The sequence below is a fragment of the Rana temporaria genome, chromosome 6 (assembly GCF_905171775.1).
Source record: "Rana temporaria chromosome 6, aRanTem1.1, whole genome shotgun sequence".
In the NCBI taxonomy this organism is placed as follows: Eukaryota; Metazoa; Chordata; class Amphibia; order Anura; family Ranidae; genus Rana; species Rana temporaria.
Window position 1 is genome coordinate 173,469,026 of NC_053494.1, and position 121,896 is coordinate 173,590,921.

The following is a 121,896-nucleotide window of genomic DNA, read 5'->3' on the forward strand; positions in this document are numbered from 1 at the left end:
TTTCTTTTTTTTTTTTTTAATTGTATGTTAAAACAGTACAGTCGGATTGCAAAGATGTATGGAGCATCCTATCACTGTCCCCCAAATTTTTTTTTATTACTTTATCACTTTTTTTTTGTAGCTTGTCATTTTACTTTTTTTATTTTTGTATAATTTTCTTATTTTTAATATTATTTTTCTTATTCTTTACTTTTTAATTACTAATTTTATTAATTTAATTATTATTTCTTATTTTTTTTTACACTTAACTTTATTGCTATCACACAGGAGAAAATAATTCCCTGTGTGATAGCAATTGGAGGTGACAGGTTCTCTTTATTAACCCTGTCACCTCCAAAAACAGGAGTGCGTTGGCGGCAGGGACAGGAGCCAGACTAGGCAGCCAGGGGGAGGAGGGGGGGGGGACAGAGTGCCGAAGATAGAGCCAGCCGAGGGAGGTATGGGGGGGAAGGACGGATGGCTGCACAGTGCAGAGCAACTCACCGCCCGTATGCTGAAACTGTCGCCACGCTGCTCGCACACAGCCCCGCCTCCTCCTAACCCCACGCTGTGATCGACAGAACACATCTCAGCATTAGACCCGCATTCTGTCTATCACAGTGTGGTTAGGAGCAGGCGGGGCTGTGTGCGAGCAGAGCAGAGACAATTTCAATGTGTGTTTTACCGCTCTGCAATCCCGCGTTGTACCACTAGTCATTATCGGCAATTTTTAAGTTGTTTCGGCATTTCTCCAAAACAGCTATTTTCGGCCGATATATCGGTGCATCCCTATTTATTATTATTATTATTAGTGGTGGTAGTAGTAAAAATAAAAATATATACCGTATTTATCGCGGTATAACGCGCTCCCGTGTATACCGCGCACCCCTAAAGTGGTCCCCAATCCTGTGGAAAAAAAGTTTTTTTGTACTTACAGTTTTGGTGTCTTGCGCGGCGGCCTCGTCGGGTCCGGCGTCCGTCTGCGGCTTCAGGTGTCCTCTTCGTCGGGTCCGGCGTCCTTCTGCGGCTTCGGTGTCCTCTTCGTCGGGTTCGGCGTCCTTCTGCGGCTTCGGGGTGTCCTCTTCGTCGGTTCCGGGGTCCGTCTGCGGGCTTCGGGTGTCCTCTTCGTCGGGTCCGGGGTCCGTCTGCGGGCTTCGGGTGTCCTCTTCGTCGGGTCTGGCGTCCTTCTGCGGCATCCTCGCGTCCTCCCCGCTCGTTTCCCGCGCCGAGTTTGAATACTGCGCCGACATATACAGAGTGCAGTACACTCGTGTATTGTCGGGCAGGCTCGGCAACACTCGCGCTCACTTCCTGTACGTCCAAGACGTGAGCGCGGAAGGAGCCGAGACTGGCCGACTATACCCGAATGTACTGCGCTCGGTATATGTCGGCGCAGTATTAAAAACTCGGGTATCGGCGTATAAGCGTAAAAGCGGGTATCGGCGTATACGATCAGGGCGATTTTGCCCTGATTTTCAGGGCAAAAAAGTGCGCGATATACGCCGATAAATACGGTAATAAATAACCATAACCCTGATGAAAAAGCTAAAAAAAAAGCTAAAATACCTAGCAACAAATGATGCAACAGATGGTTGTTTTCTCTATTGGCTAATAAAATAAATTGCCAAAGCTGTAATGCTGTACAACAATGCGCAATTTGCACACAAAAATTTGCACAAAAGCCAGAAAAACACCCAAAGGTGCTACGAACTCCGGAGCTGGAACTGCAAGTCTCAGCACCAGAAGTTTGCCATTTACTGTAATGTTGGCACTGAATAAATTGAATGGTTTTAAATAACGCGGCACATTGTAGGACACTGAATACCCCCCTTAGAGGGGATTTATTAGTATATGGCAAATGTGTAAAAAAAAAAAAATTCTTGGAGCTCAGCTTTAACTTTTCGGTGACATCCCTTCATTATTTCATGTATTTTGTCCCATCTAAACTGATAAATGTCTTCACAGAGCCAAAACAGCGAGTTCATTGTTATCGGTAAAAGCACATTCACTTGGGATTTTCTTCTCCGGGGGTTCCTGTGATAATAAATTCCCCCATTCATTGTGAATGCCTCTCCGCCGCTTGCTAACAATACTTCCTGAGCCTCTTCTTTCAGCCGCAGAGCAGCAGTACAGAAGTCATTTGTTGCTGTGTGTTAGTCTGCGATTCCCTGCGGAGATCCTGAATATCATCGGGAAGTCTAGCGGGTCATTCTTTCCGTTTAATAAGAGCACAACTTAATTCAAGCGCGCTGTCAGAGCTTCCTCTTTTTTTTTTTTCTAGCTCTCACACCCTGTTGTCAAACACTCTGCCACCCTAAAAGTAATCATTATCAGAGCGCTGTAGTGTAATCTGCAATGGAGACATATGGGTAGATTCAGTAAGATCGCCGTTACTTTGCGGCGGCGTAGCTTAAGGAATTTAAGCTACGCCGCCGTAAGTTAGCGAGGCAAGTACATGATTCACAATGTACTTGCCTGCTAAGTTACGTCGGCGTAGCCTGAATCGGCGGGCGTAAGGGCGCCTAATTCAAATGTGTTGGGGGGGGGGGGGGGGCGTGTTTAATGTTAATGAGGCTTGACCTCACGTTTTTTACGTTTTTTTTTAAAGTGCGCATGCGCCCGGCGCCTACATTTCCCAGTGCGCATTGCGGCTAAGTACGCCGTACGGGCCTATTGATTTCGACGTGGACGTAAACGACGTAACTCCCGATTCGCGGACAACTTACGCAAACAACGTAAAAAATTCGAACCTCGCGACGGGAACGGCGGCCATACTTTAACATTGTTATTCCACCTCATAGGTGGAATAACTTTAGGCCGCCTAAGGCCTTGCGGAAACGACGTAATTCGACTGCAGCGGGCTGGCGTATGTTCGGGAATCGGCGTACAAGCTCATTTACATAATCTACGCCGGCCGCAATGGAAGCGCCACCTAGCGGCCATCCGAAAAATTGCAAGCTAAGATAGAGCGGCGCAAGCCGTCCTATCTTAGCTTTGTTTAAGCGTATCTCTGTTTGAGCATACGCTTAAACATACGGCGGCGTAGATTCGGAGTTAGGTCGGCTTATCTACTGATAAGCCGGCCTAACTCTTTCTGAATCTACCTAATAGGGCGTTACGAAAGGCAGATCCACTTTGCACTTGAAATTGCACTGAAAGTGCACTTGGAAGTGCAGTCGCTGTAAATCCGAGGGGTAGATCTGAAATGAGGGGAAGCTCTGCTGATTTTATTATCCAATCATGTGCAAGCTAAATGCTGTTTTTTATTTCCCTTGCATGTCCCCCTCGGATCTACAGCGACTGCACTTCCAAGTGTACTTTCAGTGCAATTTCAAGGGCACTTTGTACTTGTAGTGCAAAGTGGATTTGCCTTTCGTAAATAACCCCCAATATTATTTTACTTTTTTCTCTAATAAATATCCCAATTTCTTTTTCAAAGTGTAGGCTGAAAAAAAAATTGCAATAAGCGTATATTGATTGGTTTGCGCAAAAGTTATAGCGTCTACAAAGTAGGGGATAGAATTATGCCATTTTTATTATTATTTTTTATTAGTAATGGCGGCGATCTGCAATTTTTATCGGGACTGCGACATCGCGGCAGTCGGGCACTCGCATTGGCTCCGGGGGCAAGCAGCAGGCGCGTGCCTCCGCCAGCTCGCCCGCGCCCCCGGCAGCATGCCCACGCTCCTAGTGGCCACAGGGCTAAGCAACGTAGCATAACGTAGTTTCGCCCAGCCGAGCCAAGCTGCCGCAATTTTAAAACTGCGGCGGCTGAATCCGCGGACCCGATCGCCGCCAGTGTCCCGCGATCGGTCACCGGAGCTGAAGAACGAGCATTCGTCAAATTGTTTCCGAGCATAAGTGTTTTTTTCTCCGACGGAATTCCATACAGACGAAAGGAACATGTTCTCTTTCTAAGTCCCTCGTAATTTCTGATGGGGCATACACACGGTCGGAATATCCGATGAAAAAATTCTGTCAGACTTTTTTCATCGGAATTTCCGACCATATGTATGCAGCATTACATCAGAGCCTCTATCAGAGTCCCTTCTTACATCAGAGTCTCTATCAGAGTCCCTTCTTACATCAGAGTCTCTATCAGAGTCCCTTCTTACATCAGAGTCTCTATCAGAGTCCCTTCTTACATCAGAGTCTCTATCAGAGGCCCTTCTTACATCAGAGTCTCTATCAGAGTCCCTTCTTACATCAGAGCCTCTATCAGAGTCCCTTCTTACATCAGAGTCTCTATCAGAGTCCCTTCTTACATCAGAGTCTCTATCAGAGTCCCTTCTTACATCAGAGTCTCTATCAGAGTCCCTTCTTACATCAGAGTCTCTATCAGAGTCCCTTCTTACATCAGAGTCTCTATCAGAGTCCCTTCTTACATCAGAGTCTCTATCAGAGTCCCTTCTTACATCAGAGTCTCTATCAGAGGCCCTTCTTACATCAGAGTCTCTATCAGAGTCCCTTCTTACATCAGAGCCTCTATCAGAGTCCCTTCTTACATCAGAGCCTCTATCAGAGTCCCTTCTTACATCAGAGTCTCTATCAGAGGCCCTTCTTACATCAGAGTCTCTATCAGAGTCCCTTCTTACATCAGAGCCTCTATCAGAGTCCCTTCTTACATCAGAGCCTCTATCAGAGTCCCTTCTTACATCAGGGTCTCTATCAGAGTCCCTTCTTACATCAGAGTCTCTATCAGAGTCCCTTCTTACATCAGAGTCTCTATCAGAGTCCCTTCTTACATCAGAGTCTCTATCAGAGTCCCTTCTTACATCAGGGTCTCTATCAGAGTCCCTTCTTACATCAGAGTCTCTATCAGAGTCCCTTCTTACATCAGAGTCTCTATCAGAGTCCCTTCTTACATCAGAGTCTCTATCAGAGTCCCTTCTTACATCAGAGTCTCTATCAGAGTCCCTTCTTACATCAGAGTCTCTATCAGAGTCCCTTCTTACATCAGAGTCTCTATCAGAGTCCCTTCTTACATCAGAGTCTCTATCAGAGTCCCTTCTTACATCAGAGTCTCTATCAGAGTCCCTTCTTACATCAGATAGAGATATCAGAGTCCCTTCTCTTTATTAGTATTCATCAAGTAGCAACCAACTGATCTGAATCCTTAGGCCCCGTACACACGGTCGGACAAAACCGATGAGAATGGACCAAGGTTCAGTTTCATCGGACCAAACCGACCGTGTGTATAGGCTATCGGTCTGTTGTCCTTCGGTCCAAAATTTTAAAACATGCTTCAAAACCGAACCGATGGCCCGCTGCCCGATCGGTCCAAACCGATGGTTAGTACAGAAAAGCATAGGTTCAAAACCCGCGCATGCTCAGAATCAAGTCGGCGCATGCTTGGAAGCATTGAACTTCGTTTTTTTCAGCACGTCGTGTGTTTTACGTCACCGCGTTCTGACCCGATTGGATTTTGAACTGATGGTGTGTACACATATCAGACCATCAGGCCACTTCAGCAGTGATCCGATGAAAACGGTCCGTCGGACCATTCTCATCGGTTTTTGTCCGACCGTGTGTACGCGGCCTTAGACTGCCCACTGAGGTCTGGCAATACAGCTCTGGCCCTAGCTGTGGGCCAAATAAAATCTAATAGCGGGTCGGGTGTGGCCGCTGGCCAGAATCTGGAGATCTTTGCATTAGTGTAAAGTTTAAAAAAATTGCAGTTCATTTGGTGGACAAACAAATGTTACACTTCCAGTTGGGAAAAATGATCCTGTGTGAGGACACAAATGGTTAATGTGTCATGATGACAGATACAATGTACTAATCTCTAGGGAGAATTAATGTGTAACCATGGCATGAGACTAGGAAAACACATTGTTTACCAAAGGGATTTGATGAACATTGAAGAAGATATTAAACTGCCCTTTCTGGCACTGGATTGAGCACCTGAAGTAACTTGGAAAGAACATCCTGCCTTTAGCTATTAAACCCAAAACCAAAAATATGTAATACAGTACAGGGAAAAAGTATGTGACCCCCTGCTGATTTTGTACGTTTGCCCACTGACAAAGAAATGATTAGTCTATCATTTTAGGGTTTATTTTAACAGCGAGTGACAGAATAAAAAAAAAAAAAAAATAATCCAGAAAACCGCATTTAAAAAAAGTTATAGATTGATTTGCATTTTGATGAGTGAAATAAATATTTGATCCCCTATCAATCGGCAAGATTTCTGGCTCCCAGGTGTCTTCTATACAGGTAACAAGCTGAGATTAGGAGCACTCCCCTAAGCAGGGCTGGACTGGGACAGAAATTTGGCCCTGGACTTCATCCAGACTGGCCCACTTTGACAGGTCTCTCCCATGGCGGCCGGACAACTCCCGCACCCCCCCCCCCCCCGGCCACCCAAGCCCCCTCTCCCCCTTCACTAGCCACTAGCCGTTCTACTTTATTAGAGTAGAACGGCTGGTACTCATACTCTTATAGGCAGTACCAGTGGGGAAGCTAGACATTATTTCACCCATGGCAAAGAATCAGTTCAGTGCCCCCCTTATGGGTCAAGATTAGGCAGAAGTGAGAAACTCCCAGGCCATAGCTGTTGAGTCAGCTGTCTGTCCCCTCCCCCCATGCTCCTCTGTCGTCCCCCCTGCTCCTCTGGTCCTCCCCCTGCTTCTTTGTTCCCCCCAGGTGAGCGCTGCAGGGAGGGAGAGACAGAGGAGCGGAGGGGGGCAGCAGTCCACTGTCACTGAAGCCGGCCCACTGAGCCATCGGCCCACCGGGAAACTCCCTGTGGTCCCAATGGCCAGTCCATCCCTGCCCTTAAGAGCCCTATCACACCAAGCTCCCCCGAGCGTCGGCGGTAAAACGCTGCTATTTTTGGCGGCGCTTTACCGTCGGATTTGCAGAGCTTTTCAGCCGATAACGGGGCGGTTTCACCCCCCACTAGTGGCCGAAAAAGGGTTAACGCTACAGCTGCGTTTTGTCAGTGGCACTGCAGCACTGCCCATTAATTTCAATAGGCAGGAGTGCATTAGGAGCGAGGAGCTAGTAATGCACTTCAAAGAAGCTGCTGGCTGGTACTTTTTCTTACGCCCTGCCAGCGCCCTTCGGGCTTTCACACTGGAGTGAATGGAGCAGCGTTTTTGTTACGCTATAGCGCCTGCAAAACGCCCTCAGTGTGAAAGGGGTCTTAAGCCGGTTCCCGCTGGTGCGATGTGATTCGCACTGCATTGCATTGTAAATCACATGCAATCTCTGTGCATTGCGATTGCAGCTATACAGATAGTATGGCTAAATTTGCATCGCATTTGGACCAAACTTGCACAGGGCCCTTTTTTTGGTCAGCAGCAGAATCGTATCGCATGGATGTTCCCATCGGATCGCATGGAATGTGCAAATACAATGTCGCATTAAAAATGCCTTCCATTTTATTCTCTAGGGTCTCTAATAAAAAATAGAGCTAGATTCACGTAGCTCGGCATAGAGTTTGGCCGGCGTAGCGCATCTCATATGCGCTACGCCAACGTAAAATAGGGCGCTCAGACCATTATTCACAAAGATCTGGCGCCATACGTTGCGCCGGCGTAGGGTAAATAGGCAGGCGTAAGCCCGCCTAATTCAAATGTGGAAGGTAGTGGGCGTGTTGTATTCAAAGTAGCCGTGACCCCATGTACATTTTTTCACTAACGATCCGCACATGCTCAGAGTCACGTCGCATATTCTCACTAAGATACGTCGGCTCAATGCTTTTGACGTGAACGTAACCTACGCACACCCCCATTACGTACCACTTACGTAAACTACGTAAAATTCGACGGCTGTTCCAACGTCCATACATTGGCTGCACCTCATATAGCAGGGGTAACGTTACGCCGGACGTAAGCTTTATGTAAATGGCGTAGCGGGCGCAAGTACGTTTGTGATCGGCGTATCTAGGTCATTAACATATTCTACGCGTAAATCTACGGAAGCGCCCCTAGCGGCCAGCGTAAATATGCACCCTAAATACGACGGCGTACTAACACTTACGTCGGTCGGAGGAAGCTAGAATTCAGGCGTATCTAGCTACCAGAATGGGACGCATAGATACGATGGCGCATCTTTCTACTTACGCGGCGTATCTATAGATACGCCGACGTAAAAGAATGCTGAATCTAGCTCTATATGTATAATGTTTGGGGGTTCGGATAAACTTTCTAGCAAAAACATAAATTATGATTTTTACATGTAGAAGAGGAATGCCAGGAATTGGCCTGGTATGGAAGCGGTTGAGGCTTCGTTCACACCTAGATGATTTAAATCGCAGGCGTAATCGCAGCGATTCTGCCTACGATTTCAGCATCATGGCAAAATGTGGGACGCGCTTGCAATGCTGTTATTTCTTAACGACCCCCCAGACGCAATGCGATATTGCCGTGATTGTCGAGCAACAAAATGCGCTACAGTTGCGGCAAAAATCGCAATGTCAAACGTTCCTGGCTCTGTGCCATAATTTGGTACATGAGCTTCTTTGGAGGGAGGCCCATTCAAATGAATGATGCCACTCCAAAAATGCTTCACAAAAAAAAACACAAAGCTAAAAAAAATAAAAATAAGTTGCAGCAGCTGTCGCTACGCTCAGGTGCAGTGTTGCCAACTGTCCGTATTGTTACGGTCAGTTCGTAAAAACTGGCACTTTTTTCCCCTGTTTGTAAATGTCCGTGGTTGCGGAAATGTGCCAGTAAAAATAGCCGAGATCGATTCGGCTTGGAACTGCGCATGGAGATTGGAGGCAGGGGGTGATGGTGGCTGTGGTGGCACCGCAGAGGGGGATGGAGGCAGGGGGCAATTGGAGGCAGGGGGAGATTGGAGGCAGGGGGTGTTAGTGGCAGGGGGTGATTGGAGGCAGGGGGTGATTGGAGGCACCGCAGAGGGGGATGGTGGCACCGCAGAGGGTGGGGGGTGGAGACAGAGGTTGTTGGTGGCACCGCAGAGGGGGATGGAGGCAGGGGGCCTGGGGGAGATTGAAGGCAGGGGGTGTTAGTGGCAGGGGGTGATTGGAGGCAGGGGGTGTTGGTGGCACTGCAGAGGGGGATGGTGGCATCGCAGAGGGTGGGAATGGAGACAGGGGTTGTTGGTGGCATCGCAGGTGACGATGGAGGCAGGGTGTGATTGGAGGCAGGGGGCCTTGGGGAGATTGGAGGCAGGGGGAATTGTGGCACCGCAGAGGAGGGTGAAGGCAGGGGGTGATGTGACTAAATAATTTTCCCTTATTATATCTAAAATAACAAAAATATTTTTTCTTACCTTAACCACTTAAGACCCGGACCTTTAGGCAGGTAAAGGACCTGGCCAGTTTTTGCGATTCGGCACTGCATCACTTAACTGACAATTGCGCGGTCGTGCGAAGTGGCTCCCAAACAAAATTGGCGTCCTTTTTTCCCCACAAATAGAGCTTTCTTTTGGTGGTATTTGATCACCTCTGCGGTTTTTATTTTTTGCACTATAAACAAAAATAGAGCAACAGTTTTGAAAAAAATGCAATATTTTTTACTTTTTGCTATAATAAATATCCCCCAAAAATATATAAAAAACATTTTTTTTCCCTCAGATTAGGCCGATACGTATTCTTCTACCTATTTTTTGTAAAAAAAATCGCAATAAGCGTTTATCGGTTGATTTGCGCAAAATTTATAGTGTTTACAAAATAGGGAATAGTTTTATTGCATTTTTATTATTTATTTATTTTACTACTAATGGCAGTGATCAGCGATTTTTTTCGTGACTGCGACATTATGGCGGACACTTCGGACAATTTTGACACATTTTTGGGACCATTGTCATTTTCACAGTAAAAAATGCATTTAAAATGCATTGTTTTACTGTGAAAATGACAATTGCAATTTGGGAGTTAACCACAGGGGGGCGCTGAAGGGGTTATGTTTCACCTAATGTGTGTTTACAACTGTAGGGGGAGTGTGGCTGTAGGTCTGACGTCATCGATTCTGCGCCCCTATATTAGGCAACACACAATCGATGACGGCGCCACAGTGAAGAAGGGGAAAGCCGTGTTTACACACGGCTATCCTCGTTCTTCAGCTCCGGGGACCGATCGCGGGACTCCAGCGGCGATCGGGTCCACGAGTCCCGCGGTGCCGGTCACGGGGCTTCGGACCGGGTCGCGAGCCCGCGACCCACCGCTGGGCTTTATACAATCACGTACAGGTACGTGACTGTGCCCAGCGGTGCCATTCTGCCGATGTAAATGTGCAGGAGGCGGTCCTTAAGTGGTTAATATCTATCTTAAATCACATTGCTATTTGCCTAGAGAACTTGTTTGTAGCCCAAATACTGAAATTTGCACCTAAAAATGTAATTTAGTAACTTTTGTGAAATGCCAGTAAAAACGCGCCAGTTAATTTCGGGTATCGTGCCAGTAAATTTCAATCTGGTAGGTTGGCAACATTGCTCAGGTGTGACTAGAGTGTGGAGGACTATACACATTCCAGTAGTAGGATCCATGTCATTGCGATAGAGAAGAGAGAGCAGGCAGCGTCTAGGACTCAGCTGAGATGGGAGGAAGGAGGAGGGTGACTAGACTTTCTGGCTGGCAGCTCTGTGTTGGCAGCAATGGAATTGAATAGCTGACAGTAGATTTGCTGGGAGAGAGGAGCACAGCTCGGCCTGCCTCTGATGCATTGTGCGTCTCCATGGCAGACATACAGGGGAAGGAAATATGTGTGTTCCTGTCACTGCAATTTTTCTTCAGCTTTTCATTCTTTCCCATCATTCTTGCTTGATGATGTGGCTGTGCCTTTGGAAGTGGCACTCAACAGGTTTCAGCCCTGCCCATGTATTAAGCATGGCATGATGCTAAAGCCATAAACTAAAGAACGTTGGACACATTCACAACTCTCCGGGTCCTTTCCAATTGCAAAAAGTACCCCCTTGCTTTCTGCAAAAGGTATTTATTTACTTACTTTTTCAGAAAGTGCTATAGAAGTTTCTTGGAAAGAAAATCATAATATAGTAAAGATACCAGCAGAATACGATACATATATTTTATTGTATTTTTATCCATCTATGTATTTGTAACAATTGTGCACAAAAATAACTGGATTCTAATGTGCTGTGTGTGAATAAACCAAGGTTCTGACTTACTGAGCTACTTCGCTTTTTTCTGGGGTAAGATGAAGATTACCATTCTTTTCTTATGTAACAATCAGGTTAAAACATTGTCGTGCTGGGGTGTCTTCCCACCCCGGTGCGGTAGGTGGCAGAAGTGGAGTTGAGGTTTTGGTGTTCTCTCCCAGCGGCCAATCAGAAGGATTTGGGCCTCGCTGGGCATGCTGGGAGAGGGTACTTATGAGACAGACGCCATTTTGTGTTGTTGGTTTTCCGGTGTGGCACCCACCTTTAGGGTGGCCACATCACGGCGCTCCGGCGTTATGGCCTACCTGGCTGGAGTGTGCGAGCTATGCGGTGTTCCTGGTTTCGGGCCTAAGTTGGTCCGGAGCATTTGAGCAGGACGGGGACCTAGTGGTTGACTGGGTTCCCACTTTGAAGATCCCAAGCGAGTTTAGCTGTTCGTGGAGAGTCCATCTGAGGAGCGCCAATGAGAGGCTGGCGGTCCAATAGGATTCTGACGAACCACCGGGGATTGAGGTGACCGGACACTGAAGGATTAACTCCCCTTTAGGCTGGGTTCACACTACTACACTACTTTGATCCTACTTTGCTCTGTGTTCAATGTTTCCCTATGAGAGCGTCTTGTAGCGTCCTACACAAGTCGGTCCGACTTTGAAAATGCTCCCTGTACTACTTTTGGTCCTACATTGATCCTACTTCAGGCCCATTGAATATCATTGAAGTCGGACCAAAGTAGTATCCTGTTCATGAAAGTATGATGGATGTAGGACCAATGTAGGATAAATGTAGGACCAATGTAGCAGAGCAAAGTAGGATGAAAGTAGTGTAGTAGTGTGAACCCAGCCTTAGCCGGTACCTGGGTGACGTTAAAGAAAGAGCATCCAGGTGTAACTTTACCCAGGAGGGTTGTCTCCGTATCTACAATCAGAGAGGGCCTGTGGCCAGTGCCGGCCCAAGACATTGTGCTGCCTGGGACCAAGAATGAAATGCTGCCCCCCCCCCAGAAAAAAAATCACGCCAACCAAAAGGCTCCCACATTCTTTATTTTATATCATGATAACTAAAGGGGACCTGTCATGGCTCTATACATAGAGGACCTGTCGAGACTCTTTACATGTAAAGGAATATAAAGAGGACCTGCCATGGCTCTATAAATGTATATACGAGTATAAAAAGGACTTGTCATAGCTCTATACATGTATAAAGGAGTATAACGAGGGCCTGTCATGGCTCTATAGATGTATAAAGAGGGCCTGTCATGGCTCTATACATGCATATAGGCGTATAAAAGGACCTGCCATGGCTCTATACATGTATCCAGGAGTATAAAGGGACCTGTGAATTGCCAGCGGCCACAATGTCTTTTGCGCAAACTAATCAATGTACGCTAATTGTGGTTTTTTTTTGGTACCAAAAATATGTAGAAGAATACATATTGGCCTAAACTGAAGAAAATAGTTTATTTTTCAAAATTTTGGGGATATTTATTATAGCAACAAGTTAAACAATATATATATTTATAGCACAACAAATAAAAACCGCAGAGGTGATCAAATATCACCAAAAGAAAGCTCTATTTGTGGGAAAAAAAGGACATTTTATTTGGGTGGCGGAACGGGCTGGCGGGCATCAGCATGCTGCCCCCCTAAAAGTGCTGCCTGGTACCCATGGTACCACCCGGTCCCATCATAGGGCCGGCCCTGCTTGTGGCAGAGGTTCCTCTCTGAAAATTAATTCAAGAGGGTCTGTGGCAGAGACTTTGTTCTAAAGAGATTCGAGCGGTGTTCCGGCTGCTAGGTCAGTGAGAGAGGCCTATACGGGCACGCTAGGCCCACTCAGGCAGGAGTGGTGTAAGAGTGTTACGCATGGGAACAGGACTGTTCCAGATACTACGCCTGAATCTGCTGTTCTCCTTTCCATCTCTATCCTTTTCATCACCTGCTCACTGTTTTTGCCCGGCTGGGTAATAAAGAGCACATAAAAGACATTCCTTCGTGGACATTCCTTTGCTACTGCTGTATGCACCATTCATGCTGTATGCACCATTCATCCCTAAACATTTAGAGAGAGCCATGAGGTAAATCTGCCATCCCAGTCATTATCAGCGGCTCCTTCGGGGGTGAGCCCTACAGTTATATTCCTGGCATGCTGTGAATGCTAGCTGTTACATTTGCACGCGCTCTCAACCAAACTGTCAAACCATTAAATGGCTGGTGTCATAACTGATCACATGTGCAGCACCATGGCAGTTGCAAATCATACAGATAGGAGATTCCTTGGCTGAAAAAGATAGGAGGGTTTAATATGGATTTAATAAAAATATTTTAAAAATCCAGGACTTCTCCAGAGCCTCTCCCGTCCTCTGGAACTCCCTACTCCAATCTTTTTAGTTATCTCCTACTAAGATGATCCCTGAAAAAGCATCTCTTGCTGTAATTTGACATTCTCCATCAGCTAATCCCTACAGCTATTACTTTAAAGCGGAGGTCCGGTTAGAAAAAAATAAAATAAAGTCAGCAGCTACTAACACTGTAGCTGCTGACTTTTAATAAGGAGACTTACCTGTCCAGGGTTCCCTCGATGATGGCAGCCAAAGCTGAGCAATCGCTTGGGTCTCAGCTCCTTGTTGAGGGAATCAGGAAGTGAAGCCTTGCGGCTTCACCGCCCGATTCCCTACTGCGCATGCGCGAGCCGCGTAGCACGACGTGAATGGATGATGTATCCTGGGACACAGTGGTTGACTGGGTTCCCACTTTGAAGATCCCAAGCGAGTTTAGCTGTTCGGTGAAGAGTCCATCTGAGGAGCGCCAATGAGAGGCTGGTTGTGTTAGTAAAAGACGATTCACACTTTTCTGTCTGTTACAGCGTGATGAATGTGCTTACTCCATTATGAATGGTAGTTTTACCTGAACGAGCGCTTCCGTCTCATAACTTGCTTCTGAGCATGCGCGGGTTTTTTACGTTGTTTTAGCCCACACACGATCATTTTTTACAACTCGAAAAACGACATAGTTTAAAACTACGTTAAAAAATGCAGCATGTTGGAATTTTTTTCTTGTCGTTTTTCAGAACCTGAAAAATGATGTGTAGCCCACACACGATCATTTTAAATGACGTTTTTGAAAAACAACGTTTTTTTCATGATTGTGTGTACACGGCATACGTGCCCATACTGCACTACAAGGTCTCATTAATTATGGTACATTTGTTAAAAAAACAAAAAATAAACATAACATAAAAATTCATTTTTTTTTCATAGAAATAAGCGGTTATGAATAATGGGCCAGATTCACAGAAGAGATACGACGGCGTATCTCTGATACGCCGTCGTATCTCTCAGAGTATCTATGCGACTGATTCATAGAATCAGTTACGCATAGATAGCCCTAAGATCCGACAGGTGTAATTGACTGTAACGGCTACCCACTGGTGTGAGGGGTATCGGCCGTTGGAGACGTCCTTTTCCCTGGCAAGCTGCGATATGCAGGTACCGCCGGTATATCCCATCGAACGCCCTTCCAAGAAACGAGACGTGCTACGTTTGGAGGGTCAAGCAGACTGACTTTATTTGGCATATTTCACCTGCTTATATCTGGTTACAACTGTTACAAGAACAATGACAGTTTCCGCCCTCCCCTTTTCCCAGTAGGGGGCTTCAACACAGACCCCCTGAAACAATGACATCTCCTTGAATTAATCACTTGGCCAGTTTCTAGACGCTTCGGCACCTCACCCCACTTAACATTTCCTGGCCAGGCACATAGAATTCAATTAACCTTTAAAACAATTATCACTCACACATAATCCCCATCAGCATACACCTCACAGGGGGGCTGTTTACCTGCACACAAAAGAAGAGTTCATTATCTATGCGAAGGGAACATTAGCATTCAACAATGAAAAGAAACTTGTCCAATTAACCCTTTGAGCTCAGAATACAATGCGGTACATCCACTTGTGACAAGCCATGCAGTTCCTTGTAGTCCCCCTGCACGAAGATCATAACTGTCCCGGCAGCATGCATGTGTCCGTTACATTGACTTACACCGTCGGATCTTAGGATGCAGTACCTCGGCCGCCGCTGGGTGGACTTCGCGTCGTTTTCCTGCGTCGGGTATGCTAATGAGCATTTACGGCGATCCACGACGGTTTTCGCGTTCGTTACGTCGTCGCTAGTAATTTTTTCCCGTCGCAAATTTACACCTGCTTTAACATGGCTTAACTTTAGTCGAGCCATGTTAAAGTATGGCCGTCGTTCCCGGGTCGAATTTCAAGTTTTTTTTTGTTTTGGCGTAAGACGTCCGGGAATACGAATGGACGCTACGCACGTCGTCGCTCTAAAAAATGACGTCACATCGCGCAAAGCACAGCGGGAATTTCCAAACTGAGCATGCGCAGTACGTCCGGCGCGGGAGCGCGCTTAATTTAAATGGTACACGCCCCATTTGAATTGGGCGGGCTTGCGCCGGACGTGTTTACGATACACCGCCGCAAGTTTTACAGGTAAGTGCTTTGTGGATCAGGCACTTACACTGAAAACTTGCGGCGGTGTAACGTAAACGGGTTACATTGCGCCACCGCACGAGAATGTGGCCCAATAGGAATATCAGAAAAAAGAAAATGCCACACTGTTTTTCCCCCAGCAATTCTTCCCTCGCTTATACCATGCACAATAGAAGATGTTTGTATTCCCATTCCCACCACAAGCTATATTAGAAATAAAAATGCATTAGGATTTTGTTTTCCCTTGAACGTCTGAACTTTTTCTGCTCTTCACACTTGACTCTTAGAAAACTGATTTATATGCAGCCAGGAAGCATAGATACATGCAAAGATGCACAAACCAATTAAGTCTCAAAGGTTCTTACAGAAAAGTAAAATTATGGACTGCATGCTAATTAGATGAATACTAAAGCTGCTCCGGGAGGCTGGAATGAGGAATTGAGGGGGACTGGTGATATCCGACTCATATTTCCTTGTAATTCACTGTAAAAAATAAAACTATTTTTGTGACCAGTATTGCTCTAAGGGAAACTACGGTGTCGTTTCTGTAGGAAAACACATAATGAATTATTGTACCATTTACTCGAAATCAATTGTTTTCATTTTTACTTGCTAATTGTTATGTATGTTAAATATTGTATCTCTCGTGCAGATTTGGGATTGCATCCTCTAAAGCAGCCCATAGATTATGCAAATTTATTTTCTTCCACTACAGATGAAAGGAAAGAAAATCTCTTGATTTTCCCGTCAACATATTCAATGTTGACAGGACAGCCATCACATGTTTTGGGGCCCCTTACACAGCTTTAGGCAGGGCCCCCCTGGAGCAGAGAACCGGGGGGGGGGGGGGCTGACGCAGGATAATAAGTGAGGGGGGGGGGGGGCCTGGGGACCAGCAGGCCTCTTACAGGTGTAATGCAAAAAAACGTGAGGGGGGACAGCCGGTAATTGGGCCTCTTACAGGTGTAATGAGAAAAAAAAACGTGAGGGGGGATGGCCGGTAATTGGGCCTCTTACAGGTGTAATGAAAAAAAAAAACGTGAGGGGGGATGGCCGGTAATTGGGCCCCTTACAGGTGTAATGCAAAAAAAAAAAAAAAAGAAAGTATTTATTTTTTTCATTACACCTGTAAGGGGCCCAATTACCGGCCATCCCCCCTCACGTTTTTTTTTTCATTACACCTGTAAGGGGCCCAATTACAGGCCCAGCCGGCCCCCCTCAGGATTTTTTCTGCATTACACCTGTAAGGGGCCCGATGGTCCCCAGGGCCCCTTACAGGCCCGGTTGCCCCCCTCCCGTTTAAAAAAAAAAAAAAGAAAGTATTTAACGGGAGGGGGGCAACCGGGCCTGTAAGGGGCCCTGGGGACCATCGGGCCCCTTACAGGTGTAATGCAGAAAAAATCCTGAGGGGGGCCGGCTGGGCCTGTAATTGGGCCCCTTACAGGTGTAATGCAAAAAATAAATACTTTCTTTTTTTTGTAATGCAGAAAAAAAACGGGAGGGGGCCGGTCGGGCCCCTTACAGGCATAATGCCTGTACCCCCTGATGGTGGCCCTGAGTGTTGATGGGGTAATGCCTCCCGCAGCGCTATTGTGTTCTGCCCACGCACGAGTGGACATAGTCAGCCTCCCGGCTGGCAGAACATGATGATTACTGTTGGCGGCGATTGCCACAGACAGCAATTGAATGTAAAAAAATGTATACATGGATCAAATCTCGGCCAGTCCCTGCTGAACCTGCCAAATGTTTTCCATGTATGCCCAGGTTTATGGTAATCTGTATTTCAGAGATTGCCACTACCGTGTGACCAGGAAGACTACCCTTTAGTAGAGCGATCTGAAAGTGAGGCTTGAAGCGCTCATGGAGCGCGGCGTGGAAGGAATGATATCAATGGCGGTGAGGAGGACGGTCTATGTGGACAGCTTTATCCCGGATGCCTGCATACTTAGATGTGCCTGTTTTAATCATCAACCATGCGAGTTGCTAAATGTTGTACCTTCATTAAATGTAACCATATTGCTACATTTAGAGGCACCTCTCTTCTCTTTTATACTCAGTTGTGACATGACGCTACTCTTATATCAAGACATCGCTTGTATATCATGTCAAAATGTATTTAAAATTGTCTTGCAAAACGCTCTTAAACCAAATTACTCTCAAACCAAGGTTTTACTGTACATATATTAAAAATAAACTTTAGGAGATACCATCCCAAAAGTCAAAAGAGCAATATCAATAATAGCTTACCCCACATGGGGAGGAATTATAATGTGGGGCTTTAAATGTACCTCCAAAGGACAAATATCACATACATTTTATGCTAATAATATTATATAATGTATCATTTATTTGATACTACATAAATAACACTATATAGCACATCAGTTAAAAGAATGTTTTACAAAAAAACATTGCCATATATATATACAAAAACGTACAATCAACCTAAAGTGTCACAATCTTGCTAACAGCACTCAGCATTGATGCATTTCGCGGCTCCATGCCCGCCTCTTCAGGATAAGTGCTGGAGTATGAACTTATGAAAATATTTCAGTCTGCAATGGATTCTCAGCTGTAAAACATGGATGTGCTATGATTAACCCCTTAAAACATGTCGCAGCATGGAACGGCGTCCACCATCAAGGTAGGTCAGTAAAGGTATTCCATACCATTTCATCTAAATCTGCCAGTGCATCCAACTCCCCCTTCTCCCCATTAACCTTCTGTATTGTACAATAAACATATAAAGGGAGAACTCAGCACCTGCACCACATTGTATTGCAACTTTGATGCAGTGATCTGTCTTCTTGATTCTCCACAAATTGTAACCTCTGATACAATGTATCCGGGAAGTATTCACAGTGCTTCACACTTTCCACATTTTGTTATATTACAGTTTTATTCCAAAATGGATTCAATTCATTATTTTCCTCAAAATTCTACAAACAATACCCCATAATGACAACGTCAAAGAAGTTTGTTTGAAATCTTTGAAAATGTATTAAAAAGAAAAAAAATCACATGTACATAAGTATTCACAGTCTTTGCTCAATACTTTTTTGAAGCACCTTTGGCACAAATTACAGCCTCAAGTCTTTTTTATTATTATTATTATTATTATTACTATTATTATTATACAGTTTTTATATAGCACCAACAGTTCGGGCAGCACTTTACAACATGTGGGCAGATAGTACAGTTACAATACAATTCAGTGGTGACTGGTGCTCCAAATTTTTTTGGGGGGCGCAAACGAAAAAAACAAACATCAATTGCAGCCTCACTGTGCCCATCAATTTCCGCCACTGTGCCCATCAATTGCCGCCACTGTGCCCATCAAACGCAGCTACTGTGCCATAAAATTGTCGCCACTGTGCCATGCCATTAAACGCAGCCACTGTGCCATGCCATCAATTTTTGCCACTGTGCCCATTAATTTTTGCCACTGTGCCATGCCATCAATTTTTGCCACTGTGCCATGCCATTGTCGCCACTGTGCCCATCAATTGTCGCCACTGTGCCATGCCAAATGCAGCCACTGTGCCATGCCATTGTCGCCACTGTGCCCATCAATTGTCGCCACTGTGCCATGTCAAACGCAGCCACTGTGCTATGCCATTGTCGCCACTGTGCCCATCAATTGTCGTCACTGTGCCCATCAATCACTGTGCCCATCAATTGTCGCCACTGTGCCATGCCATTGTCGCCACTGTTCACATTAATTGATGCCAGTTTGCCCCTAAAATGCCACCAGATTCCCCCCCCCCCCCCCCCCCGGCACTTACCTTTCTCGGTCAGCCATCCTCGGATCCTCCCTAACGATCCCTCGAAGTAGTCCCGCCCTCGATGTCGCTTCAGCCAATCAGGTTACCAGTAACCAGAACCGGTAAACCTGGTTGGCTGAGACTCCTGTCAGTGTTAACCAGGGAACGCACACCCCGTGCGTCCCCTGGTTAACTATTTAGAAGCCGATTACAGCCCTCAGGCTGGTACTGATAGACACTTCCAAAGCCAACCAGCTGCTGTTATTCAGATGGCTAGCGCTCACCAGGGGGCCGGCCATCTGAATAGTGGCCAGCGGCAACAATACATAGATTCATGCAATGTATGAATCTGTGTATTGTTTTTCAATGGCGGTGCAGGAGCGAGAGGGGGGCGGCGCTCCTGCGGCCCCTATGGACGCACCGCCACTGGTACAATTCAATACAGGAGGGATTGGAGGGCCTTGCTCGTTAGAGCTTCTAATCTAAAATGAAGGGTCAAATGGAACAAAAGGTAATAACCGTGGAAGATGAGCTGATGGAGAAAATGGCCTTCCATTTACAGATGATGGAGGCCACTGTGCTGATTGGGAGCTTCAATGCTCATCTTGCGAGACAACACTCGCAAACAGAGTCAGGATTTTAAAAAATACAGTGCGCATATTGCGAAACGCTCGTTAACCATGTTACTCGCAATCCGAGGTTCCACTGTACTCATTATCACATTGTACGTAGCAGCCCAGTAATCACGACATCTCCCATAATTAGAAGCCCGTTTATATCCGCCTATCGGCTCACCAGGCTATCCTTGACATAGTTGTCAAATAGCCTTCAGAAAGGCTTCACATGGCAAACATTAACTATTGATTCGGATTTTCTATATTTACCTTCAAATATATATATATTTTTTGTTCTAAACATAGTAAATAAGTAAAATATATACAAAAACTCTTAGGCCCCGCACACACGAGGGGATCTCCGCTGGAAACGGTCCGCCGGACCGTTTCCAGCGGAGATTCCTCCTCCGGATTTGGATCCGATGGCTTGTACACACCATCGGATCAAAATCCGCGTGGAATTCATCCATGGTGATGTGTCGCGCCGTCGCCCGCGACGATGACGCGGCGACGTGCGCGACGCTGGAAGGTAAGTACTTCCACGCATCCGTCGAATCATTACGACGCATGCGAGGGAGGGGAGCGGACGGATTGATCCGGTGAGTCTGTACAGACCACCGGATCAATCCGCTGGACTGGATTCCAGCGGATAGATTTTGTAGCATGCTACAAAATTTTTATCCGCGGATAATCCGTCGGCTGAATTTTTATCCTCCGAGATTTGTCCGCTGGGCCGTACACACGACCGGACCTATCTGCTGGAACTGATCAGCGGATCAATCCCAGCGGATAGATCCGGTCGTGTGTACGGCCCATCTGCTGGAACTGATCAGCGGATCAATCCCAGCGGATAGATCCGGTCGTGTGTACGGGGCCTTACATTAACGGCTCATTTAGATGAAAGCAATGAGCTAGATTCAGGTACAGTTACGACGGGCGTATCAGTAGATACGCCGTCGTAACTCCGAATCCGCGCTGTCGTATATTTAAGCGTATGCTCAAACTGAGATACGCTTAAATGTTGCTAAGATACGAGCGGCGTAAGTCTCCTATGCCGTCGTATCTTAGCTGTCTATTTACGCTAGCCGCTAGGGGCGTGTGCGCTGATTTACGCCTAGAATATGTAAATCAGCAAGATACGCCTATTCACGAACGTACTTGCGCCCGCTACACTGTTTACGTAAGGCTTACGTCCGGCGTTACATTACCCCTGCTATATGAGGCGCAGCCAATGTTAAAGTATGGACGTCGGAACAGCTGTCAAATTTTACGTCGTTTACGTAGGTGGTACGTGAATGGGGCTGTGCATAGGTTACGTTCACGTCGAAAGCATTGAGCCAACGTATCTTAGGGAGTATATACAACGTGACTCTGAGCATGTGCACGCATGCGCAAATCGTTAGTGAAAAAATGTACATGGAGTCACGGCTACTTTGAATACAACGCGCCCACTACCTTCCACATTTGAATTAGGCAGGCTTAAGCCTGCCTAGTTACACTACGCCGGCGCAATGTACGGCGCCAGATCTTTGTGAATAAAGGTCTGGGCGCCCTATTTTACATCGGCAGAACTATACGCTGAGCCACGTGAATCTAGCTCATAATTTACTTTCTGCTATAGAATGTATACAATAAAAAAAAAATATATATCAAATTTGTTCATACATTTTGGCCAATATGGATTCTGTCAAATATTTTTGGTAAATAAAAATCCCAAAAAGCATATAAAGAATTGTTTGTGCAAAAGTTAAAGGGCCAGATTCTCAAAGGCGTTACGACGGCGCAACACCATTAGCGCCGTCGTAACACCTCATCTGGCCCCGGGTATCTATGCGACTGATTCTCAGAATCAGTTGCGCATAGGTACCCATTAGATCTGACATGCGTAAGGCTGTTACGCTGTCAGATCTTAAAAGTAATTTTTTTTCCCGCCGCTAGGTGTCGCATCGTCGCTTTTCCCCGTCGTCTATGCAAATGAGGTAAGTACGGCGATTCCCGAACATACGCGAGGTCGACGCAGCGAATTAACGTCGTTTGCGTAGCGTACCCGACGCGTAAGGTTGCCCCTGCTAATTAGCAGGCGCAACCAATGTTAACTATGGCCGTCGTTCCCGCGTCGAATTCAATAAAAATTACGTCGTTTGCGTAAGACGTCCGTGAATGGCGCTGGACGCCATTTACGTATACATCTAGGCAAATGACGTCGGGGCGACGTCAGTTAGCGCAATGCACGTCGGGTAATTTACCCGACGGAGCATGCGCAGTACGCTCGGCGCGGGAGCGCGCCTAATTTAAATGGTGCCCGCCCCATTTGAATTGGGCGGGCTTGCGCCGAGCAATCTAACGCTACACCGCCGCAAGTTTACAGGTAAGTGTTCTGAGAATCAGGATTTAAACCTGTAGACCTGCGGCGGTGTAACGTATAGCTCATATATTACGCTGCCCAGGAGCAGCGCGAATGTATGAGAATCTGGGCCATAGTGTTTACAAACTATGGCATATATACTGGAATTTTTATTTATTTTTTACTAGTAACGGTGGCTTTTTTTCAAACGGAATTTTGGCTCAAACTTGTGTTGTATACACACGATCACACAAAATTCCGACCGCCAAGAACGCGGTGACGTACAACACTACAACGAGCCGAGAAAAATTAAGTTCAATGATTCTGAGAATGCGTCAAATTGATTCCGAGCATGCCTGTTTTTTTTGCGTGTCGGAAATGCATAAAGACGATCCGAATTTCCGACAAGAACTTTTCCCATCGGAAAATTTGAGGACCAGCTGTCAAATTTTTGCTGTCGGACATTCCGACAGAAAAAGTCAGATGGAGCATACACACGGTCGGAATTTCCGACCAAAAACTCACATCAAAGTTTTCTTGTCAGAAATTCCGATCGCGTGTACACGGCATTATGCTCTAAAGCAGGGATGTCAAACTGCCCTTCGGCTGTTGTGGAACAGTCTTATCATGCCTCTGCCTGTGGGAGTCATGTTAGTAACTGTCAGCCTTGCAATGCCTTATGGGACTTGTAGTTCCGCAACAGCTATAGGACCGCCAGTTTGACACCTAAAAGCAACAGACTTCCAACGCAAGAATGTACGGTGATCAACTCATAAGCGTGCGCAGGGGGTGTGCTAGACAGGACCATCTTAATGCAAGGGCACATCTGGGCACTGCCCAGGGGCCCCAGGTAAATGGGAGCCCCACAATAATCTTGCATTACATCATATTTGCTAACTGTCCCGGATTTGCTGGGACAGTCATGCTTTTTACTAAACTGTCCCGATATGGTTGTGTCCCGGGAAGCGCCCCAGAACCTATACTGTGCTCTCCTGCTCCCATTGTTGTGCCCTCCTGACCCCCCCTGTACTGTGCCCTTCTGCATTCCCCCCTGTACTGTGCCCTTTGTGTTGACTAGTCTTTGATTTATGGAATGTTTTTTTCCTTTTGTAAAATTGATTTTATTGAAAGTACTAATGAATATAGGTTTAATTCTATCAACTATTTATACTTTATTTCTTGAAAGTAGGTGTGTAGATTGGGGAAAGCTGATGGGGCCCCAGTGCATTACTTTTCTCAGGGGCCCATGATGCTATTAAGATGGCCCTGGTGCCAGTTGTGCCTCGGCACACCCTAATAACTATGTGGTGCCGATTCCCACTCCTGGCCAGGCTTCTCTGCCGTGCTGCACCTGTTGTTTCAGAATGAAGAGAGGGGGAAGGGGCTAGTAAATACTGTATGTAATTTACCAGCCCCTTCCTTTTTTAAATAAACACAGTAAACACACTCATTCACTGTGTTAATTCATAACTGAAGCATAGTAAACTGCGTTTACTAAGCTTCGGTTTGTGAATGAACAGGAAGCTGCTCAGCACAGAGCACTTCCCATTCATTTACTGAGCTTTAGGGTGCACACACCCAGAGCTTTTTTTTTAAGAAAATAGGTGCAGGAACTCAACCACGACCCCGTTCAGATTTAAAAAATGGTAGAAGGGTCTTAAAGGGGCATTAAATACCAGAATTGCATTACATACAGAGTGTAGAGTTCAGGGGGTTACACACAGAGTGTAGAGCTGTCACTTGTAAACACAGAAACCAGACTTCTGTGTTTACAAGTGATTGTGGTGAGCAGGCACCAAAGGGTCTGAGCCAGAGGTGGTGGAACTGAGTTCCCCCAAGTTCCCCCTGAAAAAAAGCCCTGCACTATGGATGAACTACAGTTTGCACCACATCGGAAAGAGCAGGGTATGCTCTTAGGTCAGTATGGGTGCTTTGGCAGCCCATGTAAATGGCTGACCACAATGAACTGTATAGATCTAAACAGTGGCGACTGGTGGCACTGACAGCACCCCAACCCCCCCTCCCACGGGTGGTCTGGCACTTACCCTCTCATGTGGCGGGGCTGTGGGGTCCTCTCCTGGAGTGCAGGCAGCGGCGTGTGTCTCCTCTTCCGCCAAAGCGCTTGGCATCCAATAGGATCTCCCGATGCTTTGGCCAATCGGGAAACAGGTTTCACGACCTGCCTCCTGAATTTTTGGAGAGGAACTGTAGAGTGAAAATAGCGAAAATCCATCCTGTATCGTCACACAACTGGGTGGGCTCAAAGCGCAATGCTCTATGCTCTGAGGCCACCCTTTTTTAAAGCCTATTAGAGCCTCTGGCCCTCCGCATTGGAATCCATAGTCTGGTGCCCTGATATGTAGATCAGGGGTCGGATGCATGGATAGGGGAGGCGGTGCCCCTGTGCCATCAATGGACGGGCCACCACTGGATTTAAATGAGAGTATCCACACTTGAGGAAATACTATTTGATGGCTTCTTCTGGAAATGCTCGTTTCCTGGCTGCTTTTATGCCGCGTACAGACGGTCATTTTTTGTGATGAAAAAAACGACGTTTTAAATCATGAAATAAAACGACGTTTTTGAAACTTCATTTTCTAAAACGACGTTGCCTACACACCATCGTTTTTCAAAATGCTCTAGCAAAGCGTGGTTACGTTCAGCACGTACGACGGCACTCTGTTCCATTGAAGCTCGCTTCATAACTTGCTTCTGAGCATGCGCGGGTTTAAAAACGTTGTTTTCAACGTCGTTTTGCCCACACACTATCATTTTAATTGACACAAAAAACAACGTTTTGAAAAACGACACATAAAAATTCGAGCATGTTCGAATTTTTTTTTTTGTCGTTTTTCAGAAGACAACAACGTTTTCCCCACACACATTTTAAATGACGTTTTCAAAAACGTCGTTTTCTTTTCATCACAAAAAACGACCGTCTGTACGCGGCATTAGACTTTATACTTTCTGAGCTACTGAACCAAAACCAAGTCAGCTGGAGCAGTCAAAGGAAAGTCAGAACCCCTGATCTGCACGCTTATTCTGTGTTTGGATTAACGTAACGGCTAGTAAAGTAAAAATCAATAAAAAAAGCTCAGGAGAGGCAGCCTAGTACACAGGACAGTCACCGGCACACAGGAACTCGAAAAGCATCAGCAGACACTCCAGACGGTGGGGGGGTGGATGGGGGTGATGATGTCACTCATCCTCTGAGCTCGCCGGTGCGATGTGTTTGAGGTTTTCTGCTGTTTAATTTAGGGCTCAGCTCAGACTGCTCACAGATGACTCATGATTGGACGTTGTGTCATACCCATCCTCTGATTGGTTCCTCTAATGAGCTCCTTGGTCATATGCCTAAGTGAGCCCACTATGTCTGTAATTACAGAGGAGCAATGCTGGAGATTTAATGAGAGATGTAGGCAAGAGGGCATGGCTGATTTTCCAGCATTGCAAACACTGTAGTCAGATACATCATCATTGTATGTGTAATCAGTCATACATGTCAAAGGTTAGAGAGACAAGAAAAAAGAAGAAGGTTTTCAAAGGAAGGGTATTCTATAGCAGTAATAAACCCAAAAGCAAATATTAATTATATTACAGCTTACCAATTATCAGCTGTGGTGTGTTTTCTTTTTTTAGGCATTTTTTTCGTTGTTTTTTGAAAGAACAAGCCCTCCTGCAGAAGTATCAGTCACAGGGTTGAGACAGACCATTTATCACTGACAGGGGGGGGGCTTACAAGAAGTAGCTTTTATTTATGTAAATGCTTTATCCCAAAAGGAAAAAAAAAAAACATGCTGTAACTGCTTATAAAGCTTGAGCTGGAGTTTGGCTTCAATTTGTTATGCGGCGCACACGCGATCATCCGTCTGATTTTTTTCCCGACAGATGTTGGCTCAGGCCTCGTACACACGACGGGACATGTCCGATGGCGGATTTTGGTCTGATGGCTGTACACACCATCAGACCAAATTTCCCGCAGACAGCAAACGCGGTGACGTGGCCGCGCCGACGTGCGCGACCCTGGAAGGTCAATGCTTCCACGCATGCGTCAAATCACTTTGACGCATGCGAGGGCTTTCGGCCGAGCGGACATGTCCGGTGAGTCGTACAGACGACCGAACATGTCCGACGGACAGGCTTCCAGCGGACATGTTTCTTTGCATGCTAAGAAACATTTGTCCGCTGGAAACCTGTCTGATCAGCCGGAAAATTGTCCGGTCGGACGTACAGACGACCGAACATGTCCGCGGAAACTGGTCCGCCGGACCAGTTTCGGTTTCATCGGACATGTTCGGTCGTGTGTACGAGGCCTCAAACTTGTGTTGCATACCCACGGTCACACAAATGTTTTCGGAAATTCCGACGGTCAAGAATGCAGTGACGTACGACGCTAAGTCGAGCTGCGAAAAATGAAGTTCAATGATTCTGAGCATTTGTCAAAATTGATTCCGAGCATGTGTAGGACTTTTGTGCGTTGAATTGTGTACACACGGTCGGAATTTCCGCAAAATGCACCTGTCAAAATCATGCGAAGCTCGTCGCACATAAAGTTGCAGGAGCTTTATTTGGGCAACAAATGTGCAGAGGGCAGCTGATTGAAGTGTAATGCCGCGTACACACGATCATTTTTCGGCATGAAAAAAACATTGTTTTTCAAAAACGTCATTTAAAATGATCGTGTGTGGGCTTCACGTCATTTTTCAGGTTCTGAAAAACGACAAAAAAAAAAAAATTCGAACATACTGCATTTTTTAACGTTGTTTTAACCCCTTAACGCCCGCCGCACGACTATTTACGTCCGCACAATGGCACGGACAGGCAGAAGGACGTATATATACGTCCTTGCCTTCTAGCGGGTGGGGGGGTCCGATCGTGACCCCCCCCCGCTGTGTGCAGCGGGCGGATTCCCTCGGGGAGCGATCCGGGACGACGGCGCGGCTATTCGTTTATAGCCGCTCCGTCGCGATTGCTCCCCGGAGCTGAAGAACGAGGAGAGCCGTGTGTAAACACGGCTTCCCCGTGCATCACTGTGGCGGCGCATCGATCGTGTCATCCCCTTTATAGGGGAGACACAATCGATTACGTCAGACCTACAGCCACACCCCCCTACTGTTGTAAACACACACTAGGTGAAGCCTAACACGTTCAGCGCCCCCTGTGGTTAACTCCCAAACTGCAACTGTCATTTTCACAATAAAGAATGCAATTTAAAGTGGAGTTCCACCCATAAATATAACATTACATCAGTAGTTTTAAAAAAATGTCATTAGTCCTTTAAGATTTTTTTTTTTTTTTTTAGATGCCTTCAAAGTGTTGTTGCTAGGCAGAATAGTTAATCTTCCCTCTTCCTGTACCTAGGTGCTTAAGCTTCCTAACCTACAACGCACAGACTCCTGGGAATGTAGTGGGTGTAACTTTCCAGGAGTCTGTGCACTCCCCAGTCTCGAAGAATCATGTGACTTGGACAGTACAGGTGCTGAAACCTGATCTGAAACCTAATACACTGCTTGTGCAGCAGTGAGCATGTGCGAGATCTGCAAGGCTGAAATCCAGGAAGTCATACAGTCTGGCCTCATGATGCCCACACTTAAGATGGCCCCAGTCAATTTCTATTTTATAAAGTGTCTAAATGCTGTAACAACCTAACAAAACGGACCTTAGTTTACAGAATAACTTTACTAGAATACATTAAGCTTGTGTATTACAGGGGTATTTATATTTAAAAAGTGAAATTGTGGCCGGAACTCCGCTTTAAATGCATTTTTTGCTGTGAAAATGACAATGGTCCCAAAAATGTGTCAAAATTGTCCGAAGTGTCCGCCATAATGTCGCAGTCACGAAAAAAATCGCTGATCGCCGCCATTAGTAGTAAAAAAAAAATAATAAAAATGCAATAAAAATATCCCCTATTTTGTAAACGCTATAAATTTTGCGCAAACCAACCGATAAGCGCTTATTGCGAATTTTTTTTACCAAAAATAGGTAGAAGAATACGTATCGGCCTAAACTAAGGAAAAAAATCATTTTTATATATGTTTTTGGGGGATATTTATTACAGCAAAAAGTAAAAAATATTGCATTTTTTTCAAAATTGTCGCTCTATTTTTGTTTATAGCGCAAAAGATAAAAACCGCAGAGGTGATCAAATACCACCAAAAGAAAGCTCTATTTGTAGGGAAAAAAGGACGTCAATTTTGTTTGGGAGCCACGTCGCACGAGCGTGCAATTGTTTTAAAGCAACGCAGTGCCGAATTGTAAAAACGCCTTTGGGCATTTAGCAGCATATTGGTCCGGGGCTTAAGTGGTTAAACTATGTCGTTTTTTGGGTTGCAAAAAATGATCGTGTTTGGGCTAAAACGACGTAAAAAAACCTGCACATGCTCAGAAGCAAGTTATGAGACGGGAGCGCTTGTTCTGGTAAAATTACCGTTCATAATGGAGTAAGCACATTCATTACGCTGTAACAGACAGAAAAACGCGAATCGTCTTAGGCCGGGTACACACGGACAAACATGTATGGTGAAAGCGGTCCGTCGGACCGTTTCCACCATACATGTCTGCCAGAGGGCTTCTGTACGATGGTTGTACACACCATCGTACAGAAGTCCGCGCGTAAACAATACGCGGGGCGTGTCCGCGGTGTCGCCGCGTCGATGACGCGGTGTCGCCGCGACAATGACGCGGCGACGTGGGCGGCCCGCCTTTAAAATGCTTCCACGCATGCGTCGAAGTCATTCGACGCATGCGAGGGACGGCGGGCGCCTGGACATGTACGGTAGGTCTGTACTGACGACCGTACATGTCCGAGCGGGCTGAATTCCAGCGGGCTGTTTTAAAACAAGTCCAGGAATATTTGCCCGCTGGGAAAAGGCCCGGCGGGCAAATGTTTGCTGGAATTCAGCCCGCTCGCGCCCACACACGAGCAAACATGTCTGCTGAAACTGGCCTGCGGGCCAGTTTCAGCAGACATGTTTGCTCGTGAGTATGGGGCCTTATACTAACACAAAATCAGCTAAAGCAGCCCACAGGCGAATAGAACTTCCCCTTTATAGTGCCGTCGTACGTGTTGTACATCACCGCGCTTTGCTAGAGCATTTTTTTAAGCAACATTAATGATGTTTTAATGATGACGTTGGGAAAACTTATTTTTTTTGACATTCTGAAAAACAACGTTTTTTTTTCATGCTGTAAAATGATTGTGTGTACGCGGCATAAGGGCTGCCCTATGAACGAAACAAGGAAACGTGATCTGAACAGACAGAGCCTTATGAATAAAAGATACTATTGTAGCTTTCACTCATGAATTACTGTTATGAGTATACACACAATGTTTTTTTTAAATAAACAACATGATGCAGGAGATAAAAATTTAATTGGGGTAGGCTTGACATTTTTCAGGTTATAATGTCCAGGTTATTATAGGATACGATAAGCTATATCGAAAGTAAAAAATGTAGGCTGCCATTGCTTACCTCATTCTGAACATGCTAGTTGACTGGCTGTCAGGCTGACACACTGGCCTCAGAACAAACATGTATGCAGATAAAGAATCTTGGTATAAAGTCAAAGCTCCTTGTTTTGAATCTGTGGCTCATTCACACTTGCGCATTGTGGCGATGCGGTCTAAACCCCATGCGGTAATGCCTATTACCAAAATGCATGACATGCTCTGGTTGAGGTACCATTCATTGTGAATGACACCTCAATGCATTGTACAGCAGGGCCCAAGCTATGGGGCACCATGGCACATGGGGGGCGGCAGGAAACAAACTCGGCCCCCTCACTCACCCCCCCCCCCCCATCACTTGATCGATCGCCCGCCTACCAGCCCCACACTTACCCATCCAGGTTACACCCTCCCCCTGCATCTCCTTCCGAGTCCCAGCGGTCACTTCTTCTCTCGGTCAATTGGGTGTTAGGACTCCCGGCCAATCGGGTCTTAGGACTCCCAGCCAATAGGGTCCTAGGACTCACGGCCAATCGGGTCTCAGGACACGCTTCCTGATTGGCCGGGAGGAGAAGCAGGAAGACATTAGCAAATATTAATTTGCTAATGTCACACAAGTGGGCGGGTTTGGGGGCACCATTTTTAAGCAAATTAGAGCTTCAAAGGAAAAGCCCTTTGAGCCCTTAAAGAAGCTGATAAGGTGAAACATGTCAGGATTGTGATTATCCTCCCAATGTGATATTGATATTTTTCATGTTTGATTTCTGTTTTTTTGGATTCACCAAGCAGATATAATAACACTATTCACACATAGTGGGAGAAATCACGACTCTCAGGGGTGTTGGGTTTTGGAACGAGAGGGTCTAGGTTTTTTTAGATATTTCTTCATTGGTTTAAGGGATAGATAGCCCTAATACAATTTTAATGATTTTTGTTTTAATAAAAATTAGGGATGTCCCGATACCGATACTAGTATTGGTATCGATACCGATACCGAGCATTTCCCCCCCGAGTACTTGTACTCGGGGGAAATGCTCTGATGCCTCATCCGATACCTGGGCAGGCAGGGGAGTTGCAAGTCTTCTCCTCCCCGTGCTGTCTTTCCCCGTGCTCCGTACTGTCTTTTCCCCCGGCTGTCTTTTCCCCCGTGTTGTCTTTTACCCTACTGTCTTTTCGTCCGTGCAGTCTTCTCCCCCCGTCTGTCCCGTCTTCTCCCCCCGTCCGTCCCGTCTTCTCCCCCCGTCCGTCCCGTCTTCTCCCCCCGTCCGTCCCGTCTTCTCCCCCCGTCCGTCCCGTCTTCTCCCCCCGTCCGTCCCGTCTTCTCCCCCCGTCCGTCCCGTCGTCTCCCCCCGTCCGTCCCGTCTTCTCCCCCCGTCCGTCCCGTCTTCTCCCCCCGTCCGTCCCGTCTTCTCCCCCCGTCCGTCCCGTCTTCTTCCCCCGTCTGTGCCGCTCTCCCCCCTCAATTTGTCAGGATGGAGAGCGGAGGTAGGAGCCAATAAACCCAGCTCCTACCTTTTCCGAATGAACACTGACTCTGTCCATTCATATAACTGAGCATCGTAACCTGTGTTTACGATGCTTCAGTTTATGAATGGAGAGGAGCTTCTCTCCATTCTTAGCTGAGGCTGCTGAGAAAGGGACTGGGAAATCTGTGTCCTTAGTCCCTTTCTCTGTCTTAAAGGGGAGATGTCAGAGGTCTGTTAAGACCCCTGATATCTCTCCAAAGACCCTCAACAGGGCTGATTAAAAAAATAAAATAAAATTGCAATACATTTTTTTTAAAAATTAAATAAAAATACTGCCACTGTCACATGACATTAAAAAAAGTATCGGTAATCAGTATTGGCGAGTACTTGAAAAAAAGTATCGGTACTCGGTCTCAAAAAAGTGGTATCGGGACAAAAAATACTTTTTTAATCTATGTTTGTGTCGGAATTATAATTCTGAGAGGAGGCTTCTACACCTTTAAAGTCCCAACCCTTTTTTCTTCTACTATTTCCATTCATACTGGGATGTGGTGTTGAGTGTTCAACTGAGCTCATGTTTATATATTCTGCAATAATAAGAAAGAACATTAACAAATGTGATTCACACACCCAAAAAAAGTAATGAATAGTGAGAGAAGGAATAGTGAGAGGGCCTCTGGCTGATGATAGTGAAAGGTACAGTCAGTGTATACTTTCAGCACGGATGATGATAATGATCAGATTTCTCCCATACTAATGCAGAGGCTGCCAGAACACACAGAGCACAGTCCTGGCACACGGATACAGAAAACAGTCTAGGGGATGTCTTTTTGTGGTTTTATTGCTGAATAACTTGGATGGGGTGTAGGGTAGTAAGGGATACTCCAGAACCGCTAATGGAAACAGGAGGACACTCTTCTCTATGTTGCAAACTATAAGAACAGTTCTTCTGCTCAGCCTTGAACACAGTCTTCCCATGAGAGACTAGTAGATGCCAGAGGTGTGTACTCCTGAATAGGCGAACTACTGGACCCAGCTTTCAAGGACAGCCCTCCCATGAGAAACTAGAGGATACTCATGTATCTCTCAGGAGAGGAACTGCGAGGCCCAGCAATACCAATAGAGATGGGCCGAACACCCCCCAAACTCCATTGAAGTCTATGAAGTTCCCATTTTGAAGGCTTATATGCAAATAATTGGCCATAAAAGGGGTATGGGGGACAAATGTTTTTAGAGGAGCAGTGATTCTAATGATACCTAAAAAGAAACAAAAAATATATGAAAAATTGCTTTAAATTTAGTGCCTGGGGTCCCTTTAGTCTGTCTGTAAAGTGGCACATCTGTAGCATGTATAGAACATGCTGCAGCAAAAATTATATAAAATAACGAGTCGAATCACATTTAAATTGATTCACAGTTGCAATTGCCAGCACCCAGCTATTTAAAAAAATAAAGATAACAACGGTGCCCCCCCCCCCCCCCCCAGTCCATACCAGGTCCTTGTCCTTGGGTCTGGTATGGATTTTAAGTAGAACCCCACACCAAAATTAAAGAAAAAACCTGTGTGGGGGTCCCCCCAAAAATCCATACCAGACCCAGGAAAGGGGGGCAGCAAGCACCCCTCCCCCCTCCTGAACCATACCTGACCATGTGCCCTCAACATTGTGGGCACCTTGTCCCCATGTTGATGGGATCAAGGGCCTCTTCCCCACAACCCTGGGCTGTGTTTTTTTTGGGGTCTGCGAGTGGGGAGTGTATCGGGAATCTGGAAGCCCCTTATAACAAGGGGTCCCCCAGATTCCAGCCCTCCCTTATGTGAATGAGTATGGGGTACATTGTACCCCTACCCATTCACCAAAAAAGTGTCAAAAAGTCATAAAAACAGAAGACAGGTTTTTGACAATTCCTTTTTTTTTTTAAATCAATGTCCCCGGATGTAGATCCGACACCCGGCACCACCCCCGGACCCGGAAAAAGAAAGAAGAAATGCTCCGCTGTCAGTGAAGGCTAACCGCATACTGCTGGCTCTGCCGTTTGATAGTTCTTATACAGGTAAGGGGCGGAGCCACCTGGTGACATCACCTGGCGGTCCTGCGCCCTTGCGACATCACCATACGGTGCATGCTGGGTGAACATCCCACAAGAGCTGCAGTTTTAGAGATGCTCTTACCCAGTCGTCACAATGTAGCCCTTATCAAAGTTTCTCAAATTCTTATACTTGTCCATTTTTTCTGCTTTTGACACATCAACTTTACTTGCTGTCTAATATTTCCCTCCCACTTTCAGGTGCCATTGTCACAACAGATAATCAATCTTATTCACTTTACCCATCAGAGGTCATAATGTTGTGGCTGGTGGGTGTACATCTACATACAGTACATGAATATAATCAGATCAGTGCACCAAAACATGCCACTGTGTAATGGAATGACCGGGTTACGTGATCACGCGCTCGCTGCTGTTTGCATATAGCCGCAGACGTAGCGGGTAACCGAGGTTTGGGAAAGATGTCCGAGCCTAGATGCAGCTAACTGCCGATGATCACATGACCAGGTCCATTCCACCAGCAGGAATGTCCAGATTCTTGTCACAGGAATCCGGCAGCGGCACCAATCTGGCTGTGTGAAAGGGGCCTAATAGTCCTTCAAACTGTCTTGTGTAAAATCTTGGACCACACCACCATCACCACCATATCGTTTTCAGCAAATTGAAATCTTCCACCATCAACACCTTATTGGGAGTGCGCTGACCTTTATTGATGGACCCATTTCAGGTGGTCAAACCAGAATCCTTCCAAGGGATATTTATTTTTGCTGCGACTTAAAGCGGAGTTCCGCCCCAAAAAATAAAAACATTAAAAGTCAGCAGCTACAAATACTGCAGCTGCTGACTTTTAATATTTGGACACTTAGGCCCAGATTCTCAAAGACTTACGACGGTGTATCTCCATATACGGCGTCGTAAGTTCGAATGGCTGCCGTCGTATCTATGCGCCTGATTCATAGAATCAGTTACGCATAGATTTGGCCAAGATACGAGCGGCGTAAGTCTCCTACACCGTCGTATCTTGGGGTGCATATTTACGCTGGCCGCTAGGTGGCGCTTCCGTTGATTTCCGCGTCGAATATGTAAATGAGCAAGATACGCCGATTCACGAACGTACGTACGCCCGTCGCAAATAGTTATGCCGTTTACGCAAGACATACACCGGCATAAAGATAAAGCAGGTCTCTAGGTGGCGCAGCCCATGCAAGGTATGGACGTCGGAACAAGCGTATCTTTTTACGTTGTTTACGTAAGTCGTACGTGAATGGGGCTGTGCGTAGGTTATGTTCACGTCACAGGCATTGAGCCGGCGTATCTTTGGGCGTAAATACGGCGTGATACTGAGCATGCGCGCGCATGCGCCGTTCGTTCGGCCATGCATCTACATGGGGTCACTCTTAATTTAAATACAACACGCCCACGACCTGCCTACTTTGAATTACACATGCTTACGCCGGCCGATTTACGCTACGCCGCCGTAACTTAGGACGCAAGTGCTTTGTGAATACAGCACTTGCCTCTCTAAGTAGCGGCGGCGTAGCATAAATAAGATACGCTACGCCCGCACAACGTAAAGCCGCCCTACGTGAATCTAGGCCTTAGACCCCTTTCACACTGAGAGCGTATTGCAGGCGCTGTAGCGTTAAAATTGGCGCCTGCAATCCGCCCACAAAACAGCTGCTCCATTGTCTCCAGTGTGAAAGCCTGAGGGCTTTCACACTGGAGCGTTGCGCTAGCAAGAGGGTAAAAAAAAGTCCTGCTAGCCGCATCTTTGAAGCGGTGAAGAAGCTGTGTGTTTACCGCTCCTCCACCGCTGCTGCGCATTACGTGGAGTTTTAACCCTTTCTCGGCCGCTAGCGGGGGTTAAAAGCGCCCCGAATCCGCCCATAGCATCGGCGGTAAAAATAGCAGAGTTTTACCGCAGACGCTCAGTGTGAAAGGGGTCTTACCTGTCCTGGGCGCCCGCGATGTCGGCACCCAAAGCCAATCTATCCCTCGGCTCTCGGGTGGAGGCGACGCCATCTTCGGTAAGGGAATCAGCAAGTGAGACTTTGCGGTTCCCTACTGCACATGCGCGATGTCGCGCTGCACAATCTCACTGGTCCCTGCTGTCTTCTGGGACATGTGTGTCTCCCAGAAGACAGCAGGGGGAGGAGCCGGACATGGCGTAGGTTGCCGCAGATACTGTGGCGATCTATGCCCAGAAGTGGGAGCAAATACCTGGATTACATAGATGTCTGCTTCCCCCATCCCCCTGCCAAATGTGACACCAGAGGGGAGGAGGAATCCGAAAAGCGGAAGTTTACATCTTTGCATGTCAAGAACGCACGTAAACTTGCACGCTTTCCCCATACGGCATAGACACATTGCCATTTAGTAAACGTGTGGCAGTGCCAATACTTGTTAAAGGCACCCCCCATGGATCTGAAAACACGCACATTCCCATGAGTGCCAAACTGCATGGTGCCGCAGCATTATGTGGTTCAGTATTGCGTGTTTTTGGAAAAGAGTCAAACTTCTTTTGCACGTTTTTTGTGCTTAGAATATTATTCTTTACACTGGAAAACATGTGAACACACCGAAAATACATGTAAATACAATTCTGTAAGAAAAGCAAATACAAAATTATAAAGAAATAATAATACTGATAAAATAAAAAAATATAATTATTAATAATAATTTAAATAATCTAAAAAGTGCTGCAAACGCACCCCAAATGCATTACTACTACAAGTAAAGTTGCATGTGTAACCGTGCATTGAGTCATGTGACAGTTGTATATGGATTAGGGTAAGCCCCCATTCACACCGCTGCGGCTTTGAAATTGCGCTACTGCAATACGGTTTCAAAGCCGCACATCAGTGCGATTTGAACTGCTGATTTCATTGCGGCTTGCAAATGAATTTAACCGCTTGCCGACCAGCTGCAGCAGTTATACTGAGGCAGGTTGGCTCGGCTGTGCAAATCACCATACTGGTATGGCAATCCCTTTAATGGCTATAGCAGGCGTGCGCCCGCAGCGCATCGCCGGCACCGATGTGCGCGGCCAGCAACCGTGATGTCTGCCGGCCACCTGCGATCGCTCCACAGAGAGCCAGAACAGGGATCTGTTAATGTAAACCAACAGATCCCTGTTCTGTCAGGGGAGTAGAGAGAGATCGTCTGTCCCTAGTGATCAGGAACAGCAATCTCTCTCTACTCCCAGTTAGTACACTCCCCTCACAGTTAGAAACACCTCCCAGGGAAAACGTAACCCCTTGATCGTCCCCTAATGTTAACCCCTTCCCTGCCTGTGTCATTTATATTTAGCAATGTAGAAATGTGAATGGTCCCAAAAAAGCATCAAAAGTGTCCGATCTGTCCGCCGCAATGCTGCTTAAAATCGCTGATCACTGCCATTACTAGTAAAAAAAAAAAACAAGGAAAAATGCCATAAATATATCCCCTATTCTGTAGACACTATAACTTTTGCGCAAACCAATTGATATACGCTTATTGCGTTTTTTTGTACTGAAAATATGTAGAAGAATTTATAGTGGCATAAACTGATGAAGAAATTCGTTTTTTTTTATTTATTTTTTGGATATTTTTTTATAGCAAAAAGTAAAAAATATATTTATTTATTTTCAAAATTGTCTTTTTTGTTTATAGTGAAAAAAAAAAAAAACCCCGCAGAGGTGATCAAATACTACCAAAAGAAAGCTTTATTTGTGAGAAAAAATACCTCAATTATGTTTGGGTACAACATCGGACGACCGTGCAATTGTCAGTTAAAGCGATGCAGTGCAGGATCATAAAAAATGGCCCGGTCATTAAGGGGGTAAATCCTTCCCGGGCTGAAGGGGGTAACAGAGGTCTGTGCAAGTTGCAATGAAATTGGCAAAAAATGCTGAGTTGAGTTGACATGAGTTGTGGCGATATAAACGGTTCCACTGCCAGCAATAGGGTCCGACTTGTCATGTGACTTGGAACTGTCAAATCACATGACAAGTTGCATTAGTGTGGGCGGGGGCTAAGTCGTCGTTCCCATTGGAGCAACTTGTCAGGTGATTTAACAGGTCAAACTGCATGATAAGTCGCATCCTATTGCCGGCCATCACACAGTTCGAATCGGGGCGATGACAACTTTTCAGTGCCGTGTCGATTTGTAAAAGTAGTTCCTGCGCTACTTTTAGCGATTTCAGGTGCGACTTGAATAGACATCTATGCATGAAGCTGCTCACATGTCTTCTAAGTTGCGCCTGAAGTCGCACTGACATGCGGCTTTGAAGTCATGTGATTTCAGATGAAGTTGCACAATTTCAAAGCCACAGTCAGTGTGAACGATGGCTAAAGGTACTTAGATGTTTTTATTTTTTATTTTATTAAAATAATTACAGTGCCATCATCCGTATACAGAAATAGAGGAGACAATGTAAATGACACAGTGTGTGTTTAGTATCACTTAAATATGGAGATTGTGGTGTGAACGTGTCCTTGGGACTTATTCACACATGCACCGGTGTGGGGGGGGGGGGGGTAAAAATAGGTGGCTGAGCTGCAAAAATGGGCCAAATCACCAGATGAAAGTAAAGAAAGAAAGCCTAAAATAGAAAACTAATGCAGTCATCACATTACCTGCAACCTAAGAAATGTTTCCTCTCTGGGTTTATTACCACATTGGGAGCAGAAGTCACCATGACAGGCAACCAGCATTCCCAGAGTAGATTTCCTCCAGGACCCCCCATATCTCCCCAATACCTCCCCCATATCTCCCCAATACCTCCCCCCATATCTCCTACATATCTCCCCAATACCTCCTCCATACCTCCCCCATACTTTCCCAATACATCCTCCCATATCTCCCCAATACCTCCTCCATATCTCCCCAATACCTCCTCCATATCTCCCCAATACCTCCCCCATACTTCCCCAATACCTCCTCCCATATCTCCCCAATACCTCCTCCATATCTCCCCTATACTTCCCCAATACATCCTCCCATATCTCCCCAATACCTCCTCCATATCTCCCCAAAACCTCCCCCATATCTCCCCAATACCTCCTCCATACCTCCCCCATACTTTTCCCTATACATCCTCCCATATCTCCCTAATACCCCCCCCCCCATATCTCCCCAATACCTCCCCCATATCTCCCCAATACCTCCCCCATATCTCCCCAATACCTCCCCCATATCTCCCCAATACCTCCCCCATATCTCCCCAATACCTCCCCCATATCTCCTACATATCTCCCCAATACCACCCCCATATCTCCTCCATATCTCCCCCATATCTCCCCAATACCTCCCCTATATCTCCTACATATCTCCCCAATACCTCCTCCATACCTCCCCCATACTTTCCCAATACATCCTCCCATATCTCCCCAATACCTCCTCCATACCTCCCCCATACTTTCCCAATACATCCTCCCATATCTCCCCAATACCTCCTTCATATTTTCCCAATACCTCCTCCATATCTCCCCAATACCTCATCCACACCTTCCCAATACCTCCCCAATACCTCCTCCATACCTTCCCAATACCTCCCCCATATTTTCCCAATACCTCCTCCATATCTCCCCCATATTTTCCCAATACCTCCTCCATGTCTCCCCAATACCTCCCCCATATCTCCTCCATATCTCCCAAATACCACCTCCATATCTCCGCCATATATACTCCATTTTTCTCCCCAATACCTCCCCAGTATCTCCCCCATATCTCCTCAATATCTCATCCATATCTCCCCAATACCTTCCCCATATCTCCCCAATACCTCATCCATACCTCCCCAATATCTCCTCCATATCTCCCCCATATTTTCCCAATACCTCCCCCATATCTCTCCAATACCTCCCCCATACCTCCTCCACATCTCCCCAATATCTCCTCCATATCTCCCCAATATCTTCTCCATATCTCCTCCATATCTCCTCCATATCTCCTTCATATCTCCTCCATATCTCTCCAATATCTCCTCCATACCTCCTCCACATCTCCCCAATATCTCCTCCATATCTCCCCAATATCTCCTCCATACCTCCTCCACATCTCCCCAATATCTCCTCCATATCTCCCCAATATCTTCTTCATATCTCCTCCATATCGCCTCCATATCTTCTCCATATCGCCTCCATATCTCCCCAATACCTCCTCCACATCTCCCCAATATCTCCTCCATATCTCCTCCATATCTCCCCAATATCTCCCCCATATCTCCTCCATATCGCCTCCATATCTCCTTCATATCGCCTCCATATCTCCTTCATATCTCCCCAATACCTCCTCCACATCTCCTCCATATCTCCCCAATACCTCCTCCACATCTCCCCAATATCTCCTCCACATCTCCCCAATACCTCCTCCACATCTCCCCAATATCTCCTCCATATCTCCCCAATATCTCCTCCATATCGCCTTCATATCGCCTCCATATCTCCTTCATATCTCCCCAATATCTCCCCCATATCTCCCTAATACCTGCTCCATGTCTCCACCTCGCACACTGATCTACCATCCTGGACCGTAGTAGCAGTGAAGAGTGACGTCAGACACACCCCCTCCTGGCCCCACCCCTCCTCTCTGCCCACCTGGATGACAGGTAAAGGGCGTTGTGCAGGTGAGTCCCCGCTGCGCATGTGCAGCCCTCCGCTCGCCTTGACTACGTTGCAGCCTCATCTCACCTGGGTCCAGCAAAGCGGAAGTGTCACCCGGCAGCCCTTGTCTCCTGAGCTGTCATCCTCGGTGACATCCTCCGACCCGGATCCTCCTCCGTCACCTACCTCCCTGATCGGGGTCCCAGAGCTGAGCATCGCTCCTCCCGTCCGGCGGCTCCATCACTGTCTGTGAGTACAAAACTTCCCCGAACTTTTCCTGCTCTGTCCGGGGAGGGAGAGCGAGGGAGAGCGGGGAGGAGGGGAGGGATGGAGGGATGGAGGTCTCCGGAGATCGGATACATTACTATTACATGTCACCTCCGATCCCACCGGGTCGGTTCTGTGTACATAACCCCCCCCCCCCCATTGTTCCTGAGCACTGAGAGGAGGAAATATTACACTTCCCTGGGCACCACCTACCGTCCCTACTTTCTCTGGGCACCACCTACCGTCCCTACTTTCTCTGGGCACCACCTACCGTCCCTACTTTCTCTGGGCACCACCTACCGTCCCTACTTTCTCTGGGCACCACCTACCGTCCCTACTTTCTCTGGGCACCACCTACCGTCCCTACTTTCTCTGGGCACCACCTACCGTCCCTACTTTCTCTGGGCACCACCTACCGTCCCTACTTTCCCTGGGCACCTACCGTTCCTACTTTCCCTGGGCACCTACCGTTCCTACTTTCCCTGGGCACCTAGCGTCCCTACTTTCCCTGGGCACCTACCGTCCCTACTTTCTCTGGGCACCACCTACCATCTCTGGGCACTACCTACCGTCCCTACTTTCTCTGGGCACCTACCGTCCCTACTTTCCCTGGGCACCGACCGTCCCTACTTTCTCTGGGCACCTAGCGTCCCTACTTTCTCTGGGCACCTAGCGTCCCTACTTTCCCTGGGCACCTAGCGTCCCTACTTTCCCTGGGCACCTAGCGTCCCTACTTTCCCTGGGCACCTAGCGTCCCTACTTTCCCTGGGCACCTAGCGTCCCTACTTTCCCTGGGCACCTAGCGTCCCTACTTTCCCTGGGCACCTAGCGTCCCTACTTTCCCTGGGCACCAACCGTCCCTACTTTCCCTGGGCACCTACCGCCCCTACTTTCTCTGGGCACCACCTACCATCTCTGGGCACTACCTACCGTCCCTACTTTCTCTGGGCACCTAGCGTCCCTACTTTCTCTGGGCACCTAGCGTCCCTACTTTCTCTGGGCACCTAGCGTCCCTACTTTCCCTGGGCACCTAGCGTCCCTACTTTCCCTGGGCACCTACCGCCCCTACTTTCTCTGGGCACCACCTACCATCTCTGGGCACTACCTACCGTCCCTACTTTCTCTGGGCACCTACCGTCCCTACTTTCCCTGGGCACCGACCGTCCCTACTTTCCCTGGGCACCTACCGTCCCTACTTTCCCTGGGCACCTACCGTCCCTACTTTCCCTTGGCACCTACCGTCCCTTCTTTCCCTTGGCACCTACCGTCCCTTCTTTCCCTGGGCACCTACCGTCCCTTCTTTCCCTGGGCACCTACCGTCCCTTCTTTCCCTGGGCACCTACCGTCCCTTCTTTCCCTGGGCACCTACCGTCCCTACTTTCCCTGGGCACCTACCGTCCCTACTTTCCCTGGGCACCTACCGTCCCTACTTTCCCTGGGCACCGACGGTCCCTACTTTCCCTGGGCACCGACGGTCCCTACTTTCCCTGGGCACCGACGGTCCCTACTTTCTCTGGGCACCGACGGTCCCTACTTTCTCTGGGCACCTACCGTCCCTACTTTCTCTGGGGCACCTACCGTCTAGGGTGACCACATTTCCAAACTGCCATTCAGGGACACACCCCCTCTCTCACTGTCCCCAAAAAAAGATGAGGGGGTGGGGCGGGGGAAATGTAGTCTCGGGGTTCATGGGGAATTTGGCGGTGGGTTATTTGTCAGGTGAATGTGCCACTTGCCACCAGATGCAGTGCCTCTTGCCCCCCCCCCCCCCATAGCCTGCCACCAGATGCAGTGCCGCTTGCCCCCCCATAGCCTGCCACCAGATGCAGTGCCTCTGTCACTCCCTCTGCATGAGCCACGTGCGTAGAAGGAAAGGAGTGGCATCACTATCTGGAGCGTGAAGATCACACCAGTCCCTGCTGCTTGCCGCTGAGTGCCGGAGGAGGTGCCGAGGTGGGTGGGGACAGCAGTGCTGCACTAGGCGCAGGCCTGGGCACCCACCGCCCCAACTCCCCCCCCCCCCTGGGCACCTACCTAGCGCCCCTACTTCCCTCTGGGCACCTACCGTTCCTGCTCAGCACAGGAAATCATGGGAAATAATATAATCAAAGAGTATAGGTCAATAATAATAATTACATTACATTATATAATGGTCTAATGAAATATAATAATAGACTATACAGTGATATCATAACCTAATGAGGTATATTATAATGATATATGTCTAGAACAGTTAAATTATATATAATAATATAATGATATCATACATAATGAGATGTATGTATATGTCTGTATTGTGTGTCCGGAAAAATTGATCGTCTTTCAAAATGCTTAAATATCGCGTTACTCGTAAATCAAGGTATTACTGTACAGGGTTTACCTGCGTATAGCCATTCATTGTGTCAGCTGGGTCTCTCCGGTGTGGAAATATACCTGTAGTTTCCAATGTACATCTGTAGGGGAAAACAAATGCAGCCTCCACACCTGACGGGTAAGATGCAATCTATTACCAGAGCCGGTGCTACCACTAGGCAACTGCCTAGGGCACACTGCTACCTAGGGGCATGTGTTCTGGTGTGTTTTTAAGAGTTTTTTTTTATGTTCCTTTGTTCTTTATTCCAATTGTGCATTTTTGATGGCTTTTGCCAGAATAAAAATTTACTAAACTGCATCCGGTGTGACCCATTAAAGACCCATTCACAACAGAACACGGCGTGGGAAACCCACATTCTGTGTGTGTTTCCTGCACTGCGATCAAAATGCACAGCAGTTGCGATCCGCAGAGTGTAAATTTTAAACTGGTTGACATTAAATATGAACAAAGCCTATCCCTCTATAGTGGGTACTTGTCTCAATCCAGAGCACTAAGGTTGCATTCACACTTCAGCTTTTTGAATCACGGGCAGATTTGGAGCGAATCTGCCCTCTATTTGAATGCGCTGATGTGTGAATGACAAATCGCGGGACTCGCATTTGAGATGCCATTGATTCGAATGATGCCTCAAATCGCAGTGTAGGTCTGCCGCGATTGTCGCGCTGCAATCACGGCAACACGTATTGCGGGAAGCATGTCACCCAAAAGTAGCTCTTGACCTTTTTTTGGGCGAGGTGCTTCCTCCTGCGATGCGTGTTTCTGTGATTGCCGCGCGATTTATCGCGTGACCATTGTGGCAGACCTGCGCCCCTTTTTGAGGTGGCATCCAAGTCAATGACATCTCAAATGCGATTCCCGTGATTTGCCATTCACACATCAGCGCTTTCAAATTGTGAGCAGATTTGCGACAAATCTGCCCGCGATTCAAAACGCTGAAGTGTGAATGCAGCCTACTGCCTTGTACACACGTTCAGGAATTTCCGTCTGGATTAACTCAGACGGATTTTTCAGACGGAACTCCGTTCACGCTGTCTTGCATACACACTGTTACACCAAATTCCAACCGTGCCAAAACGCGGTGACGTACAACACTACGACGAGCCGAGAAAAATAAAGTTCAATGCTTCCGAGCATGCATCGACTTGATTCTGAGCATGCATGTTTTTGTTTTTTTCTCTGTCAGAGTTCCATACAGACCATCGGGGAAAAAAGAGAACATGTTCTCTTTCTAAGTCCGTCGGAATTTCCGAAGGAAAAACTCAGATCGGGCGCACACACGGTCGGGATATCCGATAAAAAAAATTTCAACGGAAGTGTCATTTCTGGCTGCTGCTTCTTTCCTCTGCTATCAGCAGGAATCACTTCTGACAAGTTTTCCTGACACCAAGAGAAAAATGGTGACAGGGGAGGACCTCCAGTTGATTGACAGCCTCAGCTCTGTTCCTGTGTGGAGGAGGGGGGGGGGGGGTGTCCCTTCCCTCCAATCAGCGGTCAGAGCTCTCCTCACTGATCTTTCTCTTTTTAGAGAGAAAAAACTTTAAAGTGGTAGTAAACTCTGTACTACCACTTTCACTTGCAGGTAAGCCTATAATAAGGCTTACCTGTAGGTATAAAGAACATCTCCAAAACCTGTACGGTTTAGGAGATATTCCCCTTGCAGTGTGCCGCTGGGATCTTCGGCTAAAGACCCGGCAGCCGCCGGACCTTGCCGGACAGAAGTCTCCCGCCCGCATGCGCGGGAGTGACGTCATCGCCGCTCCAGCCAATCGCAGCGCTGGAGCGGCGATATCCGGAAGTCACACCGAGGCAAAATGACATCTCCCTCGGCGTGGACCAGGTAAGTTCCCCTAACCTTGTTTCAAGGTAAGTATTTCATAATAAGCTAGTATGCGGTGCATACTAGCTCATTATGGCTTTTGCTTTTCAGGTATGAAAAAAAAAAAACCAGCAGCAACTTTAGTACCGCTTTAAGGCAAACTTTATAATTCAGCACTTTGAACGGCTATAAAGAAGAGAGGGCTGCCTATAGTCAGGTATAACTTATGTTGGAGGATTTGTTTCATTTCTGTATCACCCGAGGATAGTCTCTTCCCTGGGTATATGGAAGGGTCCTAAAGCAGGTTGCTAACGCGGTTCGTTGCATGGTACAGAAGTACTATCTGATCCGGCTGCAGTAAGTTTTCAAGCAGAGCATGTGCACTGTTTTTGATGATTGTATGATCAGTATGTAGTGTGTATGGTGCCTGGAATTAATAGAACGCACTGGTATGGGTTTACCTCATTGCTGAGTACAGAGTGGAGTTCTTGTGTTACTGATGAAAGCTTCCATTGTCATCTGTCGGCTGCAGTGTACTCCGGGGATGTCTTCAGTGTCACAACACTCCACATTGTACAGTTATTGTTCTGCACTCCTCTGATTGGTTACAGGTTTGCCTCCATTTTCTTTTTTTGCTCTATAAATTGACAACTGAAAATTCTGTGTTTTTTTTTTTTTTTTTGCTGGGGGGGGGATGGCATAATTTCTCTGATCACCATCAATTGCTGGTTTAGATTTGGGTTTTGCACGTTACCTCTAAGTTCGTTGTCAAGGAAAGAAAGTCTTTAGAAATGGCAATGTCCACACAAGATGTAAAACATTCAACTGGTTTTATTTTTGCTGCATAAACTTGTGGAGAGTATAGAGAGAAGGGGAAGGTTCAGGTACGCGGTACAGAATGCACAAAAATACCTAAAAGTTCCAATCAGTCAGTCACCACTCCCTCTTGAGTGGGTATTGCGCATCTGGATAGACCCCTCTCACATGGCCTAGCAGCCGGAATGATTAATGAATCAATATGAGAACAGTCTCTGCCATAGACCGTCTGAGAATGATCATGGATAGCCAGGAATCCTCTGCCACAGGATGGAAGTCCCGAACTTCCAGCCTTAGGGCCCTTTCACACGGAGCGGATCCGTATTGATCCGCTCCGTGTGTGTCCGTCGGCTCAGAGGTGGATCCTCCGTAAATCCCCGCTGAGCTGTCGGCGGACAGGGCGTTCCCCGCACACTGTGAAGGGACCGCCCTGTCTTTCCTCCGCTCTCCCCTATGGGGAATCGGATGAATAAGGACCGTGTGTCCATATTCATCCATTCCGCCAGACGGAAGAAAAATAGGGTTTTCTTCCGTCTGGGAAAGCGGATCTTTGCGGACGCGGATCGTTACGTCTGCAATCCCATAGGGATACATTACAAGTCCGTAAACGGACTTGTAATGAACGGTCCGTTTGTCCCCCCGTGTGAAGGGGCCCTTACAGTAAAGAGTAGACATGTGCACTGCCAAAAAAATCGGTTTTTTTTTCGTTTGTTATTTTCGTTTTTTGTTTTTTTTCGTAAATTCATGAAATTTGAAAAATTCGTTTTTTGTTTCATTTGTTTTTTTTTATTCGGAAATTCTGAAATTTTTTAAAAAAATATTTGATTTTGCTTTTTTTGTAAAATAAGGAACATTTTCGAAAAAGCAAAAAACGAATTTTCCGAAATTTTGTACATTTCGATATTTTTTTTTAATTTTTCGAAATTTCGATTTTTTTTTTTTTTTTTTTTTTTTTTGACATTTCGAATTTTTCAATTTTTCAATTTTTTTTCGAAATTTCAAAATACGAAAATACGAAATTTCAAAAATTGAAAAATTCGAATTTTCGGAAATACGAAAATTCGTAATTAAAAATGTTTGTAAATACGAAAATTCGTACAAAGTATTGACTCAGGGGGGCGCTATACAAATGCACGCCACACTTCAACTATTTATTTGTGTAAAATGTTGACAACCATTTATCATTTTCCTTCCACTTCACTTTGTGTTGGTCTATCACATACAATCCCAATAAAAAATACATTTTATGTTTTTGGTTGTAACATGACAAAATGTGGAAAATTTCAAGGGGTATGAATACTTTTTCAAGTGTGTGTGTGTGTGTATTTTTATTTTTTTTTACCATAGATAACATGCGCTGAAGTCCATGGCGCTGTGAATTCCAACTATTGATGGCCCCACCTGCAGTGGGTTTACAAATGAAAGTGTCAGGACATTTACATCATTGGCTGTAACTGCTGGAAGTTTAGTACCGGTACAAAGTGGTGCAGGGTTGGTATTGGCAAATAAAATTATCACAGACTGCGATAAAAAAAAAAGACCGGTTTTAACCCTGAACTATCCAAATATGTGAGAATAGGTGTTAGAAGAATAGTTTGAGGCATGGATACCTACTCTGTACTTCACATTCTTGGCACAGAAAAACCTGTACCCCAAAGTACCACAGCAGGGTTTAAATGCCAAGATCATTTTTACAGGTTCAGGGGCACAGAAAAGACGAGGATGCCTGGCCTATAGGGATTTACATAACAGCATAGATAGTCAGGTGCAGGAAATGCAAACCAAGATGAAAACTAGAGCCAGCCAGTTCTCACCATATTCAGTTTAAATGCAAATAGGTAGATTCACATACATTGCTGCAACTTTGCGGCGGCGTAGCTTAAGGCATTTAAGCTACGCCGCCGTAAGTTAGCGAGGCAAGTACATGATTCACAATGTACTTGCCTGCTAAGTTACGGCGGGGTAGCCTTAAGCGGGCGGGCGTTAGGGCGCATAATTTAAATGTATGTAAGGGGGCGTGTTTTAGGTTAATATGCTTTGACCTTACGGTTTTTACGTATTTTCTTAACTGCGCATGCGCCGGGCGCCTACATTTCCCAGTGTGCATTGCGGCGAAGTACGCCGCACGGGCCTATTGATTTCGACGTGGACGTAAACGACGTAAATCCCTATTCACGGACGACTTGCGCAAACGACGTAAAAATTTCGAATACTTGAACATTGGCAACGCCACCTAGGGCCCAGCTCTAACTTTAGGCGGCCTATCTCTTACGTAAACGGCGTAAATGTACTGCGTCGGCCGGGCGTACGTTCGTGAATCGGCGTATCTACTAATTTACATATTTTACGCCGACCGCAATGGAAGCGCCACCTAGCGGCCAGCCTCAATATTGCAACCTAAGATAGGACGGCGCAAGCCGTCGTATCTTAGATATGTTTAAGAGTATCTCTGTTTGAGAATACACTTAAACATAAGTCGGCGTAGATTCTGAGTTGGGTCGGCTTAACTACTGATAAGCCGGCCTAACTCTTTTTGAATCTACCTAAAAATTCTCATATTTTCCTTTTTGAGAACTTTGCTCTAACCTCATCACTTCATCTTCCTTTTGCAGCTTTATCTTGTCCTACAAATGCAGATCTCGTAATAAGAGTTGGATATCTGCATAACCAACCAAGGCCATGGCACAGCATGGCAGGACTGCCTGGGGCGGTATAGCCACCAACACATCAAGTTTAACAGTCCATAACACATTCCATGTATAATGAAAGGTTCCTGATTAACACCTTGCTTGCCGAAACAAGCAAGATGGTCCCTATTGATAGTGTCCTTGGACAATTTGTGATTATTTTGTTGGAGGATTAGTACTGTCTCCATACTTCTACTACTCAACTGCTAACAACGATAATCGTATTTTTCTTGTCTGCTGTAAGGTGTCTTGATGTCTCTCCACCCGCAGCCTAGGTGTGTCTTTGTTCCAGGCCCGAACTGGCCATAGGGCATACTGCGCATATGCCCAGTGGGCCGCAGCGGCCTGCGACGGCCGCATGTCACGCCTCCAGTGCACTCTCAGCTGCGAGTCGGAGCTGCACTCGAGTGACAGTGACACCCGTCGGCACATCAGGGGGCCAGAATCTGCAACGATCCCCTTCTCTCTGGCACAGTCGCCACAGCTCTGATGATCTGTTCAGTCTTGGCTGTCTCACACAGCCGAGCAGAGTGAAGCCGCCTCCCCCTCCTCCTTTATGTCTACACGGGGGGGGGGGGGGACCAGACATGCAGTCCCGCGCTGATCTGAGGTACATTATGTGTCTGAAGGGGGGGGGGGGGTCTGTATTGTAGGGGGGTCTGAAATGTAGGGGGGATTCTGTATTGTGAGGGGGGGGGGGGGTTTCTGTAATGTAGGCAGGGGGTCTGTGTAACATGCCGGGGGTCCAGAACTGTTAGGGGGGTGTCTGTTTAACAAACTGTAGGGGGCTGTGTAATGTAAAGGGGTCCAGAGGTACAAGGTGCTGGAACCCCACATCCCATCATTAACCCCCGCTCGCCCCCGCCTATTTTTATTTATCCTTGTCCGGGCCTGCTTTGTTCACTTTTAGTGTTCTACAATGGCTAGTCCATCAACTGTGGAAGGAGAGGGGACCACACAATACTTGGCTTGAAGATGTATTAGTCTGGTCCTGCTCATGGTCCTACTACTCTTCCCTTCCCTGCTATGTGCCTCTGAGCCTGTATGGGTTTCAATAGCAACCTCTGCACTTTGGCCACACAACGCCATCAACAGCAGTTTGGCTATCAGACGCACTATCTGGATTACAGGGGTTTTGTGTCCCGTATGGGCGTTACTGGTGGCAGTGTACATAGAAAGCTACAATGACTTCCTATAGACATACTCCCCAGAGGTAGATTATGGCAACTGGATAAATACAGGGAATGAGGCTTTAACCTGAAAACAGAACTTCAACTTAAACTTCCAAAAAAAATTGCACATCCTTGCCAAAGCCATTTTTGAATATTTTGCACACATGCTTAAATCCTTTTAGGACTGAAGATTACATAAACCTCCACAAAACCTTTATATATTTTCTGGAAGCAGGCACAGCACCCTAGTAAATACAATAGTGGCCGTTCCATTTTTTATGTTGCACAATATTGGCACAAAGGTTTAAGAAATGCCAAATTTCAGTTAAAAATACACTAAAGTTAATTTTGGTGCACGCAAGCGCAATAAATTGCCCAATTTGTTGGTAAAAATCTAAAAGATTACATTTTTGTGTGCGCCCATGAATGCGTTAAAAGCCACCTATATCAGTTTAGTGTTATGAAGGAGGTCTGGTGCTAGAAATATTGCGGTCTCTTCTGCGTGCACAGTGATATGGAACATGTTTATTGCAATCTAAGTTTTCATACGTAGGCGTGCATTTATGTTCGTACATGCGTTTGTGGGGGTAGGGGGGATTGTATGTGCTTGGGTGCAGTATTAATTTTTTACTATTTTAAAAAGTCTTCCTTCTTTTTTTTTTTTTTTTTTCCATCACGTAGGAAACTGAAAGTCCCCTCCGTGATGATTTTTTGGTGACAGATTCTCTTTAACCGATTGGCGACCGCCCACCGCAGTTTTATGGCAGCAGGACGGCTCGGCTGTGCAAAATCACGTAATATAACGTGATTTTGCTTTGCGACCACTAGGGGCTCGCCCCTGGTGCGGGCACGATCACCGCTAGGGCACCCGTGATCGCTCGTGACAGAGCAAGAACCGGGAGCTGTGTGTGTATGAACAGCGATCTGTCATTTCCCCTAGGCCAGGGATATGCAATTAGCGGACCTCCATCTCATCATGCCTCTGGGTGTCAGGCTTGTGGCTGTCAGAGTCTTGCTATGCCTCATGGGACTTGTAGTTCTGCAACAGCTGGAGGTCCGCTAATTGCATATTCTTGCCCTAGTCAGTCCCACCCCCCCCCCTTCAGTTAGAAAACACTATAGGGAACATAATTCACCCCTTCTTCGTCCCCTAGTGTTAACCCCATTCCCTGCCAGTGATATTTTTACAGTAATCAATGCATTTTTATAGCACCGAATGCTATAAAAATGCCAATGGTCCCAAAAATGTGTCAAAAGTGTCCAATGTGTCTGCCATACGGTCGCAGTACCAATAAAAATCGCAGATTGCCGCTATTACTAGTAAAAATAAATAAATAAAAAAAATATTAATAAAAAAATGCCATAAAATTATCCCCTGTTTTGTAGATGCTATAACTTTTGCGCGAACCAATCAAACGCTTATTGCAATATTATTATTAATATTTATTATTCTTATTTTTTTTAAAATATGTAGAAGAATACGTATCGGCCTAAACTGAGGAATTTATATATTTTTATATATATATATATATATATATATATATATATATATATATATATATATATATATATATATATATATATATATATATATATATATATATATATATATATATATATATATATCGTATTTATCGGCGTATAACACACACCCTAACTTTAAGAGGCAAGTTTCAGGAAAAAAACTTTCCACAGCCCCTCGCGTATAACACGCAGGCACAGTTTACCCACTATTTTACGGGTAAAAAAGTGAGTGTTATACACCAATAAATACAGTATATATGTGTGTGTGTGTGTGTAATATATATATAAATATAAATATATATATATATATATATATATATATATATAATATATATATATATATATAAAAAACATTTGGAGGATATTTATTATAGTAAAAAGTATTTTTTTTTTTTTTTTTTTCAAAATTGTCACTCTATTTTTGTTTATAATGCAAAAAAATAAAAACCGCAGAGGTGATCAAATGCCACCTAAAGAAATCTCTATTTGTGGGGGAAAAAAAGGACGTCAATTTTTGTTTGGGAGTCACGTCGCACGACCGCGCAATTGTCAGTTAAAGTGACGCAGTGTCGAATCGCAAAAAAGTTGCCTGGTCATTTAGCAACAAAATGGTCTGGGGCTGAAGTGGTTAATGTAAACACATGAACTGATTGCCTTTTTGTACTGCTTCTGCTCCGGCACCGCTGTACAGGGACTACAAGAGGTCAATACCCAGTCAAATTCACACTGCTTGCCAAGGCCGATCCTAGGGTCACAGGCGCCTGGGTGCAGAAATATTTCTGGTGCCCCCCACATGGGCGTCGTCATTTTACTAACTGCTCCCCTTTACAAATGTTCTATGGCAATGACTCTACCATAGAGATTCTCCCCCACAAAGTCTTCATTACCCTGGGATCCTCCCATGATCTCATAACAATAAACAAAATACAGGAAGAGAAGCAGTACCCTTTATTGGGACCTGGAGGGGGGCCTCTGTGATGGACACAGAGAGGGCTTCTGTTAGATGTTCGGCGCCCCCACCTCTGCAGGCGCCTGGGTGCAATGCACCCTGCCTAGGATCGGCCCTGCTTCTTGCCTTTACAAAATGAAGAATGAGCAAAAATATAATTTCCTAGATGTGCAAAGTATTGACTCAGGGGGGCTGAATACAAACGTATGCCACACTTTTCACACTTTTTTCTGTATGATTCCCAATGATTCTGTAATCATTGGAGTTCATTCATATGGACACAGATGTATGTTTTGCCTATATTGCACAATCGCTAAGTTTCGTTCTTATAATATTTGCTGTGAACAGAGTGCAGTCATTGCATTATTTCCTTTTTAAACAGAACAGGATGTGTTTAGTAACTTCTCATAACGGACTTTCTTTTTGTCCACGTACCGCTCATATTCGGAGCTGCACTCGCATGGGCCCAGCCTGCATAAGTGATCAAAACTCGCTTTTATTTTAAAGGTGAGGACTGAAAAGATTGTAAAATTCCAAATGTGTCTTTGAATGTTTTCCTGACCTGGGGCATAATATAAAGTTAGTGAAGGAATGTTGAAGTTTTGTGATCGGCACAGCAGCCAGAAAACTTTTTTGTGTTCAGAAGATGCCAACTTGTTTTTTTTCTAGCTCAGTTTTTCTTTAACCACTTAAGCCCCATTTTGCAGCTAAATGCCCAAGCCAGGTTTAGCGATTCGGCACTGCGTCGCTTTAACAGACAATTGGGCGGTCGTGCGACGTGGCTCCCAAACAAAATTGGCGTCCTTTTTTCCCCACAAATAGAGCTTTCTTTTGGTGGTATTTGATGACCTCTGCGGTTTTTATTTTTTGCGCTATAAACAAAAATAGAGCGACAATTTTGAAAAAAATGCAATATTTTTTACATTTTGCCATAATAAATATCCCCAAAAAATCTATAAAAAATTTATTTTTTTCCTCAGCTTAGGCCGATACGTATTCTACCTATTTTTGGTAAATAAAAATCGCAATAAGTGTATATTGATTGATTTGCGCAAAAGTTATAGCATCTACAAAATAGGGGGTAGATTTATTGCATTTTTTATTAATTTTTTTTTTTTTACTACTATTGGCGGCGATCAGCGATTTTCGTGACTGCGACATTATGGCGGACACTTCGGACAATTTTGACACATATTTGGGACCATTGTAATTTTCACAGCAAAAAATGCATTTAAATTGCATTGTTTATTGTGAAAATGACAGTTGCAGTTTGGGAGTTAACCACCGGGGGCGCTGTAGGAGTTAGGGTTCACCTAGTGTGTGTTTACAACTGTAGGGGGGTGTGGCTGTAGGACTGATGTCATCGATCGAGTCTCCCTTATAAAAAGGATCACTCGATCGATACGCCGCCACAGTGAAGCATGGGGAAGCCGTGTTTACATACGGCTCTCCCCATTCTTCAGCTCCGGGAAGCGATCGCGACGGAGCGGCTATAAACGAATAGCCGCGGCGTCGTCCCCGATCGCTCCCCGAGGGAATCCCGGGGGGGGGTCCCGATCGGACCCCCCCACCCGCTAGAAGGCAAGGACGTGTATATATACACCCTTCTGCCTGTCCGTGCCATTTTGCGGACGTATATAGTCGTGTGGCGGGCGTTAAGGGGTTAAATGTGGTTTTAAAACAAAAAAAGTCTTGTCTGGTTAAAACTTAAGCCCAGTACACACGATCGGTTTGTTTGATGAAAACAGACCGATGGACCGTTTTTCATCAGACAAATCGATCGCGTGTGGGCCCCATCAGTTTGTTTTCCATCGGTGAAAAAAAATAGAACATGTTTTAAATTTTTCCTATGGATAAAAAACCTATAGAAAAAAAACGATTGTCTGTGTGGAAGTCCATCGGTCAAAAATCCACGCGTGCTCAGAATCAAGTCGACGCATGCTCGGAAGCATTGAACTTAATTTTTCTCAGTACGTCATAGTGTTTTGCGTCGATTGGATTTTTGACTGATGGTGTGTAGGCAAGACTGATGAAAGTCAGCTTCATCGGATATCCGATGAAAAAATTCATCGGATTAGATTCCATCAGATATCCGATCGTGTGTATAGGGCTTTAAAGTGTTATTACACCCGTAAAAGAAAAATCAGTCTTTATATACAGTAAAGCATGCTTGTTATACTCACTATGTAACCTAAGGGGTTAATCATCTGCACTGTGTAAAAAGGCTGTTTGATCCTGTCTTCTCTGATCCTTCCACTGACTCCAGACCTTTTCCTAATAAAACAGAACATTAGGGGACAGGCTGCACATGCTCAGTTTGGTGTGTATTGCTAGAGAGGCTTGGGTTTTTTTTTTTTTTGGGAGGGTGCATCTGATCAGCACAGGACCAATCGGCACTATCCAGACAGAGGATCAGGGGAAAGTGAAAACTTCTCCTACAAGCTTGAGGCAGACACTAATACAAGTTAAAAGACTGCTATATACTGCTGAAGGAAAAAAAGGTATTTAGCAGTTTATATTTACTAAAAAAAAAAAAAACATTTCCATGTACTGTGGGAGACCAGATATAGTGAATACAGGCTCCTGGGTTTAGTAACACTTTAAATGATTTTAAAGCTTTAATTTGATGATTATTATTATTATTATTATTTTTTTTAATATAAAATTACAAACAAGTTATGCCGCGTACACACCATCACTTTATGTGATGAAAAAAAATGACATTTTTAAAAACGTCACTTTAAATGACCGTGTGTGGGGGAAAACGTCGTTTTAATGTCTTGTGAAAAACGACAAAAAAAAAATTGAAGCATGCTTACATTTTTTGTGTCGTTTTTCAAAACGTCGTTTTTTGTTTCACAAAAATTGACCGTGTGTAGCAAAAAACGACGTTTAAAACTACGTTTTTACACCCACGCATGCCCAGAAGCTAGTTATGAAGCGAGATTCAATGGAAAAAAGTGGTGAACGTAACCTCGCTTTGCTAGAGCATTGTGAAAAAATTATGGTGTGTAGGCAACGTCGTTTTTGAAAATTGAAGTTTCAAAAACGTCGTTTTTTACTTCACAGAAAATGATTTTTTTTTTCATCACATAAAGTGATGGTGTGTATGCGGCATCATACTTGCCTGCTCTGTGCAATTGCATTGCACCGAGTGGCCAGAACCACCACTTCTTGGGTCCCCTGCCGCCACAGATGGCTGCTCCTCTTCTTGGTGCACCCCCAATAGTAGGCTGCTTCCTATAGGGGCTCATCTGTGGGCTCGCTCCTGAGCCCGTCTCTGTGTGTCCATTGACACACAAAGTGCTGTTCAGCCCCGCCCCCTCCCCACTGGCTGTTATTGACAGCAGCAGGTGCCAACGGCTCCCACTGCTTTTGTGCACATCGCTGCACATCTATAGTCGCACACAGTACAACTCAGCTCTGCCCCCTTTTTTCCACCAAACAGAATTTGGTTGACAGCAGCAGGAGATAATGGCTCCCGCGGCTACCTCTGTGCCATGTGTGCACAAACAGTTAGGAGAGGATCACTGCAGACAGGCACATTGCTGGATCAAAATAGGAAGGGGGCGATGGGTAAGTATAAAGGGGGGCGATACAAATGCAGGGACACTTTTTAACCTAATCCAGGGAATGCATTAAGGTAAAAAAATAAATCCTGGCTACTATCGATGTACTGTCCCGGATCTGCCTGTTCCTGGTCCTAAATAAAATATTTGGGGGGGGAAAAAAAATCCCGCCTTTTAGAAGCACATTAATCCTATGGCATTATACAGATTGGTTACAACCTTTGGTAAACATTGCTTTCTTCAATGGGCTGACCTGTGCTTGGCACAGAGATAATCTAAATTTCTGTACACGAAACAATGGGATAACATTATTTGCTTTATTTCAAAATCCTGATGGGCTTTTGGCTGAAGCTTGTTTTTTATAGTTGGTTGAGTCTTTCTTCGCCCTTTTTGCTCTCACTATGAAAATTTATGAGTGGTTTTATATCTGATGTATTAAAGTGGAGTTCCACCCATTTTTTTATGTTTGTCTGTGCTGCATGCCCTAATCTCATAGTTTTCAGAATGGACAATTTTTATTTATTTTGTTGCTTGTAAATACCTTTATTTTGTAGTCCTTCATTGCTTCCTCGTCCTTATTAGCCTAGGCTATTAAGTCACAAGGCAATTCGCAAGGGTTTCTGGGATAGGCATCATGTATCCCAATAGTCCTTGCAAATAGCCTATTTGCATAGAGAAGGGGCGGCAACTTCCTCTGACACTCCCGTTGCTATGGAAACCTGACTGAAACCTATTACATCGCTTGTGCAGCACTGAGCATGTGTGAGATCTGCAAGGCTGAAATCCAGGAAGTCATACAGTCTGACTTCATGATGCCCACACTTAAGATGGCCACGGTCTATTTCTAGATTATAAACTAACTAAATGCTCTAACAACCTAACAAAACGGACCTTAGTTTACAGACTAACTTTACTAGACTACATTAAGCTTGTGTATTACAGGGGTATTTATATTTAAAAAGAGGAATTGTGGGTGGAACTCCCCTTTAAATAAAACTCAGCCCGAGTCTTTTTTTTATACTTTAAAAATCAAATTGTTGTAGAATATTTTGAGATGAATAGAATGAAGGTTTTTGATCTGCCCAGGACCTGACCACATTTCTGGTCACGTATTTTTGTTTGTAGATATAGATACGTTTATGACCCCCATTGATGATGTATCAATTGTCAATTAAGCCAATCAGTTTTACACATCTGTCACTAAAACCTCCATTCTGTAAGGGTAGGTTCTCAACCGTCTCCTCCACTCTGGTTCACGACACGGATCTGCGATATTATGCATTGTGTTAAGGTGATCCATTCATTTGCAAGGGCTGCCGAACACCGAAATTGACAAAAAATATTGCATGCAGCATTTTCTGCAGCACAGTGCATGCTAGAGCATTTCTGAAGGTGTGTTGGGGGGTCTTTCAGAATCATTGACATCCCACCAGCATGCATGTTACTGCACTTCAGTGGTGTGAACGGGCCCTAACTATATTTATCTGACTACCTGGAAATTTGGTGAAGCGATTCAAACTTTTATACCAGGGTTCTTTAAATTTTGTAACAAAAGGCCAGTTTACTGTCCTTCAGGCTTTAGAGGGCCCAGACTATAGTCCAGGGGTGTCAAACTCAATTTCATCGTGGGCCGCATCAGCATTATGATTGCCCTCAAAAGGGTCGGTTGTATCTGTAAGATTAGATGTCCAGTGCATCTCCTCCCCTTTACATCTTAGATGTCAAGAGCGACCCCACCATCAGAAGTTAAGTCCCCCCACTCTCCCTTGCATCACAGTTCACCCCCCTTTCCTTATGCTGCTGCTGGGAATAAGCTGGATGCATTGCTTGAAAGCAGAAAGTAAGGGTCTGGAGAAGGACCAGAGGAGGGCTGGAGCTCTCCTGCAACTGCATGAGAGGTGCGAGGGCCACATGAAATTGCCTGGAGGGCCGTATTCGGCCCACGGGCCTTGTGTTTGACACCTGTGCTCTAGTCAGTGGGAGTAGAAAAAATGTGCTAGCTTTGGTGGCAGTGAACAGTGCCCCGTCGTTGGTGTCAATGGAAGGACTGGAGCCCCGTCGTTGGTGTCAATGGAAGGACTGGAGCCCCGTCGTTGGTGTCAATGGAAGGACTGGAGCCCCGTCGTTGGTGTCAATGGAAGGACTGGAGCCCCGTCGTTGGTGTCAATGGAAGGACTGGAGCCCCGTCGTAGGTGTCAATGGAAGGACTGGAGCCCCGTTTGTTGGTGTCAATGGAAGGACTAGTGCTCCAAGGGCCAGATAAAGGCAAGCAAGGCAGTTTGGAGACCACTGTTCTGTACCTTTTTTTTTTTTTTTAATCTGTAAAGCAATGGAAGGTATAAAATGGTGGTTTCAAGATGAGATCACAATTTTCCCAGTTGCTTTTCGAAGAGATTGCTGTAGCTTCTTTCTATTTTCAATTCAACAAACTTTATTGACGCTGTCTATTTATGGCCCTTCACAGTTGAATGATTTCTGGAGGTCGATCGAACTTGTGAGTGGTAGATTGCTTTGTTTCTGGTGATAACTTCTCATATTTTGCAATTCCCAGTTGAAAAGTGTTCTGCATTAACTTCAAATTGCCATGAATATTGCCAGCTTTCTAGTAGGTATTGAAAATGATGATATTCAGGTGTACATATAGATGTTTCTGTGGAAATGTTATACACATAAATATATGAAATATTTGAAAAAAATGATAAAAAATTAGACCGCTGCATGTAAATTTGGAATAAATGGCTTTATAATTGTAAGCTAGTATGCAGTACACTTGTGTATAGTCGGGCAGGCTCGACTACTCTCGTGCTCACGTCCTGTACGTCCAGGCCGTGAGCGCAAGAGGAGTCGAGCCTGCCGACTATACACGAGTGTACTGCGCTTGGTATATGCCGGCGCAGTGTTCAAACTCGGCGCGGGAAATCGGGTATCGGTGTATATCGCGCACCCACGATTTTACCCTGATTTTCAGGGCAAAAAAGTGTGCGGTATACGCCGATAAATACGGTACATTAGTGCTGTATTTATCCTGTTTTCCCCCAAGCTCCAGCCCATAGAAGCCAGTATAGTGGTGAATTAAACACCAAGGTATTCTTGTGTATTCGATGGTATAGCAACCCCAACCTTTAGGGACAGTGTGTGTGTGTGTGTGTGTGTGTGTGTGGTGGGAGGGGGGGGGGTTAATTCCAAAAAAAATGTTTGGCTTGAGACGCACTATACCCACAGCATACAAAACTACTGAATGAGTGAGTTTTTAAATAGCTGGTGTAAAAATGATATATGAATCAATGGCACAGATCGTAGATGGATACATAAAATAAGGAGCGCAATTGTTTTTTTTGCGTAGATAAAAGATCACGATTCATGGCGTAACATCATCATTTTCACATTATACAAAAAATGAGGCTAACTTTTATTTTATTTATTGAAGTGTATTTTTTCCCCAAAAAGTTGTGTTTTAAAAGACTACTGCACAAATACAGTGTGACATAAAATATTGCAACGACCGCCGTTTTTATTCTCTAGCGTCACTGCTATTTTTATATATATATACATACATACATACATACATACATACATACATACATACATACATAAATTTTAGGGCTGTTACTGATTACAATTTTCGTGTTCGATTATTCATTTCTTTTTTTTCTACTAATTTCGATTAATTATAACGCACATACATTTTTCAGATCACCCCCATATATAGTGCCCACTGTAATATCAACAGACATCTCCCCACTGTAATATGGTCCACATCTCCCCCACTGTATAGGAAGATTAGTGCTTGCTTAGTCTTACCAGAGAAGCCGGCCGAACATGAACAGTTGAGGCCGGGTGATGACGTCAGCGTGCCTCTCTAGGCTCACCTAGGCCGCTGACGGGTGGACCAAGATGGCCACCGCTCCGGGAGCTAGGCGGAAGCCACGGCCTTTCCTATGGCAGAGGCAGCAGCGGATCACGTGGTGTACCGATCCGTATATGGTGGCCCGTTCGGATCATTTACGATCCGTTGCACCACTAGTCCCAATCAAAATTATTATTTTGATTGATCAAAAATTTTTACGATTAATCAAGTAATTAATCTTTAATTTCCTCAGATAGAGATTATATATATATATATATATATATATATATATATATATATATATATATATATATATATATATATATATATATATATATATATATATATATATATATATATATACACACACATCCCAATGTATGATTTTTTTTTAACTATTTATTTGTATGACACAGCTGCAAATAAGTATTTGAACACCTGAGAAAATCAATGTTAATATTTGGTACAGTAGCCTTTGTTTGCAATTACAGAGGTCAAACGTTTCTTGTAGTTTTTCACCAGGTTTGCACACACTGGAGGAGGGTTTTTGGCCCACTCCTCCACACAGATCTTCTCTAGATCAGTCAGGTTTCTGGGCTGTCGCTGAGAAACACGGAGTTTGAGCTCCCTCCAAAGATTCTCTATTGGGTTTAGGTCTGGAGACTGGCTAGGCCACGCCAGAACCTTGATATGCTTCTTACAGAGCCACTCCTTGGTTATCCTGGCTGTGTGCTTCGGGTCATTGTCATGTTGGAAGACCCAGCCTCGACCCATCTTCAAAGCTCTAACTGAGGGAAGGAGGTTGTTGCCCAAAATCTCGCAATACATGGCCCCGGTCATCCTCTCCTTAATACAGTGCAGTCGCCCTGTCCCATGTGCAGAAAAACACCCCCAAAGCATGATGCTACCACCCCATGCTTCACAGTAGGGATGGTGTTCTTGGGATGCTACTCATCATTCTTCTTCCATCAAACACGGTTAGTGGAATTATGACCAAAAAGTTCTATTTTGGTCTCATCTGACCACATGACTTTCTCCCATGACTCCTCTGGATCATCCAAATGGTCATTGGCAAACTTAAGACGGGCCTTGACATGTGCTGGTTTAAGCAGGGGAACCTTCCGTTCCATGCATGATTTCAAACCATGACGTCTTAGTGTATTACCAACAGTAACCTTGGAAACGGTGGTCCCAGCTCTTTTCAGGTCATTGACCAGCTCCTCCCGTGTAGTCCTGGGCTGATTTCTCACCTTTCTTAGGATCATTGAGACCCCACGAGGTGAGATTTTGCATGGAGCCCCAGTCCGAGGGAGATTGACAGTCATGTTTAGCTTCTTCCATTTTCTAATGATTGCTCCAACAGTGGACCTTTTTTCACCAAGCTGCTTGGCAATTTCCCCGTAGCCCTTTCCAGCCTTGTGGAGGTGTACAATTTTGTCTCTAGTGTCTTTGGACAGCTCTTTGGTCTTGGCCATGTTAGTAGTTGGATTCTTACTGATTGTATGGGGTATGGGGTGTATTTATGCAGCTAATGAACTCAAACAGGTGCATCTAATTTAGGATAATAAATGGACTGGAGGTGGACATTTTAAAGGCAGACTAACAGGTCTTTGAGGGTCAGAATTCTAGCTGATAGACAGGTGTTCAAATACTTATTTTCAGCTGTATCATACAAATAAATAGTTAAAAAATCATAAATTGTGATTTCTGGAATTTTTTTTGTGAGAGCACCGAAAGCTGAAAATTGGTCTGGTTATTAAGGGGGTTTACGTGCCCAGTGATCAAGTGGTTAATAACTGACAGTTATTTGGCAACATAATTAGCAGAGAGTTAAGGAGTTGACATATTTCAGTAAGTAGGGCTGATTGTCAACATATACGATGGGTGGGGGATACGAGTAATAATTTGGACAGTCACCTTTTAATAACTTTTAAACTTGGCAACTCCACCCAAATCTGATCCTTCGATTTTGTCATATTTAATATCTGTTCAGACTTGCTCTTCTTTTTTTTTTTTTTTTTTTAGTCGGGTATTCCTGTGGAGAGAAATCCCCACCAGAATTTCCAGTTCTGTGCATCTGTCTCAATTGTGACAAGTCCAGGTGATGGTGTTTTAATTCCCTGATGAATGTTTCATGATGCACAGTAAATAGGTCACGGATCGTTCCAGCTGTATGAGAGTGACATCCTCATTCTGTCCTTGCACAGGAGCAGAGACACTATTTACTGCAGGGAAATGTTATCACTGCAGCGTATATGACTATAGGGCATGCTGGGCAATATGCCTCATTGGTGCCCACCCCAAACTGACTGGGTAGTAGGGTGGGGGGTTTGCCATTGCTGATCCCATTTTTAGAATCATTAGACCCTTTCACACTGGGGCGTTTTTCAGGCATTTGGCGTAAAAAAAAAAAAAAGTGCATGTAAAGCGCCTGAAAGAAGCCTCATCTGCAATCTCTTAGGCTCCATTCACACCTGAACGCGGCGTATTGTTCCGCGATTTGCCGCGACAAAACGCAGTGTTTTTTACAGCGGTTTTCACTGGAGGGGTGATTTACACATTGTCGGCTATGGCCGAACGCCGAAGCCGCCTGAAAAAAAGGGTCGGACTTGTATTGAACTTCAGGCGTACAGCGTTCGGCGTGGAGATGTGAACCATCTTCATAGCCAACAATGTTAAATCACCCCTCCAGCATATTTTAGGCTGCAATAGCGTTGGGCGTAAAAACGCCCTAGGTGTGAATGGAGCCTTAGTGCTCTTTCACACGGAGCGGATCCATATTGATCCGCCCCGTGTGTGTCCGTCTGCTCAGCGGGGATCATCCGTAAATCCCCGCTGAGCTGTCGGCGGACATGGCGGTCCCCGCACACTGTGCAGAGACCACCCTGTCTTTCCTCCGCTCTCCCCTATGGGGAATCGGATGAATACGGACCGTATGTCCGTATTCATCCAATCCGTTCCGCCAGACGGAAGAAAAATAGGGTTTTTCTCCGTCTGAAAAAGCGGATCTTTGCGGAGGCGGATCTTTACGGATGTTAGCGGATGCTCATTCGCTAACGTCCACAATCCCATAGGGATGCATTGTGAGTCCGTAAACGGACTTGTAAAAAACGGACCATTCGTCCGCCCGTGTGAAAGGGCCCTTAATGTGAAAGACAGAGTGCTTTCAGAGCCCTTTCACACTGCCAGCACCCAAAAACGCTGGTAAAGCTCCGCTAAAACCCCTTTCACACTGGGGTGTTTTTCAGACGCTTTGGCGTTTAAAAAAGCGACTCAATGGGAAGGAGCACTGTAGGAGCGGTGTATTCACTGCTCTTAAAGCGCTGCAAAGGACTCTTTTTGACGTCCTGCCAGCGCAGCATCTCTGTGTGAAAGCACTCGGGCTTTCACATTGGTATTGCAGATGAGGCTTATTTCAGGCGCTTTACAGGTGCTTTTTTTTACGCTAAAGTGCCTGAAAACATGCCCAGTGTGAAAGGGGTCTTATTGAGTTGCTGACCTGGAATGCCATGCAAGTTAGAGTGAAGTCTGAACTCATAATATTAAAATATTGCTGAGGGGCCTCATAATTTGTAGTTGCGCCCCTGGTATCCACTGTGGGATTATGGAAATGTTGTAATTTTGTCTGTAACAAAGTCAGTCTACAGCAACCTTTCTCAACCGAGGTTCTGTGCAACCCTAGGGTTCCTCTAGATTTCTAGGGGTTCCTTGAGAAATTGGCAAATTTCAGCCTCTCAGAATAATAACCACTGACACCAATGATCCTTTTTTGCCATCTGTAGGGAGGTCGTCTTCTTCCCAATGATACAAATTGTAATAGTAATTATTAGCAGTCTGGCCTACACTAGTAGTTTCATTTGAAAATGTTCACTTTTTAAACAATCCATTTGATTATCTCAAGCAGTGGTCTCAAAATACTGTGGTCCAGGGGTCAGATGCGGCCCTTTTACTTGCTTTTATCTGGCCCTTGAGGCACTGTTCCTCCCACTGACACCCACATGAGGCACTGTTCCTCCCACTGACGCCCACATGAGGCACTGTTCCTCCCACTGACGCCCACATGAGGCACTGTTCCTCCCACTGACGCCCACATGAGGCACTGTTCCTCCCACTGACGCCCACATGAGGCACTGTTCCTCCCACTGACGCCCACATGAGGCACTGTTCCTCCCACTGACGCCCACATGAGGCACTGTTCCTCCCACTGACGCCCACATGAGGCACTGTTCCTCCCACTGACGCCCACATGAGGCACTGTTCCTCCCACTGACGCCCACAGTGGAGCACTGTTCCTCCCACTGACGCCCACAGTGGAGCACTGTTCCTCCCACTGACGCCCACAGTGGAGCACTGTTCCTCCCACTGACGCCCACAGTGGAGCACTGTGCCTCCCACTGACGCCCACAGTGGAGCACTGTGCCTCCCACTGACGCCCACAGTGGAGCACTGTGCCTCCCACTGACGCCCACAGTGGAGCACTGTGCCTCCCACTGACGCCCACAGTGGAGCACTGTGCCTCCCACTGACGCCCACAGTGGAGCACTGTGCCTCCCACTGACGCCCACAGTGGAGCACTGTGCCTCCCACTGACGCCCACAGTGGAGCACTGTGCCTCCCACTGACGCCCACAGTGGAGCACTGTGCCTCCCACTGACCCCAACGATGGGGCGCTATTCCTCCCACTGATACACTGGCCACAGTCTGGCCCCCTCAAAGTGTGCAGGACAGTAAACTGACCCTTTTTGTTTGGAAACTTTGGAGACCCCCTGATCTAAAGGGTCGTTGGGTCAAACTAAATTTGTTTTCCGATAGTAGTGACCAGAACATTCGAAGGAGCAGGATGGAATCTTTTCACAAACAAAATAATTGAATGTATTTGGGCAAATTCGTAACGAAACAGGTTTTATACACCTGCGATTCCATTGAAATAACAGATCTGGAAGAAATATAAAGGGCTTTTAATAGTTGACCTAATTATTGTCTAAAATAATTTTAGCTGTGTTTGGCTAACTTGAGACTGGAACATTTCAAGGGTTCCTCGTGAGAAAGGCTTGTTTACACAATTTGTACAGTTTTACATGGCAACGATTGAACGTTCTCCGTTGGATTGACCTTGTGTCTTAACATCCCCCCCCCGTCAAAGTTGGTAATACACCATGGGCCAGATTCACGGTCAGCGGAGTATGTTTGAGCGGGCCTAGCGCATCTCATATGCGCTACGCCAACGTAACATAGAGAGGCAAGAGCAGTATTCACAAAGCACTTGCTCCCTAAGTTACGGAGGCGTAGCGTAAATGGGTCGGCGTAAGCCCGCCTAATTCAAATTTGGAAGGTAGTGGGCGTGTTGTATTATAATTAACCATGCCCCTGTGTAAATTTATGGCCGAACGAACGGCGCATGCTCAGAATCACATCGCATATACTCCCTAAGAAACAACGGGTCAATGCGTACGACGTGAACGTAACCTACGCCCAGCCCCATTCATGTATGACTTGCGTAAACGACGTAAAATACGACGCTGTTCCTGCGCCCATACCTTAACCACTTAAGGACCGGACCAATATGCTGCTAAATGACCCAAGGGGTTTTTACAATTCGGCACTGCACCGCTTTAACAGACAATTGCGCGGTCGTGCGATGTGGCTCCCAAACAAAATTTGCGTCCTTTTCTTCCCACAAATAGAGCTTTCTTTTGGTGGTATTTGATCGCCTCTGCGATTTTTATTTTTTGCGCTATATACAAAAATAGAGCGACATGTTTGAAAAAAAAACAATATTTTTTACTTTTTGTTATAAGAAAAATCAAATAAACTAAATTTTAGTCAAACATTTAGGCCAAAATGTATTCAGCCACATGTCTTTAGTAAAAAAATTTTAGCTACCTAGCGGCAACAGTGACACTAATACAGCGATCAGAAAAATGATCGTTTAGTGACACTGGCAATAGGGAGTGAAAGGGTTAACTAGGGCGGTGATCAAGGGGTTAAAACTTTATTAAGGGGGGGGGGGGTACGGGGGCTACCCTGAACCTAACACTAACTGCCTGTCACACTGACACTAAATGCAGTGATCAGTACATGTATGATCACTGCATTCAGTGACACTGTGACAGGGGGGTGGGGTGGGTGGGGTGATCGGGGGGGGGGGTTAATGTGCCTATGTGTAGTGTGTGTCAGTGTAGTGTTGTGCAGACTTACTGTGTGATGTATTCTGTCCTCAGCGGCGGTTGAAAATACCGCCGAGAGGAGAGAATACATCACTTCCCCCTTCCTGTGTTTACACAGGAGGAGGAAGTGACACACGGGGGAGCGCTCGCATTGGCTGTGAGCGATCTGGAGGGGGCGGACAAAAACGAACAGCCGCCCCCTCGTCCCGGATCGCTCCTGAAGCCATGGGAACTGCCGCATGTACCGGGGGGGTCCCGATCGGACCCCCGACCTACGTCTAGGCAGGGACGTACAGGTACGCCAATGTGCCTGTACGTGCCATTCTGCCGATGTAAATGTACATGCGGCGGTCCGCAAGTGGTTAACATGACTTACCCCTGTTTTAGGTGGGATAACTTTACAACGGACGTACGCCTTACGTAAACGGCGTAGCTTACTGCGACAGGCGCAAGTACGTTCGTGAATCGGCGTATCTAGCTCATTTACATATTCGACGCGTAAATCAACGGAAGCGCCCCTTGCGGCCAGCGTAAATATGCACCCAAGATACGACGGCGTAAGGAGACTTACGTCGGTCGGAACAAGCAGAAATTCAGGCGTATCTGGTTTCCTGAATACAGCGCATAGATACGCCGCGTAAGTTGTAGAATGCGCCGACGTATCAACAGATACGTCGGTGTAAGTTGTCTGTGAAACTGGCCCCATGTCTTTGCAGAGCAGTATGTTATGGTTTATGCAGGGGTGTTGTTTTTTTTTTTTATATATTTTTTTTTTTAATTGTGATCGTATCAGTGACATTTTGATCTGGATTTCTCCAGGTTCTCTAGTACACACGGCACCCTTTTCCAGCTAAACTGGCTCTTCCAGTGTTCCTGTCACGGTGATTACTGGCAGCTCCTCCAGGATGCAGAAGTCTGTCCCACTGAATGGCCAAATTTACATGAACTGCTAACAAATGACAGACACCTGAGCCCAATAATGCAGGGACAACATCTGTACAGACCTGAGCAAGTTACAGGCACAATGCCTGAGGGCAGATTCCAATTCTATTTTTTCAGCTAATCTTGCAAAGTCTCCAGAGACTTCTCGGTGGGAACTTCTGTTTCTATAGCTCTAGACAAAACTCAAAGTGACAGATGATGTATGAGTGTCCCGCTTCTTCCGCTCCACATAGTCACCATACTGACCTCCTTTCTGATAGGCAGGCATGTATGAGTGGTCATTGGACATTTTGGGCTAGATTCAGGTAGGGGCGCGCATACTTACGGCGGCGCAGCGTATCGTATTTACGCTACGCCGCCGTAAGTTAGAGAGGCAAGTGCTGTATTCACAAAGCACTTGCCTTCTAAGGTACGGCGGCGTAGCGTAAATGGGGCCGGCGTAAGTGCGTGTAATTCAATGTGGATGAGGGGGCGTGTTTTATGTTAATGTATGATGCCCTGACGTGATTGACGTTTTTTACGAACGGCGCATGCGCCGTCCGTGTACATATCACAGTGTGCATTGCTCCCAAGTACGCTGCAACGACGTATTCGTTTCGACGTGAACGTAAATTACGTCCAGCCCTATTCACAAACGACTTGCGCAAGCGACGTAAAAAATTCGAAGCGGGAACGACGTCCATACTTAACATTGGCTGCGCCTCCTAATAGCAGGAGTAACCTTACGCCGAAAAAGCCTAGCGTAAACGACGTAACTAAGTTGCGCCGGGCGTACGTACGTTTGTGAATCGGCGTATCTAGGTCATTTGCATATTCTACGCCGAAAACAACGGAAGCGCCCCTAGCGGCCAGCGTAAAATTGCACACAATTATACGCCGCCGTATTCAAGTTACGTCGGCAGGGGAAGCCTATTTTTTGAACGTATCTGCCTTTGCGAATCGGCGTAAAGATACGACACATTACACATGGTATAAACAAGACCAAGAAAGAACCAAGCTTTGCTCACCGGCCAGCCCGCTGCGGCGTTTTTGTACCGCGATTTGCCGCCACAAATTGCGGTGTTTTTACCGGGATTTGCCGCGACAAAACGCGGCGTTTTTTACCGCGGCTTTGGCTGGAGGGGTGATTTACACATTTTCGGCTATGCCGAACGCCGAAGCCGCCTGAAAAAAAAAAGGGTCAGGGACTTGTTTTGAGCTTCAGGCGTACGGCGTTTCGGCGTTCGGCGTGGAGATGTGAACCATCTCCATAGAGAACAATGTTAAATCACCCCTCCAGCGTATTTCAGGCTGCAATAGCGTCGGGCTTCAGGCATTAAAACGCCTAGGTGTGAATGGAGCCTAACGGTATGCGTTAAAACATGAATGTGCTGTCGTGCCTGTGCAAACGCGGCCCACAGAAACGCATAGATGTGAATCTAGGGTAAAATCGAGTTCAGTTTGGCAGTTGACTAAAGTTAATTCTCTAACTGTCTATAGGAGCAAAAAGTAACTAAAAGACATAAGATAAAGGCATGAAAATCAAACTGGCTGAAACTAAAGACCCGTACACACGATCGGATAATCCGACGGGAATTGTGTGATGACGGGCTGTTGTCGGATAATCTGACCGTTTGTATGCTCCACCGGACAATTGTTGCCGGGCTTTCTGCCAACAAATGTGGGATAGTATGCTTTTAAAATTGTCCGCCAACAAATGTGTGTTGTCGGATTATTTGATCGTGTGTGTGTACACAAGTCCGCCGCACAAAAATCCAAAGTACAAACACGGGATGCTCAGAAGCAATGCTAACCATAACACAACATTAGCAGAAGTTGCCCAAAGGGTGGCGCAAAAGAGCTGAAAAAACACGTCGGTTTGTGTTTGGCCAACAATTCTTTGCCGTTTGTATGCAATACGACAAAAATCCAAGGCTTTGTCTGCGAAAGTCCGATGGTGTGTACGAGGCTTTAAGCTACTCGTGATTCCATAATCAGGGACCTTGTATAATGATATTGACTATAGCTGTCAGGTCTGTAAGAGTCAATCTGCAGGGTTTGGAAACCATTCCTCATTGCTATTGTTGCCCCCTGAGGTAAGTGGTGCTGGCAGCATTTGTTTATGTCTCTAGTCTATTACCCCTTCTCTTCTTCACTATAATGCTGTAACCCACCAGTGGTCTGGAGTGCTTGAGTGGGTCAAGTCACCCTACGGTTTCTTCTTTAAAGCTAAGCCACTATCTTGTCTAGTGTTGGCAAAAGAATAGGCTCACATTTAAAGTGGAGTTCCACCCATTTTTTTGTTTGTCTGTGCTGCATTCCCTAATCTCATAGTGTTCAGAATGGACAATTTTTATTTATTTTGTTGCTTGTAAATACCTTTTATTTTGTAGTCCTTCATTACTTCCTCCTTATTAGCCTAGGCTATTAAGTCACAAGGCTATTTGCAAGGGTTTCTGGGATAGGCATCATGTATCCCAGTAGTCCTTGCAAATAGCCTATTTGCATAGAGAAGGGGCGGCAACTTCCTCTGACACTCCCGTTGCTATGGAAACCTGACTGAAACCTATTACATCGCTTGTGCAGCACTGAGCATGTGTGAGATCTGCAAGGCTGAAATCCAGGAAGTCATACAGTCTGGCTTCATGATGCCCACACTTAAGATGGCCACTGTCTATTTCTAGATTATAAACTAACTAAATGCTGTAACAACCTAACAAAACGGACCTTAGTTTACAGACTAACTTTACTAGACTACATTAAGCTTGTGTATTACAGGGGTATTTATATTTAAAAAGTGAAATTGTGGGTGGAACTCCCCTATTAAGAGGATTTTTATTTCAGCTTCTTATCACTTGCATGTGTTAGGGTTTGGCAAAAATAAATATAGATTTAATGTAACCGGTTCCTTTTTCAGGTAGTAAATCATTAATGGCTTTAAGCTGGCTAAAGTTTCTTTGTAGAGCGTTGCATTTACATAAAGGCGGCTTTATTGCTGTAATTGTTAAACTATAAATGGATGATTGGAGATGGTTCTGATTATCTGCAGTGTGTTTTTAGCATTGCACACCTAATTATTGGATTGTACAAACAAGTTTCGAAGGATGAAACCAAACTGTAGAACATTTGTAAAACTAGCAAAACTTTTTTCAAAGTGCACCTATTATGTGATACTGAAATAAAAAATGTGTTACTAGTAAGTGTAGCGGATGGTTGCTACTAGTTAGAGCTGGGTGATTTTTGGCCTCCCAAAAAAATCTGCGCTTTCTTCTATTTTTGTACACAGCGCCGGTCCTAAGGAACTGTGGGCAGGAGTTTTTAGGCGAGGCCACAGCTTCGGACTAGTCCGCCGCAATCCTGGAAAAAAGGCCGCGGACTAGGCCGAAGCCGTGGCCTCACCTAAAAAATACTGCTCTCTGCGATCCTGGGAAAAGGCCGTGGCTTCGGCCTAGTCCGTGGCGTCCAGCCTCGCATTCTTTTCCCAGGATCGCGGCAAGCTGCAGGCAGGATTTTTTTTTAGGCGAGGCTGCGGCTTCGGCCTAGTCTAAAGGAGCGCCGGTCCTATGGAAGAAGAAAATTGAATTGATTTGATTTGACCTCCCAACCGAATTCAGGATTGAAATCGATTTTTTTTTCCCCCAGCCCTACTACTAGTTGCTAACATCCACCATATCACCCTTCTGCCAGACCTCCATATATCACTCTCGGAGACCATGAACAGTCATTTTGCTTTGTTTTTGTTTGGGGGATATAATTTGGTTGGGGAAAGGGGATATGGGATGCCCATAGAACAGATCACTTTGCCATCATAATTAAGAATCGTTGAATGGATTGAGCCTTGAAGAACTGATGGACTTTAACATTCAGTCACTTCCTTGCATCAACTTCTGCAGGCCGTTACTCCTCCTGCAGACTTTTACTTCCAGGGCTCTTCTCCTCCTGCACAAAACTTTACTGTGAAATATTAGTCTTTCTGCCCCATCATCTTCACTTTACCCCAGGGATCACTCTGAATGATCCCAGGTGCTTGCTGACTTGCTGAACTGTTAATAGGCCAGGGGACCTGCAGTACCCCCTTCGTGCAGCCTAATTGTTTAGCAGCTTGATTTGGTTGGTGGACTACTAAATCCCAGCTAGCCCTTGTAAATCCTGTGCCCATAGGCCACATTGATTTGACACAAAACCCCACAGTCTCTCCTCTGGCCTTGCACCCAGCTCCCCTGGCATGCCTCTTCCAGATATCCACTGTGCCTCACTCGCCGATCTCTTCTTACCCTGAATCCATGGTGAAGAACTTAACCGGACATGTGTACCGATCACTTCTCCAGCCCCTCTCTCTGTTCCAGGACCCCTCTTCCATGACCATGTAAGGAGGAAGCTCCCTCCCAGCTTCTGGACTCCTCCGCTGAGGCGCGTGCACCCCCCCCCACAGATGGGAATGGGCCTCCTGCTGCGATCTAACACCCCATTCTTCACTTCTTCCAGCTGACAACCAGTGGGCTGGACCTGAGCTTATGAAGGAGACCTGCCAATTCCAGTTGGGGTTTGGTCAGGGCTCCAAACATGAGCTCCCTGTCACTCCAACTCCCAGCCCTGCCCCACTTCCAGAAAATTCTCCCTGGAAGCAGGGGACGCGCCCAAGAACTGAAGCACAGGTGGTCACACCCATTGCTACGCTAACCACTCCCTGCCCCCAGATCAAAACAAGCTGGCCTAGCCCGAAGCTTAGGCCTGCCTAAATTAACCTGCCTGGCAGCTACCACACAAAATCCTCATCTCCCTAGCAAATAGAGCTTTCTTTTGTATTTGATCACCTCTGCGATTTTTTTTTTTTTTTTTTTTTGCACAACAACTAAAAAAAGAACGAAATTTTTTAAAAAAAAGTTTTTTTTTTTGTTTTTTCTGTTTCAAATTTTTCTTGTAAATAAGTAAATTTTCTTCTTCAATTGTGGGCATTGATGGGCACTGATAAGGTGGCCCCAATAGGGTGGCACTGATAGGCAGCGCTGGTATGCTGCACTGATAGGTACTTATGGGTGGCACTGATGGGTACTTATGGGCGGCGCTGGTATGCGGCACTGATGGGCACTCCTAGGCGGCACTGATGGGCACTCCTAGGCGGCACTGATGGGCACTCCTAGGCGGCACTGATGGGCACTCCTAGGCGGCACTGATGGGCACTTATGGGTGGTACTGATAGGTGGGCACTGATGGGTGACACTGATGGTGGCGTTGCTGGGCATCACTTTTTTAAATGTTTCCTATGGTGTGCCCATGTTGCTAGTCAGTGCCCATGTGTGGGCACTAGCATCTATTGAAAATATTTTAACATGTGGATGGCCATGTGGTACATACCTGGCCATCCACATTGCCCCCTTCCCTGGTGGTTCTGGTGGTCCAGTGTGGGCATCCGCGGGGGGGCTACGCTGATAAACAATCAGCGTATGGGGTACCCCCCCTGTCAGGAGAGCCGCCGATCGGCTCTCCTCGCGTCTGTCAGACGCGAGTGAGGAAGAGCCGATCAACGGCTCTTCCTGTTTACATCGTGATCAGCCGTGATTGGAGATGCAGGGTGTCAGACTGACACCCCGCACCACTGATTGCCGCACTGCGCGCCCAGGCATGTTATCCTGCTGGACATCAATAGACGTCCAATCAGGATTACAGAACCACTTCCCGGACGTCAATTAAGTGAAGGAGAATTTTTGGCCTAAACCCCCATTCACATTTTGTGTATTTCGGGTGCTAGGAAAAAAGTGTCCGTCTCCTATTGGTTTTTGATATACCGTATTTATCGCGGTATAACGCGCTCCCGCGTATACCGCGCACCCCTAAAGTTGCCCCCGAAATTCCTGTAAAAAAAAAAGTTATATGATTTTATTACTTACAGTTTTGGTGTCTTCGCAGCGTCCATCGTCCGGTCCGTCTCCGGCCTCGATGGTGTCCTCCCGGCTTCTCCAGCGCGCACCTCAAGTCGAGTCCCCGCTTCCCACGCTCAGTTCGAACGCCTCCGCCGACATATACCGAGTGCAGTACACTCGGGTACATTCGGCAAGGCTCGGCGTCGCTCACGCTCTGTGACGTTTATGCGTGAGCACGAGCGAAGCCGAGACTAGCCGAATGTACCCGAGTGTACTGCACTCGGTATATGTCGGCGCAGGATTTCAAACTGAGCGCGGGAAGCGGCTATCGGCGTATATCGCGCACCCATGATTTTCCCCTTATTTTAAGGGGAAAATAGTGCGCGATATACGCCCATAAATACGGTACTTCACAATTTAGTTTGAAGAAGACAGATACATGGTGAATGCATGTTTTAGGGTTTATGTAAAATGTCTGTCATTTTTCATACAATGCCCTGATGCACAGGGCATTTCATGTATGATTTGTACATTTTATATACAAACAAAATAAAACCGTGTGTATATAAAAAGCCCTGCTTGCTCTATCTTTGATGCAGTTTTCGTCTAAATGTGTTACATAAGGTTCCAGGGTAAAAGCACCAAATTAAAATTTGAATTGGGACAAACATTGGTTCTATTAATGTCCCCATTATCTGTTTTGATCTCAGTTAAAGCGGAACTAAACCCATTAATTTTGCGGATTAAAAAAAAAAAAAAAACTTTATAATTTCTGGCATGCCGGGAACTTTCACATTTGCTTGTGCTCTCAACCAAACTGTCAAACCATCAACTGGCGGTGTCATAACTGATCACATGTGCAGCGCTATGGCAGTTGCAGATCAAACAGAAGCTAAGAGTCAAATTTCTTGGCTAAAACGCATAGGTGAGTCTAGTTTTGTTAAAGAGCATTTTACAATTCTTCTCCAGTGTAATAGATTTATATGTTACAGGCACTTTTATAGCGCCTTCAATTTACACAGCGCTAATCCACATTTCTGATTTTAGCTCACCTTGCTGTATTCTTTTTTGTACAAAGCACCGACAATATACTTTGCCAAAAATCTTGTCTTGTATGTGCTGGAGGCCATTTACTGTTTGCTGAGCAACCTGACACCCTGAAGGTGAAATTCTGATTGAATTTTTAATGAGCGTTGCGCTGATGGAAGAATACATTTACAGTGCCTTAAAGTATTCATACCCCTTGAAATATTCCACATTGTGTATTCTATTCATGTTGCAACTGAAAACGTTAATGTGTTTTTATTGGGATTTTATGTGATAGCTCAACACAAAGTGGAAGGAAAATGATAAATGTGTTTTTTTTTTTTGTACAAATAAACATCTGGAAAGTGTGGCCTGCATTTTGTATTCAGCCCACTGTACTATACCCCTAACTAAAATCTAGTGAAAACAATTGCCTTCAGAAGTCACCTAATTGGTAAATAGAGTTCACCTGTGTGTAATTTAATCCCAGCATAAATACAGCTGTTCTGTAAAGCCCTCGGAGGTTTGTTAGAGATCCTTGGTGAACAAACTTCATCATGAAGGCCAGGGAACACACCAGACTGGTCAGGGATAAAGTTATGGAGAAATTTAAAGCAGGGATAGGTTATATATATAAAAAAAAAAAACTATCCCAAGCTTTGAACATCTCACGGAGCTCTGTTCAATTCATCATCTGAAAATGGAAAAGAGTATGGCACAAATGAAAACCTACCAGGACATGGCCATCCAACTAAACGGACAGGCTGGACAAGAAGAGCATTAATCAGAGAAACAGCCAAGAGGCCCATGGTAACTCTGGAGGAGCTGCAGAGATCCACAGCTCAGGTGAGAGAATCTGTCCACACAACAACTATTAGTCGTGCACTCCACAAATCTGGCCTTTATAGAAGAGTGGCAAGAAAGTAATTGTTGAAAGAAAACCGTAAGAAGTCCCATTTGCAATTTTGCGAGAAGCCATTTGGGGGACACGGCAAACATAGAAGATGGTGCTCTGGTCAGATGAGGGCAAAATTCAACTTTTTGGCCTAAAAGCAAAATACTATGTGTGGCGAACAACTAACAATGCACACCATCCCCACCGTGAAACATGGTGGTGGCAGCATCATGTTATGGGGATGCTTTTCTTCAGCAGTGACTGGGAAGATGGATGGAGCGAAATACAGGGCAATCTTAGAAGAAAACTGCAAAAGACTTGAGACTGGGGTGGAGGTTCTCCTTCCAGCAGGACAACGATCCTAAACATACAGCCAGAGATACAATGAACTGGTACAGATAAAAGCATATTCATGTGTTAGAATGGCCCAGTCAAAGGCCAGACCTAAATCCAATTGAGACTCTGTGGCAAGACTTAAAAATTGCAGTTCACAGATGCTCTCCATCCAATCTGACAGAGCTTGAGATATTTTGCAAAGTATGGGTAAAAATGTCACTCTCTAGATGTGCAAAATACTGGCAGCTGTAATTTGCAGCGAAAGGTGGTTCTACAAAGCATTGACACGGGGGGGCGCTGGTGGATTGAATACAAATTCACGCCACACTTTTTCACATATTTATTGGTAAAAAAAATGTCTAACCATTTTATTATTTCCCTTCCTCTTCACAAATATGTGCCAATTTGTTTTGGTCTATCACATAAAATCCCCAATAAAATACATTATAATTTTTGGTTGTAACATGACAATGTGGAACATTTCCTGGGTTATGAATACTTCAAGGCACTGTACAAGGTTTAATATCTTTCTTGCGCATATGTAAAGGCAAAACTTTTTGTTTTGGATGAAATGTTACGGGATTAGAACTTCTGTCGTGTTTTAATTGTGGCCTGTGTATCGTCTAGGGACAGGGCTGGGACAAGGGGTGGGCAAGAGGGACGGGGCACTGTGAGTTTGGGGGCACCAGAAGGAGGTTGAGGGGAGGGGTATTTGTTTTGAGAGGGGGACAGCTGGGGTGGCAGGGGATAAGAATTGTTCTAGGAGGGGAAATTTAGGGAGGTGTGTAAGGCCCCTTTCACATTGAGGAGTTTTTCAGGCGGTACAGCGCTAAAAATAGCGCTGCTTTCCCGCCTGAAAAACTCCTTCACTGCAGACTCAATGTGAAAGCCCGAGGGCTTTCACACTGAGGCGATGCGCTGGCGGGAGACAAAAAAATCTCCTGTAAGCATCATCTTTGGAGCGGTGAGAGGAGCGGCATGTACACCGCTTCTTCCCATTGCGGGCGGTATTAACCCTTTATCGGCCGCTAGCGGGGGTTAATACCGCACCGCTAGCGGCTGATTCCCGCGGCAATGCCGGCGGTATAGCGCCGCTATTTTTAGCGGCGTTATACCGCCACCATGGCTCCCGCCCCAGTCTGAAAGGGGCCTTAGGAGTAGTGAATTGAGGGGATATGTGTTGGGATGGGGAAAGAAGATTTGTGCTAGGAGAGGGAATTTGCTAGAAAGTGTAATATGGGAGGGGATCTGTACTTCTTTTTTTTTTTTTTTTTTTTTTTTTTGGAGGGGGAGGTGGTGTATGGGGGATTTGTACTAGCAGGGATGATTGGGGGGGATTTGTGATAGGGGGGATTTGGGGGGTGGGGGGGGATTTGGCTTGGTCAACGTCATCCCTAAGGCCCCATACACACGACCGAGTTTCTCGGCAGAATTCAGCCAGAAACTCGGTCGGAGCTGGATTCTGCCGAGAAACCCGGTCGTGTGTACACTTTTCAGCGAGGAAGCCGACGAGATCCTGTCGGGCCGAAAAGAGAACATGTTCTCTATTTCCTCGTTGTTTAATGAGGAAAGTCGGCCCGCCGAGATCTCGGCGGCTTCCACACTGAACTCGACGTGTTTGGCACATCGAGTTCCTCGGACGTGTGTATGGGGCCTGAAACAGAAAGTAAGGGGAGTGCCTACATCATTTTTTTTTTTTTTTTTCCACGAGGCTGAATTGAAGAAAAATCTTGCAGTAGGGACAAATGTTCTGATGACTTAAAAACATGGAGGGTTGGGACTTTAAATGAGATGCGATTCATAGCAATATGCGATTTAAGTATATATATGGAAAATATAAAAAATTGTTTCCATAATGACCAGGCTCAAAAATTATGGAAACAATTTTTTATATTTTCCATATATATATATTTAATCGCATATTGCTATAATCGCATCTCATTTAAAGTCCCAACCCTCCATTTTTTTAAACCCTTACAGGGATGGAGGCCTGTGGTGGTGCATACCACATGCCTCATACAAAGTCCCAACCCCACTTTTTTCTTTTAATGTTCTGATGACAACCGTCTAAGATGGATTTCTTCTCAGTTTGTTGATTTCCCTGGCATAATCTTACATTTTTAGGAAGGGGAGTGAAGGGAAATCTCCTCAGCATGGACATTAACGAGTAACCTGATGTGGGTTTTAATTCTTCGCTATCCAAAAAGAAATGTTGGCTATACCTACGTTTTAATGCCCAATCAACAGAGACATTGTTTAAAGTGGTACTAAAGCTTTTTGGTTAAATACTGAACATGTCATCCTTACCTGCCCTGTGTAGTGGTTTTGCACAGAGCAACCCAGATCCTCCTCTTCTCTGGTCTTTCGTCTGAGCTTCTGGCCCTTCCCTCCTGCCAAGTTCCCCAACAACCAGCAGCTTGCTAGGGGGGGGGGGGAATCTGAGCTGAGCCACAGCTCTGTGTGTCCATTCAAACACAGAGCCGAGGCTTGAACCCCACCCCCCTATCTCCTCATTGACTTTGGAGCCAATAGCACCTGCTGCTGTCGTAGCCAATGAGGAGGTATACTTAAAGAGAGAAAAGAAAAAATTTGGACAGCCGCGCTTCCACAAAATCCTTAAAAAGGTGGCCTTTAATAATAAAAGAAAATGGAGCACTACAAAACACAGCAGGCAGTAGGGTGTATAGCTGACGCGTTTCGCACTGTAATGTCAGTGCTTGGTCAAAGCTATGAATGTAAAAGGAAGGAACAAGTGGTTCAAATGGTAATAACTGTGAAGGATGAGGTGAAGGTGGGATAGTCTTCTCTGAAGAGATGAAATTTCAGGGATCGCCTAAACTAAAGGAGGATGTGATAGGAGGACAGATTAGGGTAGCGAGTTTCGGAGGAGGAAATTCTCTTGGAGGTGGGCATGGGAGAAGGTAACGAGGGCGCTAGAGAGTAGGTGGTCTTGGGAAGAGCGAAGTGGACGGTTTGGGTGATATTTTGAGATGAGGTTGGTAATGTCATTTAATATTTTGAATTTTACATGTTGGGCCAACCTTATTGTTTCTTGTAAATTTTCTTCTCTGGTGGTTCCACACAGCTGAATTCTTGTTCCAGATTGCAGCAGTTTTTTTTTGCTGTGTCTAAAAGCCAAAAATATACAGAACTGCATTTTTTTTTTCACGCTAATCATATATTAGGGAGGCTTGTGTTCTTTAATTACTGCAAATTCAGTCATTATAAAGGTCATACCAGTCTACACTCGGCGTAGCATTTTGTAGAGCAGATGTGGAGCGGCGCTAAATGGCCACACCTGTTTATTCAGTGTATTCCTTCTGTATATAATGGGTTGTCACGGTCATGCAACTATCTTATTCTGGGAATTAATACGCTTCATGACTTTCACATGAATCACTGAAAACTTTATTTTAATAAATGTTAAAGGGTGGCTTATGGGGAAATGCTGATCTAGAAGGTTTAACTTGCTTTAGCTTCCTAATAACTTGAGGTATAACTTACGGTATTTACTTATTCACTTCATTAATGTCTACCTATATACACTTTCCATGAAATAAATATGTAGGCTGCCATTGCTGAACTCTGGAAATACTATTTGCTTGGCTGTCTTTTGGCTTCAGTACTTTCAGTCACAGAAGTATGAAGTCAGTGATGTCTGAGTGAAGCTAAACTACCTAATCAAAAGGAGAATGTAATGTATTTGGGCGTTAAATGGTCTCCTCCAGACAAATAACAATACTTTTTAATATTTAATAATTTATTAGCAAAGTGAAAAATCACATATAGACATAGGCCAGTAGGAGAATAACATACACACCCCTACATATAAAATCATAGGGCCAGATTCAGGTAGAATCGCCTATCTTTAGGCGGGCGTAGCATATCTCAGATGCACTACGCCGCCGTAAGTTTGAGCAGCAAGTTGTGTATTCACATAGAACTTGCGCTTAAACTTACGGCGGCGCAGTGTAACTGGGCCGGCGTAAGCCCGCCTAATTAAAAATAGGCTGGTTGGGGGGGTGTACTATGTAAAATAGTAGTGACCCCACGTTTTTGACGTTTTTAACGAACGGCGCATGCGCCGTCCGTGGACATATCCCAGTGCGCATGCTCCAAATGATGTCGGCAAATCGTCATGCTTTCGAAGTGAACGTAAATTACGTCCAGCCCTATTCGCGAACGACTTACGCAAACAACGTAAAAAAAATTAAATTTTGACGCGGGAACGACGGCCATACTTAACATTGGCTGCGCCTGACCCAGGGGTAACTTTACGCCGGAAAAAAGCCTAACGTAAACAAATGCGCCGGGCGGACGTACGTTTGTGAATCGGCGTATCTACCTAATTTGCATATTCCTTGCTGAAATCGACGGAAGCGCCACCTAGCGGCCAGCGTAAATATGCAGCCTAAGATACGACGGTGTAAGAGACTTACGCCGGTCGGATCTTATGGAAATCTATGCGTAACTGATTCTAAGAAGCAGGCACATAGATACGACGGCGCCCAATCAGACTTACGACGGCGTATCTGGAAATACGCCGTCGTAAGTCTCTGTGAATCTGGCCCATAGTGTATATGTATGTATGTATATACACAGCATAACAAATGGAGATCTTGCATTGAAGTAGCCAACATGTTTTGAGGTATGTGTATCCGCTTCTTCAGGGCTTGCTTGGCTCGTAACTAAATCCTAATCTATATTTGAACAGAACATAAACACACATAGAAATGTCTTTTCCTTTTTTTCCTTTCCCTCCTTTTTTTTTTTTTTTTTTTTTATCTATTCTCAAGGCATATGGAGCTATATATGTACAAAGACATTTTATATGTGTATTTATGTTCTGTTCAAATATAGATTATGATTTAGTTACCAAGCAAGCCCTGAAGAAGCGGATACACAGACCGCAAAACATGTTGGCTACTTCAATGTAACATCTCTATTTGTTATGCTGTGTGTGTGTGTGTGTGTGTGTGTGTGTGTGTATGTATATATGTATGTATGTATGTATGTGTGTATATAATATATAAACTATACTATACTATGGTTTTATATGTAGGGGTGTGTATGTTATTCCCCTACTGTCCTATGTCTAAATGTGATTTTTCACTTTTCTATTAATAAATCTTTAAATACATATACGTATTGTCATTTGTTTGGAGAAGACCATTTATCGCCAAATCCATTACATACTCCTTTTCTTTACTTTACATTGAGGGTTGGCGCTCCATGACAAATATATTTGAACTTTAGTCCAAGGGCCTGAACCATACTACTGTACTTCATTATACGAAGTTGCTAAACTACCTAATCTGTATAAATGTTCCAGGACTAAGAGTCAACAGATTGAAGACTTCATCATGACAGCCAGGCAACTGCCTTTTTTTAGAAGAAGTCATTAATGGCAGTTTACACTCCCTTACCTTATTCCTTGTTAAAGCGGCACTCCCTTTTCTCTCTGGCTTCATGTAAAATGCAAGACTATTGGTCCTGCATTGTATTTGATGACATCAGCGTGTGACCGCCGGCCAAACCGCCTTGAGCAAGAGGCCCATGCTCCTAGTTTTCACCATCATGTTACCTTCCACTGCATTTTTTACTGACAAAACATGAAACATTTACCGACAGCACATTTTTTTACAGACCACCAAAAAAATTACAGGGCTTGAGATTGAAAAGCGTATAAATGGACTGTAGGATCTTTGGCCCTCGTTCACACTATGGGCGGGTTTGAAATTCCAATAAAGTTGAAGTTCCAATTTGGCATGTCAAATCGCGTGCCAAACGTTCCCAATGTGAATGTAGGCTTAATGGTATTTTTTTCCCGTGTCATTACAAGTACAGGTCTTGTCAGCAGCTGGTTTGGCAGATGCTGACACGATCTGTGCTTGTGAAGGTCCTCTAGTTCACTTCTAGTCCATTTTATGATTTCCCTATCAAACCCTGATGGCGGGGAAGGAGCGGGGGTTTGGACCCTTGAAATGAGCAAGTCCTGACTCTTTCCTACTCTGTAGAAAATGGCTGAAAATTGTCTTTACAGTTTAGTTACATGTGAAAGTATAACGAAAGTCAAAACGTATTTATTTTTTTAGTTTTGGATAGAGTGGAGGTGGATTAGAACCCCCATCAGTTTGTATTGCTGTCTTTGCCCCCATTAGGGGGATTTACCCTCTCTTAGGGCCAGATCCACAACCAGCGGGCGCAACTTAAATGTTCCGATTTAAGTTACACCGCCGCAAAATTTCTACCTAAGTGCCCGATCCACAAAGCACTTACCTAGAAATTTGCAGCGGTGTAACTTAAATCTGTCCGGCGCAAGGCGTGCCCAATCTAATGGGGCGAGTCCCATTTAAATTAGGCGCGCTCCCGCGCCGGACGTACTACACATGCTCCCGACGCTATTTTCCTGACGTGCTTTGCTTTACGTTGCGCCGAGTTTTGTGAATCGCGACGGGTAAAAAAGAGATGCGGCGGGGAAAAAAAAATTTGACAGCGACTCGGGAAAGAAGGGTATACTTTCACATGGTGTACCAAGTTTACACTTTGTAAAAGCAGCCCTAATTTTGCGACGGCAAACTAACACTTACGGAGAAATAACGAAGGGAAAAAGCTTCGTGGATCTCCGTAAGTGCTAATTTTCATACCCGACGCTGGATTTCGACGAGAAATGCCCCCAGCGGCGGCCGCGGTACTGCATCCCAAGATCCGACAGTGTAATTCCATTACACATGTCGGATCTTAGGGATATCTATGCGTAACTGATTCTATGAATCGGCCGCATAGATAGAAACAGGGATACGACGGCGTATCAGCAGATACGCCTGCGTATCCCTTTTGTAGATCTGGCCCTTAGTCCTGTTTTTATCATCATTAAAAGTGAACGTAAAAGAAAATCCCAAATTTTGGGTTGTCCTCAGAAAAGTAATAGATGAGAAATCGTCCAACGGGGGCACCATTTCTGGTGACCTGGGGGTCATCAAGAGAATGCTTTAATTTGCAGGGACTTCCTCTAACTTGCTGTTTGGCTATGGGACAGGGAGCGAAGGTAAATCTCCCCAATGGGACAAAGATGGCAAAAAAATACTGTAGACCATACACGGGTTATAACCCTCTCTTGCTCTATCCAAAATAAAAGTTTTGCCTAGAGTTTTACTTGAAGTTCTGCATTCACTGGCAGCAGACTATTATGATGTGGGCCTTGGCCTGAGTGTTGGATTTCACAATTTCTTTTTGTTTTGATACTTTGTATATTTTAAGTCCTTTTTAAAATCTTTGTTTTATAGATCTTGGAAGATGACGTTACCCTGAACATAATGGCTACTCTGTAGATTACATTTTCTCCTCGTTGTTTGACGAGCACAAAAATAAACATGTCAAACTTTAAAAGGCTGGTTCTAGGCCAGCGATTCATGCACTGGAAGCTCGGTGCCATCACCCTCATTTTTATGGCTTTTGTGTTCTTAATACAAAGAGAAGTAGTTGATCGAGAAATGGACGAACTTGCAGCACGTGATGGCTCCCCTGTGAGGAAAAAAAAGATGTTGGACATGGTAATGGATGCTGTAAATAACATTAAAGACTCAATGCCAAAAATGCAGATCAAGGCGCCTGAAAAGCAGCTTAAAGACGGAAAAAGGCGGTGTTTACCTGGATATTACACAGCAGCAGAACTTAAGCCTTTACTTGAGCGTCCATCTCAGGATCCGAATGCACCAGGAGATGCTGGAAAGCCATTTAAAATGGACAAACTTACCCCTAAGGAGGAGGAAGAGAGGGAACAAGGAGAAAAGAAACATTGTTTCAATGCCTTTGCTAGTGACAGAATTTCATTACATCGGGACCTGGGACCAGACACAAGGCCTCCTGAGTATGCTTGGCATCTAAGTATTGTCGTGTTACATGTCATGTATTGTATTTTATTTAGTTTTTTTAACCACTTAAAGCGGAGGTTCACCCATAGAGAACACATTTTCCCCTTGGCTCCCCTTAGCTTAAAATATGATCCGTACTTACCGTTTACGAGATGCATCTTCTCCGCCGCTTCCGGGTATGGGCTGCGGGACTGGGCGTTCCTTCTTGATTGACAGTCTTCCGAGAGGCTTCCGACGGTCGCATCCATCGCGTCACGATTTTCCGAAAGAAGCCGAACGTCGGTGCGCAGGCGCAGTATAGAGCCACACCGACGTTCGGCTTCTTTCGGCTACAGGTGACGCGATGGATGCGACCGTCGGAAGCCTCTCGGAAGACTGTCAATCAAGAAGGAACGCCCGCTCCTGAAGACCCATACCCGGAAGCAACGGAGAAGATGCATCTCGAAAACGGTAAGTACGGCTCATATTTTAAAACAAATAGCCGATTCCCCTAGACAAAATGAGCATGAAGCTAAGGGGAAAAGAGAAAAAAATAACAAATTGGGTGAACTCCCGCTTTAAGGACAGAAGGTGTTTTTCAGATTCGGCGTTTACAAGACTAAAACAGTTTTTTTTGCTAGAAAATTACTTAACCCCCAAACATTATATATATATTTTTTTCTAACACCCTAGAGAATAAAATGACTGTCATCGCAATACTTGTCACACCGTATTTGCGCAGCGGTCTTACAAGCGCACTTTTTTTGGAAAAAATTCACTTTTTTGAATTGAAAAATAAGACAACAATAAATTTGGCCCAATTTTTTTTATATATTGTGAAAGATAATGTTACGTCGAGTAAAATGATACCCAACATGTCGCGCTTAAAAATTGCGCCCGCTCGTGGCATGGCGTCAAACTTTTACCCATAAAAATCTTGATAGGCGACGTTTAAAAAATTCTATAGGTTGCATTTTTTGAGCTACAGAGTAGGTCTAGGGCTAGAATTATTGCTCTCGCTCTAACGATCGCGGCGATACCTCACTTGTGTGGTTTGAACACCGTTTTCATATGCGGGCGCTACTCGCGTATGTGTTCGCTTCTGCGCGCGAGCTCGTCGGGATGGGGCGCTTTAAAAAAAATTTTTGTTTTCTTATTTAATATTGATTTTATAATTTTTTACACTGAAATAATAAAAAAAAATGTATCACTTTTATTCCTATTACAAGGAATGTAAACATCCCTTGTAATAGAAAAAAGCATGACAGGTCCTCTTAAATATGAGATCTGGGGTCAAAAAGACCTCAGATCTCATATTTAGACTTAAATGCAAGAAAAAAAAAAGGAAAATTTGTCATTTAAAAAAATGACAACAAAAAAATTGTCTCTTTAAGACGCTGGGCGGGACTGACGTTTTGACGTCACTTCCGCCCAGCAAAGCTATGAGGATGGGTGGGGGCCATCTTGCCCTCACTCGAGTACTCACACACTAGGCAGCAGCACCCGATCTCCTCCGCCGCTACCGACGGAGGCGGAGGGCGCGGGAGAGCGGCGATAGGGGGGGGGACCTCTCCCGCCACCGATAACGGCGATCTCGCTGCGAATCCGCCGCGGAGACCGCCGTTATCGTTTACCGGACCGTCCACTGAAAAGATGGATACCTCGGTTGTGGCAGCAGCTGCTGCCGTTACCGAGATATCCATCTTTAAAAACAGGACGTATATATACAGTGGGCGGGGCGGTAAGTGGTTAAGGCAACACAATAGATGGACTATCTAAAGCCAAAACGTATTTTATTAGCGTCTCATTACGGCGGCGTAATGTATGTCCTTTACGTTACTCCGCCGCAAGTTTTCAGCGTAAGTGCTTGATTCACAAAGCACTTGCCTGTAAACTTGCGGAGGCGTAGCGTAAAGCCGTCCGGCGCAAGCCCGCCTAATTCAATTGGGGCGTGTACCATTTAAATTAGGCGCGCTCCCGCGCCGAACGTTCTGCGCATGCTCCGTTTGGAAATTTCCCGCCGTGCTTTGCGCGAAATTACGGCGCCCGACGTGTTTTTTGAACGGCGACGTGCATAACGTATTGTCGGACGTCATATGCAAAAAAAATAAAAAATTAAATTCGACGTGGGAACGACGGCCATACTTTAACATGGATGGTGTAATTTTACACCATCTAAATAGCACACTTAACTTTACGACGGGAAAAACCGACGTAAGAGAATGCGACGAACGCGCGTACCTTCGTGGATCGCCGTAATCGGCTAATTTGCATACCCAACGCGGAAAATGGCGCGATCTCCACCCAGCGGCGGCCGAAGTATTGCATCCTAAGATCCGAAGGCGTACGAAGCCGTACGCCTGTCGGATCTTAGCCAAATGCCGTTGTATCTTGTTTGTGAATTACAAGTTAAGATACGACGTGGCAAATTTGAAAGTACGCCAGCAGATACTCCGGCGTACTTATTCTGTGAATCTGGCCCATTTAGCTTTAGAGACACTTCAAGGGAATTTAGTAGGCTGCCTTTTAAAAATCCAAAGTGTACAAGGACACTAGGACAAGTGCACTTGGTCTATTGGAACTTTCATCTGTATCTTTAGACAGGGCTTTTTTTCAGGGGGAACTTGGGGGAACTCAGTTCCACCACCTCTGGCTCAGACCCTTTGGTGCCTGCTCACTACAATCACTTGTAAACACAGAAGTCTGGTTTCTGTGTTTTTATAAGTGACAGCTCTGCACTCTGTGTGTAACCCCCCTGAACTCTACACTCTGTATGTAATGCAATTCTGGTATTTAATGCCCCTTTAAGACCCTTCTACTGTTTGTGAAATCTGAACAGGGTCGTGGTTGAGTTCCTGCACCTATTTTCTGAGAAAAAAAGCTCTGTCTTTAGACCATCTACAGGTTAGAGGAAGGAATGAGGTAAGTGGATGAATGAATAGATGGCTGAGCAGGAGAAGGGCCCCCTCTGGAACCTCTACAGCTCCTTGCAGAAGATCTGGTTAGGATCACCTCAATGTAAAAGAAAATGAACAGCAGGGCATTGAGGTCACTTTATTAAAATAAGCAGCACCCTTTAATTGAAGTTAGCATGAAACAGCATGTGTAGGGAACACCTGAGACCAAGCAGCTGTGATCAGTGTGAGTCTATAGGCATTACTGAGCAAACAGAGAGCCAGCCAGCTCAGTGTATGGATATTTGTGGCGGCTTTCACAGTTGCATGCGAGGATGACCGCTGTCAATTTCCGGGGACTTTGCCCTCTTTTTCAAATGCTTGGTCTCCGGTATTCCTTATCCATTCTGTTTCATGCTAATTTCAATGTAAGCGTGCTGCCTATTTTAATAAAGTGATTTTTATTTGATACTGACCTCATCGTCCTGTTTGTTTTCTTCTGTAAAAATGCTAGTTATCTGGCTGTCCTTCAACCCTCCAACAATACCTTGCAGACAAATCGGGCAGGGCTGCCACAGTGCCTCTTGCTAAGATTGGGAACCCTTGCCAATAAATTGTAGTATGCAGTGTATCCGCTTTCTCTATGCAATACCTACTGCTGATTGCAAAGCATAACTAATAAACTGAACAAGAGTAGGAATAACCAGAGAAACTGGTTGGGAATCCTGGAGAATTCAGGATTAGATATTCAAAGCCTTTGGTAATAAACCAAGCCTGAAAAAGGAAAGCGTTTTTGAAAGTGCCCATCAGAGCCAGCGGCTGATAGGCTTTCCCAGTACAGCCCTTCAGCTCCCGGATGTCTTATCCTCGGAACGAAGTGGGCTACGTCCCTTGGATAAGACTGACGGCCGTCTCAGCCAATCAGGTTCACTGATTCTGGTTATCAGTAACCTGATTGGCTGAAGCGTCATCGAGGGCGGCAGAAGACATCAAGGGACCGTGGAAGGAGGATGGCGAACCCCAGAAAGGTAAGTGCCGGGCGGGGGCAATCTCACTGGCAGCATTTTACAGGGCACAGTGGGGACAATTGATGTGGGCACAGTGGGGACAATTGATGTGGGCACAGTGGTAACAATTCATGGCATGGCACAGTGGCTGCGTTTGGCATGGCACAGTGGTGACAATTGATGGCACAGTGGCTTCCTTTGCTGGGCACAGTGGCTTCCTTTGCTGGGCACAGTGGCTTCCTTTGATGGGCACAGTGGCTGCCTTTGATGGGCACAGTGGCTGCCTTTGATGGGCACAGTGGCTGCCTTTGATGGGCACAGTGAGGCTGCAATTGTCGTGTTTTTTTTTTTTTTTTTTTTTTCATTTGTTTGCGCCCCCCTAAAAATGTTGAGCACCAGCTGCCACTGCTGGCAGCTAAAAGATTTAAAGATGGGTGGTTTGCATTGCAAGGATGGGAAGCCGAGGCACCGGACAAGTAGGCTTTTTTAAACTCTTAATATGGATGCTTGTAATATAGCTTCACTTTTTACAAAGGTTTTTGTTGAGATTGGTTAAAGACACGTCTGAAATCATTTTGCTACAATTTGCAAGAGATCCCTAGAGGGCTACAAGAGAATTTTATAAAAGCCACCCTTGGATTTTACTACCACCTGGCAACTTTTGGTTTCTTGGTGAGATATCTGTATTCATGTGATGGCACTTTTATATAAGGTCCATTAAACCAAGTTGTGTTTGCTTGCCTTGAGATGGCACAAGGCTCAAGCAGTATTACAAAAGATGATGTATATTATCCTTTACTATGAATACAGAATCCTACAGTATATAGCACGGTGGGTAAATTCATTCTCTGAGGAGTGGACTGGATTATACTGTTTTATCATCTTTTTTAAAAAGATAATTCCACCTAATCCAGAACAAGTCAGTAATGGATGAAATCTGCTGTACAGGGAGTGCAGAATTATTAGGCAAGTTGTATTTTTGAGGATTAATTTTATTATTGAACAACAGCCATGTTCTCAATGAACCCAAAAAACTCATTAATATCAAAGCTGAATATTTTTGGAAGTAGTTTTTAGTTTGTTTTTAGTTTTAGCTATTTTAGGGGGATATCTGTGTGTGCAGGTGACTATTACTGTGCATAATTATTAGGCAACTTAACAAAAAAAAAAAATATACCCATTTCAATTATTTATTTTTACCAGTGAAACCAATATAACATCTCAACATTCACAAATATACATTTCTGACATTCAAAAACAAAACAAAAACAAATCGGTGACCAATATAGCCACCTTTCTTTGCAAGGACACTCAAAAGCCTGCCATCCATGGATTCTGTCAGTGTTTTGATCTGTTCACCATCAACATTGCGTGCAGCAGCAACCACAGCCTCCCAGACACTGTTCAGAGAGGTGTACTGTTTTCCCTCCTTGTAAATCTCACATTTGATGATGGACCACAGGTTCTCAATGGGGTTCAGATCAGGTGAACAAGGAGGCCATGTCATTAGTTTTTCTTCTTTTATACCCTTTCTTGCCAGCCACGCTGTGGAGTACTTGGACGCGTGTGATGGAGCATTGTCCTGCATGAAAATCATGTTTTTCTTGAAGGATGCAGACTTCTTCCTGTACCACTGCTTGAAGAAGGTGTCTTCCAGAAACTGGCAGTAGGACTGGGAGTTGAGCTTGACTCCATCCTCATCCCGAAAAGGCCCCACAAGCTCATCTTTGATGATACCAGCCCAAACCAGTACTCCACCTCCACCTTGCTGGCGTCTGAGTCGGACTGGAGCTCTCTGCCCTTTACCAATCCAGCCACGGGCCCATCCATCTGGCCCATCAAGACTCACTCTCATTTCATCAGTCCATAAAACCTTAGAAAAATCAGTCTTGAGATATTTCTTGGCCCAGTCTTGACGTTTCAGCTTGTGTGTCTTGTTCAGTGGTGGTCGTCTTTCAGCCTTTCTTACCTTGGCCATGTCTCTGAGTATTGCACACCTTGTGCTTTTGGGCACTCCAGTGATGTTGCAGCTCTGAAATATGGCCAAACTGGTGGCAAGTGGCATCTTGACAGCTGCACGCTTGACTTTTCTCAGTTCATGGGCAGTTATTTTGCTCCTTTTCCACACGCTTCTTGCGACCCTGTTGACTATTTTGAATGAAACGCTTGATTGTTCGATGATCACGCTTCAGAAGCTTTGCAATTTTAAGAGCGCTGCACCCCTCTGCAAGATATCTCACTATTTTTGACTTTTCTGAGCCTGTCAAGTCCTTCTTTTGACCCATTTTGCCAAAGGAAAGGAAGTTGACTAATAATTATGCACACCTGATATAGGGTGTTGATGTCATTAGACCACACCCCTTCTCATTACAGAGATGCACATCACCTCATATGCTTAATTGGTAGTAGGCTTTCGAGCTTATACAGCTTGGAGTAAGACAACATGCATAAAGAGGACGATGTGGTGAAAATAGTCATTTGCCTAATAATTCTGCACTCCCTGTATTTATGAAGACATGAAGGTCTTGTATATTTCTTTTATTTGATTTCTGAAAAAAACTATGCTTGAATAACATTATGGTTTGATTTTTTATTTATTTTTTGACTTCTGTATACAGAAACCATAATACAATTTCCTATTTCTGTTCTATTCCATTTAGGTGTATTGAACAGAAGTTTAAGCGATGTCCTCCTATGCCGACGACTAGCATCATAATTGTGTTCCACAATGAGGCCTGGTCTACGCTTCTTCGCACTGTATACAGTGTTATATACACGTCACCAGCCATTCTTCTCAAAGAAATTATTATGGTTGATGATGCCAGCACAGATGGTAAGTTGATTGGGCCTTAAAAAACAAATTTGGTTATGCATCATTGTAACATATTGTATTTTAAATTATTTACATTAAATAACTCTGAAGAAGAGGGGTTTAGTCTGCTATGGTATTTTTGATGAATGGAGTATAGCTTTACTTAGGGGATCCACAATGCCAGGTTTAAATTTAACACAATATTTGATAGCTATACTCTGTATTGGGGGAAAAAAGACACAACTCGCACAAGTGAAGAAATAAGTGCATTTTTTTTGTGTGAGAAATTCCCTGTGATCATGCCAGTCCCCCTGCTTTTCTGTTTCAATTTGACCACACAAGGTATGGTCAGGGACGGACTGACCATTGAGTCACTCGGGCACTGCCTGAGGGCCCCATGCCACTAGGGGGCCCCATCAGGGTTGCCAGGCTCAGTAAAACCTGGGACAGTATGTAAAAATCTATGTTTTTTTTACATCTGTCCCTGATATGTCCGAAACCGACATGCTTTTGATGTGAAAATCCAGAGATTTTAGCTGCCCCGCCTCTGCACTGCCTCCTGGCGTGGTGGCCATCTGTAAGCCCAGGGGCCCCATAATCTTCTATTGCCCGGGGGCCCCATGAGTTGTCAGTCCGCCCCTGGTGGTAGCACATCCATCCCAGTCAGTCCGCCCCTGGTGGTAGCACATCCATCCCAGCAGGGATATTTTTCACTCCTAGCACAAGCCTACCTGTCCTCCAATGGTCAGACTTGTGCTGACACCCCCCCTTCCTGCACAGCATTTCAGAGATAATCGTTGTACTGTTGTTTCTCTGCCTCCTGTTGAGATGCCCCATGTAGTCTACACCCCATCTCTCAATGCCCCTTTTGAAGCTGAGAACAGAGGTCATAGGATCACTTACAGGAAAGTAACTTTCAATAAAAACCGTCCGACATTCAGCCAGTATGCATGTCAGCCGCTTGACCATGCTGGCCGTGGCGCTGTTTTCCTGTCAGAACACAACAGTTCAGCGGGGGAGATCGTTGTACTAAAACTTTAGAGTTGTGTTTTAAGCACTCCCCTTCCAAACCTGGAGTATGAAAAGACACACAAAATACAAATAAAGCCAAACAATCAAATGAACTGATGGTTACACAACCCTCAATGACAAGATTAAGCAACATAAAAACATAAAATGCAGGTTTTAATTTGAGTATAAAGCCGTAGAGACTCATCAAATATGCAGAGATTCTTGGACCTACTGTCTATTTCCCAAAATCAAGCATATACGTATTAGGGCACAGGAACCTAGATCAGAAAATGGACGAGTATTTTTATTCTGTCTTATTTCCCTTATCTCCAGTAAGTCACAGTGAGTGCTACGTGGCGGTATCCTACCATCACTACCAGGGAGCTTTACAGAAGCTTTGACCCAGTCACTCACTGTTACTGTACTCAGGGGCGGACTTACCATTTGTGCACTGCTCGAGGGCCCCATGCTGCCAGGGGGCCCCATCAGGATTGCCAGCCTCGGTAAAACCAGGGACAGTATGTAAAAATCTGTTTTTAAAAAAATCTTAAGATTATAGCTGCCCTGCCTCTATAGTACCTTTTCAGTGTGTGTATGTGTATTCTGTGTGTATGTATACTGTGTGTGTGTATTGTGTATACTGTGTGTATACTGTGTGACCCCATAATCTCCTATTGCCCGGGGGCCCCATAATCTCCCATTGTTCAGGGGACCCCATGAGTTGTCAGTCCGCCCCTGACTGTACCCCAGCCTCCAGTGCACAGGGTGTACATAAGGGGGAATGGGGGTCCAAACCAGCTCCCCTTCTAGGTTGTCTTTAATAGGTGGGAGCTGCACAGTTTGGGCATCCTTATGGCAACTTACTCTTCCTTCCTTTGGGCCATAGAAAGATGGCTTGCTGGGGAGAGAGGATGAGCCCGATTGGCCAAATTGAGAGCCAGACCTTTTGCCCCAAACCATGTGGAATGTTAGTGATGGACTGAGGGCGACAGTTGTAGGAACCCTCCTTACAGCATTCCTTTTTATATTACAAAAGGATGGTTTAGACCAGGGCTGCCCAACCTTTTGAAGAGCGGGGGCCACTTAAGCGACTTGTTAACTGGTCGCGGGCAAGCACACCAAACTCGCAGGTAATAGAAGTCTATGGCTCAGTGCAAGTAAACCGCAGGTGCACTTCTCTGCGCCTGCGGATCAGTTGAAAGCAGCCCAGTAACCACTACAGAACAGATATGCCCGTATATACACTGTGATTTTAGTAATAAACGTACCTTTAATAACAGTATTCTATTCTATTCCAGAGCAGGAGGTCGCGGGCCACAACTGACCACTGGTTGGGCACCCCTGGTTTAGACACTTTAATTGTTTGAAAACATCAGGATTTAAATGAGAAATGTTATTTTTTTAACATTTTGTTGCAAGTTTGTCTTTAACATCTTTTTATTTTGTTTTTTGAAAGATTATTTGAAGGATAAGCTGGACGACTATGTGAAACCTCTGCAGATTGTCAAAGTGGTCAGACAAAAAGAAAGAAAGGGGCTTATTTCAGCCAGACTGTTGGGCGCCGCTGTAGCAACAGGGGACACATTGACCTTTTTGGATGCACATTGTGAGTACAGAATGATTGTTTTGCAAAGCGATCTAAAAAAGTAATTCCTCTCTTAATTTAAAATCAGTAAATCAGTAAGTAAAGTTTCTTTCATAATACCTCTGGGAAGGGGTCAGCTTTATCCTGATTGCCTGGTGAAAGTGAGGAGTTTGCAATCAATGGTGCAAAGTAGCAGCCGAGATCAGGGTGGTCTCTAACCAGTTAGGTTGTCCATATGTTTTTTCTATTGATTGAGCAAACTGTAGCCCCTAGAGGAATACCAACACAAATACAAGTAGAATAGACCCATCTATATATGTATAATCGACCATGTAGATGCTATAGGGGCCCAGAGGAACAAAAGTCTCAAGCCCTGTACACACGATCGGATATCTGATGGAATCTAATCCGATGGATTTTTTCGTCGGATATCTGATGAAGGTGACTTTTATCAGTGTTGCCTACACACCATCGGTCAAAAATCCGACCGTGTCCAAACGCAGTGACGTAAAACACTACGACGTGCTGAGAAAATAAAGTTCAATGCTTCCGAGCATGTGTCAACTTAATTCTGAGCATGTGTAGATTTTTGACCGATTGACTTCCACACAGACGATCGTTTTTTTTTATCCATAGGAAAATTTTAAAACCTGTTCTATTTTTTTTTCACCGATGGTAAAACAAACCGATGGGGCCCACACACGATCGGTTTGTCTGATGAACACGGTCCGTTTTCATCAGACAAACCGATCGTGTGTACAGGGCTTAAAGCGGAGGTTTACCCTCAAATTTGACTTCATACGAATCATGTCTGCAGCCTTAATACATACCTTTATCGTTGTGTTTTTTTTCTCCGATCTGAACACTTACCTGTCTTCAGCCTCACTTCCGGGTCTTCTTCCCTGCGGGGAGTGGGCGTGTCGCTCCTTTTCCCTGACGAGGCGTAATTGGATGCTGTGCGCAAGGTCTCCTGGGAGTGACGTTACAACACTCACAGGAGACCAGCTCGAGTGTCACGTGACGCGGGATCCGGGTCACATGACGTGCAAAGCGTGTCATGTGACTAGGAATCCAGGAAGTGTTTGCTTGTGGGATTCAAATTGCCCACAAGCAAAATGGAAAAGGCCAGGACTCTTTTTTTAAAAGGTATCCTTTTTGGCGAAAACGGAGCGGACGGACGGACGGAGCGGCTAGCAGGTGAGTAGTACCTAGCTAGCTCTGTTACTAGGCTTTGGACATTTAAAAAAAAAAAAGCAAAGCCTGCGGAATCTCTGCTTTAATACTGTGTGGCTGCATAATGGCGAATAATTCGCATTAAATAAAGCAGTTTGTACTTCAGGTTCCTCTGGTCAGATTCCTGTAGCTTAAACTAGTAAATTGTTGTGCTACAATTTTAGCTATCCTGATTGCAGGATTAGGTTTAAAACATACTTGTGACATCTTGAAAGCTTATAAACTGAAACATTTTTAGGGACACTTTCTATTCTGTGTGGTGAGAAAGCATCTGTAGACGGGGCATAACTTTAATTACAGGTGGAATATTCATATATTGTGGGCGTGGCTGTACATGAAGCAAGAGAAGGAATGTGGCCTTGGTTTGACATATGCTAAATATTGGGCGTGGCTTAAATGGGGTGTAGTAAAATAGAGTCTGAACTGACTGTGTAGGACAGAGGTGTTGGAGGTGTGTGTGTGTGTGTGTGTGTGTGTGTGTGTGTGTATATATATATATATATATATATATATATATATATATATATATATATATATATATATATATATATATATATATATATACACAAAAAGAAGTACAGCGCTAATATATGATATAAAAAATATAAAGATACATAATTCTGAAAATATATATAATTAAGAACTCATCCCAAAACAAATAAAAAAAGGTGAAAAAAGTGGTATAGTAGAAGGGAAAATCTCAAAAGGCCACTCAGTGAAGAAGGGTTAAGTGGAAAAAGTCCAACATAAATCTTGTGATAAGAACAGCAATGAAGAGTGATCAAGTGAACGCCAATCTTCTACACTTAGGATAGATCTTCACACTGCACCCGTGAATTAGGACTGCCTGCTTACCAGAGGGAGAGACTGCTTTGCATCAGTCTCATAACACGCAGGGAAGTCAGGTCTCCCTAGAACCAGTCTGTATGGTGGCCGGATAGGACTCGGCAATGGATCCAGGATTGATGCAAAAACGATATAAAGAAAAGGACTCTCATAGCGTATTATGTATAAAATAAAAGGGATTTAATAAGGTAATGCACTTACAGTTAGAAGATGACAGTGCAGCATAAAGTGTACTGAAGTGCCAAGGTGTCTCCTCTCCAATGCCTCTCGCTACTCAGACAAAACACCGCCGACGCTACAGGACGGAACGCGATGACGTCACGGCACCCTATGAGGGTTTGTAGCTCCTCTAATGCCACAGGTCTCAATGCTTGGTCCCACTTCTAATGCCACAGGTCTCAATGCTTGGTCAAGCATTGAGACCTGTGGCATTAGAAGTGGGACCAAGCATTGAGACCTGTGGCATTAGACCCTTGTAGGGTGCCGTGACGTCATCGCGTTCAAGGTGGGTTTAAAGCAGAGTTCCAACCACAATTAGCATTTTTTAAATGTATGTCTTTTCATCATGCGTTTTTATAATATAAATCCGGTCACTTACTATTTTACAATCCGCTGCCGATCCGCATAGATATTCAAAAAAGATAGTTTATAAAGCTATGTCTACACCGTTGTCATTTTGCTTGTGGGCATTGTGAAGCCTACAAGCACTTACTTCCTGAAAGTCTTGGATGGGGAGTCATAATTGGACAGTGCACTGCATCCTGGGAAATGACACACATTTCCCAGGAGCATTAGAGAGAGATGATGTCAGAATCCTAGGTGGTTTCAAAGGCAGATTTCGTGGGACCGCATAGCAACAGGCATTTCCAGATGAGTAAAAAAAAAAAAAAAAAAAAAAAAAAATGTTTTCTTTTACCTTTTTAGGTCTAATGAGCACAATAATGAAAAAAATAAATTGGGATGGAAACTCCACTTTAAGACTGACCAAGAGGCTTCTTAACAATGTATTTATTGGCCCCTATTGCATATGATTACCCTTCCCCCAGGGTTCCTACCATTTAATAAAGTGATGTATTCTTTATCTTTCGCTCTATAACTGCGGTTAAAGGCTTGTCTTGTATTTTAGGATTACTGAACTTTTTTAGTTGCTGTAAAAGTCCAGCTGCTTTTAAATTTTACTATAGAGGACTTGTAATGAAAGGCTCAGCACATCCATTACAGGCTTTTAACATCACATTTTGTGAACACAAAACACTAATTATAAGTGCAAAGCAATTCCTGCGACTGGAAAGATCAAGTTGTGGTTGTGAAACGCCTGGCAGTCTTCATTGTGAAAAGAGAATGAAAGCATAATTCACATAGTTCATAGTACACCTCCTCTGCTTGTTCCAGGTGAGTGCTACCATGGTTGGCTGGAGCCATTACTGTCAAGAATTGCTGAGAATTACACTGCGGTGGTGAGCCCAGATATCTCCACTATAGATCTCAATACATTTGAGTTTCTCAAACCTTCCCCATATGGAAATAACCGCAATCGGGGGAACTTTGACTGGGGTCTGTCATTTGGATGGGAAAGTGTGCCCAGTTCCGAAAACAAGAAGAGGAAAGATGAGACCTATCCAATAAAGTAAGAAACCATCACGATGATACTGGTATAATGTGAATACTATGTGTAGCAACAAATGGAATTTAAAAGTATTCACGATTTCAAAATTAAGGATCATTTTTTTCTTAACCCAAGATTTAGACATCATTCACCCAGGATTCACACATCTTTATAATTTGATCTATTTGGGAACATGTGTGACATCTAGGTGAAAGTTGTGGGAAAATATGTATAAATATATAAGAAAGTAATTAAAACAGGAATGGTCCGTGTTATTGCATAGCAACTCATTACAATTGTGAATGTGCCTCAGACCATGGAGCCCCAGAGGTGTTCTATTGCAGTTCTTGGACATATAAATGCAAAGAGGCACATTCTAGATCAATAAAATGATCAGACCTTCGTAGGTATCTGCACCTTTTTTATTTTTTTTGATTGATCAATCTATATATTAAAACCGCAAATCTTCCTAAAGATGATTTCTGTTGTGTTTTTGTCCTTTCTATGTCATTATCACAGATTTTGTTTTTTTATTTCCTCCATTTATACAGGACTCCAACATTTGCTGGGGGGCTTTTTTCAATCTCTAAGGAATATTTTGAGCATATTGGAAGTTACGATGAAGATATGGAAATCTGGGGAGGCGAGAACATCGAAATGTCCTTTAGAGTAAGTATATTGTTGTAGTAATGTGGTTTCTGGTGGGCTGGAGGGAAGTGGTTGCTGGTGTTGAGTCTGATAATCATTGCTTTGTCCCCAGCTGTGTTTACTACAATGTGCTACTCCTGCCACATGAAGCTTGTGTTATTCTGTCTGCTTATTTGTTTTACTGAAGTTTTGATATGCAGAATTTATGAACAAGAGCATTAGAAATGGTTATGTAGAGAGTATGCTCCTGGGCAGCGTAACATATGTGATTTACGTTACACCGCCGCAGGTTTACAGCGTTAGTGCCTGATTCTCAGAACACTTACCTGTAAACTTGCGGCGGTGTATCGTAAAAGCGCTCGGCGCAAGCCCGCCCAATTCAAATGGGGCGGGCACCATTTAAATTAGGCGCGTTCCCGCGCCGAGCGTACTGCGCATGCTCCGTCGGGTAAATTACCCCGACGTGCATTGCGCTAAATGACGTCGCACCGACGTCATTTGCTTAGACGTTAACGTAAATGGCGTCCAGCGCCATTCACGGACGTCTTACACAAACGACGTAGATTTTTTAAATTTTGACGCGGGAACGACGGCCATACTTAACATTGGCTGCGCCTCCATAGACCCAGGGGCAACTTTACGCGTCGCAAAGGCTACGGAAACGACGTAAATTCTCTGCGTCGAGCGCGCGTACGTTCGGGAATCGTCGTAATTTGCTAATTTACATAAACGACGTCGGCGACACCTAGCGGTGGGAAAAAAAATTGCATTTAAGATCTGACAGCGTAAGAGCCTTACGCCTGTCAGATCTAATGGGTATCTATGCGTAACTGATTCTAAGAATCAGTCGCATAGATACCCGGGGCCAGATTAGGACTTACGACGGCTCAAATGGTGTTGCGCCGTCGTAACGCCTTTGAGAATCTGGGCCTATGTATTTTATAGTCTTCACATCATGAAAGTATGTGAAATGAGTGTGTGCCAAACATAAATCCTATGGTAAAAAAATACCTTTTACGTGTACCAAGTCGCAGTCATTCTTGCCATACAGTATTGAGATCTTGAGTTCAAATCTCAGCATGTACATTATCTGTGCGGAATTTATATTTGCTTTCCCTATCTGCTAATGTTTCCTGCCACAGTCCAAAATTATACTGGTAGAGTAATCAACCCAAACTGTCTCGGTTTTGTTATCCGTGAATATTTCCTTGACTGTCAGAAGGTATTAAAGTCCAATCTCCTATTATCTATTTTAATAGGGAAACTTTTTTTTGTTTTGCTATACAAAGGAAACAAGGGGAAAAAAAATGATTTTCTACATTCTGTTATAAAACCATATCCAATAAAATCGAATTTCTTTTATAAATTTAGGCCAATTTTATTTTGAAATGCAGTGTCCTCATATGACTGGTGTGGCAGTAATCAAACCATATTTTTTATATATATATATATATATATATATATATATATATATATATATATATATATATATATATATATATATATATATATAATATAATTTTTTTTTTTTTTTTTTTTTCTATTACATTTTTTTAAACCTTTTTTTATTATATTTCACAATTTTTTTTTTTTTTTTTTTTTTTTTTTACATATTAAACATACTTTCATCAGAGTAGTTCAGTGTTGCCATACTAACACTATACTACTCTGATTACTAGTGATCTGTGATTGGCTTCAGCTAATCACATGTTACAGGGTGCTGTGATTTGCCCAGGTACCATGTGATGGCTGTGGGCCAATCACAGCATAGGAAACACAGCTTTTATGAATGAATTCATTCATAGCAGCTTTGTCGACATTGTGATCACATAGCGCCCTTAACCTGGTACTGGCTGCATGACATGCATGTACATGATCCAGCCTGCCCATACCGGCTGCCTGCAGTAAAAGTACTGTGGGTGGTTGGCAAGTGGTTATCGGACACACAGCAGAATATAGTCCAACGACTCTGGGGATGATACAGGAGATGGCCATAGACTGTGGAAATAATCCAGACGATGGACAGAGATTGCAGACATGATACAAGAAGTGCTGAGAACCTGCAGACATGCTGCAGGAGACTGTGAACATGCTATAGGAGTTGAATACTGGGGGCATGCTTTAGGAGACAGTCATAGACTGGAGACATATTACATGGATGTCGTACCACTTCCTTAAACGGAATCTCTCTAAAACTAAGCTGGTAACGTGCCCCCCTCCATGACTTTTCCATCAAAATCAATAATGAAACTATCAATCCCTCCCCCTCATGCCAGGGTACTAGGTGTAATCTTTGACTCTAACCTGTCCTTTCAGCCCCAAATCCAATTACTGTTGAAAGCTTGTAGACTTCACCTCTGTAACATCTCTAAAATGTGCCCCTTTTTAACAAATGAAACCACCAAACTACTCATTCAATCCCTTGTTATCTCTCGCCTTGACTATTTCAACTCCCTTCTCCTTGGCCTGCCTCTCCATAGGCTATCCCCTCTTCAGTCTATCATGAATGCTGCTGCCAGACTTATCCACCTTGCCAACCGTTCAGTTTCTGCCACCCTCCCTGCCAATCCCTACACTGGCTCCTGATCACCCAGCAAATTAAATTCAAAATACTAACCACAACATACAAAGCCATTCACAACTCTGCCCCGAGCTACATCACCAATCTTGTCTCCAAATATCACCCAAAACATCCTCTATTCTCTTCTCAAGACCTCCTACTCTCAAGATCCTTTGTCTCCAGGATTTCTCCAGAGCCTCTCCAATCCTCTGGAACTCTCTCTATTTTTTTTTTTTTTTGTTTTGTTTAAAGTGTATTTTGTGCGTGTACTCGAGAGGACTGCAGGAGTTGGGAGTAGGCAGGGCTCCCCCAGAGGCAATCTGCCACCTTTCTCCATGCCCCGGGTGGCAATGGTGGGTGTGTGAGGGGGTCCTCCCACACAGCCCGTCCTGCCTGCTCCGCTTTGTAGCCCAACGGGGCAGAGGGACTCCCTATAAGGGAGTGAGAGGATCTAGCCCGCTCAACCAGCCCCGTTAGTCCTTCGCCTCTCTTTTTAGAAACCGCGTGGTCAAAGTGCGTGCATGTTAACCCAATTTCGAGTGCGTGTAAGTTTGGTGGTTTTTGTGGGAGGGGGGTTGGCGTACTAAGCGCAGGCTTACCTCGCATAGCACACCCACCGGGAGCCGGGCTGAGACCACCAAACTCAATTCACATGTAGCTGAGACCGGGATCGAACCCCTAGCTGCAGAGGTGAATGGCTTGTCAGCGCAGTGCCAATCTTGTTGAGCCACCGCAGCTCCCCGGGTGGAACTCTCTATTTCTCCCTCGTCTTCCAGGACGGCACGCTGAGAGTAGACTGGCCACCTGACAGGAAACACAATCAAAAAAAGAGGTTAAAAGGCCCCACCCTTCCCGTGTGCCTCAGTTTCTGATTGTGTTTCCCCTACAGCGAAACCGTTTTTTATTTTTCACCTGACCTAAGGCCTGGGGCTGGTGGTCCCCCCCCCGGAGTCTAGACCACAGGTACTGGGTGCTTTTGGGTCCGGTCAAGGTGCTTTGCACTTTCCCGGGGGGTGTCCCTTCTTTATGGTCCAGGGAGGCTGAAAGTGTTAACTGAGAAGAGTGCCTCCCTGGACGCCAGAGCCTCCTAGCTAGCAGGGCTTCCCTAGTGCTCTGAGGCGGCCGTTCCTCTCTCCCCCCCCCCTGTCTTCCCTCCTACCTTACAGGGAGACTTCCCTCTCTGCAGCGTGGTGTCGGCTGGGCTGGGCGCCGCTCCGAGCGGCGCCATCACTTGCTGGGCGCGCTTTGATGACGCGCACGACGTCGTGACGTCACTCCGCCCCTCCAAGATGGCGGCCTCCACCGGACGGATGCCGCATTTCGCTGCAGAGCACAGCAGAGGCAGAGCAACACGCAGCCGGGGAGAGAGAAGGGCCGGGCGCCCTCATCGTGGAGGATCGTCTGATAGACCTGGCTGCTGAGGAGTCCACCCGGGGTGAGTCCTCCTTGTGTTCGGGGGGGGGGGAATGAATGGCTGCACTGCCCCCCCCCCCCCCTTGTTGTAAAACCTCAGCTGTGAGAGTATGTTGCTAATGGGCCTTTCTATTTTACATTATGTTTTAGGAGAGGACCCTTCTGCCCAGGGGGAAGCCAGTAGATCTACTAAGCCCCCTAAAAAAATTAAGAAATGTGGGAATTGTAATGATAGACTCCCGACAGACTATAACAAGCCTTTTGCTCCAAGTGTATCCTTAAACTAGCTGGGAAAGAGACCTCGCAAATCATGAAGGATTTTCTTTCTGTGCAGTCAGAAATGCTTGCCACTCTCAAAGATTTTAAATCCTCCTTGAAAAGTAGGGAGTCTGATCCCCCTGTGCCTGGTCCTTCGTCCCAGGAGGGATCCACTTCTGCGCGGCCGGGTTCCCGCCAGCGAACTAGGAAGGCTCCTTCCTCTGACTCCGAGGATTCTGAGGTTACTCTTCAGGACGAGGGCCTGGCGGAAAGCCAGGCGGAGGAAGAGGACGAGGATGCCAGGTCAGGAAAATATATATTTTCCGCGGATGATATGGAGGGTCTTCTCGCAGCCATTTACGCCTTGAGAGTCCAAGTTACGGCCTTGTCCTATTTTTTGGACAGGAGCCTTTCTGGGGATCCTCTTATTAGGAGGTTTCTGACAGCTAGGGACAGGCTTTCCCCTATACAAGTGTCTAGAATTCCCCCTTGGGACCTCTCCCTAGTCTTGAATCAGCTATCTAAGGCACCATTCGAACCTATAGATAGTATTCCAATTAAATTACTTTCATTTAAGTTTACTTTTTTGTTGGCTATCACGTCTGCCAAAAGAGTTGGAGACATGCATGCTTTTTCCATTAAGGAACCCTTTCTTTGGGTTTTTGAAGACAGGGTGGTACTGAGTCAGGATCCTCTGTACCTGCCCAAAGTGGGCAGGTACAGAACTAAATTCCACAGATCCCAGGAGGTAGTCCTCCCTTCGTTTTGCGCAGATCCCAAGAATGAGAAGGAGGCTACTTTTCATTGCTTGGACGTAAGACGTTGTCTTTTGATTTATTTAGAGAGGGTAAGTGAGTTTAGGAATTCCCCTCATCTTTTGATTAATTTTTCTGGTCAGAAAAAGGGTCAGCAGGCAACGAAAGCTTCTATATCCAGATGGATCAGGCAGGCTATTTCTTTATCCTACACCTTAGCAGGTAGGCCAGTTCCTGTTATCAAGGCCCATTCCACCCGATCACTGGCAGCCTCCTGGGCAGAAAGAGCAGGAGCTTCCATAGAACAAATATGTAAAGCGGCGACCTGGTCAAGCCAGAATACGTTCGTCAGACATTACAGAGTCGAACTGCTGTCACCGCAAGATCTGATGTTTGGCAGGAAGGTCCTACAGACGGTGGTCCCGCCCTAAGGTAGGCCCGAAGATTGCTTGTTTTTCTCTCAGCGTGCCGTCCTGGAAGACGAGGGAGAAATGACCAGTTACACTTACCGGTAGCTGGATTTCTACGATGTCTTACAGGACGGCAGGCCTACTTCCCTCCCTGTTATTTACTGCTATCCGGAGTTATTTTTTGTTAGGTCCTAGGACCGTGTTCTAATAGCGGTTACTTATCTACAAACTGAGGCACACGGGAAGGGTGGGGCCTTTTAACCTCTTTTTTTGATTGTGTTTCCTGTCAGGTGGCCAGTCTACTCTCAGCGTGCCGTCCTGTAAGACATCGTAGAAATCCAGCTACCGGTAAGTGTAACTGGTCATTTCAACCTGTCTGGCTATCTCATACTCTGGCTGCCTTTTGGGCAGTCCCTGAAAACTCACCTCTTCAGGGAAGCCTATCACACCTCCAACTAATCTTTTACCACTTCCATCAGCTCATTCCCCACAGTCACAACCTTTTGTACCACCTCCCCCACCCTATTGGATTGTAAGCTCTTCTGAGCAGGGCCCTCTTAAACCTCTTGTGTTTTTTTAATGTATCGTAACTGTATGGTCTCCCTTTTTATATTGTAAAGTGCTGCATAAACTGTTTTGGCGCTATATAAATTCTGTATAATAATATTACATGAGGTAGCTAGAAATCGCTAGTATAACAAGGCAACAGGGAACACAGATTAGCATCAAGGATTCCTGGGGGCCGTAAAAAAGTGACCAAAGCGCCACAGGTTGGGCACCAGGGTTTTTATATGTACCATATTTATTGGGGTATAGCGCGCTCCCGCGTATATCGCGCACTCCTAAAGTTGCCCGAAATTCCTGTGGGAAAAAGTTTTTTTGTACTTAGTTTTGGTGTCTTGCGCGGCGGCCTCGTCGGGTGCGGCGTCCCTCTGCGGCTTCGGGTGTCCTCTTCGTTGGGTCCGGCGTCCTTCTGCGGCGTCCTCCCCGCTCGTTTCCCGCGCCGAGTTTGAATACTGCGCCGACATATACAGAGTGCAGTACACTCGTGTATGGTCAGATGGGCTCGGCTACTCTCGCACTGAAGTCCTGTACGTCCAGGACGTCAGCGCGAGAGGAGCCGAGACTGCCCGACTATACACGAGTGTACTGCGCTCGGTATATGTTGGCGCAGTATTCGAACTCGACGCGGAAAAGCGGGTATCGCCGTATATCGCGCACCCAGGGCAAAAAAGTGTGCGGTATACGCTGATAAATACGGTATATAAAAAGCACTTTAGGAGTGAGGCTATTGCAGTAATTTTTGTATTTTATTTTTTTGTTTAAGGCTTTAACAAGGACTGTTCGATATAACAACCATTTCAATCATGACTTAGAATTGTGATATGTGAAGAATGTTTTAGACCAGTGTGTGGGCAGGCTAGAGACATTTGAATGTACTGATTACAAGACTTCCAACAGCTGTGTCAAGACATGTTGGTCTTTGCGAGGAAGTCGTAAAATCCTTTAGAAGACTAAAAACCGCTATCAGTGTGGTTGTGACTGTGTGAGTGTTTTTCTTTCCAAGGTTCAAATAGTGGATATCCTCCAGATTACACAACAGCACTGTCCTGATATTAATATAGAATTATATCTTTAGAATTATAGGGCCAGATTCACGTAGAATCGCGGCGGCGTAACTTATCCTAGATAGGTTACACCGCCGCAATTTTTGATCGCAAGTGCCTGATTCACAAAGCACTTGCGATGAAAACTACGCCGGCGGCCTCCGGCGCAAGGCGGGCCAATTCAAATGGGCGTGTGCCATTTAAATTAGGCGCGCTCCCGCGCCGGACCTACTGCGCATGCTCCGTTTCTTAACTCCCGCCGTGCTTTGCGCGCCGTGATGTCATTTTTTCAAACGGCGACGCGCGTAGCGTACTTCCGTATTCCCGGACCTGTTACGCAAACTACGTTATTTTTTAAATTTCGACTTGGGAACGACGGCCATACTTTAGACAGCAATACGTTTGCTGACTAAAGTTAGGGCACCTAAAACGACGACTAACTTTGCGACGGGAAACTAGACTAGCGGCGACGTAGCGAACGCGAAAATCCGCTGTGAATCGCCGTAACTCCTTATTTGCATACCCGACGCTGGTTTACGACACAAACTCCCCCCAGCGGCGGCCGCGGTATTGCATCCTAAGATCCGACAGTGTAAAACAATTACACCTGTCGGATCTTATGGATATCTATGCGTAACTGATTCTATGAATCAGTCGCATAGATAGAAACAGAGATACGACGGCGTATCAGGAGATACACTGTCGTATCTCTTTGGTGAATCTGGCCCTATATCTTTAGAATTATAGTGCCTTGAAAAAGTATTCATACCTTTTTTGATATTTTACAGTTTTGGTTGTAACATGAGAAAATTTGGAAATGTATTTATGTGATGGATCAACACAAAGTGGCACATAATTGTAAAGTGGAAGGAAGATGAGGGTTTCCAATATTTTTTTTTTATTTTTTTTTTTTTATTTACAAATAAATATGTGAAAAGTGTGACATGCATTTGTCTTCGATTCGCCCCTCCCCCCCCCCCCTTTACTCTGCTACCACTAACTAAAATCTAGTGCAAGCAATTACCTTTAGAAGACGACTAATTGGTAAATAGAGTCCACCTGTGTGCAATTTAATCTCAGTACATGAATACAGCGGTTCTGTGAAGCCCTCAGATATTTTTTAGAGAACCTTGGTAAACAAACAGCATTATGAAGGCCAAGGAACACACCAGACAGGTCAGGGATACAGTTGTGGAGAAGTTTAAAGCAGGTTTAGGTTATAAAAAAATATCCCAAGCTTTGAACATCGCACGGAGCTCTGTTCAATCCACTGTTCAATCCATCATTCGAAAATGGAAAGAGTTCGACAACTGCAAACTTAAAAAGACATGGTTGTCCACCTAAACTGACAGGCCAGGCAAGGAGAGCATTAAACTGGATGTAAACCAGATTCATGAAACTTGATCTGGACATGTATATCTGCAGTGTTTTATTATCTCTCTTCAAAGCACTAAGTCCTGTGGCTTTCTCCTGTTCTTTTCTTCTGTTATCAGCATGTCTGGCAAGTTATCTGACACGTGATAAAACTTGGCTGAATTTTGTGTCAGGGTGGGTGCTATAAATAGAGTAGCAGAAAGCTTCTCTACTCACAGGACAGCTCTATAAAAGTCTCTGTCTATGTGGAGGGGGGGTTAGTGTACCTTTTCTCCAATCGGCTGTCTCCCAGTGTAATCTAACACTACGCTGCTACTGCTGAATGAGGAAGTGAAAATTCTACCACAATGTGCACCTTCTTAACAGTATATAAAGCTGAAGACAGCAGATATACATGTAAAACTTATGTAGGAGGATTTATTTCATGTCTGTGTATCATCTGAGGCTGTTCCCTTCAATGGATATATGTAAGGGTTTACATCCACTTTATTCAGAGAAGCAGCCAAGAGGCCCATGGTAACTCTGGAGGAGCTGCAGAGATCCACAGCTCAGGTGGCAGAATCTGTCCATAGGACAACTATTGGTCGTGCACTCCACAAATCTGTAATTTTATGGAAGAGTGGCAAGAAGAAAGCCATTGTTGAAAGTTAACTATAAGAAGTCCTGTTTGCAGTTTGTGAGAAGCCATGTGGGGGACACGGCAAACATGTGAAAGAAGGTGCTCTGGTCAGCTGAGATCAAAATGTAACTTTTTGGCCTAAAAGCAAAATGCTATGTGTGGCGGAAAACTAACACTGCACATCACCCTGAACACACCATTCCCTACATGAAACATGGTGGTGGCAGCATCATGTTGTAAGGCAATCTTAGAAGAAAACCTGTTAGTCTGCAAAAGACTCGAGACTGGGGTGGAGGTTCATCTTCCAGCAGGTAACGACCCTAAATGTACAGCCAAAGCTACAATAGAATGGTTTCGATCAAAGCATATTCATATGTTAGAATGGCCCAGTCAAAGTCCAGACCTAAATCCAATTGAGAATCTGTGGCAAGACTAGAAAATTGCTGTTTTCACAGACGCTCTCCATCCAATCTGACGGAGCTTGAGCTATTTTGCAAAGAAGAATGGGCAAAAATGTCACTCTCTAGATTTGCAAAGCTGGTAGAGACATCCCCAAAAAGGCTTGCAGCTGTAATTGCAGCGAAAGGGGGTTCTACAAAGTATTGACTCAGAGGGGGTTGAATACAAATGCACGCCACACTTTTCACATATTTTATTTGTGACACATTTTGAAATCCATTTATCATTTTCCTTCCACTTCACAATTATGTGCTACTTTGTGGTATTCGATCGCATAAAATCCCAAGGAAATATATTTACGTTTTTGGGTGTAACATGACAAGATGTGGAAAATTTCAAGGGGTATGAATACTTTTTTCAAGGCACTGTATATGGCAATATAGAAATGAGATACATTGGCTTAGAAACAAGTGTTTATCTGTGGCACAGCAAGCCCTCTATCTCTAGCCAAAACCTAGTTTGATGGGGTCATATTACCAGTGACCTACAGAAAGCATTTTAACCACTTCAATACCGGCCCATTGTCATATGACGTCCACAAAGGACCGCTACCATTCCGGGTGGACGTCATATGACGTCCTGGGCTTTGTGGGGGGATATCTGAATGATGCCTGCAGCTAGAGGCATCATTCAGATATCCTTCTCTTCTGCCGGAGATTCTGTGCAACATAAGAATGATCATAGCAGCGGTTCTGCCGATTGATCGTTCTTATAGGCGGCGGGAGGGGACATCCCCCCCCCCTCCCGCCGCCATCCGGTGCTTCTCCGGGCTCTCCCGTGCCATCGCGGGCCCAGAGAACGAATCGTCCGGCACTGGCAGGAAGCATAGAGATGACTGGTGACCAGATGGTCACCAGTCATCTCTATGACCGTCGGAGGACCCGGGCGCGATGTGATGACGTCACGCCCGGGTCCCCGTAAGTAAACAAAGCCGCGATTGCGGCTGCTAAGCAACAGTAATCATGAAATCTGTGAATTTTTTTTCACCGATTTCATGCTTTCCAGCCTGGAGGAGAGATGTGGGGTCCTATTGACCCCGCATCTCTCCATAAAGAGTACCTGTCACACACATTCCCATTACAAGGGATGTTTACATTCCTTGTAATAGGAATAAAAGTGATAATAAAAAATAAAAAATAAAAAAAAAAGTGTAAATAAATATGTAAACATATGTAAACGCCGTTTAAACCACATATGTGAGGTATCGCCGCGTGCGTTGGAGTGCCAGAAATAATTCTAGCACTAGATCTCCTCTGTAAATCTAAACTGGTAACCTGTAAAAATGTTCAAAGCGTTGCCTATGGAGATTTTTAAGTACCGAAGTTTAGCGCTATTCCATGAGTGTGCGCAATTTTTAAAGTGTGACATGTTGGGTATCTATTTACTCGGTGTAACAGCATCTTTCATATTTTACAAAAAAATTGGGCTAACTTTACTGTTTTGTTATTTTTTTAATTCATGAAAAAAAAAAAAGGCGTTTGAAAAATTATTGCGCAAATACCGTGCAAGATAAAACGTTTCAATGACCGTCGTTTTATTCCCTAGGGTGTCTGCTAAAAAAACATATATAATGTTTGGGGGTTCTGCGTAATTTGCTAGCAAAAAAATTATGATTTGTACATGTAGGAGAGAAGTGCCAGAATAGGCCTAGTATTGATGTGTGTATAAAAGCCCTGTATGGAAGTGGTTAAAACATTTTTAAACGTCTATTTAAAGAAGACCAAGATGGGTAATGTTCTTATTGGTAACCTAGCCTAAAATTGCTCATGATTTAGGTTTAAAAAGGTTAGTTCACAAATAGTAATAGGATAGTTTATAGCTTGAGCCAGATAGTCCACAGCTTCTTGGATACACCAAAAATAAGATTTGTCTGCCACCAGTCCAATAGCTGCCTCTGTCTATCTGGGAGTTTGTATCCATCTATCCATGTTCCAATAATTTACGTTGCATTCTCCATAGCATAAAACAGCAAGGTGTGTTTTAAAAAGGCAATGGTCAAGTCCAGGAACCCAACAGGATCTTCAAGTGAGGTTTCTTTCCAAAGTTTCCAGCATCTCTGAAATACTGAAATAATAGTTCTGGTTGGACCTTGTCTGCACAGGGTCACATGTATTTTCAACATACCTCCAAAGAAAGACTAACTAAACGTTTCTGCTATCAGACTGCGGCAAATATTCAAACACTTCCATGTGTGTGAATACCTGCTTACCCCCACCACTTACTTTGTTTTTTTCCCCTCTGGCTTGTATGTCATTACAGGATGTGTGTCCAGAAGAATGAACCACAGTACCTGTCTGCAAGAATGTGTTTCCAGCACGACGGCATCGCGTTGATTCTCTGCGACAGGGTGCCGACATCTCGCACTCGCGGGAATAGGAAATGCACATTCCAGCGAGCGTGACATAGAAGCGACGGGGATCCAACTTGGATTCCCGCCAATTCTAGCCACGGCGTTTGGTATGAATCATGAGGAGAACTCCACGCCAAATTTTTAATAAAAAAACGGTATGGGGTTCCCCTCCAGGGGCATACCAGGCCCTTAGGTCTGGTATGGATTGTAAGGAGAACCCCCTACGCCGAAAAAACGGCGTGGGGGTTCCCCCACAATCCATATCGGACCCGTATCCGAGCATGCCGTCCGGCCGGTAAGGAAAGGAGTGGGGACGAGCAAGCGGGTGCTCTGAGGCAGGGGGGTGCCCTGCGGCCCCCCCCACCCCAAAGCACCCTGTCCCCATGTTGATAAGGACAGGGCCTCTTCCCGACAACCCTGGCCGTTGGTTGTCGGGGTCTGCGGGTGGGGGGCTTTTTGGAATTTGGGAGCCGGTTCTTCTCCCGCTCGCTCTCCGGTGCCTTCTTTGGGGCTGGCCGCCGCTATCTTCTTTGAAGCTCTTTTACTAGCGGCGGCCAGCCCGGTCTCCTCTGCCGCCTTCTGCCTTCTTCTTCTCTTCCGATGTTGACTCGACGCTCCCACCCTCTATAATGCCGGGTGTGCGGTGCGCGGCAATTTTATATAGGCCCTCCCTCGTGGGTCCCGGAGCTTGGGACTGTGACATCCTAAGAGACCTATATAAATCGCCGCACACCCGGCATTACAGCGGGAGTGAGTGTCGAGTCAACCTCGGAAAGGGAGGAAGCAGAAGACCGGGCTGACCGCTGCTAGTAAAAGAGCTTCAAAGAAGATAGCAGCGGCCAGCCCTGAAGAAGGCACTGGAGAGCGAGCAGGAGAAGAACCGGGGAGCGCCGAGACGACACCGGAGAGCGTAGAAGACAGAAGAAGACCCCCCGGAGAGTGGAGAAGACCCCCGGAGAAGGGAAAAGACCCCCGGAGCTGACTAATTATTTTTAAAACCTGTGTTGTGTGTTTATTTTATTAACACTTTTCCTCCAGGTGAACGGGTAGGGGTACCCCATACTCATTCACCTAGGGTGAGGGGCGGTATCTGGGGGCCCCCTTATTAAAGGGGGCTCCCAGAATCCGATGAGCCCCCCCACCCGCAGACCCCGACAACCAACGGCCAGGGTTGTCGGGAAAAGGCCCTGTCCTTATTAACATGGGGACAGGGTGCTTTTGAGTGGGGGGGCCCCCCCCCATTTTTGAGGGCATGCAGCCTGGTACGGCTCAGGAGGGGGGGTGCTCGCTTGTCCCCACTCCTTTCCTGACCGGCTGGGCGGCGTGCTCGGATACGGGTCTGGTATGGATTGTGGGGGAACCCCCACGCCGTTTTTTTGGCGTAGGGGTTCTCCTTACAATCCATACCAGACCTAAGGGCCTGGTATGCTCCTGGAGGGGAACACATGCCGTTTTTTTATTTCAAATTTGGCGTGGAGTTCCCCTCATGACTCATACCAAATGCTGCGGCTAGAATTGGCGGGAATCCAAGTCGGATCCCTGTGGCTTCTATGTTGGCTTTTCCCCATCGCGGCGAGCCGACTCGGCGCTGGCTCCCGCGACGGGGCTCGTAGGTGGTCAATCTCGCCGAGAAAGGGAGCGAGATTGACACAATATCGCGGTCACCTACTGTATAATGAATGATGCGGGGGGGAAACGGTTACTGGTCACATCCAACCAGAGGAATACTTGCAGAGAATTTTGAGTACAGAAGTAGTGTGTTTTTTTTTCATGACTTGCACATGATTGGATAATGAAAGTCCGTAGAGTTTCTGCTTATTTACTAAGCTCTGAAGCCACTGCACGTGCAAAGTGCACAGTCTATTTGCCTTTAGTAAATCAACCTCATAGTGTTCTTTTATCTTGTATGTTGTTTAAATACATTGACATCAATCATAGGCCTGCGTAGAGGGTTTTCTGGGTGTGCCTGGGCAAACCCTTATCACCAAGATTGCCAACCATGCAGTGTCCATAAAAAGCCAGAGGCTACAGTTGCTCCACGTCTCTGCTGCCTCCTTAGCCAATGGGAAGGTCACTGTACCTGCTCCCATGTGTGCTGGAGCTTTGAAGTGCACACTTATGACGTCAATCTCATGCTTTCTATAATTTTGAATCCTTTTTCATGCATACTGTATTCTTGAGAGATAATGGGTAAATGTTTAAATAGAAATGTATATTTGGTTTATGGGAAATCTTGGTATAATCGCCTTGTTCCAGAAGTTATAACAACTCTGTTATGACCTAGGTGTGGCAGTGTGGTGGACAGTTGGAGATCTTACCCTGTGCAGTTGTGGGCCACGTATTCCGTAGCAAGAGTCCTCATACCTTTCCTAAAGGAACACAGGTGATCATTCGGAACCAGGTCCGTCTGGCTGAAGTCTGGATGGACGATTACAAAGAAATATATTACCGGAGAAATCGTGAGGCAGCATTAATGGTACAGCAGGTATGTGAAATCCTCATTTTGTTTTTAGAATATTTATGGACAAACCAGGCCTGTATGCTACTAAGGAACCATTGAGAGGCAGTGACATTCTGGGGAATTCACAGAGCGTGTTTAGGACACGCTTTAGAATTTTTCGTCATGCCTTTGCATGACAGTAGTCTGTGTTGGCAGCAAATTATTGTGCTTGTTGCAAGCACTGTGTGTGGACACTATATCCTCAGGGCAGCTATGCTCCCTCCTGCCATGGCAGACGGAGCAACAACCAATGATTTTTAAAGCTGAATGGGGATTCGGACACACTAGTTCCTATAGAATTTGCCCACTGCCTGCTTGGAATCGCAAGTCGCTATCGGACATGATGGACTAGTGCCTCCGCTTCTCCATCAGACTCCACCCACGGTCAATGTCACTGGCTGATAGGAGGCTGTCTGCTGTCATGCCGATAGCATTCTTAACCAGTGACCGGTAGAGAGGAAAGGAGGTAGCGTTGGCAAATTGCCTGTACTCTTGTCTCTGCGTGCCCTTGGTCTTAACTGATGCCAGTTTCATTATCTACGAACTGGAGGGAATTTATTTTTTTATTTGGTGCACCAATAGCACACCTACCTGAGCACGTAAAAACCTGTAGCTGAACATCTGTAGCTCAATAAAGTTCTGGGGCTTCTTTTGTAGCTGAAATGAAGCAGATTGCAGCATTTTTTGAAGCAGCTTGAGTCCCATAGAATTGCATAGGTCCTCATATGCGAGTTACTTCACAGACAGCAACAAGTGATGTCAAAGATGACACTGTTTTTGTTTTCTATTGGCTATTACAAAATATTCCTAAAGCTCTAAAAACAAGAAAATGCTGTAACAAAATGCGCAAAAATGTGACACGATACTCCTGTTTGAGTATCTAATTTCTGACTTATTTTTTCTGTATTTTTGCGCATTTACGTTCTTTCGTGCAAACTTATTCTTGTGTTATTTTTCCGTGGATTGTAAAAAATGGCCATTGGTGCACATTTATGCGCAATCACATGCATTCACCTGTATATAGGAGTAATTTACTGACAAAAAAATGCAGATTTTGCTATTTATTTTTTATCACTTAAGAATACACAGCACGTGTTTACGTGCTTGTGTGCATAGGCACAGTACAATGAATGGGCTGTATTTTAGCTCAGTAAAAAAATAAGCTGTACTGAGCTTTTTTAAGCTGTGGTGTGCAAGAGGCCTAAGGGTTAGTAGTAGTTATTTTTTAAGCTGCAAGGTTCCTTTCCTTTAGCTAACATCATCATATGCAGATCTGGTATGATTGAGCAGAAGGAGTTACAATGAATCAACAATAACATTGCTTCATTGTAAGACTTGGCACTGCCAGCATTGTTCTGCATGTCAGATTATGTAGATGCAGAAAGATCATATTTTGTAATAAAAGGTCTCAATTTGAACCACATAATGTTCACTTTTCTTGTACAGTTTTGGCCAAAAGTTTTGAGAATGACACAAATATTAGTTTTCACAAAGTTTGCTGCTAAACTGCTTTTAGATCTTTGTTTCAGTTGTTTCTGTGATGTAGTGAAATATAATTACACGCACTTCATACGTTTTCAAAGGCTTTTTTCGACAATTGCATGACATTTATGCAAAGAGTCAGTATTTGCAGTGTTGGCCCTTCTTTTTCAGGACCTCTGCAATTTGACTGGGCATGCTCTCAATCAACTTCTGGGCCAATTCCTGACTGATAGCAACCCATTCTTTCATAATCACTTCTTGGAGTTTGTCAGCATTAGTGGGTTTTTGTTTGTCCACCTGTCTCTTGAGGATTGACCACAAGTTCTCAATGGGATTAAGATCTGGGGAGTTTCCAGGCCATGGACCCAAAATGTCAACGTTTTTGGTCCCAGAGCCACTTGGTTATCACTTTTGCCTTATGGCACAGTGCTCCATCGTGCTGGAAAATGCATTGTTCTTCACCAAACTGTTGTTGGATTGTTTGAAGAAGTTGCTGTTGGAGGGTGTTTTGGTACCATTCTTTATTCATGGCTGTGTTTTTGGGCAAAATTGTGAGTGAGCCCACTCCCTTGGATGAGAAGCAACCCCACACATGAATGGTCTCAGGATGCTTTACTGTTGGGCATGACACAGGACTGATGGTAGCGCTCACCTTTTCTTCTCTGGATAAGCCTTTTTCTGATGCCCCAAACAATCGGAAAGAGGATTCATCGGAGAATATGACTTTGCCCCAGTCCTCAGCAGTCCGTTCACCATATATTCTGCAGAAGATCAATCTGTCCCTGATGGGTTTTTTTTTGGAGAGAAGTGGCTTCTTTGCTGCCCTTCTTGACACCAGGCCATCTTCCAAAAGTCTTTGCCTCACTGTGCGTGCAGATGCGCTCACACCTGCCTGCTGCCAATTCTGAGCAAGCTCTGCACTGGTGGCACTCCGATCCCGCAGCTGAATCCTCTTTAGGAGACGGTCCTGGCGCTTGCTGGACTTTCTTGGGCACCCTGAAGCCTTCTTCACAAATGCAGTGGAATTTTTTTTTTTTTTTTACGGGATTACGTTAATTTTCATGGCAAAGAGGAACTTTGCAATTAATTGCAATTCGTCTGATCACTCTTCATAACATTCTGGAGTATATGCAATTTCCTATCTCAAAAACTGAGGCAGCAAACTTTGTGAAAATTAGTATTTGTGGCATTCTCAAAACTTTTGGCCATGGCTGTACATTGGTGCTCTTCACCCTGATACTTCAAAAGGGGTAGTTCTGATTCTACTGGTGGAACTTTACAGTAGACTTTAAAAGATGGAACTTTGACCCAAGTCAGGAATTTAGGAAGCCTGCAACATGTGCTTGGAGCACCAACACCCTGATTGTGTAATTACCCAAGAATCTACCATCTGAAACAATCGGGGGCAATGTAATGTATATTTTTTTCAATGCTATCAACTTTGTTTCATTGACTGTGCTAATTTTCAGTTGACGGCTGTCTGAGATTTACAATAGTCCTTTGGTTAGGTATTAATATTAGTAAAGCGTTCTGGAGCATATCTGCTGACCCAAGAGTTACAACAATGCTACTTTTAATTTCTATTTACCTTTTTATAAAATGTCACTGTGCTTTTCTGTTTTGGCAGAAATCATTTGGTAGTATTTCCAAGAGAGTCGAATTACGGCAAAATCTTCAGTGCAAAAATTTCACCTGGTATCTGAAAAATGTCTATCCGGAAATGTATGTCCCAGACCTGAACCCACTTATCTTTGGTGATGTAAGTAATAACATACAGAAATTCCATTCATTCATTTTGCAGCCCCCCCTGAAAGAGTTTATTCTTTACACTATAAAAGTTATAGTACTATTACTATTAGGGTGTTTTTTATTTTTTGGGGCCTGATGGTACCACTACCATATACCATATTTAAAGCAACCATTCATGTGTCTCTCCATTTCTATCCCGGTGTCATATTTTCTATAATTTTTGTCCCAGTGAGAATAGTCAATGGGACAAATGGAGAAAAAAGGTAGGAAGGACTCTACGCAGTGGGACAGCAATAACCAGGAATGATATCCAAGAGCGCTTCTATTATATGTTTGCGGCGAATCCCTGGTATTTAAGTTTGTGGATCTTGAACTATTGGCGAAAATGTTGCAGGTTTGCCAGCAGAAATAAGTAATGACCTATAATGAAGTGCTCAGCCTTTAACCCTAGTCCCAAGAAATAATTTGAAGGAATATATAACCCAGTCTCATTATTGTTAAAGAGGGGGGGGGGGTTACAGCAGCTATATTGACAGTGTGTGGGCTTTAGGGGAGCTGACCGTTCTGTCAATATCTTATCTTTTGCGTTGGTGTTCACCCCCATGGCAGTACCTTGACTGCCTCTGATGGTGTTTTTTTTTAAACAATAATAACTTGCTTCTTAGTCCTACAGATGGCCATGATTTAACAGCAGGATTTGCCCTCATAGACTTCAGTGGGGTTCAGTGCAAAGTTTGCAAACTTCAGTTAAGATTTTAAAAACCAAACCATTGCAGATTTGCACATCCCGAATACAAACCAATTGAGGGTTTTAACTCTCTGTCTCTCTCTGTCTTTCTGTGTCTGTCTCTTTGTGTCTCTCTCTCTCTCTCTCTCTCTCTCTCTCTCTCTCTCTCTCTCTCTCTCTGTGTTTCTCTGTGTGTGTGTGTGTCTCTCTCTCCATGCACACAGCTTTTATTCGAGATTTGCCCCCTTCCTCATTAGCTCAAATTAATAATTTAAAAACTTTAATTACCTTATTTGCCGGTGTATAAGACGACCCCCTAATTTTACATTTTTTAAAGATTTTTTTGCCTGTACTCACCGTATAAGACGACCCACCTTCCGACGCTTCATATTTCTTCCTTCTGGAGCCATATTCTTCTTCATTCTTGCTGGAGCCATATTCTGCTTTCTTCTTGCTGGAGTTGGAGCCAATCACGGCGAGCGATGTATTCTATTAATGAATACAAAGCCTGCTTGGATTGGCAGAGGCTGTAACATCATCAGCCTACGCCTCTTACTCTCAAAGCCAATCCGAGCTCGGATTGGAGTAACAACCTCTGCCAATCCGAGCAGGCTACATACAGTATGTATGTAGCCTGCTCGGATTGGCAAAGGTTGTTGCTCCAATCCGAGCAGGCTCTGTATTCATTTGAAAACATCGCTCACCGGGATTGGCTAAGTGGTATATAATGTATGTAGCCAAAGCTACATACAGTATTGCTGCACATCCATCAGGCATCCAAGCAGCTGACCCGGAGTATAAGACGACCCCTGCTTTTTGGCCATTTTTTTAAGTGTAAAGCATGGATAAATAAACCCCAATGTGTATGCTTTCAGTGATAACCGACCTCACAAAATGCTGAGTCGTTGACTTTTGTGCAGTTTGCCCGACTTCAATACTGAAGCTGGGTATACTCTTACTGAAATCTGCCAATTTTGGCAGGAACTGCCCACATTTCGACCCATGTGTACCCCTTTTTGTTCAACAAAATTAGATTGTTGGACCAGCTTCTGACGAATGGTTTTGCTGGAAAACCAGCATTCGATCAGCTACTGCAGTGCTGATCAGTGTATTTTGGTGGGAAGGGGAGGGGTTGGTCCCCACAGTCAGAATACAATAGTGCAGCAGGAGGGAGATCCCTGCAACCACATCAATTATGGTTGGGTTTTTTGTTTTGTTTTTCCCATTCAACTCACTGGATGAATGGGGGGAAAAAATAACTCCCTGTGTATACCCATCTTTAGTCATAGATCTAGAATAAGTTTCTAGCAAGAAAATCACAACTTCAGACTGTATACTTTTCCAGGCTTATTGGCTGTGACATTTTAAAGTCAGGGTGTTGACAGCAAGATGGCTAGCATTTTTATTTTAAACAGGTCAACATTGGAAGCCTATGTAATAATCTCATAATGTGTTTTTTATTTTTTTTCAATGGCAACATTAAAGGCTATGTCCTCCTAAAGTAGTTCTTTCGGTTACAGGTAGATATTACTGGACTGAATCCAATGGCTTTTCCTCTAAAGAGCTCCAGTGGCATGATCTTCACTTGGAGTGTCCAGATCCCTAATTTGTTCCTTAAGGAGCCTGGAAAGCATTGCACCCGTGATCAGTGGATCAGGGGATGAAAAGCCAGACTCCTGCAGACAAGCGCCTCAGCTTTCAGCCTGTACCTCCATAAGGGCTGACTGTTTACAAGCTGCAGGGCTTGTGAATTAACTATGAGGCCGCTCATCAGTGACCTCACAGTCCATTCGGAACTACAAGCTGTCAGCTGCAATGGATGATGGTAGTTGTAGTAAATGCACTCACAGGAAACTGAATGAATGACTCAGCCATGTGGGTGGAGTCCTGCGTGGCTGCATTATTTTCACATAGTGACAGTAGGCGTGGCAAGAAGATTCCCTGCTTACTGCCATGGGGAGATGAGGAGAGGCTGCAGATGCTGGAACAGAAGTTCCAAAAGGTGAACTTCCCATTTTAAGGTAGGCAGTTGGAGGGCGGTAAAACCACAGCTTGAGCATCTGGTTTTTGTTGTTGTTGTTTTTTTACCCCCCCCCCCCCGCTGCCTGTGTGAAACAGACTTTACATCGTAGGCTAGAAGTGTGCTACAATGTGCAGGAACCAGCCAGAAATGTGTTCTGTAAAGTTTACTGTATGTAGAGAGATGAAAGCTGCTGGTGGTTGATTGACATTGGCTATTGAAATGTACTGCTCTTTTTATTTTATTAATTGTATTTCTATATGTCCTAGTAAGAGAAATGTTTTATTGGTTGGAACATTGCCATTGTCCTTCCGATGACAGTTGCTTGCAGACAGTGCCTTTTGTACATTCAGACTTGAAGCTGATTGCGAGGCAAACAACTAAATCTGCAGTACAAATAATATATGCTGTTTTTTACCTTTCTTTTTTCTTTCTTTCTTTCTTTCTTTCTTTCTTTCTTTCTTTCTTTCTTTCTTTCTTTCTTTCTTTCTTTCTTTCTTTCTTTCTTTCTTTCTTTCCTCCCAGTTCCTTGTCAGAAATTTTGCATGCAGGACACTTGATTGAACCCAAGTACTTCCCTTTTCTAGTCCAGTCTAAATGTTTTTGTAGAGGTGATTACATGATACAGTTGTTGCAGATAGCTGCATTAAAATAATTGTGTGTGTGTGTGTGTTTTTTTAAATAAAGGCAGGAGTTTTTTTAAAATATCTATCTGGAGCATAATAAGCTAGAACATCTAGGAACAGCTCAAATAGCCAGAAGGTGAGAAAGCAGTCTAACAAAAGTTTATTTTTTTTGCCTCTTCAGATTTTAAATGTTGGAAGTCAGAGGTGTTTGGATGTTGGAGGAGATAATGGTAATGGAGACAAACCTCCAATCTTCTACAGCTGTCATGGACTTGGGGGAAACCAGGTAAGAGATATACATTCAATATTATTATTATTATTCATATATATATATATATATATATATATATATATATATATATATATATATATATATATATATATATATATATATATATATATATATATATATATATATATATATATATATATATATATATATATATATATATATATATATATATATATATATATATATATTATAATTTTTTTTTTTCATATAGTTGGATAATGGTGTATCTTGTTGTGTGTTCTTACTTGCAGTATTTTGAATATACGTCAGGCCATGAAATTCGACATAATATCCAGAAAGAGCTGTGTTTACGAGCTACTAAAGGAATTGTGATGCTCAAAAAGTGTGGCTATAAAGGAAAAGGCACGGTAGTGCTACTGGAGGAGAAGTGGGAGCTTCGACAGGTGTGTTTTGATCATTTATATATATGCAGTATGTCGAGTATTTGTTTACAAAGACTTCAAAGACCAGGGTGAAATTAAAGTCCCACCTGAGCAAAATGGGGTCACTTCTTTTATGAAGTATTGAGTTCTTGAAACTGGGAATCTATTTAATAAAGTTATAGGAGCAATCCTTGACAGTCTTCTGAGTTTGTAGAGTAAAGAAATGGGAACCCCACCCTTGTTTCTGCATAGATATATCGTTTATTTATGTAAAGCCAAGGCAAGATTAAATATATACATTTGGAAACCACATTTCTAAATCTGGAAGAATGTCAGTGGTACGATTTTTGTACATGGTTCTCCTGACAAGTCACAGGCCTATTCACAAATTATAGTAGTGGTAATAGAGAAGAAAGTAAAGCCTAACCTCAAGTTAGGATTTAATTGCAAAATCCCCAACTCTAGTTTGAAGTTTTACATTTTTTGACAGAGAGGGAAAGGGTTAAACCTCTTAACATTTTATTGCTGCCTTCTCCCATTTGGGGGACTTCTACCTACGACATGTCTATATGATGGGTGTCAGACAGAACAGGAAGTTGTCAGAGACATCTCCTCCAGTCTTTGTCCCTATTGGGTAGATCTCAACTGGGGCAGACTGCATCAGAGGTTTTGAAGCTTTACTACTACAATTATCTGTCAGGTTTTTATTGCTCAATAGTTGTTCAGATGGTGAGGAGCACTGGATTACTTAATGTTTATTTGAGTCAACTGGCATTTCTCTGTTTGTCTTAGTACTTTTGGTACATCGCTGTTTTCCAAGGGTGATATCTTGGTCAGCGCTGCAGCAATAATCGAGAGAGATATTATTATTTTTTTTTGTATTGCTGGTAATTCCCTTCCATGTAAAAGTAATTCTAGTGGCTAAGAAGCAGCTGGATTGCTTTTACAGGCCATGGAAAGAGGTCCCACCCCGCTTCCAACCCCCCTTTTACCGAGCTCTCCCATTCTATTTGGGTAGTCTGGTAAGGATGACACTGGCGGCATCGTGTTCCTAGGACACAGAGGAACAGATGTTCTTTTCAATGTGCGACGTCAGGAACCGGAAGCAACAAGGATTTTGTCGCTTGCGGTTTTGGTCTCGTGCAAACTGATCTTGGTTTGATCAGATGCTTTGGAGGGCAGAGGAGAGATCTGGGGTTTAATGACCCCAGATCTCTCCATAAAGAGGACGGCCCATGCTATTACAAGGGATACTGTTCGTCCCTTCTGAAAGCAATAACATTCCTTTAAACAGTTCTTGGTATTGAAGGGAATGTGTTTTTTTAATTCTTTTGTCTTACCGTTTCTCCTTGCCACCAATTATAAATATTGTTTGCCAATTAAATTTTAAGTTGTTTAACACCGTATATTATTTATTTAAGAAATATTCCATTGCCTTAGGGGACCCCAAAGAATGTTTCCCTGTTAGAGAATATCGGTCCATCTTTTATAAGGGTTTTTTGTTAGCTAACTCTGGATCACCTGTAGGCGTAGAATTTTGAGGACGCAGGATTTTAAATTATTTATTTTTGTCTTTTGGTTATACAAATAGATTATTTAGAGCAGTAGTGCATCCCAATCAGATAGCTCTGTGTGAAGTTTTAATTGGAAATGGCACGACTAGGCAGACAGTTTCTGCTGTGCCAACTTTTTGAGTGACATATTGGGGTTGTTTTAGTAAAACTGGAGTACAAAATTTGGTGCAGCTCTGCATGATGGCCAATCCGCTTCTAATTTTAGCTTGTTCAATTACAGATCTGTAACGTGTTGAGAAAGGTGAACTTATTACACCCATATTTAGGGTGTAACGTGTTTAGCATCAGACTCCTCTCCCCTCGACCCCCCCCCCCCCCCTCCCTGTGGCAGAGAGAAAGGGATCTTCTCCCCATACCTGCTGTCACAATTCAACGTGAGCATGGCCCCATAGGGCTCCACCCACATGGCCACATCATTGATTCCCAGATCCCTGTTAATCATTGAACTACAAGTACCAACAGACTTTGCATCTGTCGGCTTGTAGTTCTCAATGAACTACCAGGGCACTGTTGAGCGCTCTAGGTAGTTAATTGAGCTTCCTGTCATTTGTAACCGCCTGCCTGTATTGAAGGAATGGGCACACGGCTACACACAGTCTGCAGGACTGTGGCATTTAACCCACAATCTGTTGATCGTGGGTGCAAGGCTTTACAGGTTCATAACAAAAAAATATTAGTCCTGCACTTCCGGGGGCTCGCTCCCGCTAGGATTTTACACAAATGGACACATAGACTCTATGTCCGCTGTTGATCGTTTGGTACACTGATGAAATGGCAGTCAGCCTATGTAAACAAGGTAGTTTGTCGTTCTGTTAGCATAGAAGGCATGGATCCTGTGTTTCTGTAAAGCAGAAACACAGATCTATACCTTCCACTAGTAAAAACACCTCCCCCTCTCCACTGAAACATTAGCTAGGCACACGGTTAACCCTTTGATTGCCCCTGATGTTAACCCCTTCCCAGCCAGTGTCATTAGTACCGTAACAGTGCATAATTTTAGCACTGATCACTGTAATGTTGCTGGTCACCAAAAAGTGTCAGGTGTCTGATCTGTCCACCACAATATCGTAGTACTGCTAGAAGTCGTTGATCGCCTCCATGACTAGTAAAGAAGAAAAAAAAATCCCATAGTTTGGTTTGCGCAAAATATATAGCGTCTACAATCAATATACGCTTAATGGGATTTTTTCCCCAAAAAATATGTAGCAGAATACATATTGGCCTAAATTGATGAAGCAATTTGATTTTTTTTTTTTATTATTATTATTTTATGATTTATAATTATTTATTTTCAAAAGCCCTCTGGCTTCCACACTGGAGTGAATGTGACAGCTGTTTAAGGGTGGATTGAATGCGCTATTTTTAATGCTATAGCGCCTGCAATACGCTACAGTTTGAAAGGGGTCTTAAAGTAACATAGTGCTGCAAAAAATTGCCTGGTCGGGAAGAGGGGGGTAAATGTTCCGGAGGTGAAGTGGTTAAATATATATTTATACACACATGTTTGAATTCCTTTAAATGTGAAACAACATTAATTGCTTTTTTTTTTTTTTTTTTTTAACCGATCTTGGATGGAATTTTTGGATCTGTATATAAATGATTTTGCAAACAATTTCTGTTTTTTTTTCTTTCTAGGAGCAACAGTTCTTCAATGCTGCGTACAACATGTGCCTTACAGGAAACGGGTTGAACCCAAGCCTTGCACCCTGTAACCCCGCAGACACTTTCCAAAAATGGGTGTTCCGTCATAATGAATAAATGAGACGAAGACGTCTGTTTTAACTTAACACTGTGATGAGAGTACACTGTAACATTTTATGCAAATGCAGCTGACGTTGATTATGGTGTAGACTTTAAAAACAAATGGAACACTTTGCTGTGAGGAAAGAACACTCTGGACCTTGTGTCAGCTACATATGCCAAAGAATGTTTTTATTCTGTTTATTTTCCTGTGTGTTTACATGTTAATTATTAGGTCAGGGATTGCCAGGGGGCGTTTTGATGGTTTACAATGAGTACCGATTTTTCGATGATGTACTCTGAGGGCTAATCACAATTATGTGTTTTGTTTTCAGCACTTGTGTTACGGAAAAGTACTTGTCTTTACTACAGTGTGACTATTTTTAAATAATTTTTAAAGTAAACGTCTCCTTAAATAATCTGTGGACAGGCAGGGTATTTATAACAAAAGTGGCCCTAGGGGTCTCTTCTGCCATAAACTCTCCTCGTGACTGTCAGCTGGTAATTTAATTCTGAGCCGCACATGCGCAGTTTAGATCACATTTACGGTCTGCTCCATGTGCTGCGGTGATGTGACTGCCGTGCACATGTGCAGGAGTGACCTTACCTTGGAGCGGCCAGAGATACCAAACCCGCAAGGAAGACCAGGCGACAGTGGAACCCACCAGGGTCTAGGGAGGGCTCCTTTTGTGGGCACGTCTGACATAATGTACTAGAATGCAAGTGCATTATGACTTAAAGCTGCAGGGGGGGGGCATTTTTTTTAATTTTTTAAGACTTTACTACCACTTTATGGGGGCCAGTTCACATCACATGCAATCCAGCGGGTTCTTTTTCTGCATCAAAAAAGCATGGACAGTAGGTTGCATGAATTTCAATGGCAAAGTTCGCACCATTTCAGTACTGTCACTAAAAGTAGAACATGTTGAATTTTTCTGCAAGGAACTGCACTGGGTGTGGACAAGCACATCAGAAATGCACCGGAATGCATTACAGCAAAAAAAAAAGGGGGGGGGGGGGAATGCACTGAAACGCATCAGAAAACATGCATGAACTGTGTTTCTGTGGTGTGAACTGGCCTTGGGTTTCTGTTGTTGACCTCCTTTTTAAAATGCTAGTTCCTTGCCTGAATGATGGATTTCTGCTGCCCATACTGGCCTGGAACATGTATGCAGATCAGGACCAGTGCTGGGACGAGGTCATGTAGAGCCCAGGGCAAACATGCCAAACTGCACCCCCCCCCCCATCCCATATTATGTGTTTGCAAAAATGCCCCCCCCCCCAAAAAAAAATTGAGCTTTAATCTGCATGCTTACCCCCCCCTAAGTATAAATTCCCTCTCCTCCTCCCAGTACAAATCCACCCCCCTTCGAAAAAAAAACCCTCCTAGCACAAACCATATCACCTTTTTCTAGCACAAATCCTCCAAATTTCCCCTCC

General features: G+C 44.8%; 1 protein-coding gene across 1 annotated transcript; it reads left to right on the top strand.

The window, feature by feature from the left end:
- Nucleotides 1–39,875: 39,875 nt before the first annotated feature.
- GALNT3 (polypeptide N-acetylgalactosaminyltransferase 3) lies at nt 39,876–121,463 on the top strand. Its single transcript, XM_040357829.1, has 11 exons — nt 39,876–40,085; nt 81,350–81,933; nt 88,478–88,650; nt 91,097–91,246; nt 94,697–94,931; nt 95,462–95,579; nt 109,648–109,848; nt 112,973–113,104; nt 116,649–116,753; nt 117,011–117,163; nt 120,352–121,463. Exons 2-11 carry the CDS (start codon nt 81,437–81,439, stop codon nt 120,472–120,474), a joined length of 1,887 nt encoding a protein of 628 aa, XP_040213763.1. The 5' UTR covers nt 39,876–40,085; nt 81,350–81,436; the 3' UTR covers nt 120,475–121,463.
- Nucleotides 121,464–121,896: the final 433 nt, after the last annotated feature.

Excerpts from the sequence above, each read along its gene's own strand:
- GALNT3 (XM_040357829.1), top strand. The coding sequence starts at position 81,437 with ATGTCAAACTTTAAAAGGCTGGTTCTAGGCCAGCGATTCATGCACTGG. Across the intron at positions 81,934-88,477 it reads CCAGACACAAGGCCTCCTGA|GTGTATTGAACAGAAGTTTA; the intron begins GTATGCTTGGCA and ends TATTCCATTTAG. Across the intron at positions 117,164-120,351 it reads AGAAGTGGGAGCTTCGACAG|GAGCAACAGTTCTTCAATGC; the intron begins GTGTGTTTTGAT and ends TTTTCTTTCTAG.